The 121,896-nt window shown below is 37.8% G+C and overlaps 1 protein-coding gene across 1 annotated transcript; it reads left to right on the forward strand.

Annotated features, from left to right (window-relative positions):
- Nucleotides 1-11,245: 11,245 nt before the first annotated feature.
- Nucleotides 11,246-121,017, forward strand: b4galt2 (UDP-Gal:betaGlcNAc beta 1,4- galactosyltransferase, polypeptide 2). Its single transcript, XM_026313450.1, has 7 exons — nt 11,246-11,594; nt 56,107-56,225; nt 57,401-57,517; nt 91,393-91,580; nt 95,432-95,554; nt 109,784-109,888; nt 117,649-121,017. Exons 1-7 carry the CDS (start codon nt 11,246-11,248, stop codon nt 117,797-117,799), a joined length of 1,152 nt encoding a protein of 383 aa, XP_026169235.1. The 3' UTR covers nt 117,800-121,017.
- The last annotated feature ends 879 nt before the right edge of the window (nt 121,018-121,896 follow it).

The raw sequence follows: 121,896 nt of genomic DNA on the forward strand, positions 1-121,896 counted from the left end.
CCTTCCTTCCGCTGAAGCACTTCATTTATTTCTTTGCTCTGTTGCCAAATGAGCAGCTGGATCAGAGAGAGAGGGAGAGAGACAGAGAAAGAGGACAGAGTGAGAGAGAGATTTGATGATATTTCGACTGAAGTCTGTGGATTGTAGCTACAGACGGGACTTTGTTGTATTTGCATAAGTTGGGTGCAGCCTGCGTGCTGCGAAACAGCGGGTGTAACAGTGCAGAAGAATTCCTTGAATTGCTTTCAGCATCTGCCTTAACGTGATAATACTTTCCCAGTAGTGGGAGTGCACTGAAATACCTTCCCCTTCCTGCAACGTTTCATTGATTTCTCTGTGTCGTGTCAATTTCATGTGGAAAAACAAATTTATAAAAACCGGAGAAAGAGTGGACCTTAGAAACAAAGCAGGGTACATGTTCTTTGATCAGAGAAAGCAGAAAGAAGAGCAGAGAGGCAATGTGATATCAGACTTTTAAACAGTCCAACCTCCTTCAGATCAGAGACAGCTGAGAGGCAATTTAATATCCACATGGGCAGAGCTGAGTAGAGGAGGGCTGAGCACAGAGAACACTGGAGTTTTGTTCTGATTTGGTCGGCTTTTGCTCTCGTCTCTTCTGTTCTGCTTCCCTCCACTCAGCTGTTATCATCTCTGCTCTTTTCTGTTTTAAGCTTTTGTCTTTGTAGTTGAAGTAAAACTCAAGTCCACAGGCTTAACCAGGTAAAATATAGCTGTCACAATAATCAGAAACATAGGGTTGAAATATTCTCATTGCTGATTTTATGACCAATAATATGATTTAAATATTTTTAAAATATATTTTCTGTGTTCTACTATTCTCTTCTGTGTTGTAGAGTCTTTGTAAGCAGCAGAGGCCAGAGGTCACTCATATTTATGTCTCCTCAACTGGATTCACTTCGCTTATTTCCTACTATTTATTAGCCCTTTAGCTTGGGAACTGATTAATATGTGGAAATTTAGGCCTGTGTTTCACATTTGCAACAATAAACATTAAAATGCCACACACTGCTAAGATCATGAAGAACGGTCAGTGTTGGCCTGTCTCAGCGTAGACACAAAGTTGCCTCAATCCTACCAGGCCCAGGAGCCGCATGATTTTACGTGACAGTAGATTGTTACTGATCATGTAATCAGACCTGTTTGGTGGGACAAACCAAAGCTTATCGAGGGACGACTTTCTGCCACTGGCTCCACTTTAGGCTTCCCCACTCTAAAATGTTCTTTTTTGTAGCAGATCAGCAGGTATTCATTCTATTTTTAGGAGAAACTGATTTTTGTGTTGTATGGCAACTAGGTACAGGTACTTATTTATATTGTGAAAATGGTCTTCTACCATAGCTGTCTTCATACAGTCAGATCTAATAAGAACTAATTATTATGCACTTCAAGTTCACAGGGCACAAGGTGGTGTCATCAAGTGCATTTTTGTCTATAGGCATTCAGTATCATTTCACATGAAAAGCAGCAAAACATTTGAGAAGCTGGAGCCAGTCAGTATTCACATTTTGCTTAATAGTGACTTTAGTGATTCATCTATTTTCAAAATAGTTTTGATAAATTTTCAGTTGAGTGACAGATCAGCTATTTGTTTCAGCACTAGCTGTATGAACTCCAAGCCCAGTCTCAGCATTATATCCTCAGGAAGGAGAAGGAAGGCAAAAGCTGAGAAACTGGCTTTCTTAGTATGAGTGACAGCAATTTGCCTGCAGAAACTATTTTTTTTATTATTATTTGTATTACTGAAAATGAATGCTCACTCCTAATGTACAGGATGTGATTTTGAAAAAATCATTTTAATTTAAGGCAGATTTTCATTTTTTTTAATGTTTTCTTTTGTCTCACTAATGGCTAAACTTGCTTCTATAACTCTCATATGATGTCTCCTTATATTTTTTTTTTATTTATTCAAATAGATCTGGTGTCGTGCTTATCAATTTCTGTATCTCTGGTTGGAAAAAAAATAAGTAAGCTAGTATGAGCATTTCATTAAGAATGGGGGTGTCTTCCATTGCTAGAGCCAGAAAAAGCAACAAAAAAAAAGGATATGGATGAGATTGATGTACTAGAGGCTTTTGTAGATCAACCTTCCAAAATATCTCTTAAATTACATGTTCAGTTAGCACAGCTCCCAAATGAAAGTGACAGACAGGGTGCATTTACTGGACAAATAAGCTCCCCCCCCGGACTGTGGATTTGTTTGATAATAATAATTTAACATGGTTGTGGTTCATTATATCAAAATGCGGCACAGAATCCACAGAACAGCTACTGGTGCGAACAGAAAACAGCAGTCACTGCTTACATATGATTCTGGCCTTGTCGATATCATTTATTTTCTTTTGTGTGTTTGTTTATTCACTGACAGGGCACATGAGTGCCTCTGACATTTTTCCTGTAGGGATGAGGGATGAACTCAGTAAACTGCTGAATCCAGTCAGTTAATGAACACTGAAAGGTCAGTTTTGTGGGGGACTGGAGTGAAGCGGCTGATTCATTCTTGATGCACCATCATGTGTCTCCAGGACAGTGAGACTCAAACTCAGGGACTTTGGCGTTTGATGGGATCTGACTGACATATTGATCCACTGACATACTGGAGGTGATGGTGACTATGTATTGTTTGATAAAACATGGGCTACAGCAGTTTATAATGATGATGCATGAGGTCAGCAAAATAAAGTACACAGAAGACAAACAAAATAAAGGACTAGATGAACATTTTGGGGAAATATCTGCACTTGCTTTCTTGATAACAGTTATAAAATCAATAGTGATCTCATTTGTGTAAAGTAAATAAGATGGTGTCAGGAGGAGGTTAGTTTAACTTTGCCCAATGACTGGAAACAGGGGGAAACAGCTAGCCTAACTCTGTTGAACAGTAACAAAGAAGCCTGGTTGCATGGTCCTGCATCAATCTAAAGTTATTATATAATAGCATTTCTGGTTCTGAATGTGTCTTTGAATCTTTAACTTCTTTTTTGTTCCTTCACCAAAAAACAGTTGAGGATTAAGTCTAACTAATTTCTGTCTGTAAACAAAAATGAAACATGATTTAAAAGCATAGACAATCAGTTGGTAGAGCCTACAGTTGCATCTTGGATAGTATTCTGCATAAAAAAGCACTAACTGTAATTAAAATGTTTCCCTTTTGAATGTTGTACCTAATATATGTAAGGTGTGTTGGTTAATAGCTTCCTATAAAGACAAAGAGACAAATGTTACAGTATACGTCTGATATTGGAACCTGACATTGTTTATTTTTGGCCCAGCCTGAAGAACTTTGACTGTGTATGCTTATTTCAATAACAGACAACGGTACAGTATGACAGTAGGTCATTTTCTTGCACAATATGTTGTGTCGTTACCATCATGCCCTGCTTCTTAGAGACGTGACCCAGATCCTTCATAATGACAGTGTGTACTGTGCGCTGTGTCTCTGTTTCCATCCTTTCTCTCCCTCCCCCTTTCTCTTCATTTTTAGTGTCTCATTGGCGTGTGCGTTCAGAATGGGATGGAAGGGGTGTGGGTGCGTGTAATCTTCAGTAGAGACCTACATAGACTGTAGCTTTGATAATTGACTTATAGTTTTGAAAAAGGTTTTTTTAAATTTTATTTCCCATCCGTCCATCCATTATCTATACCCGCTTATTCCTGTTTACGGTCACAGGACTTATTATTTTATTTTTTACAGACTTAGTTGGACTTCAGTACATTTGAAAACAGTAAAACTGTCTATGGAGATAATGCTGTAAAAATTATAAGTTTAGTGGACAAGCTTTTTTTAAAAAGTGACCTCTTTTTGTGTACAGTTAGTGCACGTTCACGTTCATACGTTACATTAGACTCACCCTGTTGAGGCTGGTTGAGCCAAGCAACCGATAACTTCTACCTATCCCTCCGTGCACTGCTTGGTTTGTGGAAGATGAACTTGCCTACAGCAAGATGTGCTGCAGCCACGGGAGAGCTCTGAGGCTCCATATGATCAAGTGTAGCATGGCTAATACATTTTTGATAAGACTGAGAGGACGGGCTTGTAGGTTAAAATGCAAGGGGCCCAGGGCTCAAGAGACAGAGAATGAGTGAAGGAAAGAAAAAAGGGAAAGAAGGAGTGAATGTTATTAAAGAAGTAGTGGGGTGATAATGCTGATGTGCTAATATAGGTTCATCAATGCAATTTTCAAATGGCTCTTTGTTAGAACAATATAAAAATAATAAACATTGCATCTTTACAAGTAATACAAGTAATCAAAAGTAGCTGGCAAAGCTGCAAGACAAAACAAATCTTCACTCGAGGCCGGAAGTCGGAGATATTTGTTCTCTTTCACATGAGTTGGTAAAGATGAACATATAAAATAAACAAAATAAGGCTTGCTGCTTGAGGGCTCTGCTGAGAACATCTGCTAAAGAGGCACAAAGCTAGAAACTCAGGGTGCAGCAAAAATGGTTTTTGTGTGTGTGTACTGTACATGTATGTGTGTGTCTGTGTGGTTTTGTGTCGTGCTGAAAGAATGACCTTCTACTCTGTTGTATTAAACCTTTTTAAAAATGATCAATGATGATGCCACCAGCAGGAAAATCAGGGCCTGTGTACAGTCTCAGCTCAGCACTTTGATGCCAAGTGGACAGAAATACATTATGTGTAGGAGTGGGCCCCAGGCAGCACAATACAACTGCATTACTTTATGTTCAAACAACCAATCTGCAGTGCATCCCTCTGTAGTTATAGATTGATGTTTTCTGTCAATGCATCTGCACATGATTCATGTAAAAGATCTAGGTTTCACGCATCCTAATGCTCCACTCTCTGTGCTTTCATCTGTCTTTGATCTTGTGCCATGTGTTTCAGTGACCAGGGTGAAAACCCTGTGCATCCAACCTGGTCCAACCTGCTGAAGGTCACTGATCTTCTAACAGCTCAAATAATACTGACCTGAAAAAGTATCACATTATCAGATATTCACATATTTTTCTGCCTATCACAACTGTCAGGGAAATTGTTGAAATGTCACATGGTAGGAAGGCAGCCTGAGGCAACTAAACATGAGGGATGAGGTAAATATTGTAGTAAAATTGTATAACAATGAATTTGGGAACCATAAAGGTGTTAATTTATTATGATTATGTAAACATCAAAATGTGGTAATCCAGTGGCCCTGCAGGCTACTGTACTGTAGCTGAAGCTGAACTAAACCCACAAATGTTACAGCTGACCAGAGGTTAACACTGGAGGATAAAAAGTCTCCAGAGCAGCTTGCATTTAATGCTGAACAGTAAATCTTAAATATCACAGAGGAACTGTGGACATTGTGACTTCCAAAAACTAAACAATAATTAATCTGATAACATGAGACAAACATCATTCTTGTGCCTAACGGCATCTTTTGTTTTGAGTTGTCCCTTCACATTAAAACCCCTTGGTTCAGTCACAGGTCATCTCTCATTCCAGCATATGCCTGGCCTAGACTCCATGAATTATGTACCCTCACAAATTACCAGTCTGGCCACCCGTCTGGCAACCAATTAAAATTTTAAGATACAGATGTTGTAGATATTCTACTAGCTTTAGAGCTTTAGCTCACGCTTTGCTACATCTAAATGCCTTTTTTTACGTTTGTGTGTGTGTGCGTGTGTGCGCGTGTGCGTGTGTGTGTGCGTGTGTGTTAAAAGTGAGGCATCTATTACATTTATGTGACAAGACCAGAAATTCTTAAACAAGTAGACTGTGTGAGAGTTTCCTTAAAGGCTGCAAATGATTGTGTAGCCATGCAGAAATGTTTAAGCTTGTTTTATATATTGCATCGTCATGTCTTGATGTGACTGCACAAATTGCTGTAACAGATGCACATTGTCACTGAGTCACATGCGCGTTTTATATCTTTCTAGTTAATCTCACATCCATGCAGCGTTTCTGTGCTTAAATTAGATAAAATTCCACTTAGTTCAAGAATTCATATAGCAAATATTGGAGGGTTCGATGAGAGTCTGTAATTGTTGTCTTGGAAAGGCAGAGACCACAGACTAAACTCTGCAGTGTTATTAAAATGTAAATTTCAGAGCAGCATCTGAAAGGATGTTGTCTAAAAGAAACAAAAGTACAACACTTGGTATAGCATTATTCTTAAGTATGCAAATCACTAATATTAATTATGATGAGAGTTGTATGTGGTCATTTTAGAGAACGTCATTCATGCTGTTGAATGGTGCTGCCATACACAGAGATGTTATGTAGCCTAAGCCTAGCCTCATTGATATAGAGACATTAGTCAGTGCAATGCAATGCAGTGATCATACAGTTGAATCAACACCTCTCTAACAATTTGAACAAAAACCGAACATTATCACTTTCATAAAAGGAGGATTTATTGCAGGCTTGAATTGATTTTAGTTGGTATAGAGGTTACTTACAAATCCATCTGTTAAGGCATTCCTCTCGGACTGAGCATTACTGTCTGTGTATATTTTCATGAATCATTAGAACTTGTGTTAATTACCTCCTTGTACCAATAGGAACCCCAAAAGCTGCTTTTGTAAGTATGTGTGTGAAGTGTGTCTGTATTTGAGATGGTTACATAAGACCAGCAGTCCTAATATTATTATAGGTTCAAAGAGCCCATGTGGCTTGTAGTCTGTCAGGTACTGAGATATTAAATGATCAAGAATGAAAACTAAAAAAGTGACATTAATATTAAAATCTGTTCACCCTACCTTTGCAAAAGTGAAAATACAGTGACAATCTGTATAGTCTTATGCTTTTCTCTGTCAGTCTCTTAGTTTCCGTTTCTTTCTTACACTTTCTAAGGTGACTTGATATGTCTGAATGTTCTATTTAAAGCTTTATGTTTGACGAGTCAGCATCTTAAATTCTCGTTGAAGTACTGCTTGAAACATTTTTTTTTCTTTTTCTCGTTTAATTTGTGCCCAGCCCTCATCTAAAACTTGCCAAAGCTTCAGACCAACTCTAGATGTGCAGTTAGACTGACGTCTGTGTGAAACACTGGACGAGGAAATCACATTCAATGAAGTCAGTGTCATCGTGTAAGATGAGCATGCAGCATTTTTTTTTCAGTGCTGGGAACCCACTGAAATGATAATAGAAATGGGTTGTTGGGATGAGCAGAGGTTAAAAGTTTTTATGGTTAAAGAATTCTGTAAGAGTTGTGTTAGACGTTGAGTTGTGGCCCATCACAGTCAAGCTCAGTTGGAATGATTGATTAGTATAAATGTTCAAAGATATTTAAATAATATTGTCACACAGATAAAAGCAGCAAATCCTCATATTTCATATTTTTATACTAATGGTGGAGGTGTACCTCCCAGCCATTGTAACCAGTCACTATAACACTGTTATTTAATCTGTCTTAAAATGTATTTACATGTAAACAGAGTAAATAAATTGAAATATTAATTGCCTTAATTTTACCTATTGCTGCAACTGATTACTCTTTTCATTATCAATTAATTTACTGATTGTTTTTTAATTAGTTGAGCTTTAGTCCTTTTGTCTTGTCTATAAATTCTGTAAAAATTACTGAAATGATTAATGGATTATCAAAAAAAGTGGCATGTCAATTAATCAGTTAATCATTTAAGCTATAATTGGATCTTTTTAATCATCTTTTCCCATTTCATTCATTATTTGAATTCAGTTTTAACTTTTTAAGTGTAAGTGTGAAGAATGTGTTGACTTTAAAGGCCAAACAGTTTTTAATGATGCTCATAATTTATATATGTCATCCATGTCCATATGTGTGAATATATATATATATATATATATATATATATATATATATTTATTAGTGGTTTTGTAATACAGTAAAGGTATGAAAGCTCACCTGCTGGCTACACCTGCTTTCAGTTTCCTCTGCAGAATAATTAATCCATCATCCACTGAACAATAAGCTAGTATGCTTGTTATCCGCTGTGACTGAGACTGCAATTTCTGTAGTAGATTCACATAGAGAGCCCACTATTCTCTGTGGTAGGAGACTTGTGCTTCACAAATCTTTACAAATCACAAAGATAGGCTACATTAGGCCATGCTGCTACCTAATTTCGATAAAACAAGGAGGCATGGCATAGAGTACTCTAAGCTGGATCCTTTGGTCTGCTCATTTAGAATCAGCCTTAAAACTTAATAGAGATGAAAATGGGCAGTTATATTCCACCTCACATATTTTCATAGCATTTATCTGTGGATTCCTTGACAGACATGATATGATTGTGCAGTTATGAAATTTATTGCTGTTGTTAAAAAGGGGGTTACAGGGAACCTTGAGAAACTGATTACAGAGTCTTTTCTTTTCTCTCTCCCTTCTTTCTCGGACTTGTAATTTTCAGTCTTCATGGACTTATTCCTTGTTTTCTTTTCTCTCCCTATTTTTGAAGTTGAAAGTGAACATCCTGCAATGTCATATATACAATTCCTGTGAGAGGTCCCAAAGAGAGAAAGAGACAGGCGCTAGAGAGCAAGTGAAAGAGAGATAGTATTATCTTGTGTTTTGGTCTGCTGACCTTTCTCAAGACAAAAAAAATTTCAAAATAAAATTCTAAGATAGTACTTGAAAAGTCAGTTTCGACAAAATGTCAATAAGGAATCCAAACTGCAGATGGATTTAGCCCTCATGGGCTTTGTTTTTGTATCTCTCCTGAGAGAAAAGGCACTGATGTGTGTTGTATCTACACTGTTATCTGATACATCCTCTGAAACTGGTAATCTGGGTAAAAAAGGCTCTTGATGCTGTCTGTGGATTTATTTCTTCTGTTGACCCACTACTGATTTTTAGCAGTACGACACTACACTCTCACACAGTTCAACACCTGTTGGGTGCAGTGGGCAACCCGTTTGCCCCTGAGCTCTGTAGTTGAAGCAGAAAATTGGGCAAGACTCTGCTGTATTTTCTGACTGATTATCTGTCTGACTGCCCGACTGCATGTTTAAAAAATTTAGACCTGATACATTACATGCCAGCCCATTTAGTCACTGCAGAGTAGCACGACTGGGAAATAAACCCTGACCCACACAAACGTTATGGTGTGACTGGCATGTGGTGTCTGGGTCCTTCGGTCAGCAGAAATCCATCTCATTAAGAAGCAAGTTGCACACACATTCACAAACACAACATTCACACAGATATAAACACACACACATACACACCCCTCGAGGCTCAGTCTTGGCAATCTCAACTTTGCTGCCCACAAACAAAAGCCAAATGCAGCATGAAGCAGCCAACTATCTAGACAGGCAGCAGTGATCAGTTCAGTCACCCAACATATGTTTGAATGTGCTGCATTTTGCCTCTACCTGCATTAAGAAACAGCATAGAAATGTACCTAACCAGTCATGCACATGCTGTATTTCCCCTAAATGAGTATTTCACATATTGGACAGTATAACATTTGGAACATTTATAAAAACTTATAAAACTTTACTGTAATTTGATAATTTGGTAAGAAAATTGTCAACTATTTTGATCAGGTTAGTCATTTTTTTTAAGTAAAAATACCAAATATTTTGAGGGGTTCAATCTTCTCTTCATATGGAGTCTTGATGATTTTCTTTGTCGTATATAATTCTAAACTGAATTATGGATCAGCATCTGACATGCACATTCACACCTAGAGACCATGCAGACTCCACACAGAAGGGCCTCAAGGTTAAAAAGAATTTGAATCTGGAGCCTTCTTGCTGTGCCACCTTGTCAGCACTATCATTTTCCAAATATGTAAAATATTCTCAAGGGCAAAAGTCAAACATCTTCTAAATTCTGTGAGAAGTAGCACAGCATCAGAACTGACATATTCATTCGATATTCATCCTTTCCTTTTCCACTTAGCAGTGTTAGGACTTCATCTATAACTCATTCCCTGGCTTTTTCTTTTTCTCTGTTGGTTTTTCACTAGATAGTCTGATGTCATTTGTGTTTTTCATCTACTTGAGTCTCATCTTCTTCTCTACTCACACTGATTGGAAAAACCATAAACATACAGTAAGCATTGCCTGTGGGAAAACTCTAAGTGCTCACTCTTTTTTCTTTCTTGCTCATATGTTCACTGCATTGTGTATTCCCACTTGCCATCTCATTCCAACATAAATGCTTTTTAAACCACTTGACTGGAAAATTGACTTGGTGTGTCAATTTAGCAGAACAGCCCCAGTCATGGCTCCTTGTTTGCTTGTGTTTGTTGACGCTTTTGTGGTTGATTCTATTTCTGTCAGATTCTCATGTGTATTTCTTTTTCTTCTGAGAGTACACTTCTTAAAATTACTGCTGCTCTTCAGTCGGACATTTAGAGAAAGAATAGGGTCACTTGGTAGACTTAAAATGGCTGAGGAAGATCGATGATGTTTAGTTTGATTTTACACAGCAAATACTACAAAATAACTGTACTCAGCTCAAAACATTAACATTATTTAACAGCACACAGCAATCTTTTCAGTTAAACATAATAAATTAGTCTCAGAGTATTCAGCATTGATTTGGCCTGATTCTAATTTTTTTTTTTCCTTATCTTTGTTTTCCTTTAGGTGCCTGAGATGTTCCTGGTTTAAAACTACTAACTGAGATGCCAGCATTTTGGACAACAACAAATTACAAATCTGAAAGACCTGATCCATTAAGAAGAAGATTTCTCAAGTGAAATGTCAGCTGATCTTCTATTAAACAAACTGCTGAATATTTGTCAGCAGTATTCAATCCTGTACCACTTACTGCCTGGAAATTTTAAGAATTAGGTCTTGGACCAACAGGACTGGCTTTCAAAATGAGCACATCAAATGGTTGCAGCAGCAACTTGACACTGGGATAGTAACTAACTCAACATATGATCACATGTACATATCAGCCAAATCCGACCTGCACCAAGGGTCTTAGATTACACCGAACTTAATTGTACAGCTTATATGTACAGGTTTCATTATTCACAATAAAAGAGTACAAGCTTTTGAATGACAGACTTCCTGGGATGGTGAAAACATTTCAGTACTTTTGTCATGCAAGGAACCTGGGTAGCGTTAGCTTGAGCTGACGTTGTAGTATCTGTTTTCTTTAATGGCTCCATGACCTCTGCCGAAGTCAGTCAGGCATCATCTATCCACATGTTCTAATTGGAGATCCAGCAGCTGCCGATATTGCCCACATGGCCGTCGGTATGAGTGCATGCCTGTAGAGCCACCACGCCAGCTTTGTCGTGGCTGGCCGTCACAGGACGGTCACTTCCCTCGGCCATGACCCGGCTGATGTTGGGCCGGACTCTGGAGCGCATATGTAAAGCTGTCCTGCTGCTCTGTCTGCTCCACTTCCTCATCATGATGATCCTGTACTTTGATGTGTACTCGCAGCGCTTTGACCTCTTCAGCCGCTTTAACAACATACGCAATGGATCCAGAAATAACATAAGTGGAGCAGCAGGAAGCGGACATCATTATTACTATTACAACCTTTCAAGGCCCAATGCAACGTTAGCCAGTTATCTGGCCACGGGTGAGCAGCTGGTGCTGAGCATGCAGCCAGAGACCAATCAGACGCCTTCCCCCAAGCCGCTGCCGCCATGCCCTGAGAATCCGCCTGGCCTTGGTGAGTAATAATCTTCTAGAGTACTCCCCTTCATCTTCCTCCTCCTTTCCCCTATTATTAATGACCAATGCATTAATGATATAACAACACAAATGGATAACAATAAACAGAGGCTACAGCTGGCTACAGTCTCAACTCACAACATTCCAATAAATTGTGACGTGAACATGTAGACTATATGAGCACCTCCCAATTTATTATGACTTCAGCTTTCTCCTGAAATCAGGTGTGACTATCCGACTATGGCTATCATGCAGTGAAGTTAACAGTCCAGTCCATGAAAGTGACAGATCTACACTGATATGAGTTTGCTGACAAGGACAACTCTCTGGTTATGAGAGGGGAAACTGTGGGAGCTGAGTATTGTGCCTATTTTTCTTTCTTCACACAGTCTAAGCAAGCTTGCCAGCTAATACTAGATAGCTAGTCTGCACGATATCAGCCTGGTGTCTTGTAGAAACACAAACGCCAAGAGCAGATATGAAGTGAATAAGATGTGTGCTACATGCTGCAACTGATTATAAAAGGGGTATCTCTATTTGACGCTTGTGCAGGTAGCACTGACAATCCACAGCTCTTTGAGATAATGTGTTTTATTTAAAAATGCTTATGACAGGCTTGCAGAGCATGCTGGTCTTTTATTATTTTTGTTCAACTATGTCTCAATCATGCTTTAGTTTCTTCTTTTTTTTTGCTTTCCATACAGTATGTTTGGGTGAGTGTGTCATTCAAAACAGATATCACAGTTGCAGTACTCTGTCACGTTCTGTACATTTTTCTATTGTAGTTCATTATCGTGCATAAAATCATGCATAAGTCTTTGATCTGCATGAGTGAGCCTGAGATGAGAGTTTTCTATTTTAATCACTTTCTATCTTGCTGAATCACCTGTTCCAATGACCTGGTTGCTTGATTTGTTTATTCAGTCAGAGTCGTATTCGTTATGGGCAGTACATACTGTATGCCTGATAACGTAATCCAGGAGGATTTGCACGTCATTGATTGCTGTAATGAATAAGGGGAGATGAGACCTTGATTGGAGCTCGATGCTAGAGGGTACTATTTTATATTCAGTAAATAAAAGCATCTCCCGTCTTATTCCAATTAGTGGGAGAGCAAGGATAGCCATAACTTTGTTTTTTCCAGGTCAGCCTGCAACATAAAATGGATTTAATGTCAATGATTTACACTGTGATATTTCAAACTTATAGACTCACAGTGGAGCTATTAGCAGAGATTCATGCAGTTGGACACATAAGCATGTTTATTCTAAGTATACCAGTAGATGCTTCACAATTGCTGCAAGTTTTCAAACAAATCCTTTAATCTTATTTGTGTAATCGTAAAAAAACGAAATAAATCATCACTCTAATGCATTGTGGGACTGTACAGTTTCTGGACCACATCATTGAAAAACCTTTTAATTAACTGCGTATATACACACAGATGACCAGCCAATAAAAATCTATAATCACAGTAACACTCACCTGCTCTGGTCATGCATACAAGGAATAGTATTTCATATACAGTTTCCTTATAGGTTTGCGTAATATACATGTGTGTTCTCATCAGCACGTTCATAGTATCATCAGTATACATCCACCCAACAAATCAGAGATTGATTGAGTCAGAGTAAACCTTGTCTTTATTAAATCTATAATTAAGTAATGTGCACTCTCAATCACACACCCTCACAGATAATGCTTGACCTGTGAGCTAAAACTTGTTTATCTCAGCATCATTATATCAGTCTGCTGAGCCTTATAACAATGATAAAAAAAAAACAACTTGCTATTTTGTGCTATACTCTGTTTACTTTAAAGCCCCACATCCCCTCTCAAATACGTGTTTTGCTATTTTACCTTGATGTTTGACATTTGCTGTGCAGAGTTTGACACTAGAAAGCTTTCTAGTTTTCTCATTCATCTGCTAAAGGAAGAAGGTTTTCCTGTTGTCGTCCTAAATCTGAGTGACGGCGCAGGAGTAGTAGCGTCACATGTTTGGAAGCCAGTCACTGTCCAATGTACAGTACAACTTGTGTGACATGGGTATAGGCTTTTCAGTGAAACAGAAGACATCTTCAAAGTATTTCTGCCATATTTTTTTGGGATGTGACTCCGATATGATGCTATGATGCTGTTTTCTTTCCTTTTTGTATTTCTTCCAGTTATTAATTTAGAATGTGTTTCTGCTATTCAAATATATTCATGTTTATTAATATTGAATGTGGTTGTTATTTATATCTTGTTTGTCAAATAGTACTTAGCGGCACTTTTCTGAAGAAATGAAAACATGTTTCTTATTTTCTCCCTGTTCCATCTGTAAATGAGCTTTGTAATCTTAATCCCTCACCAGCAGCATTGTGGACCTGTCAACATTTTTCTCTCTTTTTTTTTTTTTTTTTACTGATTTCTTTCTCATTTGATAATAAGGTTTGTACCATGCTTTGAAATTGGGAGTGGGAGATAAAGCCGTCAGGTTGATTCGTCTGAAGCTGAGCTTCGCTGATTCCATTATTTGGCCTGGAATTGGCTGTCACTGACTCTGGATTTGGCATTCATACCAGACACAGGTGTACTCTTGTAGCTTATCTCTGCCTTTTCTCTGTGATGGAGTGGCTGCCTGGGGCTGTAATGAGCAGGAAGGCAGAGAAAGACTGAGCGAGTCTGTTTTTCAGTCACAGGTGCTGAGAAAGAGACCAAGATCTAATGCATTGTGGTATGATGGCTGGTATGAAGTAAGACAGACAGAGAAGCAGGATGGAGTGAAGGAAGGAACAGCAGGTGGAGAGGTGAGGGGGTGTAGAGAGAAAAAGCGAGAGACCTTAGATGGAGGTATACACACACACACACACACACACACACACACACACACACATAGAATGAGAGAGAGAGAGATAAACAAACAGACAAGCCCTTGGCTGTCCCAGAACACCAGCTGACAGGTGCTGTCTGTATGAGTGGCTAGCATCCACGGTTTATATCCTGACTCTGTGTGCGCGCGCGTGTGTGTGTGTGTGTGTGTGATACTGTGAGCGTGCATGTGGGATATTTAGATCAGCTGTTCCTCAACAAATGTAACAGTATTTTTCTCCTAATTCCCTAAAAATGAACTCATACAGACTTAAACATTAGCTGGTATTTAGCTGTAGATTTTAAGGATATTATTTTAAAAAGCCTACGCAATTTAGTGTTATAAGGGAAAGTAAAATGTAATGTTGTATGTTTACTAACCACTGACTAGTTCATTCTAAGTTTAGAAGATAAAACTATGATGTAGTAGTTAAGTGTGAAATGATTCATAAAACTCATAAACTTAATACTTATAAAATGTTAAAACATGAACAGCAGCGCAGTGTGTGGAAATTAGAAGGTAGTTGCCTGTTTTTATTTGAATCGGTGTGAAACAAAAAAGAAAACTGGAGGCAAGTGTGCAATTAAAACAATATGCAACATGCAGGTGAAATTATTTTGTAACTTAAAAATCACAGGCAACATCTTTTAGGTAAATGCTGAGGTACATTTATTTTTGTGCCAAGTTTGCAACTTGTCGGATGGAGCAGAACTCCACTGATGTTTCTTGTCAAAGTCTGTTTGATGCGTATGTGAAAAAAGTTGTATAAAGCTTTTTGTGTCTGTAGGGTGATATCACACATCACTAAAGTGGTATCACAGAGCTGGGACTAAAGACCACAAGTTTGAAAATGAAAAACTCTGAGGGTGTGAGTTACAAAGACGTAACTTAATGTGACCTTTTTAGCCCGCTCATCATCTCTGCCTGGAGCTTTAGCGGCTCCAGGCTACATTCGCCACTACTGAAAGCAGGTGTTGCTGCTAGTCTGCATTGAATGGTGACTGGTGCTTTTGTGTTTGGTCTTGATCTGTGTCTTTAAAAAACAATTTTCTACTCTAAGTGTATGCTCAGATATCTTAGTGTGTGTGTGTTTTCTGAACCCTACTTTTTATTCTTATCACTTCTTCCTGCAAACACATATGGATGCATGAGCATAAACACACATGCACATGCTACACTTATATAGATATACACAGAAATTTTAAACAGTCACTACTCTATTGTTAAATTTACGTCCTTATCATAAGATGTTAAACTTTGTCCTTGGTATTTTTTAAACTCCTCTTCTTTGTTTTCTATGTGGATATCTCACTCGCTGCTCGTCTTTACTGTTTAAGGTAATATGCTCCATTTGCTGTTATGAGTTTTACTGTCAAAGGATGGAACCCAAAAGCTGCATATTTCCATCCTTATTTTAATTGCCTTCTGTCTTGACATTGTAATTTTCTTTCCCCTTCTCTTCCTGTGCTGTATCTCAGCCTCAGCTGCCTCGCTGTCCCAGCAGGATGGAATTTCATAACCTGCGGTCAGCCAATCCAATCACTTTTCAAATACCTGATGAAAGGAAAAAAAAAAACACTTTTCGAGTTGCTTGTCCTTGTTGTAGTGGCAACAGGTTGAGCATATGAGCTCCAAACATCGTCCCAGGGCAAACCAGGTAATTCCTCCTCAGTGAATTGGATCGTTCAGCTGTAACATCCAAAGCCTGTCCTATATGTATGAGCTACAGTGGTTGGATACTGAAGTCCTGCTGCATCACTGAGCTGCTATCATGCTGTTATTTATTATGTAGATTTAGATCAGCCAGTCCTTTTTGAGAAACTGTACTAGGATGTGTTAGCTTGGTGATGAAGCTGTTTGCCACTACTACTTTTCCTCTTTGAACTTTCTGCATCGCACCTTTGAAGTCATCTTAGCTTGGTGCCTTCTGTCAGTTTAACCACATTGCTAAACTGTCTACATTTATAGGCACTTTCTGTCTGTGAACTGATGAATGTTTAAACTCTGAGATTATTCTTGAACATTTTGCTTCCATATGCAAGTTGGCAATTGTTATTGCTGATGATAATTCCGAATAATTATTAATTAACAATTGCCAAGTAGCTCTTACCCACACCTTCAATCTGCTTTCACTAATCAGAGTCCATCTTTGGTAACTCTCCAAGTAGCTTTTGTTCATGGGAGTTGACTCCAACCAGTATTGTGACTGAGAATGAAACTACAGTCATTTCAGTGGTCTTAGTTAAAATTGGTGACGTTTGTTATTGTAACTTATCGAAAGGTCTGACCATGTTTTAAAAGAAGTTTACACATAATTCCAAGGGTTCACTTGCTTCTTTATTTTTTTTTTTCTTTTTTCTTTTTTTTTTTTTTTTTGCGGTATTGACATGTTTTGTATTCCCAGTGAGCTTGATAGCAATGTGTACAGCTATATGTTGAAATCAGATGGATTTATTTCAAGAGTCGGAAGGTATGCGAACCTTAAATGAAGATTTTCTGGGTCTTGACTTAAGCAGGTTGTTATTGCTGTTGTTATGTAACGCATAACAAACACATCTCTGCTGTTTTGTCATTGGTGAGGTAATGCAGTTGCTTTTTTTAATGAATAATGTGTAATTGATTACAGTTTGTTTTGAGTAATTTATCCTATAATCACACACATGCACAAACACACGTTGAAACACATTTATAATTACCCATAGGCATGTTTGTCCTGTAGTCTCACACACAATACATTGGCACATTTTGCAGACCAGTTTTCCATCTCTACACCACAATCTTGTTTTAGTCTTGTTTTATTTATAGCCAGAAACATTTGGATGGAATAGCATGTCCCTTGTAACCCTGGACTTATGTTTCCCCTGCAAGGAAAAACCATCAGGAGAGCCTGAACCATTTCATCTTCCCCCTTTGGCAAAATATGAATACACTGTTAAAACATTTTTAAAAGCCAGGTGGGACCCAGGCCCTCTTCGCCTCACCTTTCCAATGCTAAATGAGCAGTGGGTTTGTAGCACAGCATGACCTTTCTTCTGCATTTTTAATGGAAAGTTTAAGAATGGCTTAGGTTTACAACAATGCCCTGTGTTAGCTCAGGCAATTGAGCTCCAGACTCATACATTGTGCTTTGGTTAAACTTTCAAAAATGTCTAAAAATCTTTTTCAATATATGAATCAAATTTTACTGTAGGGCCTTAAGATTTGCACTTCCTCAGTATTTTGTTGGATGATGAGTTATGGTATCAACAGTGAAGGTAAACATACTTTATAGTAGTTGAAAAGTGCTGCTTGTAGGCGTGTCTTTTTATGTAAAAGTACAAACAAAGAAAAGTGAAAATATATATAACATAAATAAGTAAGGTTGATTGATGTGTGCTAACATTGCACAACTTTGTATTGATTTCTTGCCTGTAAATTATTATTAGGTAGCGAGACAGCATTTTTTTCAGAAGTGAACATGAGTTATATGCGTATTCACACACCATGGGTGGAGCAGCTCGCCGCCAAAGGCACCACCCAGAGCACCCATACTCTTTTGCTTGTCTAGTTACCCTCACATTTATTCATGTTTCCATGAAGCAGAGCAGGCTGCATTCCTGGTAAACTCTCTGGTTCTTCATCAGAGCTACTAGCTCACCCATTTTTATTGGGTTCAGATCTTACATTCCCCATAATGATTGATGGGAGACAAGGTTTTTAACATTCTTCTTCGCAATGCTTCACTCTACATACTCTTCTCCAAACCCCTCAGCTCCTGAGGCATTTCAGGTCTCTTAACAGGTAACAGGTTGTCCTCTGCTAACTGTTGTTCAGTTTTCTCACACAAGCATGAATGAGAATTAGTAAGTGAGAGTAGTAAGTGATACTAATTCCTTATTTGTCAAAAATCACAATATATGGATATTGCCAACCATATTATTCACATAATTTTCTGTTTTGCCTGTACTGTTAAATATGGTAAACTAAGAAAATTAGATTTGAGAAACAACCTCAAGGGTAAGGTGAGGGTGAGGTAAAATAGCCTAGGAAGTCATGTCTTGTGGCAGTGTTTTCCTCATGTGTCACAATGTTTATTAGTCAAGGAAATAACATCAGTCCAGTGAGAAGGGAAAACAGCCTATTTTCTTCACAACTTTTAATCAAGCCAATAAACAAGGTCGTTCCCTTCAGAAACACATTGCTATGCACTCCCACACAGTGAGGACGCCAACGCAGCCATAGTCGTGGAGGCAAAGGGCTCTTGACAACATAATGGCTGTCATAACTTCATTGAAATGGCTCTGCTTCCCTTCCTCAGTGCCATTCACGTCTTGCCATAGAGTCATTTCCATCTATGTGTGGGTACAAAATTTCTTCTTTTTTTTTTTTTTTCTACCTGATTGTCTTCTTTTTTCATAAGTTTGAAAAACCAAATGTCCAGACAAAGTTTATTCTTTCTTTTCCATCTGGAATATAAACAAGCCACTGTGGAGCATTAGCAACAACTGTGCTTTCACCCAGTGAAATATGAGCTTCGACTGACCAAGGTGAAACAATACGTCCTGGGCCATCTCTGTGTATGTCATTTTGGCCTCTGTGCTGTTCGACAGTGATACTGGATCGTCTGTGCCAGCAGCTTCTTCAGCACCACTGATCTCTTTGGCAGAAGCCAGAATTAGTCCTTCACAAACACTGTGTGTATTCAGGGAGGCTGGTGGTATCACTCTAAAAAGGACACCTTCAGCACTCGCTTGCTTTGCTGCTATGTTGCCATGTCCAGAAACCCTCAAAAGCTAGAGTACAGTTGTGTTAATTGTGCATTTCCATAGTCTTATGTTTGGTGTTTCCCCTAAAACATGTCTGTAGTTCCAGACATGTCAGCAAAGATAGATACAAGTATGCATATGCAGTATATTGCATATTTGTTTCTGTCCCCTGGGGAATATGTTCGCATATGTTTTTGTGCGTCAGTGTGCATATCCTAATTGTGTGGCTGGTTCATCAAGGTATGTCTGTCACATTATCCTGTGTGCTGCGTGTGTTTGTAGTCTTGACGGGGTAATAAAATGCCTCCTCTCATCTCAGTTCTCCCGGTTCAGAGTGTCTATTACGATGTGTATGCTCTAACAAGCAAGCACTCCAAATGATAAATGACAAAACACACTGCCTTCACACTGCTGTCATCTGGCAAAACATTCAGTTTCTCTCTAACACGCACACATGCTGTTCATTCCCACTATCTCACTGAATTTTTTATTTTTTTTTCTCACTTACCTCAGTTTCATTCTTTCACTCAGATCTTGGATTGTTTTTTGTCTCTCGCATGAATCAACAGATTAAGGCAATAAGAAAAAGAAGGTGGGAACAAATTTTGAGGAAGCTGAAAATAAACACATGGACAGTTTGAAGCACATCATTGGAGAAAACAAAAAATTCAGATAATTAACACAACAATTAAAGAAGACAGTATGATTGCACACAAGAAAAATGAGCACTCCCTATTTTCTGTGACACCTGAGGCATCCCATCAGATATCTTATTTCTTTGTGATTTGTGATTTTTTTTTTTTTTTTTTTTTCTTTCTTTGTTTTTGATTGTGCATATTTCTTTTAATGTCTCATGTGGATTGTTTTTTATTTTGAGTCTGAAATTTTGTTGTCACTCCTGTTTTCTTAACTTGTTTTCAAAGATTTGGTGTTCTGCACCTCAGGGTCATCTTGAAATCGAAGCTGCTTTGCAGATTTGCAAATTTCTTCATAAAAATTACATTGCTTGTTTTCCATAGTGTGTATTCCTTTGAGCCCACTGAATATCAATAGTGGCTGAGAGGGAGAGGTAGGGAAGCTGAACTCTTCACTTTGGCCTTATTGTGAAAAGATCAAAGAAACCTGCTGACATCCATCAACCTGCTAATACAATGAGCTTATCTGATTGGTTATGTCGGTGGGAGAATGGAACCAATATTTGAGTTGGTAATGACCTACAGTACAGTGTTTCGGTACTAGAATACTCTGCCATGTTTGGTTAGACACAGGTTTGTTTGTCTTGAAATGAAAAAGTGGGAGGATAACAGGCTGGTCTTGCTGAATCATCAATGCACAGTTCAACAAGGACAGATGCTGATACCTGTTTCAGTGTGTTAAATACCTTTGATCACTATTGACTAAAGTGTTTGATCTGTTGTCAGTAGAACCTGAATGTGCCTCTGAAGCGTATTTCCCATAGTAGTATATGTATATTAAAGTGTAACCCCAAGGTTGTATCTCCCCCTATTTACTGTCTAGTGAACTGTTTACTCTCAGCTACTTGTTTGAGTGTCCTATATATACACAATATACTGTAGTGCCTGTGAAGTTTCCTATGTCCATGCTCTTTTTGCTTAAAATCTAACAAGGCAATGCTTCACTTGTGATGAGTGTGTAAATCACAAACATTGTGACTTTTCAACGAAGGCAGAAAGTGATGAAAATGAATAAGTGAACACGGGTATGATTTTGAACAAAGTCTCCAGTTGTTGAGGAACATGGTGAAACCAAAGTTTATTTGTTTTTTTTTAGTCATTTTCAATTCATTTAAATGGAAAAGCAAAGAGAGGTACTATAATTTGTTTACTATAATTTAATGTGTTGTCACAAACACTGTGTTTCTCTCATATTCATGGCAACACATACTGCATTTTTCAGTCTTGTAGCAGCTTGCCTTCTGATTATAATGCTGACCTTTAGCTGTCTTGATTAGTCTAAAAAGTTGGTGTTGATGTTGACGAGCTTTTTGAGTTGATGTTGGAGCGTTCATTGTTGACTTCATTAATTAGGTCACTAAGCAGAGATGAGAGTAATCACTGCAGCTGGCAAAGAACTCTCTGAAAGTGTGTGAGGGGGACATATAAGCAATTAACTCTGTAGCTCTGGAAATTTTATCCACAGATTTTCTCTTCAGCACTTAAATATTTAGAATCAAACACATGCTTAAATCATCTATTTTCCATTAATCTTATACAGTAGCTGAATCGTTTCTTATTTTTTGAGCAATGCTGTTTGCAGGCTATAACTGAAATATGTTACTGTCATTAAATCAAACCATGTAAATCTTCTTGTCAGTTTTCCTACTGTCTGTCACAAAATTTCCCCAAATCTGTAACAACCAAATATGGGGGTGGTTGCAGAGGACTAGTATGTTAGGTCAATTATTAACATTGGATAATTATATGGAGAAAAACACACACAAATAAATATGACATAACTTACTGGTCATCCAAAAACTGCAACACTTGCTAGACCATGAAATTTCAACAAGCCGGTTATGTAGATAATGTCAGATTCGTTTTCTCCTTAGCCAAATCATTTGCACAAATAATACAGTTCTATAGCTCAGTGTTTGTTTGCCATTTGTCCCACCACTTTGGTCCAAACTAAATTGCAATCAAATTTGCTACACACAATCAAGTCCAAGAGCACCATCACCACTGTTTGATTTATGGACAAATAGCTGAAAATCAAATTACATTTCTAAACTAAGCTGAACTTTGTGTTTGACATTAATAGCAAATGTTAACATGCTAACACACACTAAAAAAACGTGGTGAGCTTGGAAAGCATTATACTTTCTTATGATTGTGCCGTCATTGCTGTGTCTACATACAGCCTCACTAGCATTGCCTAGTCTATTTAAAAGATGCTGTTTCAGATAATATCAGTGTTGCTACAGGCACTGTATGACAGACAGCTAACAATATGCATAAAACTTGAATATACTCTCATTTGGCAGTTTAATAGGTACTGTTTAGTTAACTAAAATGAATGCTGTCTAATCCAACAGTCCTTCCGTTTTTCATGATATTCAACTTTATTAATATTCCACTGGTTCAGCACCTTCTCAAATCACAAACTAAATGTTGTCACCTACATGAAGGAGGATTTATTACGGCACTGTTGTATGAGACTGCATTGGTTTTAGTTGGTTTGCATAATAAACTGCCAGCTATGCCTGAGTGTAACACTAATACATGTACATTCCTATGTTACCTCAGCCTTATTAAATTAGCATAATCTTAGAGGGAAGGGCCTATACATCTTCCAGGGCACCAGCAAAAGAGAAGCAATGGTTTAAAAACTCAAACCTCGTGTTTAGATCAATTACGTTGCGTCAATGTGCTGAATCCCCTGTGCTCTCCTGCACTCGCTGTAGTTTAGAGAGATGATGGATACACAAGTGGCCCACCATTTTGTCATATTCTCCACCCTGCAAGGTTATCTTTTAATGTGCCTAAGTAGGCGGATCTCAGCGTTTTCAACAAGGGAATCATTGTGCCTTGAAACAGGCCGTTCATTCACAATGCTTTGTGCATATATTAATTATCTATGCAGATGGTTGCTGCTGGTAATATGCCGTTGCTTTGCAACGTAAAGCTCCCACAGTAACAGCTGAGAGCAGACTGGATGTTTCATCCAGAAAATGACTGTCTTTGCTAAAATCTGCAGTGCAAAAGTTATATAACAGGTAAGCAGGATTTATCAATATTTCTATGTATAGGGCTATAATATCATAAAAGTCCAAACCTGTGAGGTGGTTATGTCACCACATAAAAGAGTAGAGACCTTTTATTACCAGGAACAGAGGTCAGACAGAGTGAAGCAGTATCTCTTGGTATGGGTGTGACGTCAGCGCTGTTTGCCAGAAGGTTTCCAAGTCTCTGAAATTTCAGCTGAATCAGATGTTGCCATGCTATTAATTAGCAGAACATCCTTTAACCGGAGGGGCGGTGGTTCGATCCCCAGATTCTCCACATGTTGAAGTGTCATTGGACACCCCATGTTCCTCCCAACTTACCTGTTTTCAACCACTTGTTGATTATTATATCAATGTTGACAAAGGCCCTGCAAGGTTAAAGAATTTAAGCTAGTCTTTTCCTAAACTTAAAATAGTAGTTTTTATGCACCATCTAGAATCAAACTGTAGTACCTCACTGATCTAGTAGTAACTATCATATCTGTATAGGTTTTATTACAGACTCATTTAATTTGGCATGCTGTAATTTTCTCTTTCCCTCACTCGTCACGCTTGTCTTGTACATAATGCACAACTGTACCACGTCCCACCCCATTACAGTATGTATAAGTGGAACCCTCAGCACATACTTAAGCCATTGCCAAATCCAGCAATACAACTAATAGCCATCACAATTTAATTATGCATGCCAAAAGAGAGTGTATGCAGATGAATAGCTGCTGTGGACCATCATGCGTAACGGATTAGCTTTGTGAGAGATTTGATGTGGATTAGTTAAAAGGATTATTACTAGTTGTGCTGTATGACTGGACTACCAATAAACAGTTTGGGTGAATGGGATGAGGGTTTGCAGCTGTAACACAGAGAAAAGCATCAAGAAAGGAATTCAGCGTTAAATATAAGTTTAACCTCATCTTAATTTCTGTTTCTATCATATGTGGTGTGGTTTTTTGTTGTGTCATTACCATGTACTGTAAACCATGTATAGTGGCCTTCATTACTTTCTCTATCAGCTTTGTGTCAGTTTCACTGAACTTTGTAAAAGCTTTCATAACTCCCAAATGATCAATCCTAATGGCGCTGATGATCCCATTCACTTTGGGTTTTACTTGCAAATAAAGTGGTTTCACTCAACTGGCTAAACCGTTGTTTTCCGTACTTTTTTGTTTGGGTTGTCTTACCACGCAGTTCCAAGACTGCTAGATATTCACTGATACAATATCAAATGTAAATCTCAGAACATTAAAATGGTTTAGTTAATGTTTTTGCAGCATACAGTTTATATAATGCAGTTGTGTTTATTGTGCACAGTTTTGAGCTTTCTGTGCTGATTTCTCAAGATAATTGTACCTGATATATAAGATCAGATAATATATATTATCATTTGGCACTTCATGTTTCATGCTACGTAAAAGGAAGACTAAAGACCTTTCAGGTTCATAATTCACCGTAGAGAAATGGCTGATGGAGGAGGAAGAGACAGGACAAATGAGAACGGGGAGCACAAAATGAGCGGGTAAATGAAAAGATAAGTAGAGGAGGCCTGGATGAAAGAGATGGGCTTATGATGGGCAGATTAAAGATAAATAGAGGAGTTTGGAGGAGGGGGTGGGGGTTATGGGGAAAAAGTAGAGAAATGAAGAGGATGGTGGATTGAAGAAGAGTTTAGTATGCCAGAGGCAGCAGCAGAGAGGTGTCTGTGGAGAAGCCACATCCTCTGTGGGCTGAATAGCTCCATTTAGAGGGTCAGTAGGACACAGACACAAAATTATCTAAGTGAGCATTTGTTTTAATTGATAACTAGTGTGCCATAATATCCACAGCAGCCACTTTGTAATGAGGAGATATATTACAGATGAAAATAAGCAGAGCCTACTGAAGTCCTTCTGAGTCAAGAAAAGTTTTAATTGGACCTTTGTCACAGTAATAGCAACAATTTAAAAAGTACAGATAACACTTTCTGTGTATAGAATTGATTTAGGAGTGTGGCTTATCTTATTCTTAGCCCAGTTTTAGATTAAAAGTTCTGGTTAGGTTTTTTTCAGTCTTTAAATTTTAAATTTAATTTTGCAATCTGGTGACTTATTTTAATGGATCTGGCTAATGCATCGGCTAACACCTCTGTTTAGGTGGTGTTATCTGATGCTTAGATTGTTAGGTGACTCACAGAAACACTCAGGTGTGGGTAAAGAGGATGAAAGGCGATTTATTCAGCAAGGCCCTGAAAATACTTGTAATTGTACAGGGAGGCTTTGGCTTGATGTTCATGTCCATGTGAAGGTTTGTGATTTAGTGAACAGGTCAACAGACACCTGGCGGATTAGTTGAATAACAGGCAAGGTTGTTGCATGAGTCAACTTTGAGAAGTTCTGTACATATAGGAGGAGGAAGATGCTGCTGGGATTTACTGTGTAATTTGTTCTGGTTAGAATCAGAAACTGTTAAAGTGGAAAGTCTTGATGTGATAAATAAAAAATAATAAAAGTTAAATAAAAACTGCGTTGAGTTCACTTAAATCATTAAATTAAGTTCATTAATAGACATCATGCATTTTTCAGACTTTTTTCCAAAGACTTTTATTTTTGTAGTTTGTAGCATAGTTTTGTTGGGTAAAAAGCTAATATGAAAACTGTCATATGTTTTCATGTACAAGAAAATGCTCTTTTATTCTTAAGCATTAGCGTTACCCAACTCTGAGGATTTATACTGCACAGTGGGGAAAAAAAAAAAGTTTTATTTGTGATCTGACGACTATCAAGACTGACGATTCCCAAGAGCTGTAACCCAAATCAGGGTAGATCCAAGTAATGTTCACTTTAACTGGGTCGAGTTGGGTTTTGGGTGTGGTGAAGGCCTCAAGTCCGTGTGGCAGTGTTCAATATCCATATACTGTAAGCAGCTGTGTTACTAGCTCTGACCATGTGGTATGTCATAGACATGGCGAGTGAAAAATTTTTTTTTTTAGGTGAGAAGGAGTGTGATCTCGTAAGTACAGCACACTAACCTGAAAAGTACACACTAAAAAGCATGTATTTTTAATGTTTTAAATTTGAAAATAATCCCAATACAACTCAAATTCTGGTGCATGTATAAATATATGTACAGTTGTTTATCTACATTTATGTCAGATTATATCTTCACATCTGTGAGGCTACAACCAGCAAACGTTTGGCATTTTTGGCTTAAACAAAGATGAAAGTTGTTATTTGATGATAAAATTGTTGCCAGTTTATAATTTGTTTTGGTCAAGCTATGATGGGTCATGCAGTCTGAGGCGAAGGTCAGACGCAGAGATACACTCACCCGAGCTGTCAGATTTGTGGCAGCACTGTCAACTGACCTTTTTAAGCAGCATATCTGCAATGATGTGATCCACATTAAATACAATTTCTTAAATTTCAGTATTTCTGCCGTCGGTTATGTTGTTTCAGGCTGTTGATTTTAGTGTTACCTCACGGAAAACATGATTCCAGTGAGTTCATTGCATCGGACTTCACTAGTACCAGCAGATACTCTGACTTAAGGCATTAAAAGAGAAAAAGTTGGGTTGTACATTCACAGCTTTGGCTTTTTCATTATACAGGAAGTACATGCAGTTTTAGCATGATGCACACACTATGAATTTGTGTCACTGTCATTATTAAACAAATGACGCAGTAGCAGTAAGGAGGCGATACCACAGATTGAAAATAAATGGTAAGACAGTGATGATAAAGCTGACAAACAGTGAGTTGCATAAAATTAATGACACATTTTACTCCTCATCTGAAATGATGCCGCACTGTTAAAGTGGTTTCAGTTAAAGGATGATATTTTCAGCCTGCATAAGCTTTTTTATTCACAGTTCTTCATTCAGCATCAGCCAAATGTATTTAGATGAGACTGAAATTTTACTCAGATATAAATTATTAAAATGTAGTAAAAATTCTTGCTCTGCAGTGACTTGTACGCAACCAATAAACACTACTTCCCTTCTGCTTATCTGTCAAGTTCTTTTTCCATCCTTTTTATGTTGGACTATATCGTTATAAAGATTTAGCTGTGACTCCCCAGGGTGCTAAATTACTGTTAGGCAGCATGGTGTACATGATTAGCCGAAGGAATGTAAGTACATGAGGGTGTGATTCATCAAACCTGTTTCCAGTTTCCGTGCTGTTGCCTATACGTGGCCTAAAGGATGACATGTAACGGTTCATCTGCAGTGGTTGAAATTACTTCTGAATTGTGAAATTTTGCAACTGTTTGCTAACCATATCATGATGTTATTGGGATCTTTAACTTTTGACACCTCGGGCCTTGAAACTTCCAGTAAGCATTTATTCTCAATGCCTCACTTTTTGTAGACTGAACAACTACTTTTCATCAGTTTAGTTTCTGAACCTGCAATACTGCCACTCATGTGAGAGGAAATTTTATGAACTGAAATACTGAGTTTGATTAATACCAAATGGATTAAACACTCTAGTTCAACTACATTGGGGGGGGTCAGCAGGTAATTGACTGATCTGTTGTATTGTTTGCTTTGCATTAATGGATTAGATCAGCACTAAATAAAGTAAGGGCAAAAAGATTAAACCGATACAAGTGTCAGAGATTTGGGGACACTCATGAACAACCAAAAAGCCAACCCTAATTCTGCATTCAATTCTGTAAAAATTGAAACATTTCCAAATATCTTTCTTGCCTTGAGTGCAACCTGCTCCTGCTCTATTGCTGTGCTCTCCAATCACCAGTTTAAATCGTCCACATCATCCCCACGCTAAAGGAAACATTACACTGCTGTGTACAGCAATGCCGGAAATCTTTACAGTCAATCTGTAGTCTTCCAAACATGCATCATGAAATATGTTACTGCCACGAGCTGCACTATTTATATATAAGTCAGTGACATGTTGTTGAGAGTAAAATTATAGCGTCAGGGACAGACGTCAACACAAGGCAAGTTATGTTAGCTGCAGTAGCTAATGCTACTAATGCTAACTGGCCCCAGTTCCCCTCGGTTGCTTAATCCATGTTCTGTTTATCACCTGCTAATCAGCTTCATTTCATTAGCTGCCAGATTTCTATCCATATCTAGTGAAAAATGTAACCAAGAATCAGCAAAAGAAAATGCTTCCATTCACACCAGTCAAACCTCAAAAAAATGATCACTTTGATTAAAAAAATGTCATAAATATGTGAATGAAATACACAATTTCTGTTTGTTTCATTAATTAATTTCAATTAAAGTTACCATCTCCTCATTGGCCCTCAGAGATCTGATTTTATTTGCTGCCACATTTTTCTGTGTCTCCGGGGAGCTGAAGCTTGTGTGGAGTCACGGCTTCATTTACATCACAATGCCACGCAGCACTGGAAAAAGATGCTGTGACATTTTGAAGGTCTGATTTTTACTGAAGTAAGCACCAGTCACCGCCAGCTCTTTTAGCTCATTTTAATATTTAAAACTGACATGTACTAAAGCGACCTGATCTGATCTTCATTGTATATCAAGCATTTCACAGTCAGCAGTAATCATTGTCAGCGAAAGACTTTTGCACAAAGCCTTTACTGTACAGCCTCCACAGAGAAGCACTTTATATAAGAGCACAGTCACTGGGGCCCCTAGAGAGAGGCTCATTGACCGCACTGTCAGTCACACTCAGACACACACACGGGTGTGTACTGTATCTGCAGACACCATGAAAAACTGTATTTTGATGCATAGTTGTGCAAAAACAACATACATTGTGCATACAGATCTACACACGATAATCTTAGTGACATATGCAAATACACACATACACACATACACACATTTGCAGTACAGATGTTTGTCAGTTCACCTAAATTTAGGGAAGAGGTATTTTAGAGCTTTTGAATTTCCAAACAAAAGCAAAAGCTCTGGGACTGTTACCCCTGGGGTCACCTGTTCTGTGTGTGTGTGTGTGTGTGTGTGTGTGTGCGTGTGTGTGTGTGTGCGTGTGTGTGTGTGTGTGTGTGTGTGTGTGTGTGTGTGTGTACACATTCATTCACTCACACACGGTGGGAACTATTGTGATGAACAATTGAGCTAGTTCCCTTCAGTGACTTTGGGCTTCTGGTGGTTATTTAAAAGTTTGGTCTCCTGATCATATAACTTACAATGTTTTTATTTTTAATTATTTTATTTATTTAGTCACTTTCTATTCGCTGCAGTTATTTTGGGACTTGTCCCTGGTGGTTCTCTGGTACTGTACAATATAGTATTGATTCACTGTGCCAAACCACACGTAAAGACACACTTCAGCAAACAGCAGTCTGCTTTTCTGTACCAAATATAATCTCATCAATGGTGAAAGGTGAAAGGAACTTTTCAGCATTATTACTGTTAATAATAATTCAAGCTAAATATTTTATTGAGCCCCAGAACATGTCAGATATTCAGGTTCTAACTTCTCTTATCTTCTAATAACCGCGTATTCACTGTAGATTCATTAGATTCATACCCCTGGCACGATGTGAAGAAAGTCTTATGCCCCCTGTTGTTGCATCTGGACAAGAGAATGTGACATAAACATGAACAGTCTATCATAAAACTTGGTGATTTGGTTTCTTTAGCTGTTGGGGTCCTGTCACTGGCTCACTGCGGGCGGTGGCTCTGCCTTTATCTTCTTCCTTATTGACATTGTTTTATGTCGCCCAAGCCTCTGCTGCTTTCTCTGCTGTGGGATGTAGCTCACACTATGCACTTTGACTGTGACACAGTGTGGTAAATTGAAACATATTGTACTTTTTACATTGACAAAATTAAAGTCATTATTCAAGCCAAACATTTGCTGGTTTCAGCTTCTAAACTGTGAGGATTTTGGTCCTTTTTCTGGTCTTAATGATATTGTGAACTGAATATTGGGCATTTGGGTTTTGGTCTGTTGGTCAGATAGAACAAGCAGTTTTAAATGTGTCAGCTTAAGTTCTGAGACGCTGTGATCAGCATATTTGAGCATGTTCTCATATTTATTAACAAAGTAATGGTTTTCTGTGGGACTTGTAAAGCCCAAAAGTTGTTTGCTTTCTGTCTTTTCTTTGTCTCCAGGAGGCATTTGCGAATGTTATATTTTAAATCATTCATTGTTTGCAGTGTTACCTTGACCTTAGGAAAAATAGTGTGGCTTTGTGATGAAATCAGCCTTTTTATGTTGATTTGACAAGATTTCTAGATGTGCTACTGTAGAGCTTAATAAGGAAAATCTATGTATTGGAAAGAGCAAATCAATAGAGTAGCAATGCAGTAGCAACACCATATGCTCTCATCTCTTCTCATCTTATTGCATCTGATCTCCTAACAGTGGAAATTAAAACTGCCTTTGCCCTTCACGCTTCAGTTTGGATCATCATGTATCATGTGATACGTTTTTGTCTTAAATTTCATCTCACCATTGCTGTGCATAAAAATGACATCAGTTGTACTTTGTCCTAATGACACAGCCACCTTACTGTAGAGCTGCTGTGTCACTGGCTTACAATCCTCTGTCAGCTGTCAGAAAATAGCTCGCTAGAGAGATTGCATCCCAACTTTCTCCTAAACCTCTTATGCCTTCTGTCCTCCTGCTGGCAAAACTTAGTCTCCCTCCTGCTGCATCCCATGCCTTGTTTTTTTTTTTTTCGTGTTCCCAGTGGATGAGCAGCTACTGTTGCCTGACAGTTGTCTCTGACATGTGCAACATTGTTTAATCTGAAATTAGCTCCTAACATGCCTGACAGCCGGGGGTGGTTGTTGTCATTTAAAAATTTCAGCATCAGGAGCAGAACAGGCTGGTGTACGAGGCAGCAGGTCTGGTCAGCCTGGCATTTTGAGTTGATTAGAACTGATGAAGCTTAAAGTCTGCAACATGGAAATAGCTTTCTAAAGCCATGAATGCCAGCTGAAATTTAACTTTGAAATTTGATTTATTAACTATGCAGAGTATTAGAAAAAGGGACCAAAACTCCAAGGTATTCAGTTTACTGTCAGGTATGACAAAGAAAAGCAGCACAAGCAGACATTTTCACTGGAAAAATAGTAACAGTAATAGTAATAGTAAATAACTAAATTCTTTATTGTATTTCATGCACTTATTTATGTAGAACATCACATTTTAATCTAAACCAGTATAGTATAAATGCATCGGATTAGGCTCATTTTCATCTGCACTCTTTGGGCAATTTAATGTAACACCTTTAAAGAAACAAACAAGACAAAAATATGCTGCTGGGCCTCTGTTGACCTTCATAGTGCACTGCAGTTTATACAGATGTAGTAAGATTAGATGAATGAGAGGAAATTACTGGCAACAGTTTTGAATAATCATTTGATATATGTATTTTTTTTTTTTACACAAAAATTCCCTGGTATTACCTTCTCGAATTTACATTTTTGCTTTTTCTCCTTTTTTGTGATGGTGAACTCTGTTTTTTGGGGGTCTAAACTTAACAAAACAATGTAGTTAAATATGCAAATGTTGGCTCTAAGGAATATAGCTTTTCACCATTCTGTGACATTTTATAGAGTAAACAATCAGTCATGTATTAAAGAAAATAATTGTCAGATGTTTTGAAAACAAAAATAATTTATAGCCTCAGTTCACATGGAACGATACAACTTGCCTGAGGTTTTCTGTGTTCATTGCTTCATACAGAAAAAAAATGAAGCAGTTTGATAAGCAAACAACAAACAGTCTCAACATAAACCATAAGGCACCCTCTATTAGAAAGAGCTGCAAGTGGTGCAAATTTCCAACAAATTTGTAATTAAAATATTTTTGCAGAATTGGAGTTGAGAAAACATATGTGTGTAGCTCCTGTAATGATTGTGTCCAGTAGCTCAACCGTTGTTAGTTCAAAAGTGCTCCGACCATTGGAGAGATTAAAAATCCATCCTCTTGTTAGCTGGACTATAAGTGGGGATGTGGTTCTACTCATCACTCCTTCCACAGACAGCAGAGCTATTGATTAAGATCTTGTTTAAATATAAATGCTGGATGCACTGGGCATCTGTTAAACTAAGTACATGGAAAGGATTTGTTGGCACCCTCTAGGCATCCCGTTAGGGCTGTCTCTTTTGATGATCCCATGAAAATTCAGCTGGCTTCTGGATGAGATGAGGCTGTGTATGAGTGTATGTTAGTGTGGGTCAGAATTATAAAGTGGTGAGGAAACAGCTTTCTAAGCGATCCCTCAGAGATTCAGTGGACTGACAGCATAATCGTCTTTTACCCTATATTCTTATCCTGTTTGATATCTTTGGTGTTTATTAGTTGGGTCTATTTTCTTTTAAACAACCATTTAAATTTATTTCTGTTTTCACAACCACTAAAAGGATAATAAAACATTTAAATATGAGAAATGCAGTCTCATAAAAGTAACATGGAGTACACTAAGAAAATAAATAACTGACAGAAATTGTGTGTTTTTCAGACTCTGTATTGTATATTTTGGCAACGCTCCTTCTGTTTGTTTTATTCAGACATTCAGCATAAAGTCCAGGGGTGTTTATGTTGGGTTGGATATTTGTTTGAGAGTCAATTGCTGCGAAATACTGTTTTGGGAAAATAGCCACCTTCGCATTACCTCCATCCATAACCTTGGTAGAAAAGAGATTTAAAAAGACACACATATAAACACGACCTAGATGTGCTATGCCTTTTAGCTGTGTTGCCTGAGCTTGTTAATTTCATCTACAGCTCACCAGTCATTTGATAATTACTCTATATTTAAAGGCTTCTACCAGTGAGATTTAGTTTCTGTACTTTTCAAACTTTTTACTTCGCCAGTACTACTACATATTCTGCTCTTTCTACAGAAGTTGTTGTAGTCAATCCCTCAACACTTTTACTAAAATGAACATGTGGTAGAAAAGAGAAGGGAGTGAGTGTTTGTTCACACTACTGTGTATCGGCCCTTAAACTGCATCACAAAAGAGGCTAAAGTGACCATTTGTATGGAGAACCTCCATAGAGAACACAGTAAACTTATGCCCTCTTCTGAAGTAATTGATTACTGGCTGTATTAGTTGTGCTTGTCTTTTTTCTCTAAGATTTGAATGCATGTCATCCAAGTGGCAAAGCCATGTGAGTTGGTGATAGTCACTGCATCAGTAAAGGATTCTGACCCCTTCACTTTTTTGAACACTTTGTTGGGGTGTAGATTTAAGTGTTTCATGTATAAAATTGGCATTTTTGTCCATTAATTTTCAGTGAAGCTGCTGTTTGTGTTATAAAGTCACATCTCCCCTCACACATGAAACTTAAGCATTCTTACCTATGAATTTGTGTATTGTAAGCAGATTTTTCTCTGCATAGTTATTTATCAAAAGACAAATCTGTACCCACAAGCTCACTCTCCAGAAAAACACTTACGCATTCTGCAGTCTGACAAAACGATCTGGTTTGGGGGTTGAGGAAAGATCATGGTCATGCTTAATAAAACACTCAGTTGGAAACAGAAAGTACATCAACCTATTTCCTCCTTTGCTTTGAATAAACGGAATAAATTCTGTGGCTGCTAGAGGGATTTGTCCCTTGTTTTGGGGAATTTACTAAAAACGACGGTGGTTCCTGGAAGGACAGTCTTGGCGAATTTAGCTAATGGTGAAAGATTAGCTACACTTTGCTTTCTTTTAAAATATTGCAGAACAAAGGGAAATCAGGATGAAAGAGTCACCTCTGCGGGAATGAATTCACTGACACTTTGCGATGTTCTTAATCTATATTGCTTACGCTTGCCAGCAATTTTAAAAGCCACCATATTTTCCCACTGTTGTCATGGTGTTCAGTGGTTTTCACATATGGTCCGGTCTGCGTTATTCTGCGGTGTGGGCAGACAGCAGAAGCTTAAGTGGTGATTTGTCACCTCGTCCTACGTCTCCCATTGTGCTCTATATCTCTATGTATTGACAGAGGAGCTGGCAGATTTAGCTTTGCACATAATTCAGACCTGACAAACAACATGTTGTAATTCTTGGCTATAGTTTTCACCTACAGTCATGTTTTTATGTTTTAATCATTTGAGCATACATCTTGTGGCATTAAAGCTAAATACAGCTTTTACATGATTTTTTTTTTTTTTAATTGTTGTTTCTAAATAAAAATGTTGCAAAGCAAAACACAGTGAAGTGTTCGGAGAGCACACGCTGCCACTGCAAAAGACACTAAACAGTCAGAGTGCTGCATCCAAAGGAACAGCTCCAAATTTGGTTTATTTCAATAGCTGTTTTTCAGGCTATTGAGAGAAGATCCAGTAGAGTACATTACCATGGTACCTGTATTTAGGTCAGTGCTTTGAATTGTAGGATGCATTTATCTTTCTCTCTTTTTCACACACACACACAGACTCATACGCTGCACAAATGCAAAGCATGCATACACTTTTCACATGTAATGGGTTCATGCCACAGGGGACAAAACTCCATGGAAACCTTACTGAACAATCAGTTGCAGCAATCAGTAATGGCAGATTAGAAGGGGAAGGAAGTATGAAAGTGTAGCTGCACCTCAATCAGGGGATAAAAACCTGCAAACCCCGTAATCCACCAAAGTTCACCTTAGGATATGCCTTCTCTGCTATTCTATATTTTTCTAACCGTCAACAAGCCTCCTCAAAAGAACTAATCCTAACACGTGTCTCTTGTTTAGTGAAAGCTTGGTATACTGTAGCCCGTTCCACTGCATGTGCTACAGAGTGTCATTATTGTATATTAAATTATTTAAAACACAGTACCAAGCCACATTGTCGCACTGGGTGACATGTTCTTTCATTATGATGAATATGTACATGTAACTTATTTAGGCTTATAATGCCCAGCTGTTTTCAGAAATTATTTAGACTCTTTTTAAATATAACTATACTATGGGCTTTGGGCCAAGTGTCACAGGCAGGGCAGGGAAGTGGGGAAATGTGGTAATTGGCCTTTCTGTATTTTCTTTGACTCTGCATCACAGAAAATGGATATAGGCAGTTGGAGCTTCTGTTTGTTTACAAAAAACAAGATGTCATGGAGAAAAAGACGACCAAACATCATACGTTCTAGTTAAATTAAATGGGTGATATTCAGTTGAGACTGAGGACCCAGACTTTTAGGTTTAGAACTTGTCCAAACCCAGGGTAAAACCATCTGGCCTGGAAATGATCCTTCTTTCCTTTGCCCCAGTTAGGCAGAGATACTGGTTCAGCCTCGCAGCAGTTGGACAGGGACTCGGCCATCTGTGGTTTCGGCTCGGTTGTTCCTGTGCCACGACTCTTCTGTCACAGGCTGCATATTGTCTGCACTGCTGTACTTTGTTCTGTTGTTCTGTGTTTACTTGTGTTCCCCTTACAGTCCAGTACAGACAGAGCTTTAATTCTTAAGTTCTTATTGGATTTAAGTTTGTTTTTGCATTGTTTGTTGCATTTTTAGTAAAGACTTAATTCCTCCTTTGCATAGATTTTGCTTTAAAGAAACTTAATCTGCAGCTGTTTTCATTTTGTTTCATATTCTCTGATTTCTGTGCCTGATTGCTGTGACAGTGTTCTGCTTTTCTTTGTCATACAGTACTGGATGTCTTAAGAGTATTAACAAGAAAACTGAAGGTTTGACAGTGTTCTGCTGATAGTAACATACAAGAAAATAACAATGAATATAAACAAAACACAACATGAAATGCAACGTGCAATGCGGCTTTGCAGAGGAATATTTTGCTCAGCATTTACCTTAGATCTCAAGGCTTCCTGTGAGGGGCTTTGTTAGGAGCAACTGAACGTACTGTAGGCTGAACAGTACGTTTTATTTGTTAACAGGAAAACTCCACAGGGAAGTTTTAAATTACAGTTGCACACAAAACATGGTAATAAAAAAAAGTTTCCATTGATTTTAGTCTACATGCTTTTCTTTGCTTTCATTTTCTCTGATTAAAGCAGGGCAACCCAAGAGCCTGATATTTATTTATTTAGATCTGAAGAAACAGGAATGTTTGAAACTTTGCTAACTTTACTGAGATACATCGCTAATTATTATTTGGCCTCTAGCACCAAAACTTGAGCAGCCTTGAAATGCCTTGAAGGTACTAGGAAGAAAGGAAGGAAGGAAGGAAGGAAGGAAGGAAGACTGGAAATTACGTGGGGGTTACGTGGCTTAAAATCGGGACTTATTCTAACAGGCAGTTTGCTCAGCAACAGGTTCCTCCCATTGGGAACAACTTTACGAATTTCAAAACACTATGGCTACTGCTGTGCAAAACACAACAAAATTATATAGATGTATTCAACACAGTCCTGTCAATATGTTTAACAAAATAACAACAAGTATTAAGCTATAAATACTCAGGTAAACAAGTCAAACTGCTCACACCATTGGTGCCCTACTCAGGCTGTGCTATCAAATGAGGCTGTTTCTGCAACTTAATTGGTTACAGGACAAAATAGCTGATACATTTCATTGAGGGTCAGGGTTAAAACCTAACCACCCACTATGACTAGTTTATCATACTACCCAGCTGCTCCCTGTTGTCCTGGTCTCTGCCAGTGATGTGAGGCGTCTAGTACGACTCTATTGTGTCCTGATTGACAGTTGCTGTATTATAGCTGTGGTCTTAATGTTTTTTAAAGCCTCTTCTAAAATGTACCCAGAATAAATTCATTTGCATTTCAAGCTTTATAAAAAAAAAAGTTTTAATGTTTAAAGAGTTAAATAAAGAAGTTTAAAGAGTTAAAGCAGACAGACCTCTGTTGGCCTGCAAGGATTTTCTTTTTCATCAAGGCTTCTCTGTAATCCTGTCTGACTGCCTCATCGCAGGCACATTCAAGGTTGTTATTATGCAGTTTATTTTCTCAGCAATGGGTGCTATAGTTTACTTGACCCCTTATTTCTGCAGTATTCACAGGAGAGGTGTGTATACTGTGAGGGTTTTTCTCACAAGCCAGCAAAGCAATTTACTGAGCGACTTAATTTGATCACAGTACATGAAAATTTTGCTTAATTAAAATATGTATGAAGGATTAAAGTGCAGGAAGATGCCACATTACTACCTTATATTAGCGTTGTGTGTCTCCATTATGCAAGTTTTACTGTTATTTGTTTGCACTGTACACATATTATCTATTACATTTCTGTCTGCCCTGGGAGACAGATTCCTCCTCTGCTGCTCTTCTTCCTTTGTTTGCAGATGATTCTGTTGTAGGTAGTTTTTCTTATCTATAGTTGTCCTATCCTGTACAGACAGTAAAGACCTTCATGGCAAATACATAGAGAGAAATTACTTGACTTCACCGATGCTAGTGTCAATTAGTTTTTTTTGTAGTTATTTGCAGACAGTCAACACCTGAAGTATTTTTGAGTATCTTTACAGACATTCTGGGCTGGGCATGTACTGTACAGAAAAGTCTTGCAGCTGAAAATGATGCAAGGCACTGACAGTCAACCGAAACTATACAGTTAAAATAAAACCAATACAATGAGCTGAAAGAATCTGGAATAACTGTTAGAGAGTCAGATGATAGTTCCATACATACAAGCCAACCTTTTCATTGACAACTAGTATTGCGGGCCATTGTTCCTACAGAAACACTGATTGTACTGACTTTAAATATATCTGTAATGACTGTTCAAGACTGCCAGTTTCAATGTTTTTTCAAATTTGCAATGGGAATGCAGAGCTAAAGGGAGGAAAATACAGGGTTGTTTCTTTTTTCTGTTAACCTATTGCAGAACCAACTTGACAACTGCCATCCTAAAGACGTCCTAAAGGTAAAAACCAGTTTGTTCGCTTGTCTCTGAGGACAGTGAGGCTGTCTACAGTTGTGGACTGAACACATGGAGGTTTGAGCAGCCGCTGACGTGTATTTGAGGATACACCTACAGGATGTGTGGAGTTAACTGGATTTAACACGTTATAAATGTATGAAAGATTAAAATTGAGGTGTGCTCAGGTCTGATTATGGTAAACTCAGAGATTTATTTCATCACTCTACTGCTACTCACCTGTCCTTCCTGTCAAGAAATGGATTTTATTTATGAATTCTTAATAATTGTAGTGTAAATAAGCTACAATACAGAAGCCATTAAAGATATTACCTTGCATTTCAGTTCACTTCACTGCATGGAAAAAATAGTAGCTGTGTTCACTGTGAATTTTCCTTCTCGCCTTTCTGCATGTTGACACCCTGCTATTATTAAGAATGAATGGCCGTCATGTTAAGTACTGATCTTGGATTTATGCTAAATCATTATCTTCTCAAAAGGATCCAGAAAACACTGAAGAGAGGGGCCGTGGTGTGTTAACTCCTAAGAACAAAAAAAAAAAAAAAAACCTAACTTCACTAGCAATCATCGAGTCTGATGTGAAAACAGTAAGACACACGCTGAGCTTTATTCACTGACAGTGTTTACTTAAAATATGACAAGCCCAGATATTCATTTATTTAGTTTACAATCCAAATGAATCAGAAAGCTAAAAAAATTGTCCTTCTCAGTGGGCCAGTTTTGATACTGTAATCACATTTAACCTGTAGAGAACTACTCTACCATTACTATTCTGCATGAGAGAGAAAAGTGAAAGTCGCAGAGCTATTACATACAGAATACTTGAATGGTGTTTTCTCTGTTTTTGACCGCAGTAGCATAACTAATATAAGCACCAGAGACTGTGCCACGGATGTGATCCCTGCAGTTGGGCCATGAAATCTCACAGCCAGATTTTTACTGTGATAAAACTGTCACTTCTGCCAGCGTCTTTGGCAGAAAAGTAGCCAGTTGGATGCAGTTCTCAAATGTAATTTAGATACTTCCAAGAAAAAGTTGTTAAAATGTTGAGTCAAGAAGCCATGATGGCTTCTTGTGGAGGCAAAAATTAATTTGTACTGTAATTGCTCAAAGTTGATTAATTTTACAAATCATAACAACGTACTGTATATTATTATGCCAACAGTTACAGAATGGTTTTTTTTCCTCCACTACTGAAACTAATTATGTTGACAGTACATTATGTTATGCTGTTTTTTTTTTCTTTCAGACCAACAGTGGCACAATGTAAAAAAAGAAAAAAAAATTCATTCATTTCATTTACAAGACAATTAAAAGGATAAGAAAGAAAAATATTTGTCACACAAAATTATGTTAACCTTTAACTGTTAACTCAAAAAAAAAAAAAAAAGCCTAGAGCTTAGAACCATCACATTTTTTTTTGCATTGTTGCCTTAAGGTTGAAATAAACTAATATATTATCCAAACATTGGTCAATAGATTTTCTTTGTAATTAATTATTTAATTAATTAATCAGCTAATTACTGTACTTTTTCTTCTGGTACTTCCTATCAATTATCCAGATGGATTAAACCACAACTTTTTAGTGATGTAATATCTCATAGTACTATAAACTAGTTTGAATTACATTGGCACCTGGTAAACCTTCAAACACATAGACTGTAACTGGACTTCAGTCTTCTATAGATAAAGCATCATGTTGTGTTTATTGTGTCCCAGAAGCTGTTTCATGATGAAGAATTATGCTCCTTTTTTACCAGTCAAGTACTTACTTCAGTTTTTGTGTTTTCAATGTGTAATTTATTATTTTTACTGAAAATACTCAGGACAGTGCTGCATCATTACTGAAGCCATTGTCTAGTAAGAGGTTGGTATGCAGCTTATTACTGTGTAATTCTGAAAGATTGTATCATAGTTCACTATAGATGCAAATCCAGTTGATGTTGGTGTACAGTAGTTGCTCAGTTCAGAAACATGTGGTCAGTGCAAAATCACAGTAGATCTTTGTGGTCATGAAGCCAAAACAAAACACAGTTCTGCTATACAAAGTGATGCGTAGCCTTTAGACTTCCCTGAGTTATTTGCATGACATATTGTATGGTTTGACTTTTCAGGTCTTCAGTTATTAACATTTAATTGTGAAATCTTTTTTCAAACTGCTCACAGCTCATGCATGCACACTCTTATGCTTTTTTAAGTTGTGTTAGGAAAAAAATCTGTTGCTGGTGGAAGGTTTGATAAAAGTTTTCTATTTAGGCACCTCATCAGTTTGTGTATGAAGTTATCCTGGCTTTCATTAATCATTGTTTATTGACACTTATCTGTTTGTCATTGTCTTCAGTTCAGTTTATTTGTATAGCACCAAATCACAGTTCAGTCATCTTAAGGCACTTTACAACTTTTCATTTTGTCTCTTTTTCTCCGTTTATTCATGTTTCCCTCTTTCTATTCCTCTTTTGCCTTTATTTCCCTTCCTGCAGGTCTAATTTTCCATGTCTCCATCCATCCATCCATCCATCCATTCCTCTGTCATCTGTGATGCAGTCAGTGTCTGCCATGTAGCTTATCAAGTCTCGCAGAGCTCGGGCTATGCTAATGTGGTGCCTGTGCTGACATAAACAGTCTGTTTTCCCTGTTTGCATGGCTTAGCAGACAAAGAGTGATGTCCCTTTACCAATCCCTGCACATGTCTGGCATATGTTTTCAGCAAACATCCATCTCTGGTTTTGTACTTTGTTTTCACATCAGTGACTCCATATGCAGAGGTTGAGCTTCTGATTGTTTATGAATTGATAAAATCCTGCTCCTACTTTTTTTATTTTTTATTTTTTGCTGTAATTGCTGCTGTTCCAGCAGTATCTAAATCTGTTGACATGTCCTGCAACAATTTCCTACTCAATTGTATTTTAGTTTTATTGTGCTTTGGAGCTGACAGTGACCCATATTTAAGATGAAGCCACACTGTTAGAGAGCTCTGTGACAAACTAGAAATACTGTTAAGAAAATCTGTCTACAAGATTTTGCAGTAGGATGTATTCCAGCAGCAGCAGCAGCAGTATGTGGCAGACTGGCGTTTGAATATCAGCCCCATAACACCTGCATCAGCAAATATCTGGCAATACATCACATTTCAGATTTTCTTTCATATTGCTTTCATGCAGCTGTGTGACATAATAAATGCAACACTGGGAACTTTTTTCTCACAAACCCCAGATGACCAGTCATCTGAGTCAGTGTAATGACCAAAATATGCTGCAATTCAAAAAATATTATCATTTCAAAGTTAGACAGCCTTAAGCTTTAGTTTATCATATTCTTCAATTTATGGTGTGCTAGCGGCACTCCATAAATCAATGATACTCTGTATTTTCAACCACAAATGCGGCATTGCTTGTCCCTCAAAATGCCATACACGTTTACTGAGAAAGTATGTACAAGAATATACAAGAATCTAATATTAATACGTTATCCTGATCATCCGTGGGAAAAGAAGAAAAGACAAGAAACCTTTGCACTGTGTATCTGAATAAGGTTTTTGTACAAACGACAGCGGCTCGCGACCTGCAGGCTTCAGGGTGGATGAGGGGGGTATCTGTGGCTCGCAGCATAGGGGGCAAAAAGACTTAAAAGGTTTATTATAAGATGCACTGGTTGTTGGATAATTCTTCTTCTTTTTTCCTCTCAATATTTGACCATTTCTCGTTGTTTGCTGCTTTAACTGTATATTCTCACCTAAATTTTAAATTAATCCTAATAGATGTTAGGCTATACATTCACATACCAGTAGTACATCTTTGCAAGTCAAACAAGAGAATGATTATTATTGTGGTGAAATATTTGAAAAAATAAACACTGACTTGGAGCAAGAGATGGGACTAGAGCTTTATCAATATTCAACCCAAACCATGACCTTTGCCAAATGTTTCAGTTGTATGAAAGCTGGACTTCAGTGCAGTTTAAGGACAGTTCAGTGACTGGAACAAATGTTGCCAGAAAACATAATCCAGGCAGCAATTAAATTTCCTCCGAAATTCATTTGGCAAAGCAAAATGGTAGCATATAAAGAGATTTTGAAACGGAGTTGATCAGAGCATGTTAAAGTTACTGTTACAGTTTCTCTAGAGGGAGCGACGAGATTAAAACTGCTGTTTATATTTTGAGACAAACCTTTATATTATTTTAATGACAACTGCTTTTGCCTGTTTCCTAAGCAGTATTAGCCATCCTAAAGACGTCCTGAAGGTAAAAACCAGTTTGTTCAGTTGGCTCTGAGGACAGTGAGGCTGTAAGTCATAGTTGTGGACTGCACACATGGAGGTTTGAGCAGCCGCTGACGTGTATTTAAGGATACACCTACAGGACATGAGGAGTTAACTGGATTTAACACGTTATAAATGTATGAAAGATTAATATTGAGTGTGCTCAGTTCTGATTATGGTAAATTCAGAGATTTATTTCCATATTTCCAGAGAGAGAGAGAGAGAGAGAAAGGAGAAAGGAGAAGGATCAGGTTACTTGAGTGATGCTGATGATGACAACATCGTCCTCTTCTCTCTGTTTCTCTCTCCCTCTTTATCTCCTCATGGCCGGAGATGAAAGAGCATGTTGAACAGGACAGCTCCTGATGGAGAGGAAACAAAAAAACCTTTTGTCCTTGGTCTTGCCTCCTCCTCCACCATGCATTCTCTTGCTGTCTCTCTGCCTCTGCGTCCCCCATCCTCCTCCTTTTTTGTCAATTCATTTCTGTAACACTCTGTACTTTACTTTCTCCCTCTTATTCAGTTGATATCTGTCCCATGGTTCGTTATTCTCTCTCACTTTCCTCACTTCTCCATTTCTCCTTCTCTCACCACCTCCTGCCTCCAGCCTCATCCTCATTCCTCTCTTCTTTCAGGTTTTTCAGACCAGTTGGTTGAAATCAGATCCTTCACTGTGTCTTTGGAGACGGATAGAATTGGGTTGCCAGGGGTTTCAACCCAGCAGGAACGTAAAACTGCAGTTACATCAGTTACATCAGTATCCATTTGAGCCACAGCCAAAGTCTGAGGATTTTGTGTGTGTGTGTGTGTGTGTGTGTGTGTGTGTGTGTGTGTGTGTGTGTGTGTGCGTGTGTGTGTGTGTGTGTGTTTGCTTAATTTTATGAAGTACGAGTATTAGATTTTTAGGTCTAGGTTATGATGTTTCAAATGAGAAAAGCCTGACTAATTTCAAGGTAACGTTAATTGTTAAGTCTATTTGAGAGAAGTTTATTTTATATTTGTCAAATAAGAAAGGGGCTCATGTTTTAGTTTAACAGTTGCTGTATTTGGTCTAAAATTAAGGGATTAGACAGAAGTTTTCACATAACTATTAGATGAAATGTGCATGGGAATCATGAATATCCTTTGAAAAAATGATGCTGATTTCCTTTGGTACAGACTAGTCATCCCTTCATTGTGGCTAAAAATATGGTGCTTATGTATGAATATCACAACAGTTTATGAGCTTATTGCAAGTCTAATGATCAGAAATATTATCTTAGTGTTAATACCTTATTGACTAGATGATAATTAGTCCTTGAAAGACTGTAGTTTTCATTAAGTGAAGTTTCGTTGCTTTCAAACAGTAAGTAAGTGGCATTGAGGAAATTGACATACACAATTTAATATTTTGTGTTTGTGCTTAGTTATGCTTGACTCTGAAAAGGTAATGTTCTTTCTTCTTACCTAAGTCCACATTTGCATTTGGGCATCCATTTGTTTTATTTGCTGTATTTTTCCCAACCCACTGCTAAAGCAGGAATGTAAACAGTAGTCCTTTTAGATCGCCTTGCCATATTTTCATGATTGTATTTTCATCTGCTGAAGCAATAATTGCTGCTGTTTGGGGCACAACTTACAAGAACAAGAGGTGAAAAGAGCTGTTAGTTATGAAGGCTATGATACTTTGTTATTGAGGGTATCTGTAATTGAACTGGCTAAGGTGTGTGCTTTGTCAAAACTTAAAGGAATCACAGCTTGTTGTCTGTTCTCGTTCCTATGGACAGATATCATCATCATCAGCTGTAGACATGTACACACACTCAAATCATGATATGACCATATGTGTGTGGGGTTGAAATTACTTACACTGTGGGGACTGAAATCTGTTTATGCACTCACATTGCAGGGACTTGCCTTCCCTCTTACGGGCCAGATCCTGGTCCTCACCATGTAAATTATTGAATTTTAGGGTGACAACTTGGTTTAAGGGTAGTGTGAGCATTACACAAGTAGTGGTTATGGTTATAAAAACGAATGTAAGTCAATGTCCCCACAAGGACGTGTTTGGTATAAGGTATTGTATTCAGGGTCAAACAATAAACAATAAACATTTTTATCGTTCTTTTGCAGAACAAAGATGCAGCTGCAATAAACACTGTGATTTCCAGGCCAGAACAAAATTTGGAAGAGGAAGTGTTTTAGAAATGTCCTAATTTTCCTTTCTTCACTTTTCCTCCACACATAACAGCATTTACAGCAGTATTTGAATATAAATGCAGAACTGCTTCAGCAAACAAAGACTCCAAATGTGCTGTCAGGCCGAATGCGAACAGCTTTTAACAGCAGCTGTTGAGTGCTGATTTAAACTGCTGCTCTCAAAGCATAAATCATGAAGGTATGCAGGTATGCTGCCTGCAGCTGAGGTTACTGAAATAAGTAAAATGCATCTTTTATATTATTTTCTGGACTACAGACCATGTTTTATCTCAGAAGTCAGGTTTATAAATGGAGAAAGAAGAACAGGAGAGACTCCAGGTGTGGGTGATGTCAATACCAGCATGTCAGGGCTTCTGCCTGGGCAAACAGACAGCACTAGGTTGAGAGATGGAAACACGTAACTCCCCGTGTATTTTGTTTCTGTAATAGTTTTGACTTTACCTCAGGGGATTTTCAGTAGTGTAGTTTTTCAAACAACTAATTTAAGTTCATTGGCTTTTTTGATTCATCTCCATTATGTAAGGCACCCATTACTTATTATATTCATATTTCCATTTTAATGAGTCCATGCTCTTATTACTTCGAGCACACTGACCTTGGTCTGATTTCCATAGTATTTTTCAGAACATTCAAATTATAGCTTTTACTGAATGAGCCTCCATTTCGAGTTGCCAGAAAGTGTTTAGGCGAGTTAAAAGTTAGCAACTAACATTATTGGCACTGATCTTCCAATTCTATTAAAATCGATTCACAAAGTCCAGAATTGATTCATTTAGATTTTAATCGATTCCATTCGATTCATTTGATGAGGAAACATTTACAACATATAAATTCAGATATTGATGCCTAATTTAAGCTTAATGTTAGCACGTATCATTAAAGGATCTAATGTAACTGACATTTTTAGTTACTCTTAATCATTGTGATGGATAAAGTTAATAATTCACAGTACTAGTTAACATTATTTAATTTAGCTTAGCATTTAGCCTTTAACCAACAAAGATGGCAGCTAATGTTATTACTGGTTTTGTTTAAGCTTGATGTTTGCCTTTATGATCAACCAAGCAGCAAACTGATGTTTATTATAATTTAATATTACTTCAGCAATCAAAGCTGTGAATCTACCTGGTATCATTTTATAAGCAGTAAAGGTGGCAGCTAACATTATTAAGGAACAATTTATCTTTTTTTGTCTGTTTCATTAACAGGTTGCCTTTTCCTTCTCACTGTACTTCACAGTGTTTATTCATCTCTCTGTGTCTTCCTGCCTGTCTTAATATGCAACTCCACTAAAACAACATTTCTTGTTATGATTAGTACAGGCCATATAGTTTTCTAATTGTCTTTCACCAATGCTCATTAGCTTCTTTGATTCATCTCTATTATGAAAAGCACTTATTACTTATTATGTGCTTTTTATCACTTTAATCAGTCTGTGCTCATTATTTTGGAGGACACCAACCTTGGTCTGATTTCTCAAGTCCTCTCAAAATAGTCACAGTCTGGCTGTTAGTGAACATGCCTAAATTTCAGATTGCCAGAGCGTGTTTAGACAGCTGAAGTCTTGCAAATTAAAAACACTTCATGAAAGTACTTTTGTATTTGATCTCCTGTGTCTTGGATTATTCCTCATTTGTATGCTACTTTTGTCAAAAGCACCTGCCCAATGCGATTAAATTAAAAGAACGGCTCTGTTGTTTATGCAATACAGCCTACATTTTGGGTCTGTGACTGTGCTGATATCATGCTGCCCATATTTTTGCAAAGTTAAGGCATAAGGGTCCCATCACCACAATGTGGGGAAATTTCTGTGTAGGCAAATATTAGTTAGTTGGATACATTGCTGGTATAGGTGGCATTCAGAAGCACATATCGACATGAACAATGCAAAAAACAGACTCTGCAAAACAAGTATGTTACGTTTCTTGTGCAGAAAAACTTTAGTGTGGACAAAAAGTTTTGTAGATAGACACCAAATTTTACTTTAATGCCTCTACTTCTAATAATATAATAATAACAACTTAAAAATAAATCTGAGAAACACATGGGGCATTTAAAAAATGTTGTTTTTCAGTTTTCCCCCTTTTATTTTTTATTTTTTTTGTGTGAGGATTCATTTGTGACTCTGGGTTGCTCCTAATTATGGTGATGCAGTGTGTGGACTAAATGAGGTTCTGACTTATCAGACTGCTTTTTGATTCACTGTGTTGCTGTTGCTACAGCTGCTGCAATTTTGAAGACGGGCATGGGTGATTTTCAGTTGTAGATTTTCTTTGCTTGTTTCCCTAATGGAGCTAAGTTACAAAAAAAAAGAAGCTGTATGGTGCCAACTTGAAAAACACTGTAGCTGTTCTGTTCATATCTTGTAGCTGCAAAGTGTTCAAATTAAAACATATAGCTGGCACTATACCCTTACAGACATTAAGTCATTTTACACACAGTGTAATTACAATAGAGTGCAAAATCATTAAACAATGAACCACACTACAAGCACTTTTAGAGGTCGAATTAGGCTATTTGTTGTAGTGAAACAGAGTAAGGAAGCTTTTTTTTTTTTTTTTTTACAGCAATGATGTAGCAGAGGATTACACTCAATTTAAGGATTTAGCTGCATTTTTAGGAAGCATCCAGTCAGTCCTTGAAACATAAAATGTGTAAAGTCTTCACATAATTTATCCCTCCATTCATTATTTCTACCACTTATCCTTTAAAGGGTCACAGGGGAATGGAAGCCATTACAGTACAGTACAACTTTGTCTGTGTCCATATTCAGACAACCATCCACGCTTTTGTATCTATCCTCCTTGATATTTGTAACTCCCTGTGTTTAAGTGTCACTTATCCTTTTCTACCCCATCTCCAGCTCCTTCATGAAGCTGTTGCAAGACTTTTAATAGGATAAACATAAAACAGCACGTACACTGGCATCATGTTAACTCTAGCTATAAATCACTAACTGCAGTCATTACATTTCTGAACTCCTGCCCTGACTGTTGTGGATGTACAGTGTGGATGGCCTTTAATGATGATGCACAGAAAAAAGGTCCAGAGAGCAGAGAAGGAAAAAGGATTAAAGCTCAAGACAGATTTGAACAGAAGGATGCTGATAATGCTGTCACTGATATTCAGATGGATTTATGTGTGTGTGTGTGTGTGTGTGTGCAGACATGGAAATTTATACACCGATCCAAGATATGTCAAAGTACAGGCTTCAGAAATGTAAAAGTCAGCTTCAACTCAGCAAGGAATGTGCACACATCTGTTCCCTGAAACAACCTTTTTCCTCTCCATTTGAACCTTTAATGAAATGCTTGTGGGTAAAGACGATTTAGTATAGACAGTTCATCCAGCTGTCCAGATTGACATTCAAGAAGCCACTTGTAAGTTGTTTGGATTTTGCGATCTGATCTTAAACATTTTATGAGATGAAGTCACAGTTTGCACCCCATCAAATTAGCCTGGAAACAGCTCTTGTGCTACTGTGACTTTATATTGTATATTGTGTTTCATCTGTCTTCACCTCAACCTAGAGCAGATAGGGACCTGTTTACCTCCACCCATGTCTTAATATCAGCCATTATGATCTACAAAGCAGCTAACATAAAGACATAAAGTCATTGTACTGTTTACCTTAGCATCAATGCCAATATCAGGTAGCAGTTAACATTATTGATGTTCATTTAAGCTTAGTGTTAGCCTTTCACACAGATCAACACAGATAACGCAATTGATGTTGGACAATATTTCTTTACAAATTTGTATTTTTTGGTTTTGGTTTAAATTGAAATCCATGATGATAAACCGTATTTTACAATTGTCTAATGCTTTTTTGGTTTTTAATAATAACGAATGTATTTTACACTGTTATTTCTGGCAGCATAAAGAGCTGAATGTAAAATGTAATCCTCTGGCAGCTTGAAACTTATCGCAGAATTTCTTGTCTGAGCATAACATGCCATGGTGTGCTCTGACAGTCTTTGTACATTTGGCTATGACTGTTTCAGGATACTGATTCTTCCAAGAATATTGTTTGTTGTGTGTGTCTGTGTGTGTGCGTGTGTACGTGTGTACGTGTGTGTGTGTGTGTGTGTGTGCCAGCTACCACATCAGTGTGCCAGCTGGACAGTGGCAGTGAGACCTGTAGCTGTACTGCCACACACACACACTTAGATGCACACACAGACACATGCTGGCATGCTAGTGTCGCTTCATCTGCCAGTCATGCAGATTTGATATCATGTAATGGGGAGAACAGGGTGAATCATGCCAAATATAGTATCTAGGGAAATATATAACAGTTTGAAGTTTGTGTGGTTGGTTCAGTACAGTAAAAACACCAAAACACAGTTTGACTGTTCCTGCTCTCCACAAATTAACTGCAATAGGTTACCTGCTTATTGACAGGATGATGACAACCCAGGATTACATGTGTTTATTAAGAAGACATGTTTATTATATGTGTGTTTATTTAGAAGACACTGAACAAAAGTTTGTACTCTGCTCTTCAATGTTGTCTGTGATTAAGGAAACCTTCTGCATCGTTTGTGATAATTAAGCCCCATTATTTTTATTATATGACCAATTTCTATTTATATGATTGCACATAATTCAATCTCCAAAATAGATAGCATAGTGTGGGTAGCACAGTATATACTAGTTTACTAGGAGTTTTTCTCTGATAAGTCTATTTTACCACTTTACCATTCTGCATTAAAGGGAGAGATCAGTTAGGATTGAAATAAATGATTAGTTTCATTATTAATTGTCTACTTTTGTTTGCCCTATAAAATGCCAGTAAGGAATAAAAAATGTTGTATTTCCCACAGACTAAGGTGACATCTTTTAATGTCTTATTTAGTCTTTCCATCAGTCCAAAATCTGAAAACATTCACTTTATTTTCACTTGAGACCATGACCAAGCCTAACAGTTAAGAAATGGCTAGAAACACCACTGGGTTTATGTGCTACATGCACAGGAAATTCCTCTGAATAGTTTCATAGATGACCACAAACACAGGAAGCTAACAATTACAGTAACAGTATAGCAGTACGAATAAACAACACCTTCAGTTTGCCGGTGTTTGTGTTGCCATGGAATTTGCCTCTGAACCTCACACGATCTGTCGCCTCCATCACTCTGTAGTTATCCTCCAGTTTCTTCAGCTGGTTCACTCTTTCATTTATGCCTGATCTTGAGCTTTTCTTTTGTGCTCGTCTTTTCCTTTATCTTTGTGATGTTGTCTTTGTCCATCTATCTGTTTACTTCCACACACCCTGTTTCTTGTGCCAGGATACACTGTTGTGTTACATGAAGTACCCATCTGTTTCATGCCCCCTACTTCCAACCTCTTCCGTCTCAGAACAAAAACAAATCAGTGACCATACTGTGTACATGGATTCGAGCCATTAAGTGCTTCTTGCCTTGCTTGTTTAGGTAATGATCTGCAACGCTGGTATTGAATAGAGCACTGAGCAGTGCTTCAATAAGTGCTGATAAAAGTACTGATGCTTGATGGAGGAAATACCCCTATCAAAGACTTTTTTTTCCAGAATATCTGAAGCTTTTCACATTACAATTACTTTTATCAGCCTCCTCGCCTTCTGTCTATAGATGTACGAGCTTGTATCTTTGACATTTTATCAGAGCCAGATATTTTCAAACCTAGTCAGTATTCTTTTATCCTGATGAGTTAAGTGGGGGAGTGGATTGTCCATTCAGCTGCTCCAACGTCAAGTCACCAAACGCCGTCCGCAGAGAAAATAAATGCAAGCGTCTGATAAATCTCAGCTTTAGATAGTGTGTATTTCGCTTCATAACCACTGCTTGAGCCCACCTTTGATTTCTGACCATTTCACCACACTTTTTTAAAGGTTATGTTATTACACCTAAAAAAGTCTTTGAATAATCTCTCTGTTGTGCTCTCAAGGCACACGCTGTTTGAAAGATTGCCACAGAACACCAGCCATTTTATTCCAAGAACAGCCAGTTTTACATTATCCTGACATTTATATTTTCCTTTTTTCACCTGCATTTGTGTGACTACAGAGCAATCAGATTGTAGATGTCCCAGCTTTCTCTGCAACCTTCCGTCCCTGCTATTTGTTGTTTATCTGAGCTGCAAATACACGAGTGTTAACCCTTTATCTCTTTTTTTCTGAAACACACATAAATTGGGTGAACACAAACCCGCACAAAGAGACAATTTGAGGTTTTGTGTGTCTGGGAGATTCTTAGATACCAATTATCCAGTGATCCGGTAAACGCACACAACACATGTGCTTATATACAGAAACATGCACACAAAGAGGATTTCACAGTCTTTGTTATTAATGATTTTCAGTGGGTAGACTCATACTGAGGACTGTTGAAAAACTGTGACAAGAAGAGACAAAAAGAGAAGATCAAAGATATGGTGCATTGTAAACTAATTGCTTAACTTGCGGATTGCTTCTTCTGATGTTTACTTTCTCTCATATTCATTTCCCCCACACTCCCTCTTTCCATCAGATCTTGTTTTCTCCTCACTTCTCCCTGTCTTTTTCTATCTCTCACTTTTGCCCCATCTCTGGAAGAATAGCAATTACGGCCCACGGTTGGTTGAGGCACTTGTAAATGATTGAAAGTGAGAAAAAGAGAAGAGAAGGACAGAGTGGCCAGACTAATAAGATTCAGAGAGCTGAAAGTCTCTATTGTCTCAGGGTCCGTGTCGGTGAGAAGCAGGAGGAAAGGGGCTATCTCTCCATCCATTTTTTCCTCTCCTTTAACTTTCCTTCTCTACTTCTTTCTCTTTTCATTTATTCCCTTCCTCTGACTCATTTCTACCCTGATCCTGAGGCCAAAGAACCAAACTCAATTATGAACTCAGAACTTCTCCCTGAAATCTGACCCTGGCACTGCTTCAGCTGTCACTTAAGTAACATGAAGGCACAAAAAGTCTCAGAACAGGACTGCTGATTAACAACCAGCCTGTCGTGTAGTTTGCGTGGTCAGATGGCCCAACCAGTGGCTCTGTAAGGACATAGCAACTCATGGTGTTATGTCATAGATTCCCAAAAAACAAGAAAATTAAGAAAACACATTTTTCTTGATATTCAGATTTTGTCCATATGTCCTCTGCAAGTAGATGTTTTGCTGGTGCTAATTTGGTATTCAGTTCCATGTTGCTGTTTACACTGTGCTTAGAGATGTAATAATGGTGAGAAATGAAAGATTTGATTGCAATCACAGAATAAAGACATTTTAAAGGTCTTTCTTTTAGTTATGCAAAGACAGAGCAGTAAATGTATTATTTAACAAGTTAATGTATTTTTTCCTCCAATACCCTGGACATTATGCCATAATGTGGATCCCCGCTAGAAGCCTAGAAATTTAAACCTCATGCCGGCTGATTGTAGACTTAATAACTCAAAGTGTAGGCCAGTTTTGTTTTAACAACCTAATCAAATCAAAATTTCAGTTATTCTTACAGAGTACTCCTCTGATGTAACATTGGCAGACTCACATTGGACAGGCAAAAAGTAGATCAAAATGAATGAAGCAAAATTAGAGTCTGTCTTTTTTTCTCCCACCTCTTCCTTGACAGAATCAGGTGTGTATCTAGTAACGACTAATTTAGCCTGGAGCCACTAGCCTCAGGCAGAGATGAGCAGTGACATTTGAAGTACTTGAGGCCATTTATGAGACTATATGTAGACAAAAAAGCTTCATACAGCTTTTTTTTTTTTTTTGCACATGTAGTAGTCCTCACTAGAATCTGATGCATATAGTTCCTCTTTAAATTTACAATATTTATACACGTAATTCACCGGTATGATAATTTTTATTGACCCAGTCCGAACACAGACTTCAGCAGACTTTTCATCTTCTGTCAGATCTGACAGATACATTGACACACTCACCCCATATCTGCAGCAGTGGAATAGGGCCCTACCCAGATTAGATTGTACTGAATATAATTTGGAGCTGAACTACTTGTGCTTTGGGTCAAGTCCTGGTTATCAGGTGGAGTCGGGAAACAGGAAAACTTCTATTCATGTTCGTAACTACTGGCTTTGTGGAAAAAGAGTGACAGTGGCATCAACAGAGAGAGGAAAAGGTGTGAATGTTGATGTTGATCTTTCAGTTTTGATATATGTGGTGAGCAGGGCAGAGCAAATATACAGCGTCAGATGGGAAGACAGAAAAAGTAAAGAGCAACCACAATCTGTGAATAGATACCACGTCATAAAAGGTCCTCAGAAGCAGCAAGATACTTGAGTGCTCTCATTTTTATCCTATTTCTGTTTCCTTGTTATCAAGTCTGACCCAATGCTGAATCACAGCCCTAAATAGACTAACTAGTTGTGTGTGTGTGTGTCTGTGTGTGGAGTTGCCTACACCCTTAGGTCTGCTCTCAGTGTACTGTCAGTACAAGCGCTCCTAACCAAATAGTTCAGAGATTTAGTTCATTATTGTTGGAGGGGAGTATACAGTGTGTGTGTGTGTGTGTGTGTGTGTGTGTGTGTGTGTGTGTGTGTGTGTCTGTGTACAGTGTATATTTGCAGACAAAGCAGCAATGTATCCCCTAAAGTGCAGCAGATGTCCCAGATAGAGTGATCAAGTAGGGTGATTATAATGTATTAGTGTAATATCACCACATAGATAAGCAGGATATTATGTGTGTGTACGTGTGCATGTGATAATTGCACAGCTATCGACCACACATTACAACTCTCATTTGTCATTTCTGTCTCCACAAAAATGAGCTCATTCATACTACACACACACACACACACACACACACATTTCCTCTATCTCTCTTTCATGCACATGCACTTTGTATAATTCATGTCTTCTGTGCCAGAGCAAAAAGCATGATGGCAGTGTTTATTTTAAAAGGTTACTTTGCTGACGTCACCGGACTATTTGGAAGCGCACTGATCTCTACCTGTTCCCATCTTTTCTGACTAAAACAACAGCATGTGTGTATCATGCTCCATCAATTAAGCAATGATAGTGAAAGTGCATCACTTCCCTTGCAGCTGATGAGGCGTGTTTGTGGAAAATCAAATGCAGAAGACTCATTAAGAAAAATGGACATCATTTTAGATTCCTTGGCAAACAATAGTTTATCCATCATCACCCAGTTTAACTGTGTTGACAACACTCCACTCGGTTGTTGTTTGCCAAGAAATGGCAACGACTACCCCTAACACCCCAAACTGACATCTTTATATATATTTTTTATGGAACAAATCAGACTTTTGTTCATTAGAGTTGCAAGGACATGGATATTTCAATTTTGACCAGAACCAGAGCTATTTCTTTATGGTTTCTAACTCCAGCTACATAATTATTGCACAGATATAACAGTGATAACAATCATTTCAAGAACTTCTCAGCAGCACAGCAAATAAGTGTGTTATTTATTATGATTTTACTCAGATGAATATCAGATGAGTATGTTCATCATCGTCAGATCACGTCAAGTTCTGGGATATATTAGACACTAAGTACACATAGTCATCGTGTTGGATGAGAGAGAAATGTGGAAGTGTAAAGACACGACTGACCTTGCCAAATTATTTTGTCCAGACAACTGAATCAGCACATCTCCAAAATGGCAAGGCTTTGTGGGGTGATCCCAATCAGCAGTGGTAGCACCTGCTGATAGCAGTCACAGGAGGGACAAAGTGCATGTAAATTCTCCAACTAATGCAAAAACCGGTATGGTCCGTAAAACAACCTTCTGGGTTTTTTAAAAATTTTTTTATCTCTGATAAAGATAAGCTTTCAAATAAAATACGCTACTTTTAAAATTTTGTGGCACTAACAATACCTTTATCATCAGTTTGATTCATACTTGAGCTGCACATAAAACTTTAGTGCTGTCATTTTTCTGTATAATTTTTTTTGGATTGATGTTTCTCTGCAAGCAGTTAATCCTCAAGAGAAGCTATTATAACCTGAATACCGGTCTTTGTGATTCCAGAAAATCTATTGTACAATATTCTGCTACTAAGAAAGAACACAGTGATATTATAGTATAATCTGGGGATCTTGTCTGCTGTAGAGACACAGTGCTCTAAAAACACACAATGCTCTCATTGCCATGTATTGAATTTTAAGCCTTGCCCTACATAAAGCATAATATAGGTCCCTGAAGTGGGTTATTTGTTTAAATTTAAAATAGATGGTGAGTAGAAATGTATAATTAATGTGTGGCTCTACAGAAGATGTCATAGCAGCATTTATAGTACTTGGCACTCAAAGGTAACCACATTAATTAATCATAAAACTGTGTCAGAAAACAATTTATAAGTAAAAAAAAAAAAAAAGAAACATTTTTTTCTGGTACTTCCATTTTCTGTTGTGTCTTATTTTTTCTGTCTGAGCGCTTAAATAAAATGAAAACATTATCTTCCACTTACCGTCTCATTAGCATGAGATGAGGAGGAAAAAAGGAGGCGAAACGTGAGTGTGGATAAGAGTCAGGGAAAGAGCTGTTGAGACTATTTGCATTTAGCTCTTGTGGTATGATAAAGAGGTGTGTTATGAACATGTAACCTTGTTGGCATCGATGAGGGTCCTTGCCTTCGTGGCAATGATTGGAAGAGACCTCTCAACGCAAAGCTCATTCGTCAATGCTAAGTGGATTATTAGCTCATATACCTGTATGGGCCTCATCTCTCTCCCATCCTGTGATGTACTCTGCAGTAAAGTAAACACCTTGTTGTTATACATACTGGGCAACAGAAGATATATGTACAGTATATATCGAATATATAGTATTAATATGTATATATATATATATATATACACATATGTGTATGTATATGTATATATATGTGTATGTATATGTATATATATGTGTATATATATGTATATATATATGTGTGTATATATATGTATATATATATGTGTGTATATGTATATATATATATATATGTATATATATGTATATATATATATATATATATATATGTGTGTGTGTGTGTGTGTGTAGAATAAATAGTATATATAGAATATCACCAATCATATTCTTTAGAAATACATTGTACAATATATGCTTATAAGTAAGATAATACAATGCAGTATATCTACTGTGCCATGTCCATGTAAAAATTATGCAGAGGTCTTCATGGATACATCCATGATAAAATTTCCACACTTTATACTGTTTAAAGTTTTAATTGACATACATCATGCAATATGTTTTCCTTTCTTTTAGACTCAAAAAAATGTAATACATAATACTAAAAAAAATATTAGAAAAACATGCATTAATGAATCACATTTAGCATCTACAGTATGAACAATCAAAGCTGCTTTGTTAAAGTGAAGGTTATCACCAGACGATAGTTGCAGGCCTTTGGTTGGAGCCCAGGCAGCAAAGCTTGTTCGTATAGTTTAATTATCATGGCTCTCAGAACGAGGCTGTATTTGTCATCCAGGCCAGAGATTTAAACCCCGCCCTTCTTTTAAATTACTCGGAACCTGCAATCTCGTGAACACATGCACACACGTATATAGCACTGGAAAGACAGTTGGGTCGAAATGTGAGTTTGGTTTGTTTGCACTAATAAAAGCTGCTAATTCACTGATGTGCTCCAGTCATGTCTCCACTTAAATCTCTGTTGGAGACCACACTTTTGCATAGCATTTGATATGTCAGCACTCAATTTGTAGTGATATTGAATATGGTGTCACTGACTGACTTCAAAGTTTTTGTTTATATTTTAGGAATATATGTTTTCCAAAGCCGCCTGTGCATCTTTATAAATGCTGCATTATGCAGTGCCTATCCCTTGGAACCATTATTTCTGAAAACATTTCTACAATGCATGTATGGTGTTGCTTTGAAGCTAAAAGAGCTCTCTACGTCCCTCACTCCCTACATCCCTTACTCCCTATCAGTTTTTTTTTTTTAACTTCTTTTTTTATCCTGCCTTCTCTGTTATCTTCTTCATCTCAGTAACTCTTCCCTCCTCCTTCTGTCCTCAGTGGGGCGTTTGTTGATCGAGTTCAGCTCCCAGATGACGATGGAGCGAGTGCAAAAGGAAAATCCCAATGTGACGGAGGGAGGCCGCTACAGCCCTCCTGACTGTCGGCCTAGATGGAAGGTCTGTGGATTTGTTACACAGTGTGTATTTCACATATTTCAATTAAAACATACTTTGCATACCTACACGTTTAAATGTGAAAGTCCATTTCTTTCAGCATAAGAAAATGACACTGTGAATGTTATCTATAAATAAACTAAATTTATGAAATAGTAAGTAACTTGATAATGTGATAAGTAACTGTCTGCCAAATTTGTGAGTTAGTAATTCAAAAATGATCAGATACCAATTAGTTTGTTTAATTTTTACTTTTATCACGTAACTCATCATTGACTTTTTTTCTGGTAGAAGTGCACTTCTAGGGGTCTCAGTATTAGATTAACTCTAACAGGAGTCTATAGTCTCTACAGGTTAGCAGACTGCACACACTAAAGCCTATACTTTATTTGGTTGTTTAAACAAAGATGAGCATATTTCAGAATTTCTCCTTTACAAAGACATTTTACTGAGGTTCAGGGTGCTTCTATCAGCAAGATTACACAAAAATTGGTTCGCCCATTGCAATGCTTAATTGTACAGAAACCAAGGTCACTCTTCTCCTGAGTGTAAAATTACCATGAACTTACACAGTAAAATTACAGCTCAGCCTTGGACTGTTTGGACAGCTGAGATTGACTCACTTAAAACACAGGGATGCAGAACAACCTCAAATCTGTCCAAGATCTCTGATGCCATTAAGAGCTGCTACCTGGAGCTGCTTCATTCATTATAAATGAGTACTGGCTTTATGTGCACAGTGGCATTAACCAGGGGGATTTTCTGTGGAAATGATTTTCTGGTGCAGAACGGTTCACTATAGGATGAAACCAAGCTCATTTAAGCATAATTAGCCAAACAAGCACTCCATCATCCGTTGTTCATGTCAACACAACAGTTTTGGATACAACATCTTACCTGTCAGCTTCAGGAATACAGATTAAACTGTTTAAATTAATGGTTTGGGCTGCAAGTAGCCATTACTTCATATTACTATAATTGGGGAGAAGCAAAGGAAGCTAATTCTTCCTTGTGTCATCTGGAAATTTAAAATGTTTGACATTGTTGTTGGAAAAATGATTAATTATCCAGAGTTGATGATAAATCGACTAATGCAACTCTAGTTCTGTAACTGATAGAAAAGAGTAATTGTGTTTGATATTAAAAGTTCTCTAAATAAAACTATGTATTGTGTTTAGGTGGCCATCATCATCCCGTTTCGTCACAGGGAAAACCACTTAAAGTACTGGCTGCACTACCTCCACCCTATCCTCAGACGGCAAAAGATTGACTACGGCATCTACATCATCAACCAGGTAGGTCTGTTACAAGACTAAATGCTGACATACAGTAAAGAAATAGCCACATGTGGCCTGGAAATAATGATTACCTTCAGTCCTGATTCATCTGAGGATTATTTTTCAGTTAATTGTTATGAAAATGGCAGGCAAATGACTGACTCCAGCATAAAGTTTGGGTGCATATTTATGGAAAGGCTGGCTAAAAGAGGTTTGCTTGGAAACAAATCTGGTGGTATTCAGCTCAACAGTTACCAGGAGAGGACACATGTGGAAACAGATGCAGGCACAAAGTCCATCTGTAGCTTAGCAAAGACAACAGGCCCAGTGTGGCTGCCGTTTTGAAATTAATTTGCCTTTGAGGTGTATGAGTGCAGTCTGTCCAGTCAATATGGAGGTGATATATATCATATATATATATATATATATATATATATATATACACAGAGTATTACAAAGTATTTCTGCTTTCTCAAACTGGAATATGGTTGAACATGCAGTAACACTTGATAACTGCTACTTGCAAACACCTGTTTCATGAAAAACAGCACGGCAGGCCAAGTAACATGTTTCTAACTTTAAATTATGGCAAGAGTTTCACACATACTAGATCCTTCAGCTTTTCTTAAGTGTGAAAGAATCATTTGAACTGAAGCAATCATCATGTATTTTAATTCATGAAAAAGACTATTATCCCTATTATTACTCTTGTGCCTAGCTAGTCATCATTGACTGTGCGATCTGCAGAATAAATCTTACTTTGACTGCACTCAGTTTAGCAGAAGCACAAGCAGCTTAGTTTTCTAAGTGATGTTGTGAGAGGGTTTCTTCCATGCTGCACTGGGTGAGAGTGTTTCTTTTTCTGCATTTTGGGTAATGAGCTCTCGTTTCTGCACTTCCACTCCTCTGTGGACCTTGTGCAACACCTTAATCAATCTCCCCATGGAACAGATCGTTGGTTCCACCTGTCCTGCAGTGGTCTGGTCAATGTCCCAGTGTCTTACTCTCTCACAACCCTGTTGAATCTCAGAGATGGCATTGATTTAAGCAAAAATGATCACATGTTTTTTAATATATTTGGGACTTGATGAGCTACATAACTTTAGTGCAACCAGCTATGCAGATGTAGTGCTTTAAATCACAGCTGGAGGCATCTACTTCACTTCAAAAAAAAAAAGAAAAGAAAAGAGCAAAACACTTTTGGTTTTGGATAAATTCTATAAATGATAAGAGCATCTTGTGGTGGTACAAGTTTTTACAAAAGTTAGTCAAACAAAAAATTATTTGTTTGTTTTAAAGTCTCAGACCTCCTTGGATGTCCTTAAAAGAGGTCAGGACAAGTGGAAGTCCCCAAAATAGATACAGCAAAGCAGGGAAATAAAGACAGGCAGAGTGATCGAGAGAAATCAAAGTGACAGAGGTGAGATTTTGATGACAAGAACTCCTGATGTATCTGACATGACGGGCGATTAAACCTTTACACTCTGTGGCACTTTCAGAGAGGACGGTAGAGAGCACTTTTCTATCATGCTTGCTCATGTGTTAAATGACTGGAAATCTGGAAGCTTTTAACACAGATCCACTGGAGGGGGACCAAGGTAAGGGTGGCAAGTGGTGATAATTTTCCCCCTCTAGTCTTTTTCTTGCTAACAGATAATGGCTGCCATGTCCTTAGAGTCAAAAACAGCATTTTCTGGAAAGAAAGGCCCCTTGGAGATAAAAAAATGCTCAGAGTACCCTTTAGCACACATGCATGTGCACACGCACACAAAAACACAGATGCATGAAACCTCACACAAAAATATATGAATTAATATTAGTGGTTCATACATATTCCCACAAACAGGATATAAAAAAAAAATCATCTTTTGTAATCTGATTTTTCAAACTGTCAAATATCAATATTAAAAATCCAGTATGTTACATGTTTTCTTTAGGTTTTGTTGGTTTTTTTAACCAGAAAAAGTTTAGATTTTTTTTGCTACCAAAGAAAAATAATATAAAAACACATTACAAAGATTTATCTTCCAAGATTGTTATCTCTACCATCCTAATGTTATTGAGAAACAATCATGAGATAGTAATTATTTATAAATGATGGCACAGAGGTCACATCATAGTTTTCACTAATAAAACAGCAGAAACTGCCTGTCATTTACTGGAAAAACTGACTAAATTCATGTGAACATTAACTTCAGGGCTAAGGGTGGTTTTTCTGTATGCTGCACCATCCTGCTGCCCTTGTTTTGCCACAACCCGGACGTTTTTAATCAGCTATCATCTTGCTCTGAAAAGTGGCGCTACTGCTGGTGAGGTACAGTGAGTAGGCGTTGCAGAGGGATCATGCGGAAAGTGATATAGCAACCTTGCTGTTCTGCCCTGCTGCTCTGTGTCTTCCCTGCCTGCCGAAAACCGCGGCCAATGTTTGTTTGTTGGCCATCGGCTCATCATGTAAACTGGAGAAAAGCCCAGAAATGCAGGCAGTGAGAGAGGAACAGAACAAAAAGAAACGCAGGTGAGAAAGAGCGAGAGGGGAGGGAGGGACATGAGTGACAGAAGTGATGAGGAAAGAAGCACCATCTGCTCTTATGATTTTTATGGTAGCTTAAGGTCGATCCAAGCTGGATATCATTATTGATTTATACTATCCAATACTCTGCAGCTATAGATGGAGTCTGGAAGGCAAAGTCACAGAATATTCTCTTTTCTTGTTTCTTCCCTAATATTTCCAGTGGTGGAAGTAAACAGATATTACTCTACTACAAGGAAACGTCCTGCTTAAGTTAAAGTACATAAGTATTATCAGCATGTAGTAATAATGCTACCTGGCTAACTCTGAATTTTAGATTGAGACTGAAATACTAACATTTTGCATATTATGTGCAGTGTGAGGAGGTGCACGCCACCTGCTTAATCAAGTGGACGATCAATGATCAGCCGCACAGGCAAACATTACTCTGGAATATTTTGCAGGGTTAGAAGTACCACAGTGGGATTTCCCATGTGGCTGCTATTAGTATATTTTAATATTATTGGAATAGTATTTTACCTCAGTCAGAGATCATGTTCTTACTGTTCTTTGCAGTAAATAGAAAAGAATCTTTCAGTGACTCCAGCAATGTGGATTCTGCTGACAGTTAATCCCCCATACATCAACATCAATCTCAGTTAAATCAATACTAGAAAATAGCACATAAAGAAGATATTGGGGTAATGGATGGTGCTAAAGTACAACACCACACCGCATGGGCATGACCACGATCTTCAAAATAAAGAAGTGTGATAATGGCCATGATGTACTGAAAAAATATGGTTCGATGTTAATGAAAAACCTTAAGTCCATTGATTAATTGTACGTAAACTTTTCACTACTGGATATCCGTTGTGTCTAATCCTTTCCAGAGGTATCTACACCAATTAATCCACTCACCATTAATGAGGTACTGTACAGAAGCATTAAACAAAATGTACATATTCCCCTAAGAAAAATATGCTGCTTATGTTGTAACACTAATATTCAGGGGTGCCATTGATTCTAAAGTAGTGTAAATCTCTATTTTTGTGGCATTTCAGCACCAGCAGAAAATCGAGAGGACAAAAAAGAAAGCAGGATAAAATGCATCATGCTGACATGTGGTTTTAACACACACAACACCATACTAAGCTCCTGCCTGGCGCCTTGCTCCACTAATCCACCAAGATATGACCCGCTACCCCCCTTTCTCCTTCTGTCACCCATCCAATCCCTCATACACACACACACACATGCTTTCCAGTAACTCCTCTGCATCTGTCTAGACTCTCAGTTTGTGTTGTAAAGGAAGGAGAATCCAGTCAGCCTTCACACAGTTTGTTCTTCTTATTCATGCCTGCACTTCAGGCCCAGCAGTGTCCGGCAATCAGTGGACACCAAGGGATGAGGAGGGATTAAGCTCTGTGTGTTTCTGTCTGTATTTGTTTGGGCTTTAAGGTGGACCAAGCAGTTCATTGGTTCATTGTGTGTGTGTGTGTGTGTGTGTGTGTGTGTGTGTGTGTGTGTGTGTGAGAGAGAGAGAGAGAGAGAGAGTCAAAACACTTCTTGAAATGTCAATGCTACCTCTGCCTCTCCACTACACTGGTTGAACTTTGTTTTTTACTGTCCTTGATACGTTGCTGATGTGCTCATTTCATAAAAATCCAAGATGCTAAAAATGCTAAAAACAATGTCCATTGGCAATTACTGTAATGCATCTACAATCACATATTCCTCCTTCTTCATGTGAAGATTTTCATTTCACATTAAAAGTCCACTCTGTTGAAGTCAGTGGTGTCCTAACGGAGTAGGTAGCATGCTGTGCTGTGGCAATGAAAAATTAACACAGTATCGTTCTTGTGAAGGTCGACATTAAACTATCAGAGTTGCAGAAATATTGTGAAATTCTGAAACACACTTTTCCCAGATTTGTTTAGATGCGCCAGCTAGAATGAAAACACATTTGGATTTACTGAAAAAGCATAAGGAAACCACACTACTGTTACTGATGCTATAGGAAATCATTGTGTGTCTGCGTTTGTAGATATATGTATATATATATATATATATATATATATATATATATGTGTGTGTGTGTGTGTGTGTGTGTGTGTGTGTGTGTATATATATATATATATATATATATATATATATATATATATATATATAGAAAGAGAATGATAAAGTTCAGGCACCAACATAGAATATTCCATCCCTGCCACTCTTTATCTTAAGCTGGTATTAGCTTTTTTTTTTTCAGGTGACAGACAGAACAAAGTCTATTTAATTATAACATTCATTATTTCCTTATCTACTTGGAAAGGGTGCAGGCCTCTATGAGATATTGAGACATAAATTCTTAGAATAAAGAAAAAGCTCTGTGAGACCTTCGTTTTTGACTCTTTCGTCTCAGTTTCTCTCATTTTCACCACCACTGTATCCCAGGTGTGGTTATGCACTTTTACTAGAAACTGAAAATGGTATAAAAGAAAAAAAAAATACATTGAGGGAGTTTTTGTGTAGTTGACCATGGAATAGGATATTGATCTGATGAGCAACAACTCTGTTTCCTTCCTCCTCCTGCACCTCATCCCTCTGCAACTTTATGTTTCAGTGTTTGCTGGAGCGTTGTTACTATTCTGTAGAGGAATTGTACAGTAAAATAATGTTCTCATTCGCTCTGTACTCTTAGACCTCATTGAGTCCCATGTGCAAAATGCTTGACATGACTGTGCTGGCCTGTGCTTTGATGAATTATAGATTCAGCTCCAAACTCCTTCTTCCCTCCCCACTCTGCTCCCAACACAAATGTTGAATTTTACAGGTACTACTTATAGCTTCTATTTGCATGGTAATAAATTCACTTTTCTGAATATGAAAAGTTAAAGTAGCAAAATGTGGGATAATATATATGATTTTTACATCTGCATATTTGTTAACACAACCTATAAAAATATTTCCAACATGGCTAAAGTTAAAAGATCTCTTACAAACTCTACTGAGCTTATTTTTATTTCACTGGTGTAGTAGTTCACATCTTGTGGCTTGGACTATGATCTCAACTGAGACTTTGCTGTGATATAAAACTGAACTTCACTGCAGAATAGAGAGATCATATCATCTTCATAGTTTTCTTCTTTATTTTATTTTGAAATTGCGCAAACTAAATGTAATTGAGATTGCTGCTGAACAAAACAGACGGATAGACTGATGACCTGTCCAGGGTGTACCCCTGCCTTTCACCTGAAGAACACCCGGGATAGGCTCCAGCAGATCCCTGTGACCCTAAATAGGAATAAGCGAGCACAGATAATGGATGCATGGTTAAATGCAGTTCATCATGAGCCCCTTGTCACTGGTCAGTGGAAATGCACACTGTGACTGTGGCTGTCAAAGCTGAAACACAAATCACATAGAGTAATGTGAATTAACACAATTTATAACATCTTTAAAGCCACAAATTTTGGAGTCTTAATTCAGATTCAGTCCATGCTTTGAACTAGAAGTAATGCATACTACAAAAGGTTACAGATCAAATACTTTAGGTTTCAGAATTAACCCTTATATACGTTTATGTCCAAAAGGAGTCTCTCTTAAATCATCAGAATTTGTGAAAGTGAAATCATACTCACTTTACACCTTCAAGATCAAACTTTTTCATTTGGGGGATTTTTCCAACCTTAAAGGCAACGAAGAAGAATACCAGTTAACATTTAGCAGATGTTCCTTCCTTCAAATGTCATTGTTTTAAATTAGAACCCTAAAAAAGTAGCTGAAGGTCAGTATAAAGTTCAGTCAATTTAGCAGCCAATCAAACACAACAGTGATTAACAGGTCACTGAAGGCCTGTCACACACATTTGACAAAATAAAAACAGTCATGTTAAAGAGCTGTTGCAGAACTTTAGGTGCGTGTTTACTTGGATAAAGTGCACAGACGTAATTTGAAGCAGGGTCTAAGCGAATTGACATTTCAGCACTTTAGTCATGCATAATTTAATGTGCCTTTCTTTCCTCAGCTTCCCTTTCAATCAAGCGTCCATTACCACAAAGCTGTTGAGACAGCAGAAAACACCTAGAGAAAAGATAAATATGGTGCCTATTCATACATTATACTACACTTAATACAATATGTGAGGCTGTTGTTTTACATCTGAAGGGCTGTGTTGTATTTTATAACAAAACAATACTTTAAACACTTTTCATCAAATTCTGGAAATACTCTCCATGTTTGGAAAGGGCAGTAAAGTGAAATTCCATCTTTTTTTTTCCATAGGTAAAAAAATTGTAATAATTCAAATAGCAAAAAGTCCAGACTTACAACATCATATTGTCTGGCTCAATTATATTTCATGTGTTTATTTATTTATTTTTTTTATTTTCAGAGACCTTTAGCAAACACCATTTCCCATAAGCCCCAGACCATTGTCAAGTGTCTGCAGTTAGTGCAGACATCTGTCACAGGATACAAGCAGTGGAGATGTTTTAGACAGTGCAGGCTACAACAAAAAAGATTTTTCATTCATATGAGAGCAGAGTTTTGGTGAATGTTATGGAGATGGACAAAGTTACAATCATGTTTTTTGTATGTTGTATGTTTTTTTTTGTGACTTTACCTCTGTCATTATGGTATGACTGCAGTCCTAATTGCTTTGAAATTATCCCACATTGTGTTTGTGTGTGTTAGTCTAAAATATATGTGATGTGTGTATGTCTGATGTGTATATCTCACCCTAATCGCATGCTGTTGGGGTTTGTAAGCAAATCCTACCCAACTCTGAAGTTACCCCCTTTTTTCTTTCACTTCCACTCAGGCCCAGAGTCTTATGAAATTCAGACAACAGCCCTTCACTGTTCAGTTTGCTCTTTTGCTGTCAACCAAACAGGCAAACCTGACGACCTTGCTATTCAGAGAGCTGAAAACAGCTGTATGAAACCTTCTAACCACCTTGACAAGCTCTCGTTAAAATGGCCTGGAAATGTCACTCTGATTCAAACCCATTCGTTCCTCGGTTGTGCCCCCACCTCCCACCCCCAGTGCTCAAGTCCTGTTTGGCTGTAGCTCTGCTCTGTTTCCTTCCTGCACACTGATTTAGCAGAAAATGTCAGACAAATAAATGTTTTCTTCCCTTCTTGCTCCCAAAGGTTATGACTGGGTGAATATTGCTGATAATCAGCAGAAAAGAACACTTGCGCAGTTGCAGTTGCCTGTAGTTCATGAACAAAAATTTTAAAAATATATTTTTATTTGTTGTACTTTATTTTTTTTTATAAATATATTATTTTATAGCAGTAGGCAGCTTTAAGTAGTAGCTCCATTGGAGACTTATTAGATGCCAAAAACTGCACAGAAGGTTTTGTTACTCTGAGACAGTTTTTTATTAATTAATCTGTTTATTCTGTGTTGTAGGGGTGTTAAGGTAAACCCCATTCACCTGAAGTGAAATGAAATGTCCACATGCATGTATCTGATTGGCCAATAGAACAGAATCTTTTTTGTTGGTGTCTATTGCATTGGTACCCTCACCACGTTCATCATATTGGCCTCATTGAGGAATCAGTTTTATCAACCTGGCCTCAGTATTTAAAGCTGTCTTTGTTTGTTTTGCCTTGAACAATGACATCCTGCATTAAGCAGCCTTGTCATTTACTATGTTTTATGTACTGTATATAACAACACCATTTCCTGAGTACAGGCCATCTCAATAAAGGATTTAAACAATGCTGTTATTGTTGAGGAGACATGAGCAGCAATCTGATTTCAGTCTGGGCTTGGGAAATCAATATTAATGTGGAGTGTGAATGCAATAATGGCTAGAAACACTGTGGATATGCCACACATATTAATCTCTAGTAGGCGACCTTAGATCAGGAGATACAACTGAACAGATGGTAATATAGAAAACCGTTCAGTGAAGGTCATGCTTTGTGTTTCTGAAATGACACACGTCCTAAACAACCTACACCTGCTGCAGTTTGTTATAAAAGCAGGCATTCCTCTGTAGTTATCTCTCTCTTTGTTTCATTTTGCCCTCCTTCTGCTTCATCCTGGCTAGAAAAAAAGAGGCTGCACTGAAGATGGGTTTTAATAATGTCAGCAGTATTAGAGATTACCACAGGGGACAAGATCATTGTGTAAAACATACTGCAGTGAGCTATAAAGCACAAAAGTGGAGTGGGAGAAAAAAAATACTGTTAGTAGTAATTGTTGAGAAAATTGCCCCAAAATGCCTCCCATTTTTCCTAATGGCTGCAGCACGTGATTCCAAAGCAAGATGGGGATAAGTGAGACATCCTGTAACTTTCAATTCCCTTCTATTACACAAACCCCTTTTTTCCTCTCTCTCTTCTAGACCTAATCTTTGTTAACATGGTGACTGTTTTCGAAAGGATATGTGTATGTTTGTATATGTGTGTGCACGATGTGCAAATTGCAGCGTCTCATCTGTGTGATAGTGTCTTGTCCCAGCATGCCAGATGAGGCTCACAACACAACAGAACATGAGCGAGTGCAGTTTGTTCCATTATAGACTCACACAATTTATTCCTGGAGCTGTTTATCATTGATATATCTGCATTAGTTGAAAAAAATCAACCTTCTCTGTAGAGGTAAAATATTATTTCATATTATTTTCATATTAAACATACTACTGTTTAGATTAAATAAAGAAGTTTATATGGTTTTTGATCATGTTGTAAATAATGACACCAATTATAGGAGGTTGGAAAGACATTGTCCCACTTCAGCAACAAAAACATGTTGTCATTTTTGTGATATGTATTAAAGCCACGTCTCTCTTTTGTTTAAAGCAGGGATTTTCAAAGTTTGTTAGCCTTGGAAAGTATAGATCACTCTGCATCTAAAGATATGTATCATGTCTGTGTGTTCAGAAAAGTATTAATGAGCCTGTTACATCCTCTGCCAGGCAGTCCTGGCTCTAGTACTGAGGCACTATCATCATTTATGCATGTGTGAGCCTATTAACTCTATGTGCATGTGTATGTATTATGTATAGAGGTGACATGATGTGGCATGAGAAACATTCTGGCTTTTCTAAAATAATTTTATCATGATAAGCCCATGTGGATATGACATTTTGGCACTTTGAGGTGAACTTTTTTATCTTTTTTAAGCAAAACCAAATACACATTTGACAACTTTAGAGACATACATCAACAATGTATCAGGCTGTTCCCAACATCAGACCAATTACAATAGGTTCATCACTCAGTCTTAAATGTCTTACATTTTAATTTGCCGCACAGAATTTTTAAGTTTGCAGTCGTATTTTGCCTTCAAGGACAAGGCTGTTTCTGCTGTCGATGATGGATGTTTATGGGGTGAGTGCCTTAGCTTCCACATGATTGGCCATGGGATGTAGCGTAATAGCAGGTGTTATACCGGTAAATATAGAACTATCCCTCTGAGCGGACTGACCTTCAGCTTGTTTATCTATGCCTTTGTGTCAGCAGTCAGAGAAACTCTGTGAAATGTAAAAAGATTTTTGAAATCTTGATGAGGAAACCCAGGACAACATGGGCACCATATTAAATCGGTAATAAAAAAAATTGCTGTCAATAGAACCTAACACATCATTGAATATAATATGTATTGATTTGGCAAAATGAATGTGATATTGTTCTTTTCAAGGTCTCAGCAGGAGAGTCTTGTACCCGGAGCTTCTGCAGAGCAAAATTTTCCTTTTAAAAGATTAAACATGAGGGAGGCAGAGGGTTTGTATTGTATTGTGTGGTGTGAGGGAAGAGCATGCTGTCAAGATATCTGACATGACCTTCACTCTGTGAAAAGCGCCATCCTGTCGTTTATTTTTCAGTTATTCTGACTGCATCCCTTTTTCGCAGCGGTAGTGTGTTGAATAGGAAGTTAGACCAGAGTTAGAAGTGGTGGCTGACTTTTACTTGCACTGGGCAAGTGAAGACCAAAGTGTCATTTAACAGTGTGTGTGCATTGGTGTGTGATACAGTAGCGTAACGTTTGAGAAAAACATTTAATACTTTTTGCAACCTAAAAATAAATGACCATGTAGTACAGAATGACTGAGCTGATGGTAAACATTAAATTTAGAAGATCTGCCCTTTAAAATGTTTCTTTTAATTTCCAAACTAATGATTGTGTAGAGCTTTATAATTTAATTATCTTCTAAATAACATCTCCATGAAGGGTGCTGTTTGGTTTTAAGGTTTGTTCTGGCATTCGTTTTCAACACATGGATGCTAAAACAATAATTCGTCCTGATCATAGTATGTTGGCTGCCCTCAAGATGATGATGTTGGTGGCATTATAAGATATCTGCTGTTAATCACAAATAAATGGCGCACCAGAATGATTCATATTTTAAATTCAGGAAAACCTTTTGCTTGATTGCATTTTATGTCATACAGTAACAGTTAGCCTGACAGTAATACACAGTTATTTGGAGTGTTACTTCTATTACCAGCACATTAGCCAGAGAAACTCGTTTAATGACTTGCTTGATTAGCAGCAGGAAAACTACATTTCTTCAAATTCTCAAACATGCCGTTCTCTATCTGTGTTATTCAAGACATACATTTAGTTCAAAATTTTCTTTTCTCACTTAATGCAAACTCAAAACATCCTTCATATTTATCTGTAGTCTTGATAAATTAGATTGGGAATACAGGAATTCATTAGAGTCCAGAAACATTTGTTTCTTTCTGCAAAGTGGTGAAGATGACATGACTGGTGGGATTAATGCTATGGGAAAATCCATTATACTAAATTAACTATGTGAGTTGTTTTAGTGTGATATAAGTAGTTAATTCTTTAGGTGTTTGTTTACCTGACCTTTGGTCGGGGGTAGAGGGAAGTACATAAAAGATGCAGCTCAATTTGTTCTTGTTCGCAGCATTGACAAACTGGTGTAACTGCCATAGTAGCTGTGATAGCAACTCAATATTTAACTGTAACTAGAACAGTGTCCAAACTGACTTTTCAGAAAAAGCACAGCAGGACTATAAGAAGAGCCATTGGATGAGAAATAGGCAGAGCATAAACTTTTGTTGGGAACTGCTCCAACTGGTCCGCAGTCTAATCAACCCACACACTGTGCAATCATCCTTATTGTCAGTGCTAATAAAACATAGACATGTAAAACGTCAAAGAATTTTCCTGTCCCTGCCTAGGCTGCATGTACTATACTGTATATACCACATGGTATATTGGCTACAGTAACTCTTCTTGCTCTGCATCCTGGGCTGCCAGTGACCAGGGATAAACATTCAGCTGATGTAATGCTACACTCCAGCAGTCCGAATTATGGTCTTTACCTTACTTGGGTTAGAGGGATTCATCATGTTTGTTCCCACAAAACACACACATAATATTCTTACATACACACACTTGAAAAAGGCCAGAGCTCAGTGACACTAACTCACCAGCAGGAAATAAAAGGCATGGAAGTGCGACAGGGCTAATGGGGATTAAGTCTGGGTGAGCACCATGGCCTCACTGACACCCTTTCATTCACCTGCTAGCACATAAAGTCATGCTACAGACTGAAATTTAATGTTCCCTGACCCAAGCACATCAGCAGAAAAAAAAAAAAAAAACATTCAGCATAAGATGCATAAGCTCTTTTGTGTTTGTGTGCGATTGCAGATTTGTGAGAGGTTTTTTATTTCAGCAATTTGAGGCACTTTCTCTATTGCTAGGGAAGCAAGCATTCAACCCTGACTACTGTGTGTGAAGGCTAGTGTATCTCCCTCTCACATGTGTCCTATACTCTTCCTCCTGTCTCTCTTTCTTTTTTTGTATTCCCATTGTCTGTTTTTCTGTACATTTCTTTCTGTACACTCTCTTTCTGTTCCCTGTCCTTCGTGCTCCTCATCGCTCAACTCAGCTTCCACCAACTGGCATCTCCCAGAGAGAGTGTGGTGGCCGCAGATGACTCAGGGGAATGCATGTGTGTGTTGGAGGAGAGGTAATTCAGGGAATCATGCCTGGTCTCCTCCCGCATGATGGATTACCAGGCAGGGGAAAGACCTCATAGAGCCGGAAGAATCATCCTACAGTACTATGAATCTATAAGACTTGAACTTTACCAAAACAGTTAAAAGAAAGAAGAAAGATGTCCTTTACAAATCTCTATATGCCTATGCACACCGCTTCCATCCTTTAACATCTGTTCGTTTAGTTAGTTTTTTTAATTAGCAACCAGGTCTGAGTAAAATGGCGTATTATCTCACATAAATAAGAACACTGATCAAAATAAGTGCTAGTGCTGTGTTAGCAGTTGTTTTTGTTAAATAAAATGTTTTGCTCTGTGATCAGCACAACCCTGGTTCACAGTGCAAACACATAAGCAGATGACACGATCTTCATCATGTCGACCCTGTGGCTACACACACACTAAAAGTACAATTTGACCTTTACAACTGAAGCCTTCTCTAAATATTTTAACATTCTTACTCCGCTCTGGGTCACGGGGCCCTGCAGCCTACGGTGACCCAGCTCATACTGGGTGTGAGGCAAAGTGCAATCTGATAAGTGGGTGTACAGGATATCTGTTCGATTCTTTTTGTTTAGTGTCATATTCAGCACATTTGCCGGTTTCTCCAAATCATGAATTTGAATATTAAATCATATTTTGCTTTCCAATTTGTGTAAAATTTAAATTGTGGTAGTAATTTTCTTGACATTCATGGGTCAATCATTTTTTTCATGTTAAAGGTTAAAATATGAATAAAATATTCAACATGAAATAATCATAAGAAACTGGAGGATCTTCTGTAAAGTTCTTCAATCCTCCAGAGAAAATTAATTTGTTCTCCTTTCCCGACTGACTAAAAGGTCCCAAACCTTAGAGATACTGTTTAAAGGGAAGTTGAAGGTTGGCCTTTAAATGGGCCTCTGGGATATATCGGTGTCTAGACATAAACATGAATGATTAAGTGCTTGGATGGAAAGTTTTATACTGCACATCATTTTAGTGGTTGCATAAAAGCAAGATAAACAGTGCTCAAGGCAAGAATTAATACTCATGTGCTCTGGCTTTGCAAACACACAAACCTGTAATAAATACTTTAAACTGCCCCACTTACCTTGTTAATCCTATAACAACTATTTACTTCAAGGACAGTGCGATTTTTTTTTTTTTTTTTAATTTTGTCTCCCATAGTATTTTTAAATAATTAAGTTTTAATATCAAAATTCAAACAACAGTAAATTGAGATCAATAAGAAAGATTAAAGTTCATCTCATCTCAGTGCTCCCACATTCCTGATATACAGTGCATTCAGAAAGTATTCAGACCTTTACGCTATTTTTTCTGATTTTATGTTGCAGCAAAATTGAAATAAAATGAAGGCAGCCTGAATACTTTCTGAATGCACTGTATGCTGTGTATTGCTCTCAAAGAGCTTAAGTTGCGTTAAGTGTGCACTGGGAAGAAGAAGGTCACAGGATGTGTTAGCCTGCTCACTGAAAAATTGCCATTTTCCTCTACCATTCCTCTGTTTTTATTTTTTACCCCCATCATAAGTATGACCTTTTAAACGTTACAGAATGGAAGTCAGCTTCTGTTGGGGTTTAATTATAAACTAACCCAAGGTCACATCACATCACAAGAGTCCTTGCATATTATTCAAGGATTTTAGACCAATGACAATCCTGTTGCCAGGCTACTGCGAGTGGACAGATAATGACGCAGAGAGGGAAAACAACAGTAACATGCAATTGATCAGAAGTTCTTAAATTAGACCAATCCAATAAATATGTTACTGTATTATTGTGGTTTCAAACCTGCGCCCAAAAGTGAAATTCATATAGTTTCTCAGCATGTGACTAAAAAGGCTCTACTACAAAGATTAATTCATTCACCCTAATCCTCTTATTATCAAACCAATTCCTCTAAATCCAAAACAAAGATATTAAATCAAATCCATTATAATCCACTGTAGCAAACTTTCTGCAAATGGAGCATCAGTGTCAGGTTTAAACTGGGTTTTAACTCTGTTTTGATTATATTTCTTCTGGAAAATAGATAACGCTGATTTATTGTTAATTAGAAGTTTCAGATACTTCCATACCTGAAATAGTAGCAGCAAGTACTCCAACCTAAACAATCATGTTTTTTAACCCAACCTCAGTATAAGACCAGTGACAGCCATACCATGTTAAGATGCCGTTGAAATTGTGGAACAATCATGGTTTAGACAACCATGTTTTAAGTTTAGGCACAGAAACCTGGTTAGCTTTAGGAATAGATCAGGTCTGTGGTTAAATAAGCCCTTTATGAAGCTGTTGTTGTCTTTTTGTTTTCCAGTTGTGTGATATTCTACTGTTTAGTTCATAATGCTCCCGTTGAGGCATGTTATAGCTGTCAGTGTGTTATTGTTCGAGATTTCTTTGACCATAAATGGGAATCATTTTATGAACATATTGAGACATGAAGAAGCAGATGGTTGTAAACTAATTTCTCATGGCATCCTGATCATATTCCAACACTCAAAGCCTACTGGGACCAGTGCTCTAATTTCCTACATGGAGCTTAATAACATGAGCTTCCTCAAGAACCAGGTGTGAAACTGCCTGGAAAACACAGTGCCGAATGACCTTAATGAAATGCAGGTGAATTATTAATTGAATCGCATTTGGTGCATTTACATATCAAACTGCAACACACAGTAATATACTGTATAGGTGGCTGTGGGGCAATGAGGAAGAAGAAAGGCTCTTACTTTTAATCAGAGCTAGTTTTTTTGTATTGATCACCTTCAAAATTAATTTCCACACCAGTTATTTCTGGAATGTTCCACTTTTTGCTTCCCCGCTGGATACAAAACTATTAAAACTCAGAACTTAGAATATTGCGATGTGCAGCCTGAGAACCTTCTCTCTCTTGTCAGTGCTGTGAAACAGGACATTTGGACCAGATTCTAAAAGTCTACTTGAAAAGGGGAATAGTGACATTTATCTCGAGATACCCTTTAGTCAAATGTCCCTCGGTATCTCACAGTGGAGACTCAGTCATATTTGCCTTATCATACAGAGGTGGTTTAATGAGGACAGTCAATGCGCAAAGGCTTAAGAAGGTATCTTAAAAAGCCAAAAACACTGAAGCAGCCTCTCTCTTTTTATAATAAAACAAAAGACGTGTGGTGCAAGGATAAATACTAGTAACCAATAATAGAAGAGCAGATATTCTTTCTGAGGGGCCTCCTCAGTGACTGTACAGAAATGTTTTTCCTGTATCATTACACAAAAAGTGTCAGATTTTGGGCACAGTTTTTAAGATGTTAAGGCACTGACCAAGGAACAGCTGTGTCATTTTGAAGCCATGTTACAGTAGCAGCACAGGTCAGTAGATGTATAATCAGCTATGTTGCCTGACTGCTTTCCACCTGGTTCATTCATTCGTCCTTCCTTATGTCCTTTGTTTATTCTTTCTTTGCCTCCTACTTGCAGCAAAACATTTTGTTTTTCCCTGCATGGATAAAATTCACTTCCACCACTGTCCCCTCCACTGGGTCGGTAAACTGGTGCTGACAGCTGGAGTTCAAACTCCAACTGAGGCACTTGACTGGACAATCCTCCAGGAGAGCGATTCAACAGCCGAATACAATCACCAAGCGACAACAGTCCCGTTTTCTCATGAGGAGTCATAGCAAAAATACAAAACATTACAGTGCAGTTCTGGTCAAATGCATCAGCTCAGAAAGGACCACTCCTCTTTGGAGCAGCAGCATGTTAGCCCAAGACAGAGGAGATGTGTTTTGCTGTTGGGGACTGAAATAGGTCCAACCCTATACATGTGCAGTATAGAGTGGCTGTACGGAGTGGTTTATAGTTCAGCAGACATATTTGAGATTAAACACTCCAGTGGATTGATTATCTTTCCATGAGTGAAGGTGATGATCTCGCAGCAACCTGCACTGCAGCCAGCATGCTGGATGACTTTCCCTGTGTCAAATTCCATCTACAGAGGGTGGACACAGTCACACCAGCACCTGCACAATATCAAACAGTCCAGGACGGCAGCCCTGAAATAATTACTTTGTGTTAGGACAGTGGCAGAGAGGTGTTGATTCATCTTGGTAGCTTATGTAATGCACTTATTCCTTGGTCCACTTTTTTTTCTTCTCTCTCTATATAGTGAAGAATAAATGAAGGCACAGTACAGTTATTAAAGCAGAGGAGTAGAAGCATTGTTGCTGGTTTTTAACATACACAAGCCCCACAGGATTTTTTTTTGTTTGTTTGTAAAATAAGTAACAATGATACTATTCTTCCTTTCTTTCTTTCTTTTGTTAACCTTCCAACTTAGCAGCATGTCTGTCGTTATAGCATTTCATCTCCAAACACTCAGAGAAGCTTCTGATTGTCATAATAGCATTTGTTATTGTGCTGTATAGCTCCTGTGAGTGTCTTTCTCTCAAAGCATTATGTTGTGTCTCTGCTGTAATTTAAGCATAAATCATCAGCCTATCGTTATAGACTTTGTAATCAGCCTTAGCACTCTAGCATCAGACCAAATCAAACAGATGAGCATTTTGTTCCTATATAATTATGTTCCTTGAGTGTGTTTACCTTTGAAACCCATAGTTAAGAAGATAAAGACTTTATCTGAAAAATGTGATATAGTTTATGTGCATGCACTGAGCAACACAGCACTGATAAATGTGAGAACATGAAGAATTTGATGACAAATGGTGATAAATAATGTGCGCAATGGAAAGACAAAGTGGAAAATAGTATACTGTAGACCAAGAAAATGGCTATGGTAAGATTTATAGGGAAGTGCTGTAAGTTGTGGAACAGTTTGTAGGAAAGGGTTTACAAGATGAAGAAGGTTTACAGTTAAAGTACAATAAATGTAAGTCTGAGTACAGTGTAAAGCATAAAGAAAACCAGTCCAGCACTGAGGTGATATCAGTTTCAACAAGAGCAAGACATAATTTAAGAAAATGTTACATTTACAATTTTCTCACTCACTTGTTTGGTCAGATAACCTGTTTATCCTGAACACTGTTTGTCATCTGAACTCCGCCTGAAAGAGGAACAAAGCATAAACTGTGTGTAAAAAAACAACCTGTGATTCCATCTTAGAGTTGCATATTAGAGGTATGAGATCCAAAATGATGTTTAAAAAAAAAAAAGCAATCATCAATGTGCCGGTTTCTCTGATAACCTTTATAGACAGATGACACTGCAGCTGGATACAGAAGCACCAAATTATATGCTATAACTACCAGAAACAGGACATGGATGCTGTGCATAACATGAAATAGCATAGATATAATGTCCTAGTGGGTCAAATCATATAAAACAAAACTGCATAACATTATATGCAGTACATTTGTGTGACAGGCCATTGGAATTTGTTGAACTCCTTTAAAAACATCTGAGTAGTTTGTTATCACACATCTTGTCCTAGAAACAAACCCTTCCTCTCTCAAACTCTGTGTCACTACCCTGCCAACTCTTGAACTGAGCATATTTGATTTCAAACCAGTTTTATGGTATTAAGTTGCTGCTGCAGTGTGTTTTAACCTCACTGATGTTGTTAAACCATCAAAACATCTTTGAAGTAGCACTCTCCTCCTGCTTCCATCCTTGAACATCTGCCTTCTTTGGTGAAAGCATCTTTTAAAAAAATGTTAGTATTCTGTGATCAGTAGGACTAAATGATCTTATAAATCTTCCGTTTAATTTAACATCCATTGCTTATTTGCATTTCAAGTCAGTAATCTTCTTTCTTTCTCATCTTTGCTTGTGTGATCATGTGCCAATCATAAAAGTTGATTTGCATCGTCACTGCTCTGTAATTGGGGGATAATGTGAGCTGATTATATATGGAGCAAAAGGAAAATCACACGTTTCTCTGAGCATGTGCAAAATCTGACTGTTTAGCAAGTGTCTAAACTGTAGTGGGCATTTTGACATGTGAGGTGTGAGTCTTACTAATACTTCATTGTTATTTACCTGCTGTACATGTAGCTGACCAGCCACAGTTTGAGTTTCCGTGCCTCAATGGACCTTTGTCCTTTCAGTGTTAACTCTGAAAACTCTTTATCTCCACTCTGTCTCCTATCTCAGCTCTGCGCTCAGCCATGGCAAGGACAAACTGTAGGCATATTATTTTACTGAGCAATAGGCTTCCATCCAGTTAAGTGTCAAAGGTGGTTGTCTGTGATTCAGTTTGAAACATATCAAAGCAGATTATTCTTCCCACTCTGAACACTTTCTTTTTGTCACTGCTGCAAACAACAAGCACAAATAAAGTCAGTGTTGGTGTTATCTGTAGAAGTACACCATGAGATATTATTTATAAGGGCAGGCTTTAGTGTAACTCCAAACAGCAACTTTGTACGGCCAAATGCCACCAATACCTTTTACATTAAAATTCTCATTAGCTTCTGTTGTTTACTGCTAATTAGCACATGGAGCATGCTACAGTAGGAAGCTCCACTAAGATATAACTCATTTGTGAGAATGTTTAGCTAAACATACTGCTGAGCCAAGTTTAGCCTCCCAGAACTACTGATGTGGCCGTAGACTCTTACCTCATTATACGTATGTATGACATTTAGATCAGTTTGTGCAGTAGAAGAGTCTTGTAACCAGAAATTAAGTATCTAACCAGGTTTTGGTTGTGAAGCTGAGATACTTCAATTTGCACTAGTACTGGAACGGTGTTGAACAGTACCAGCTTTACCATTGGAGCATAAAGAACAAAATGAGACACAGATCTCTGATACGTGAATTGTATCCTCAGCAGTTACCAAAACAGCCAAGAAAGTACAGTTAGCTGGTGGAAGGCAATAGATTATCCAGCTGAGCCTTTCGTGTGTATGAAATGTTCTCATCCAGCATGCATTCTGCACGTTAAGCCAAGCAGTGTCCTGCAGCTAGGGTTATAACCCTTTTGACCTTTGGTAGATACTGAGTTAACATACAGTAAAGCACATAACTCAGAAAAGATTCAGAGGAAGGCTGTAACATTTATCTAGAATGATAAGAGGCTTGTAGACCTCCTATTCCCAGAGTGACCATGTTGTTGACTCCAGCACTACATGCCTGTGAATAATATGGAGCAGCTGGAACATCCCATATCTATGCAGAGCATACATTTGTTTTAAAAGTCTGATTTATGTTTCTTCAGCCATGAGGAGCTTATCTGCATCCAATGACGTGCTGATAAGTGAAGTAAATGGATTTCTAATCACTGGATATGAAACCGAGTGAGAAAGAAATGAGACATATGAGGACTTAAATTATTTTAATTAGAGGTGATAGGTATTCATAGCACATTACACTGCAGCCATGTTACCGAAAAACCTTGACAACTCCCAAACTCTCTCTGCTTCCTTCCTTTCCCACCAACATACTAATTAATAAATCCTCTTTGGACAGCTATCGGCTCTGATTAGATCCTCATACTTGTCCTTACAACCTCATGATGGCAAGAACAGCTGATGTAAGCTTAATTTAATTGTCTGGAAGTGCTGTAAGTTGCACTTGCTTCAAGTTAAAAAAAATTAATGGTTTTTGAAAGGTGTCATAGGTTGGCTGTCAAATGTTAGCTCGGAAGCATACGGGGCTGACTTTTAAGAACTGGAAAACGCAAACAAGAGGCACTGCTCATTAATGACTGTGAGTAAAAAAAGATATGCAAATATGGGCTGTCTAACTAATGAAGCAGAGGACAAAATCTAATTGTCTGATGAAGCATCATCATTAAAGATTCTGTGGCATTAAATGATTTTGGCTCTTGGCGGAGGACTGTTAGTAAAGAGCAAAGAAAAAAATAAAGGAAAGATGAAAAGAAGGAAAGAGGGAAGACAAATGGAAAGTTAAAGGAAGATAAGGGAGTAAAAGAAGGAAGGAAAGAAGACAAAAGTGAAAATGGTGCAAAGAAGGTAAGACAGACAGAAAGATATAAGAACAGAAAGTGAGAAGGAAAGTAAAAGGAAAAAAATAAGGAAGGGAAGGAAAGAGTAATATGGGTAGTACACTTGACCTTATCCCCATCTTTATGAGATAGTATAATTTTCATTCACTGTCTCTCTGCCTGTAGATCATCTGTTTTTGTCATTTATGTGTCAGATTTTCTTCACCGTGGTGATTCTCCATGGGAAATGTAATTTCTCATTGCTGGGTCACCCACCTCTTTGACAACAGTAACAGTAAATTTTCGAGGGACAGAATCCCACATGACGGCCAAAGAGCTGCCGAGCTTGACTTTTGGGGCAAGACTAAATAACTAATGTTGAGCCCTCTGACTGAAAAATGAAGGTCTCCCTGCTCCACAGGGTTTTGTCTCAATGGATGGGTTTTATATATGACTTTGTGGGAAAAAAAATCACAGCAGACATTTGAAGACAAGCCCCAAGGTAAATATTTTAAAACAGATGAGAAATGTAGTCTTGATTCAGAAGCCTGGGCTCAAGAAATGTGTTCTCCCTCATTGAGACAAGTTTAAATAAATATACTGTACTACTAAATTACAAAATGCCATGTCGGCATCTAGAAACACTTCACATGGCCATTTGTGGGTCCACAGCTTTGCTCAGCTACAATAATGAATCAACAGTGGATCAAATGAGTGTTATTGTTTCTCTGTGTCTGATGAATGTTAAATAACCTAATATTTGCTGACATGTTCAGCATAACTTTAAAACCGATCATAGATGTCGAGTTCACACTGTGTTTGTCTTTGGACTAAATAAGGGGCAAAAACATAATGTCGACTAAAATTAGACTAGAACTATAAAGGATGAAAATGTCTAAAATGTGACTAATAAGTGTTTTCATCCGAACACTAAGACTAACTCCAAAATTGCTGCCAAAATTAACACTGCAGCCCATAAAAGAAAAAAGCACTGCTTATGCAATCAGCAGACTTGTCTTGGTTGTCAGAAGGTGATATGTTGGTTTTTTTAAGGATGTTGGTTTTTTTTTCGTTTGTTTGTTTTTTGTGGCAAGATTTATTGAAAATGCATGGAAATTAAGTCAGAAAAGAATCTGTATCCTCCTATTACATGTGGCGTTATTAGATGTTACTGGGTGTCTTATACGCCCATATGGGCTGGGCTCCGAAGGGTGCGTGACGCTTAAATACATACATCTAAACTAAAGTGTTGGCTGCACAGAGCTGAGGGAAGCCGCAGAGTCAGGTGATAATACTCAGACGCCACTTTCACATCAAAGCTTCCTGATACCAAAATCTCTGTATTATAAGAGTATTGGTTAGTGCAGCTGATTTATTTCTTAGTTATGCAGCTCAAGGTTCATTCTTGAAACTCATTTAGCCACTGAGAGCTGAGGTGAAATTTTGTTGATTTGAGATGCTTCTTGTTACAACAAAATCTGCGTGACTACCTTTCACTCCCAGGAATGTCAGGGAAAGAATCGTGATATCATTATTAGCTTGTCATGTTGCTGTCTCATGGGCCAGACACTAAAGGAGGAATGTTTCTGGATTCTTCCACTGAGATTGGAGAATAACTCCTTCTTCATTTGCTGGAGCCCAAACTCACCCACACTCTATGACACACACACACACACACACACACAGAGGCAATATCTCAAAGTGATGGGGAAATTGGAGAAGGCTCTGTCATTATTAGGGTGAGGCAGATGGTGTCCCATTTTGGTCCTGACAGGAAATAGGGAAGAATGAGTCATCTGACTTTACCAAGGTGGTGGTTTGAGGGACATGCGGCCTGTAGCCTTTGTGTGTTTGTTCCTGTGTCTGGGTCTTATCTGGCATAAAGGGGAGGTGGAAACAGGAGAGGAAAAGTCCAAGAAAGATGGGGATAAGAGTAAAAGAGTAAAGAAGTTCCAGGTTCTCATCATGCATTGTGGCATTTCATTGCTATTTCCTGGCTAAGACAGCGTATAACAGGGCCTTACATGTAAAAAGAGTCAAACAACAAGAAGAAAAGATGGAGAAAAAGATCATTATGTCCTTTGACTCAAAGATTACCTATACACACAAAAATCAAGTACATAGTTATTGTTAAACAAGTTATGCAAGTTATTTTTTTTTGCTATCGAGCAAACTGCTTGTGAGCGTTGAAACAAACATGTCAGGAGTGAGAGGTGGATAAAGCAGCTGAGTTATTTAACAAGCAAAAGCCCAAAAAGTTTGCTTCGCTAGTTTTTATTTTTTAGTTTATATTGTTGTTGTGTTTTATTATTTTGGTCACAATCACTAATGAAAGTATTTGCAGCCCAACATGAATGTTTGGTCTGTCATATGAGACTTAGGTACACTTTTTTTTTTTTTTTTTACTGATGTTTTGCTCTCTAGCCCTTAGTGTTTCCAATGCCGTTGTCAGTTTTATTAAAATTACACTTGTTTGTCATAAAACTAGTGGCTGCTACACCTTGTTTGCTTTCCCTTTGCAATGTGGATATTTAATGCGCTTTCATTGTGAACCTCTTTTTGTAGTTTTATCTGAACTTTTTAAGCTTGACATTAGAAATACATCAGTTTTGTACAAAGGTGATTTGCAGGAATATCCCTTCCAGCTGGGAGTGTTGGAGTTTGTGTGTTTTCAGTGCCCTTGATTCTGAAGAGGTTAGATGTGATCATGCATGCTAAGGCTGTGATGCCTGAAAGAGAAAGGGAAAGATGCTTTCTTCCCTCTAGAGAGTGCACCTCTTTTGGTTTTTACAGCATCACAGTTGTTTTTATCACATCCAGTGCCCCATATGTCTGTGAGAGCAGGTCTGTCTCAGTGGGTCTAAGCAACCAGCCACAGCAACCATCTGGCCCCGTATTTGTCAAACTGTCAGGTGGGTTTGATTCTCTGCCCTTCACCTCCCTGCCGCTCTCCTTTGGCATGGCACTGTTTCTGTCTGAACATGTCAGGTGGCAGCTCCTCAGTACAGTATCTCACTGCATATGTAAGTGTGTGCCTATGTGTGTGTGTGTGTGTGTGTGTGTGTGTGTGTGTGTGTGTGTGTGTGTGTGTGTGTGTGTGTGTGTGTGTGTGTGTGTGTGTGTTTTCTTTGCTCTGAGTCTGCGTTTTCTCTGAGTGACACATGCCGGCCAGCTCCTATAGGGCAGATCTAACCTTTGCTGTCATTTCGCTTGGCAGTTACTCTGTCATTATCATTATCATCATCAACATCATCATCATCATTTTTTTTTCTTTTCCTCTCTCCATCTCCCTTTATTCATGTCCATCGTTCTTTTGTTCTTTCTCTTTCTGACTCTTCCTCTTTGGCCTACCCTGTCACATTGATGTATCCAGTTTAATTCTAGTCATTCTTTTCCCCTCTTTCTTTGACATACTGTCATGTAAGGGTGTTTCTGTGGCCTAATGCCAGACCACTTCTGTATCGCTTCCTCCCTGTGTCTGTGCTATACATACATTATTAGTGACAGAATTTCTGGTGATCCACATTGCAGACTATTTTTTGGATTCTCTGCAGCAAAAGAAATCCAGCCTTGTGGGCACTGAACATAGCAGAACCTGTCAGGCTGGAAATTCACTCTCGTTTTAGCTCTGTTTTGGTCTCCACTATGTATTACAGGAAATATCTGGCTCTTTATCTACAACAGTAAATACTCCACCATGATTGCCATCTAGTTGAAGTTTTTTTCTGTCATTGAGTTGGTCCAAATATATTGTTAATCTGAGTGTTTTTGCTGAAAATAGCTGTTTGCTGTTGCTCGAAATGACACTGATGAAAACAGTGAGACCAGACCTCTGAACCAAACAGTACAGTAAATCGCAAGACTGTAAAACCAAAACAATAACCCAAAAGATGCTAAAACAGTCCACAGGGCCGAGTGGGACTGCTAAGTCAAGTACTAATTCTCTTTGGTCTCATCACTGCGAAGGATATTTTTCACATTGCACATTCTTAAGCCAACCTTAATATAAAAATATTGATTAGAACAGCTTTTCTACTGAAGGAAAGTTAGAATGGTTGATGCAGGCGGGAGCAATTTTTATCTGATATACATTTGTGTGCTCTGACTTATCAGAAACTATTTGTTATGTAGTGGTGCATAAGTTTTGAAGAACCATTTTGTGCAAAATGTAATTTGTGTAATTGTTCATGCATTACGAGAATATAACTTTAACACATAGAATCAAATGGATTCAAAATCATTTATGTTTTTGTACTAGCTCGAGCATTCTGTGTAAAATAAGGCTGCAAAACGAGTCATACTGTATGCTGAGATTGCAATTTTCAGTGTTATTTCAGCTTTGCCCACTTGAGAATATTTGGCCTTTTCAGTGAACCTTTCAAATTACTATAACCTTTAATTAAGAATAAACCCACTACATTTACAGCATGTGTCAGCGTGTCATAGAGGTCAGAATAACTGTGATTTGCCCCATTTCAGAAAAACACAGAACAGAACAATTTCTCCTTTTATTTAGTCCCATAATAACCCAGAAATTGGAAAATAACATAGTGGACTATTCTGCAGTTTTGCTTGTTATTTCCATAGAGATCTCGGTCCAATAAAACAGAAGTTCCTCTGTACTCTATATTGACGTATCCTATACGTATTTACTCACAACAGATTACTTGCTTCATTGTTTTAGCGCAGCAGAGTAACATATCATCACCTGCTGTGGTGTTGATGTTGCCCTCATCTGTGGCTATCGACTTTTACTGAGGTGGAATAGTAATTGAATTGCCCGTTGTGGCCCGGCCTTTTGCTTTATGTGGGAGCTCCTCTGTATCTGACCTGCCAGAACGTCATTACAACAAATTAGTTATTCTGGCCTCACGCCAACTCTGTCATGCTCTTCCCTCCACGCTTTTTGTGCTCTGTGCCAAGCTTTCATAAAGCAGGAAACATGCTGCTGCGAATATGATTGAAGACTGTAAGGTTATGAATTAGAAATACATAGCCCAGTGTGTGTTTGTGAGTGCATGGTTGACTGCAGTATCTAATCAAGCTTTGATGAGCCTCCTGTTTCCCAGGTGGTGGAGGAATGAAGGGATCATCATCTTTTATTAAGAACGCATGGCCGAGTGCATTTAGTCACAAATGTTCATACTGGCACTAATGAACACAGCGACTCTCTTTCCTCTCTTTCTCCTGTTTCATCTCATGTTCTTTTCTTGTGCCAGACTGTTCCTTTACTTAACTCATAGTAATAATGGTGGAAGATTTACTACTGGAAAGTAACTTTGTTCACCTGGGACAAATTTGTTTTTAGGCCCTGACTGACCCTCAATAGACATTTCCAAATTTTATTATTTTTCCCTGGCAACCAAAAAACAACCAGCACAGCTGAGGATTAGTTAATTTATCACATAGCCAATTAACAAAAAAATAAGAGCCAACAACAACATTTTTTTAAATAAAATGCCAAGAATCTCAATGATACCAGCTTTTTATACCTTGGTATTTGCTGAATTTTGTTCCCACGCGCTTCAAGAAATAATGGTGGGAATGGGTTGACAGACCTGTAATGTCTAATTACAATTTCTAAGCTATGATTCCACAATAACTGTTTGGGGTCAGTTCCCTTTTCTTCCTTATATATATGCTCATGCACATGTTCACACACACTTGGCTCAGTTTCCATTATGTGAGATAAGGTGGTATCTCTGTATGTCTCTTGTGGTCTTTCTTTACATGTATTGGCTGACCAGGCACATAATAGGATGAGAAACCCCACCTTCATCTGTCTGCAGGAGACTGATAAACCCTGTCACACATATTCCACATGTACACACACACACACACACACACACACACACATACACACAGCAATGACATACGCACATTACATTCAAATGCACACACAGGCTCACTGCCTGGTGACAGTCATTCAGGCAGAGCACTGGCAAGGCCTTAATCCATCTCCATGGCAACAGTCCAGGTATGTTGTGTGTGTGTGTGTGTGTGTGTGTGTGTGTGTGTGCGCGCGCGCGCGTGTGTGTGCGTGTGCGTGTGCGTGCGTGCGTGCGTGCGTGTGTGTGTGTGTGTGTGTGTGTGTGTGTGTGTGTGTGTGTGTGAATGTGTGTGTGCGCACATACAATGACCAGACCTTATATATTGGTGTTCATCACACATGCGCAGACTCACAGGAGGAGCAGCAATGGATTTATCTGGTGATACTGAGATATGGCTGATCGGGTTAATTGGCTTTCATAGGCCATGTAGAGAGAGAGAGGCTGACACTAACTAGATTACTGCAGAGACGCCAGGGAAGAACTGCTACATGCAGAACAAGCAAGAAGCATGAGAGGAGCAGAGAGGAAATAAATGTAAGTGATGACATGAGAGCAGGAGGTGCAGGGAGGAGAGGAGGTGGAAGAAGATTTACCCTTTACCTTGGGAGTCAAAGAGAATTCATACAGTAAACTGATAGGAAGACGCACTGAAACACATGAGGGAAGTTTGAGGGCAAAGAGGAGGTAAATTAGATTGAAAATGTTTCGAATTACAAATGTTTATTTCCATAATTTATTTTTTGTGTTGTTTTTTATGTAGTATATTATATGATCGTGTTGTATATTTTTTTGCCAAAAGGCATTTTAAACTAATTTCCTAACACTCAATTTGACAACATACTGTAATTTCACTCTATATTGAATTGAGTTTGGATGCAAAATGTCGAAATATATTGTACCAGTTGACAAAACAAAACACTCGTTTTCTGCTGCTGCTCCTGTTGTCTGTCTCAACTCACTAATAAAGAAAAAAGACAAGCAAATGAAAAAAGAAAAAGTCGAGAATGAGCCGTGAAACTCAGATTTAAGGTCATTTAAAAACAGTAATTCCATTATATAGTTTGTTCTCCATAGAGCACTGAAGGTTTATATGTCCTGTATCGGACTTTTAAGTCCAGTGTGTTCGCCATCATTTCCCATTTCCTTCTACGCTTTGTCTTGTTGCAGAACATGTAGACAGGACTGTGCGGGTTGACCTCTACATACTTGAAGCATTTTTCTATATACAGAAATGGTGAAGTACAAATTCCCAGGAGGGTTAATTTAAGAAAAGTTTACATTTTTCATTATTTTACTTACATATAATGCATATAACATACCTTATTAAATTTTCCAGGGTGCAGATAAAAAATCACACAGAGCCACTTGAGGCACTCACTCAATCATAGTTATTGACTTGACACAGCCGCTTGTCTCTTAAAGGATTGGCTTCACAAACTTCACTTAAATTTTTGAAGGATCAAAATAGCACTTAGAAAAGGAATGGGCATTCCCACTACAACAAGGACATGATAAATGACAGCTTAAATGTTGAGTGTAAAAAGCTGCCCTTGTTTTATCTAAAGAAGTTTACTGTTCTGAGTTTGAGTGTCAATATTACCATTTACAGAGCCACAGCCAGAGCCACAGCCAGAACTGCTCTTACTGATAGGGCTTATAATCCATCCATCAGTCATCACCCACCTACCCTGGAACATCCAGACAGAATGACAGTCCATCACATGGTTGAGACATAGACAGCCAATCCCACAACTGTGAGCAATTTAGAGTCACCAATTAGTCTAACCTCAAACTGCATGTCTATGGATGGTGGGAGCAATGTTATCCATTCATCCATCATCTATACCTACTTATTCCTATTTAGGGTCACAGGGCTCTGCTGGAGCTGGGATAGGCTCTTTTTGGGTAAAGCTCTCTTTGGGTGAAAGGCAGGGGTACACCCTGGACAGGTCACCAGTCCATCACAGGGCCACATAGAGACAAACAACCTCACACACTCACACTCACTCCTATGGGCAATTTAGAGTCACCAATCAACCTGACATACATGTTTTTGGACTGTGGGAGGAAACCAGAGTACCTGGAGAAAACCCACACAAGCACAGGGAGAACATGCAAACTCCACACAGAAAGGTTCCTGCTGGGTTGTGAACCCAGGCCCTTCTTGCTGTGAGGTAACAGTGCTAGCCAGTCATTCACTGTGCTGCCCACTATGTTATCCATAGTATATTTATAAATATTGAAAGGTGGTGCTTGGGATTTATGTGCACACATGAGCTGCTGGCGATGTTACCAAAATCTGCACACATTTGCTTTCCTGAGAAAATGCTCAAAGTAGACACTTTCAATCATATTCAACATCTATGCACACAGGGATTTCTACAGCTCAGGAAACTCCTTTGAAAAAGTTTCAACAACATATTGAGCTTCCAGGACAGCTATCTATGGCATAAACATTTCAGAAGAAGCCTTAAAATCTGATGGCAGCTTTTCAGTTTTATCTTGATCTGAGGTAGTTAATTATCCATTTTACACAAGTTGTTTTCTGGCTCCAGATGGTCTAAATCTCATCACTAAAGGCTTTTATGGAAAGTTGGAGGCAGTATTACACATTATTGTGATATTTATCACTGTTGGTATCATTTCACATTATTCCTTATGGCCTATTTTGTTTTGAGAATTTTCCCATCAGGATTGACTAAACACTGTGCCCTGCCTCGCACACACTGTTGCACAATTTACAGGAAGCTGCCAGCAACCACAGCAGGGAGCATTACAACCACAGTTTCCTGCAGTCAGTCACTGAACCACTGCAGTGGAGGAACTGGACACCTTGATGGCTGATGATGAGTGTTTTCCATTCAATTACCCCACCCATATTTTCCCAGGCAGTCAGTAATTCAGCCAAGCGGTTTTCCAGTCAGAGACCTCCTTTACTGGCCGCTGCCTGTGTTTTATTCCAGATATCAACTGCAACATATTCAGTATCAGTCATCTGTGCCGTGCTGTTGTTTTCTTTAAGCTAAACATCCTTATTTTTACTCTTTGGAGCCTACCACAGATCACTGTTCATACATCATATGCCAGCAGGCCCATGGGCTCTGGGATGAAAGCTGTAAGTACTTTATATTATACTAAGAATAGGTCAGATTGCTGATCTGAGAATTATCAACAAACTTTGCTGTTCCCCTCAGGTCTGTCAGGCTCATTGTTTTGGTTTTATGGCCTACTGTTTTGGTTCTTTCATGGCTGTCACTGTGCAGGCACAGTAAAAAAAAAAAAAAACTCTAGTAGTAAAACCACTTTATGCTTTATGCTGTGAGACTGACAGACTTCACATTTAGCCTTTTAGGAACAAGATAATTCTATTTGAGGGTGGTGGAGTCAAAAATAGAGCTAAAATGAGATCAAACACTGGACTGATATTTGTCTATGTCAAGAAATATGGCTCCATGTCTCCAGATTTGTAAATAAGCAGTTCATTTAAATAATGTCAACTTTATTAGTTTATTATATATTAGTCTTGTGTTTACATGTTATACTTACCCCAGTTGGTCAAACAATGTTGCAGGCTTATTTGTAAAAGTAAGAATTTCAACAAAGTTTCAGAAATTACTGTGTGGGTGTTCTATGAATGGCTCTTAGACATCAGCTCAATAAAATCACACTTGGGTGTTCCGCTTTGTATCAGTTACCCACAGATCCAGACATGAATTTGACAAATAGACCAATAATTACCACTATTTTTTTCCTGTGGCAATTCACAGCAGTTAAAATTCTGGACAAAATACTGACGTGTTTTTTAAGAGTGACAAATTCAGTGAATTTGCAGACACTAAGGCAGCACATTAAACTGAGGCCAGAAGTGATATTGAAATTCTTTGATTATATTTTCCCCTAACTGTGAGCTCCAAGAGGCAGAGGTCTTGACTAACTGAAGGAAACCATATTTGTGACACGTACATACTTGTCACACTTGTCAGTAAACTCATTTACACAAGGCTCAGACTGCATGCTCGCATGCATATGCACACTGCATTATGTGCAGCCTGATCAAAAATTAATGGAGCAGAAATGTCCTTGAAAGTTAAAAGATGCCTATGAAATTACAAATAGTAGAGGCAAAATCACCCTCTGCTAAATTAGAGGACCCTTTCTGCGTTTCACCCTGCCAAAATGTAATTTGTTGATTTGTCAAATATTCACAGATGAACAGTTTTACTATCCCCTGTGGGCCACTGTAGGCAAATTGTGTCTGAGCAATTTGTTCCAGTGCATTCAGGGTGAGAAAAATTGAAGACGGGTTTTAGTCAGAAAACAACAGCCTGAAGTAATATAAAGGAAAAAAATGCAAAATGCAGCTGGCAGAATGCGAAAAGGTCCACAGAACACACTGCATCAACCAAAAAAAAATAACCATTATAGAAAATACTCAACAGTGGAATGGTGGGGGTGGACTGGTTGGATAACAGACTGCTACATATACTTCAGTATGGCCAGTTTATGTTGTGAGTAAAAAGTAAAAACAAGTAAAAAGCATTAGACATTAGTATGCACATTTAACTTTGAAATGCACCTTGCAAAATGAATACATATCAATACTAGTTAAAGAAATGATTCTCTAAAAGAAGCATTTCTGTTTCTAAACAGACGATCATTGCATTAAAAGTATGTCCTCCCACACATACACTTAAAATCTTGAAAAGTGCTGTATCTACTGCATCAGTCCCATTGCCTTTGTACTGTATATTCACATTACTTAAATGGCCTGTCAAAATAATGGGTTTGAGTTTACCTCATATCCTGAAAATGGTGTGAACTTGCTTATGGCAGGAAGATTATACCACAAGATATAGTGCACCATAAAGCTGAGATGCTGTGAGGTCCACACACAGATGTCTTATTAAAATAATAAACAATGGCCACAATGATGCTTAATGAGGTTAGGAACACAAAATGAGGCCTTGGTTTTTGTAAAGCTATATGAGCTTACATGCTGCAAGCCAGCAACATGAAGGAGAAGCATTTTCTTTGTGTTTCATGCATTCTCTCTATTTCTCTCTCTATTTCTTGCCTTTTCATTTTACTCCTCACCCTGTTTCTCAGGCATAGATATGCCCAGATGCAAACATTTTTAAGTTTTAAAACACAGTTTTAGGGAGAAGCCTTTTTGCAGAAAAATGCAGAAAACCTGAACTTTTATAAACTATATTAATTATGGGAGAGATATGGCAAGAGAGGCTATGCAGACTCCCATGCCACTTTATGCTATATGCTGATCTATACAATCCAGTGCAACAGATCTGCTCTAAATTTATTAAGGCAATAATGTTCAGTTCCAAGAGGTGTTAATTCAGCTACACTGTGTTTGTTACTGAGCTTGTACTTGTATTGGTGGTGTTGTACTGGTCTTTGTATGCTGTGAACTGTTATACATATATATCCATTTAAAAAATGAAAAGTGTTGCTGCTACAAGCCATGATATTGTAATATTTGTTCCAAAATAATAAGTAAAGCTTTAAATATTAAAAGATATATTTCACATTTTTGCTCTGAAATATCAGCAGCTATTCTTGCTGCTCCAAGATCCGTCATGTATTATTCTCATAGAATCATATTATATTCTTCCAACCTGCTGAACCGACTGTTATTTAAAAACAGACAGAAGACCACTTTAGCTGATATTGGAGGCCTAGTGGATTTGCAACAATAGATTTTTGTTACCTGCACAAGGGATTATGCTGTCAAATCTCTGGTATTATTGGGTTTACCAGGGGGATTACACATTGTATTTGATTTATGGTCAGTCCAAACAGATAACGCTTTGGAAAGGAAGCAAGTGTACTTCCAAAGCAGACAAAAAAGATATATATCCTGAGCAGAAGCAGGGATAGGCAGCAGATGTTTTAATGATTACTCTAATGAAAGGAATGTGTGACTGCATCAACTTTACAACATGGGTTGATTGTTCTGATAAGTACTACGGATACTGAGACACACATCAACTCAGGCATCCATTTTGATAAGATGAGAATTCTTAAGAAATGAATTCACTAACATTTATCTTAATCGATTGTTTTCTCTATACAATCTTAAAAACTGGTAGAAAATATTCATCACTATTTCCCTGTTTAGTAAATTAAGTTTTCAATAGTTTCCTGTTCACACAATGGGCAGAGGAAATCAGTGACCACTGCAGTTGTAGCAGTAGCAGATGCTACAGTTTATATAAAGCCTTGTTAAAAAAACCTGAAGCCATTTGAAAAAATAAAAAAAAGGACTGGCTGTACCATAAGCTTTTCCTACGGGGAAATCATCTTCATGACTCACTTTGTTAATGCATGTACCAGGTACTGAGAGTACAAAGGGTTTGAATTTTTATCTCACTGCTGGGCTCACTTTCTTTCGCTTCACTTCTTGTGCTTCTTCTTTGTACTTGTCATGAAAAGTAAAATAAATTCAGTGGATGTTCGAGGAGGATGGACCGTCAATGTGCTTCAGAAAGCGTCTGCCAGAGAGCTCACTTTTTCCTCCCTGACCTCCTACAGCGTGACAGAGACACTGATTTTACCAACCTGAGGTGTTGCATAAGGGCTCCACCCAAAGAGATATACAGTACTGTGTACATTATTGAATGTGTAACTGTCATATACATTAACCTTGATTATCTTACAATGCTGTGCTGCTTGCCTAGAATGCATTTATCTCAGCCAAAGTGTTGAACCTGGGCCATGCAGAGGCTGAGAAATGGATGAATTTCATTGCAGCAGCCGGTTCCTTTGGGGTCAATACACACATCAGTTCATACTGCATGTAGAGATAAATACAGACCAGCACTGCAGGCACTAAATACTGATGTTCAGTGAGGCTCTAAACAGTGTTACCTTAGTTAGTGACTACAGTCGTTTTTCAGCCTGGAGCCGGTTGCAGCAGATGTTTGCAAATTAAATTGTAACCTAGTTAGTACACTAGTGTCTGCTGCACAGAGGTTTACACATGATTGAATTAAAACAGGTTGATATTATATTATCTCTTATTATAGACGAATTAGTGTATCAGTACTTGAAGAAAGATTCAGAAACATGTGTTTCAGTCTTTCAGGGAACTGATCTTTTATTTGGGTCATTAAAAACTTTACTTCATGTTGGATTATTAGGGAAAAACACCCTTATTTGAATGTGACCTCATCTGGCTTGGCTGACTCACTTTCTCTTTGTTTATGGGAACGGAGCAAGTAGCAGTGAACATCAAGCTGTTGTTACCATTCATAAACATGTGTAACCCCTGATTCATAATTGCATTTGACTTCTACAGCAATAAGCCACTTTGATTGCATTTTACAGCAGTAAAGTATAATGAAAATAGCATTTTTATGCTACTATACATTTTTGTACTGACAATATTAGATCTCTCCTTCTTACTTAGTTCCCTTTCAGTGCCTTATTTAATTCTTGTATTAGTCCAAATTCAACCATAAAAAGTCACTAACCATAAAAGTTCAAAGGCAAATGTGGTACATCACACATACTAATTTGCTTTTCCACTGAGGACACACTCAAAGCTATTAAACACTTTTCACATAAAACCTCTGAAAAAATTGAGATAACTTGTTATGCTATAATATCTGTGCTCTTCATCTATGTGGAAACAAAAGTTTGTTTGTGTGTTTTCTTGCAGCTGGGTGAGGACACTTTCAACCGTGCTAAGCTGCTGAATGTTGGATACACAGAGGCTCTGAAGGACACGGAGTACGACTGCTTCATCTTTAGCGACGTGGACCTGATCCCGATGGACGACCGCAACCTCTACCACTGCTACGACCAGCCGAGACACTTCGCCATCGCGATGGACAAGTTTGGCTTCAGGTGAGATGATTGTGTTTGGCTGAGAAAATGATTTTTAAGCTGGTGAGAAAGAAATCAAGCAAGTATACACGTTCTTAGAGCACACTTAAAGTCTTGATGATTGAGATTTAAAATTTACCAGAGTCAAATTTCAGCACTGGATTGTTGAAGCTCATTTTGATGCATTAATGAGCCTGCATGGCCGACAAAATGAAACCATATACTCACACGCACCCATCGATGACATCTTAAGATAGAATTACACTGTAAAAGATTGAAGAATATTTTTTTCAGAAGATGCCTGCCTGTTCAAATAACCGTTGTATAACACTCTCACGGTTTGTTACACTTAATTTGTAAAATGTAAATATGTATGATTTAAATATGCAATTGGCTGCCTGACAAAGCATTTTAGAGATGGCCTCCAGTGTTTGTTCTGACAGACAGTTGACAGAGTGGTATTTAATTAGACTAAATATCATTATACTTTGAAATCCTTGTCTGTAACATAAATTAGCATAGAAATACAGTGGTGCCACCAATAATTTGGTCATACTTCTGTAGTCCTTACAAAGGGACACGATACAAAGAGTAGCTAATAAATGTACTGTAGACTACAGTTAAAAAGACTTTTATTAACTTTGAAGGCTGTGTCTGAACACAGAAGAGTCCACACCAGCCTGTATGAATCAAGCTGCTGAGGGGTCTACTGTTCTTTCTATAGCAGTAAAGAGCTGTACAGCATATTTCTATATAATTTTTAGGTATTGTGTGGCTTCAATGACAGTGACTTTTGTAGTAAAATAGCAATTTGAAAGCCATAGAAGCAAAGCATTACAACCTTTTCACCTGTTTTAAAGTTTGCTGTCCAGCGTTTCAACTTCACTGCTTCTGTAGTTATTTCACTGCTGCCTTTATAGGGCAGTACAATATAGTAGCCATTGATTAGGGATAATGCCCTCCAGTCAAATCTCCAGTAGGTTCAGAAGAACTCCACATTTTAACTGCTGTCTTACAGCCAGGACTGAGCGGTTGGGTCCTGTTTTAATTGTAACTTTTTGCATAATGACACCACACCTGCCCTCAATTATCTAAAAGCACTGGACACATTGATTAATGGCTTAAACATGGTCAGTGAATGTGACCCACCCAACCAAGACCTGTCAGTCCACAAGAGTTATCCTACTCAAAGCCTTCAGGGGCCACAGCAGTTTCCTGATATACTGCTCAATAAGCTAATGCTATCTGGCAACAAATACAGCACCAGGTGTTAAGCAGGGTTGTAGCAACAGTTTACACCTGCAATGAATCAGTAAAGACTTGCAAACTAAGAGGATCTGCTTAAAGTGTTTCTTCAGACTTTTTGTGGCTCGTAAAATGAAGAAATGAAGAGGGATGAAAGTAAAAGCTCGGTTAGAATGAGTGTAAGGTCACTGGAGTGATTGTAGTTGATGGAAAAATCAGATATAGAGAATTGTTTCCCAAGGTAAAAAAAAAAAAAAAAAATCTGTTTTTTTTTTTTTTTTGGTTCATGTTTTAAGTTTTATAAAGAATGACATTCAGAAGACTCCCATTTCAATGAGCGAAACTTAGAAATCAATAACGAAATAAATGAATCCCTGATGAAATATTTGGTTGATGCATCATGCAGCTCCCTCAATTGAATATGTTTTTTGATTTTTATGTCATTTCAGGAAGATACTTTAGCTGCTTCCAAATGTGAAAGCACTAAAGGTTTTCTGGTAAATTCTGAAAATGCCAGTGAAAATCAGGTCATACTAAGTGATACTCAACTACCTTAGTGCCGTAATACCTGAGTGCTGTCTGTTGAGGGTCACCTTAAAGTCCACAACATGGATCTATCAAATATATCCAAGTCTCTCAGAGGCCCTTATGAATGTATTACATTATATTTTTCATATTTTCTGGATGTTTTAAGTACTTGTTCACTGTGTATATATAGGAGAGCACATTCATGGTAGGCTGTTACCTAATTGTTGAAATGTCAGCACACAACTGCGTGACTTTCATAGGTCAACATTTTCAAAAAGAAATAAAAAAATATGTAAAAATGTTAAATTAAAGGTGATGTTTTAAATGCATTCAGTTGTTTGGTGGAATTTAAAGACATTCATGTACCAAAAGTGTTTCTTCAGGTTTCACAGTTAAAGTATTTCTCTGTAATACGTGATATTCATTAATAAATCAGGAACAATCAATGTGAAAGCTTGAAAAATAAACTTTCTGGATTGTACCTAATGATTATTTGCATTTTTGAATAATTGATTATTCCTGCCATGCCTATGCTGTATCAGATTCATGGATAAATATGAGACATTTTCTATGAAATAATCAAAGCGATATGAAGCTTATGAAACCACAGCTGTTGACGATATTATGCAAGAGTTTTGTTTATCCTCTTTGTAGAGAGACTTAATAAAATATTTAAACTGAGTTCTCAGAGTTCTCAAGAAAAACATGCAGTTGTCAAATTTTGGGTCTCTCTTGCTTTTTTCTTCTCTTCTTCTTCTCCTCAGGCATGTGTCCCTTTTAAGCACTAGCACACACAGACACATAAACACAATCTCTTCACCATATGGTTGCTATGAGAACTTGTGCAGAAACATACGGTCTCATTAGTTTCTGCTTGTCATCTCTCAACATGGAACTGTCATACATTTGACAACACATATTGTACAGAATAATACACACATGCACATGTGCATCACCCTCTGGTTAGATGATTGTTGACTTTCCCAGCTGATGTCCGTCCCACTTCACTAGTCTCTCAACTTTTGAGCAAGACAAAAAAATTCATGTCCAGTGAATACACACACACACACACACACACACGCACACAGAATACAGCATAGAGCCAGTAATTTAAGGAATATGGCTCATTTTAATGTAGCTTCCTTTTTTTTTTTTGTCATCAGATATTTCTGATGTAAATGATCAGATACAGGGCAGTATTAGTTATTAAATGCTTTCTAATATTCAAGTATTCAAGAACAGAACTGTAGAGCATTTGTTGTTTTTGTTTTTGTCTGCTTACCGTGAAAGCGGCCTATAATAAGAAATACTATGGCCTCTCTTCACATTCAGCCATTATATGTGTTTGGAGTGGATTATGTATGGATATGGATTATCCACTTACTGTAAAAAAAAAAAAAAAAAAAAAAAGGAACCCATAAATTATCCACTTTACAACACATCCAAGGCAAGACACATTTGGAAAAGATCTGATTGCATAAAACGTTTAAAGAGGTTATTCAAATGTAAATTGTCATCCACCTCTTCAAGCTGTATATGAAAACCAAAGGCCCTCTTAATGCATCACATCAGAAATTGATGAATGACCTCAGATTGAAAAGCACTGAAAACATGCTCAGGACAGTACCAGTAAGAAAGATTACAAGTAATCATAATTTACTTTAGAGGTTGCACTGCAGGAAAAGGCATTTGATCAACAGTAGACTTTTTTTTTTAATAGAAAAATATCACATTAGGCAATAAAGAAAAGAAATACAGCAAATTAAATGTTTGTCCTTAAAAAAATGTTTAAAAATTCTTTTAATATACTAATATATTCATTTAAAATGCTATACCTACGTCTGATATCAGAAGCTAAACAAGCCCGTGCATGGTGAGTACTGAGGTTGTGTCAGGAAGAAAAAAACCGATTATGCGGATCAACTGATCTGCTGTGGCGAACCCGAATGGGAGCAGCCAAGGGGGGGGGGGATGCTACACTTAGCTCCTTGAAGTGTTATTTCTTTTTGTCACCTGATCTAAACTGCTTCTGATATAATTTCCCTCCCATTTTCTGCTTTAGTCATCAGTCCCATCTCTTCTCTATTCCTCTCCTGCAGGCTGCCGTATGCAGGCTACTTTGGAGGAGTTTCAGGCCTCAGTAAAAAACAGTTTCTGAAGATCAACGGCTTTCCGAATGAGTACTGGGGTTGGGGAGGAGAAGATGATGACATCTACAACAGGTAGAGATGTAGCATTAGCTTTCTAACTTTTATAAAAGTCACTTTCTTGAACCAAAACTAAGCTACTTGTGAACATTAGGATTTTGTAATGACAGAATATGCCATCTGTCACGGTTAGTCTGTTTGGAATAAAATACGTGTTGGAACACCAATTCTTGCACATGCACACGTACATATAGTCACGCACTGCACATGTCATGCATCTGCACAAATATGCAGATTATTTCAGATTGTACTGGAGACTGTAGCAGTAAAATATGGCTAAATCAAGTCTCTGAACTTAAACTGACACTGAAATTCTTCGTGGAGTGGGTGATTTATTAAAATTGTTCAGAGAAGGAGAATGATTTGCAAATAAATTAACCTTTTGAAGCACTTCAGTCAGTTTTTAATGACTTGCTCAAGTTCACTAATGACATTACTGGGGAAGTTTGCTGAAATCAAATCTAGTAGAAGAATATCTGTTTGACACGAATACAGAAAGATGACTCAAGACTGCTTGAAAGTGTTGAACCACTTACAGGACCATTAGTTTCATTAGTTTGGACTGTAATTACCTGTGAACTTATGATTTGACTGTTAAAGAAGTGATGACTGTAGCAATGCAAAATCATCCATCTGTACTTGGAGTGTTTTAGATTCAGGAGGCTAAATACAGTAAATAAAGATTCAGACTAGAAAAGTCAGTTATGTTCCTATATTCCTGTATAACTGAAACAAAGGTGGCAGAAAAATGTTCAAACTGAAGAAATGATCATGACATGTCAAGTTAGCTTCAAAAGAAATTATTTTTCAGTCACATAAACAGATGCATTTGTATTCAGAGATCTAGACTCTATTTACAAACACACTCAGCAGGACATAGAAGGACAGTTCTCCACAGACCAAACTCAAGGTTCATCTTTATTATAACTGTTTGTCATAATACTTGTCTTTGTTTCACTGTCACACTGTGAAGCTTATCTTTCTCATCTCAGTGTAATACCATTATAAGAAAACTGAAAATAGAGAATTTAAAAATGCAGATTTTTTTAATGGACTCCAACAGTTAACATGGTATTCAGGAGATTACAGTTGTAATCAACGAGATCTATATGTAATTCACTGACTGGTCCTACTGTGTGTGTGTGAGGGTGTGTGTGTGTGTGTGTGTGTGTGTATCATATATATGCAATTATGTGCCTAAGGATGACAGATAAAGTTACACCTCAAACTTTTTATTAGATGATAGCTGCACCAGGCCATTCGATGCTGTAGATTTCCCAGGAGATATTTTCTACACTCCAACGGAGCTATTTCGGCAGCTGTGAGAAGTGGAATACAGGAATATCATTTAGAAAATAAATTAATAATATGATCAGAAGTTGACTTCTGCAATTCAAATTTAACTTAACGCATACTGTCAATGCATATACTCACACAGCTACATTTATAAATTTCACCTCAGATAAAAATTGAAAAACCCTGAAGAGAAACTTTAAATGAGCATTTAACAACTGCTAAAATACTGATTAGATTTTTATATATTTCTTCAAAAAAGATGCAAAATATAACAAATTTAACAAATGTAACAAAATCCTTTTGAGATATTCCCAGCACAGCTACAAAACTTCATTTGGAAAACTGTAGCTTTTAATCTCTTTCATTGTCTTTAAAATATTGTAATGAAAGTGCTAATTACATACATATAGCTAAAGAACCTGCTTAAGAATTACCACATTTTAAAGTTTTAAAGCACAGGAGCTACTAATCCCTATTTTGACATACTTTTAATGGTTGGCACGTTTTGCAAAATGTAAGCAAATATCTGCTAGCTGTAACTGCACGCCATTGAACAGGAGAGAGCTAAAGGAAACAATTATGTGGTGTAGAGGGTGAAACATGTAGCTCAGAAAGTTTTTTCTCAGGAGCTGATGGAGACCAAGCCAGAGCAAAAATACCAGTAAATATTGGTGGTAAGAAACATGTCTCCCAGCGGGATGTTCCTCTTGTATGTCAGCTGTGTAGGTCTTTGCAAACAAATTTGCTCACATTTGCCAAGTCATGGTCAAAAATTGCTTAATGCACCTTAAGTGGTACTGTAGCAGCTGTTTCATGTTGTTGCTCTCAGCATCATGTTTATAACGAGAAATTAATTCATTAATTAATACATCATCAAGGATTTAGACCTAAAAACTCATTTATCTTTATTTCAATACAAAGCTTGCACAGTATTATGCTGGTTTTTGTCCATCATACCCCATTGCTAGAATAAAGTATGGTGCCAATAAGAGATTATCATGAATATCACTGCTTATGCTGTTTGTCTTCTTTATTCATATGTATGTATTTATAGAACTTTCTATTTGTTTTTAAGTGACAGTGAATCTCTAGTGGTGCAATCAAACAACATACTCGACATATGTTGAGATTTACAGGATTGTATGGTGAAACTGAGGCATAATAGAAACAGACTGGACTGGATAGTATGCTATAAATATTGGCAGAAACAAGCAAATAAACCTGAGCATGAAGGTTGTATCTTGCTTTACTCAAAGGCTTACACCTCCTCCCACCATCCACCTTCACTTTTCAGGCCTGGCTTGTTTTAAAACCTTTCATGGAGCAATCTGAAAAAGAATGCCCTTGAAAACACACTTGGACAAGCTGCTGGAATAAGGTGGTATGTGGACAAGGTCTGTGTGTGGATGGAGTTGGGGCTATTGAAGCAAGAAAACTAGTTTCCTACTCACTTTCTCATGTAAAATCTTCCCATTATGTTTTTGTGGATTTGCAGCCATGCTAAAGCTTCATGGCTGCAATAATGGCATGCTTGGCACTGCATAAATGTTGGCATTATCATGTTGTAGCGTTTGTACATCCACATTGTCACTAGTATGGCTAGAAACTCTTTCCTTTATTATTATTATACATGTGATTGAAATCCACAAAATCTCTTCCAGATATTTTTGCTTAATCTTAGCAGAGCATAAAGGTAGGACTTTAAAACATGCCCTGTGCCTGCTCTTACCACAGTTTACAGTTTCCCTTCAGGGATCAATAGAGGAAACATTTATTATGCATTTGAAATGCAGACATAATTTTAGTGTGATCAGAAGCTGAAAGAGTTATAATATTAAAAGCAGTGATAGTATGGAGAGGGGAGGATGGAGTCTGCAGTTAAGACAGCCAACAGGTGAGCCAGCTCAGTCTCTCGGGACTCTAAAATTGAGTACATGGGTGCAGAGGAGGGATAAAAGCGCACCATGTGGTGTTTGGGTTCACAGGTTTGAATCCTGCAATTGTTAGATGTGTCCATCAGCCTGGTGTTCAGTCAAAGTATCCTTGAAATCAACTGAATGTCCATCTGCTCATTCTTCAAAAGCTGCTCTGGAAAAAAGGAGCATCAGCTAAATTACTAAAATTCCCTTTTCCACTCTGTCTGCACTCTGCCCTCATTCTGTTTTTCTCTTCTCTAACAGCCCAACTCTCCTTGCCTCTTTCCCTATCTCCCTCTCTTGCTACCCTCCAGCAATTTTCTTTTTTGTGCTGGTTTTGACGCCACAGACCATGGCATGGCCACTGCCTGAAATTGGTCCTGCTAGCTTAATGTCAGCCCAGGGGAACTCGTTGTCCCTGCTGCTCAGTGCAGCCCAGGCTAGTGGCACAGTGGACACATGCCACTTACACAGCTGCCACACAGCTTGCAAACCTAAAAAAGTTGGTGGATATTAAAGAGAGGAATGAAGAGAAATGAAGAGTTGTCTTTCTCACCTCTCACCCTCTCTGAGCAGCAGCAGCCTTGGGCAAAGACTGTACCTCTCCCGAGGGCTTTAATGTTAGACCAGCCTGCAACAGACACACTCCCTTCTTTCCTTGCCCTTTCCCTGCCTCCCAGCAGTGGCTTTCAACAGAGCCCGAGCCAACACCATGTACACATGCAGCCACGGCAGCACAAGGACTGCACGTGTTTCTGGGAAAGCCTTGACAATAGTGTAAGAGTGATGATATTTTGGGCTTAACACTGTGAGAATGCCATGCCTTTTATAAGTTCAGTCACACTTCCAGGTTGGGAGAGTCTCCACCCTCAGGTCAAGTTTTCTCACTCTCATCTTTTGGGCCATTTTTTCTATTTTGATGCTCTTGCTCGCCCTGATTTATCTTTGTCTTTGATTCATCAAAGAAATTTATTTTAGTGCTACTTTAAAATGAACAAACAAATCTTTTGGTCTGAGTGAGTGAATTTGTATGTTTAGTATGTTTCATTTACCTGCTACATATTACTTTTTCAAAAAAAAAAAAAACATAAAATATAGCAGGCACTTAATGACTATAGCAAACACTTTCTCCATTTCTCTTATAAATATTGCCAAATTGCATGGTTCTCTCTTGATAATTTCCTAATTTACAGCTTATTGCCAACTCATTTTTAGGGAATTACGAGGAATGGTTCCAGGCATGTTCAGTTATATCTTTTGTTAAAATCTCTTCTTTTTAACATGCTCCCATGATAAAAGCAGGCATCCACAAAAATTGTGAGGAAGAACAAGAAGTCCCTCTCAGTAAACACAAAGCGAGGAGGCACATTTCTTTGCAACATAATACTTTCACTATGACGGTCACAGAAGTAGAGTCAGCATGGCACAGTAGGGAGCCCCTCCTTGATATTGGAGTAGAATCAATGTAGGGTGAAGATGAGGCGACGGATGGAGGCAGCAGCAGTTAATAAAAGTGTGAACGTGCAGCAGAAGATGTGATGTGAGGCGGGTCATGTGCGGTTGAAGTACACTACACTGTGGATCAGTTTATGTACTGTAACTCAATGAATGCCCTGCATGAACTCCTGGTGGCTGTTCTTAGTTTTTGGAGATATTCTTCTGAAAAAAAAGGTACATCATGTATTTTGTGAAGAAATATGCCACCCAGTGCAGCGGTGTGGCTCAGTGGTGTGGTTTTCATTGCTTTTAGACAAAAAATAAAAGAAAACATTCTATGGCACAGATAACTTAGCAAAACCAGTATCTACATTCACAAATTACAATGAGTTGCAAAGGCTATTGTGGTTTTAGTCTATGTAGAATTTGAGATTTTAACAAAAACATGACAAATCATCAGCTTTATCCACATATACTAATATATAGAGAGAGGGATTATCATGGTAAGCAAATATTTCTCATCTGTTCAGTCCTGCTATAACACATGAAGGTGGTGCTGTTGTTTTGAATCCCTAGTGTTGGTGGAAATGCTCAGAGGCAGCAGGTCTGCACTTATAACCAAGTGTAACATCTAGGTGTTATATTTATTGAGACTGAACTGAATTTTTATTCACACATCAGCAGCATCCCCAGAACAACCGTCCATTCTCTTAGGAATACCTAGGAAATTCAGCGCCTTCTATTCCAGTCAGTCCAGACACTTCAAATGAAGAAAATGTTAAATTTGATCATATTACTGAAATTCTCAAACATCCTCTTGGCTGCCTGTTGACTACAAAATTGAATTGAATATTTTCCTCCTTTTCTATAAAGTACTTAAAGGTTTTGCCACAGAATCTATTTCTGACATGCTTCCAGTTTATTGGTCCAGGAGGTCCATCACGTCCAAATTCCCAAATTTAATCAATGTCTGGAGACAGAGCAGCCTGCACCAACACATCTTCATCTTTTTAGAATTAACTCAGCCTAAAATTTTGCTGCGTGGACCACTGTGGCTGGAACAAAGCAAAAGATTATGCTGCAGTTATGGTGCCATGTTTTATTCCTCTTTCTCTTTGTCATGCTAAATTGATGGGTCAAATGGTATTTGTCACAAATAAACAGTTAAAACTGATGGTCATTAGCCTCCTTTTCTGTATAAACTCAGGGTCTGAATGAGGTTTGTCTACTAGCTATAGTCTTCAGACATTCAATAGGATGTCAGGGGAGGGGTGGAGTAATTAACGTAATGGACTGTGAATAGTGTTGTTGTGTCTGATGCCAATTTTTAAATTTAATTTAGCCTCTGAGAACATTATATATGTGCAACTAATAAATAAAAGAATAGATTAAAGCTTTGTGGAAGCCCATGTACTGTTACAACATGTGACATTTTTGTGATACTTTGATCTTGCACATGCAGTTCAGTCATAGGGGCACAATAATGAGAGATGTGCTAATACAACGGTGAAGATATAGGGAGGGATAAAAAAGAAGTGAAGATGTTCAGCAAGAAAATGAGAAGAAGAGCAGGGAGTTGAGCTGTGGAAGGAGAAGGAGGGAGGGAAATGAAGCACTGAGCAGAAGGTATGGTCCGAGCAGGCACAGTCAGCAGCTGCTGGTATAAGAAATCCACATGCAGTGGAGCAGAAAGTTGACCTGATCTCAGCCGCTTTTCCTTCTTGTTTGCAGAAATTTCATTTTTGCCTGTTTTGGTGTACAGACACTACTAATACATTTGTTAAGGCTGAGTTTAAAGATTTACTCTTTTGAAGCTGTATTAGTAATATAAACTGAAGTATATAAACAAAGGTTTATATTATAAATACATTAGATTACTAAATATAATGTTGAAAATGTTGTTTGAAGTGGAAAATACATAGAGGATAAACACAGAGTTTTGGGTGTGGCAGGTCATTGGGTGTTTCCCAATTCCGAGAACTGCATCAACATTTCCCTCACTTGCATCTTCTTACCTGGGATTAAGACGCAAGGAAAAGATGGAAGAAGAAACTGCAACAAGAGAGGACTTGAGAAAACACAGTTTAACTGATATGAAACGTACTTTCCTCCAGTTCTTAATGTGAAGCGTCCAATCACAAACTGATTTCTCATAAAGGGGGAGTGTCAATCTGTAACAGAATTCTGCAAAGGATGTAGCTGTGTGTCCTCGATTGTAGCTCCTCCAGTCAGCCAATCCGCAGTGCTCAAAGCACAAATTACAGCTCTGGGACATCCTTCATCATGGCCAACTAGGATGACTTCCATGGTCTTTTAAGGGAGTTGGGAAACACCCATTGTTTTGGTTGTAAAGTCCACTTCTTTACCCTTTCTCTCTTATCAGTGTTGTATGCAGTTGAAGCAGGAGCTGTTTTCAATGAAAAAGCTTTACAGACTCGTTGTACACTACTTTCTCAGTAAACACAGAAAGTTAGCAACTTGCTGGTAAACACACTGTATGTTTTCACAGCTACAGAACCAGGAAAAGAAAAGGAAAGAAAATAGTGGATGTAGATACTTCAAATCCCATCTTAACTCTAAATAAATGTTAATGTTGCTCTGTCACTGCTGGATGTGCACGTAACCACTTCAATAAGCGTCCACCAACTGGCAAGAAATAAAACAGTTAATGCAGGTTTAATGAAAAGAAAAACTAAATTTGTGTTTTCTGCAAAACACCAGCGGGGACATGAATTAAAATATGATTTGTGGGGAAGCAAATAAACATTTGCATTCTCTTGCAAAACCTTTGCATTATCCTCAGAAGACCTTCTCACAAAAATACAATAAGATATCCAGTTATAGAGACATATGAAATAGACTGAAGAGGTGTGATAACATCTTAGCAGTAAATAAAAACTAAGCAAATTTAGCAGGTATTACTCATGCTGCTATGCAAAGGTGCCTGCCGTGTCAACTGACTAGAATTATTTTAAAAATCCATAAAAATTGCATAAAGTGCTCCTACATTTTTCCTAGCAAAATGAAAACAAAAACTCGTATTTCCCTTTGGTGCTCTGTACTTACTCTGCACTTTTCTGATATTATATTGATAGTTGTTTGTTATCTTTCCGATTGATTTATTTCAAGTTCATAGTTTATCCATTTTACATCCCTCCTCATGTCTCCAAAAACATCCAGCCATGATTGTGGTTTATTTCAGTCATTTTGATGGGTCTTAAAGTCTTAAAGTTGTTTTTTTTTTTTTCAACACTCAGATGTGTTTCTACTGGGAGAAAAATCTTTCCTCTTTCTCCTGTTAACACCTACACTCTTTACTTTTCTGTTACTTTCTCTGCACTGTGCATCCTCCAACCCTCCACACACTGCCATCGCCACTACCACCTACCCTTCCTCCTCCTCATCCATCTAATTTCTGCAGACAGTAGGGAGCTGAGGCAGGACATCAGACTTAGCTCCCAGTCCTCCTCCACTTCACTGAACTAATGCAATTAACTCCACTGGTGGGAATAAGAAAGGAGAGCTGGAGAAAGTCTTGAATAAGCCAATCAAATAGACCCAAACCATGTGAGATGTTTAGAGAGGACATCTGTCTAAACTTTATATTTGTGTGTCTGTGTGTGTGTGTGTGTTTTGTGTGGTCACATTTTACTCTGATACCATTCATGTGACGACATTTTGGCCAGTCCTCACAACTTCAAGTGTTTTTTTGAGGGTTAAGTCTTGGTTTTAGAGGTTAGGGTTAGAATTAGGTTTTGGTTAGGTTGGGGGTTAGGCATTTAGTTGTGATGGTTAGGGTTAGGGTCTAAGGAATGCATTATATCTGTGAGTGTCCTCACAACTATGATATATGTGTTATACTGTGATATATGAGTCGGTCATAAATTGTACCTTCATGAAGTGTTCAGTTTTTAGAGAGTTTGTTCAACTTTATGATCACATTAGAGGATGCAGTTTGTGCTGCTGTTGAAAAGTTTTTCATAGTACTGACAGGTGTTTCCATTTTAAATCAATAAGGGTAGGCATAACATTCAAAACTCAATTATATGTTTTACACTTCGTGTGAATTTGATACTTTTGTCTGCACAGTTTTGTGTTGATATGATCTACTTTTCTTGTTCTTACTTTCTAATATATTTTGCTGTTAGGCCTGTCTCTGTCTTAATAAAGTTTGGGGGGCTCTGTAACCATCAGGGACTGAAAGAATCCCAAGAATTCATTTTTCCATCCCTGGTAAAGTTGGATACATTCATTTTTATAAATATATTAAAGTCTTGTCCAGAAAAAGCCCAAAATCAGAGGATGGTGCTTTAATCTTGTTGCAACTTTATTAAACAAAACACAATCTATTTCTGTCTCTAATTTTTCCTCCATCACAACTCCCAGTTCTTTCCACTTGACTCCCCAAAAAAAGTGCTTAAAGGTCCCCCATAGTGGGAAATGTTAGAGAAGCCACCCACCTGCTGTGTTTCTCTGGAGGTGGATGTCAAATGTGTCGGCTCTGGATTATATATGTTACACAGAGGACACTGAAGCTTTCCATTCCGCAGCCTCTGTGTCCTTAGTGTCCTCCCCATTATATAATATTCTTGCTATGCTGTCACACAATGTTAGTGCCCACTGCCTGTCAGAGCAGTAAAAAATAATGACTGTACTGACGTGTTGTTGGCATCTGTGCTTCAGCTGAAGTTTTGTTTTGATAAAGGACACTGTAAGAATAGAGAGAATTTAGCTGATGAGTTCCTACATATAACATTACAACACTCATGTGTATCCATGCATAAATACAAATGGGCACAAATGAAGTGGATGTTGCTTTTAGACATTTTTTTTCATGAGCTTGTCTCACACTGTCACTCTGAAACCACACAAACCCTATGAGGCATAACAACCCTGAGCATACTGTGTTTGTGTTTGTGTTTGTGTTTGTGTTTGTGTTTGTGTGTGTGTGTGTGTGTGTGTGTGTGTGTGTGTGTGTGTGTGTGTGTGTGTGTGTGTGTGTGTGTGTCTGTGTGTGTGCGCATGTGTCTAATCATCATGCAGACTTTCCTATACTGACAGATGAGGTGATGGAGAGCTGGCCCTGGAAGTGTTTTGAAAACAGGCAGGGAAATTAACAGACACATGTAAAGACACAGATAACAGATTATAGATTCAGATTTCAAAGTAGCACTGATTATGTTTTCAGTCATTTTCATTTCAGCACATAAACAGATTTGTAATTTGGTATATTCCTTCTGAATTTTTCAATTAGCAATCTATATCACCCTGACACTCATTTGGCTTTGACCAGGAGCTAAGTTTGACATTTAAAAAAAAAAAAATCTTTAAACATCCTCTTTCTGTGTCACTGTGTCATGCTGCCCAGACAAATAAAGAGTCATCATTAAATATCTGGGGTCATCACATAGCAGTAGAATCTAAATAGAGATCTGTGCACATTGTGAAAGTATTAATGCCATTAAATATTGGAATTTTCCGATGTGACATTGTGATCTGCCTCTGCAAATATGAGGAGAGTTTGGTAATAAAGTGGTTGTGTTCAGGATGAGTCCAGCACCATCAAAGCTGTACCAAGTGGATTCAGGTTTTCAGTGTTGCTGCATAAATGTTTCAGTAATAGCCATTAAGTTTTGCAAATATGGAACTAAGTAAATAAAAAGATAATGCAATCAATAATCAACCTTATAATGAAAATACTATTTATTATACTCAACCTACATATTTAACCAAAACATTAAAGCTGCAAGCCAAAAACTAAAACAATGAGCTGAAAGGCACAAAAACTATCTAGTGTTGAGGGCCAGTACAGACTGATAATTACTTGGGTCAGTAACTATGAGCAACCCTTTTCTCAATACACAATGATTTGATGTATTGTTAATATGAATAAATTTGATCAGGGCAGATTTAAATAGTGATTATTCAAAGTCGTTTGAAAAGGAGGATTTTACAACTCAAACACTTAATATTTAATGCTTTCACACTTTTTGAAGCTCTGACACATCATAAATTATGTCATCTGTGTACACTGACTCATTAATTTCTTCACCTTCTGCACACTTCACATTTGCTTACTGAGTGATATATTAGATTTTAACACATAACTGTGCATTAGCCATTTCTAAGTAAATCACAGACCACAGGTACAGTCTGTTCAAGTGTTACTGTCACTTTTGAAGTCATTACAAGTTGAAAAAAACTTTTGATTTGTCCCAGTAATTCCATTGGTGAATGTCATATGTACTGTATGAGACAATGAAAACTTTTGTTTTTGTTTGCCACTGCTACTACACGATATTGCTTGTGACACCTTAGAAAATCAGTTGTTTCTAGTTGGTGGCCCTTGTCACATTTCACTTGCTCCAGTGAAGCTAGATCTCCCCACTAAACGTTTGGAGCCCACAGTGATAAATATTTCTCCAGTATTTCACAAAAAAAGGCAACAATGAAAATGGGTCTTAAAAAAGACCTTTGTTTCTTCTTCTTTCCCATGGCAATAATCATCTCATGACCCCTCAGATTTCTCTTGTGACCCTTTGGAGGACCCTGATCCCTAGTATGGGAACCATTTGATTAAAACTGTATATAAAATATTTACAACTTCCTCTACCTCAACAGTGAATTGATACTTACACATTGATGCATTAATATTAATAATGTAATATATGTTAGACAGGCTGATTTTCAGCCATATAAGGGCTGTTATATGTAAGTAAATAGGGCTGATAATTAATTGTAATAAAGGAGGTTTACACTGCAGTATGCTTTCACTTAACTAAGCACTCTGACAATTTCTTCAGCTACTCCACAAGTCCCATCAAAAAAGAAAAACATAGCCATGTACAAATGTGTATTCATAGCTAAAAAAGAAGAGTAGTCTTGTTCACTTTATTTGCACCATAGTAATTCTCTAAATTATGCAAATACATGCACGCTCACAAGTGCATGCACAGACACACACTGACAAAGGCAGTCCTCTATGCATGTGTGCCGTGTCAGCAAAGTCACTGAGACTTGAGAGACAGAACAAAAAAAAAAAAAAGTAAACATTGGTTATTTAGCTTTCCAGTGAATTTATTTATGGGATGGCTGCTTTGATGGAGTTTGGCTCTTATGGGTTGATATGCTTTGGATGGCGCAAGGCTGCAATCTGGGTTATTTACATTTCGATGGTCTGTAAAGAAGAGGAGATGGGAAAAATGAAAAGCGGGCAGAGGAAAGCAGAGAGAAGTGGAGTGTTAAGGGAGAGGAGGAGTAAGAAGGTGAAATAAGCAAGTCGTGAAGAGAAATGCATGAAGCAGGAGTAAAGAAATAAGAGGATGGAAGGAAGGGAAAACATGAAGATGCTCAGAGCTGGGCTGAGAAATAAGAAGGGGATATGAAAAAATATAGAGTAAAACAGAAAGGACAGTGCAGGAAAAGTTAGACAAATAAACAAGTCTAGTTTAACACAAAAAGATGCAGGTGTAAATATCTAACAGTTATAGTTGTATAGTAGAAATATTTTATCATTGTCTCTCAAACTGCCTGATTAATGGAACATTTTGGGAAAAGATTCTCTTTCTTGCTGAAGGTTTGATTGAAAAGCTTGATACCAGTCTCATATTTGTGCATGTGTGGAAAAGGAAGATGTGATTATCTTAGCATAACAGACCATCTAGCAGTAAGGGAAACAGCTAACTTGACTCAAGGGTTAAAAAGTACATCTCTAAAACTCATTAACACACTGGATACCACAACAAAACATAAAAAACATCAGTTTGAATTTTTAGGAGACATTATGTGATGGTGCTGTTTCTTCCAAAACAACATCATATCATTTCATTCAGTACTTCTGCGCTGCAAATCTTGCTACAGTACAGCTACTTTTGTCTTTGTACAGTCATGATAAATGTACCATCGTACTTTGCAACTTCACTGTCACAAGATTCTGCTTGCCAAGAAATGCCATAGAAAATCAGCTGGTTCCAGTCTTTATGCTAAGCTACACGTCCTGATTCCAGTCCCATACGTATTTAACAGAGATGAAACTGATATCATTTTTCTAATTTAATTCTAGGAGAGAAAACAATCAAGCAAGTTTCCCTAAATAATGAACTCTGCTTGTTGACAACAGTTAAATAAAAGTTAAACATGAACGTTTTTCCAATATTTTCAGGTTGGACTGAGTGAAATGTAATTGTTCAGTAATTGTGTTTTATTGTGAACGAGTTCAGACTGCTGTAGTTACAGTGGCTTTTCCCACAATACCTAAGGAAAGGAAGACGCGAAAAGTAAAGTGAAAAGGAAGAAGTGGCTGAAGAGTTATGAGACAAGATGAGAAAGAGGAAGTGTAGAATACTGTAGATGAGTTGTTGAAGAGCAATATCAGGCATGAATGCTTTTTAAGACAGAGTCTGCATGAATCAGAGCGATGTGACAAATAAGAATTGCTCATTCAGCGCACACATACAGTGCACAATCCTTTATATGATTGCAGGTATGAATATCAATGCCTCTGGGTTTAAGTCAGGCTTTATGTGGAACAGATCTGTTGTTTGTGTTGCCCATACATCATTTGTTGTAGTATTAGATATAAATCTCTGTGCAGATTTACCCTTGTATTGCATCTTAGCAGTAATACAACATTGCCACTCTTGTCTCAAAGTTCTGATCCTATGCTTTGTTTTAACTGAAACACTCTGTAAATCCTCATCTTTTTTCAGCTGGTGTCTAGAAAGTGCACAGCTCTCAAAGTTGAACAATTTGTTTCTCCCAGCGTTGGAAAATTGTCTGTCCTTTCTAGGGTTTTCAGTAACAGCTAGTAGATCTTGGTCTTTTGATCTTTGTGTGTGTGTGTGTGTGGGTGTGTGTGTGTGTGTGGGTGTGTGTAGGTGTCTGGCGCGCTCCATGGCAATGTAGTGTTTTTAGGGTAATTATAATATACAAACACATCTCTTGGAGCCCTCGGCGCAGTGTGAGTGTGAACACCAAATCAGCTGTAGAAATCAAATAAGCAAATATGGTGATAACATTAACAACTGAAGTATGTTTTGGATGTGTCTTACTGTAATAAACACTTCACAGTTCAGTGAAAGCTGATTTGAGCTAAGTCAAATCAGTTGGGTGTAGGTGTACTGATGGCTTTGGAAACCTACTGAATATGCTACCACCGCTACCATTCTCCTTTTTCTTTTATTACGTCAACCCAAGAAACTGATGGTTTTAGCACAACAGACAATTTTTAGTCTTGACTGAGATTTTATAGACCAAACACTTATTAGATTGAAAAAAATAAATCAGATAACCATCAGTTGCAGGTCTATCGACTTTAGCTACGGGAGCTTGTCATGACGACTGATATTCTCAACCAATAATCAGTTGTTTTAATAAAACAGCTGACAGAATGAAGGATAATGAAATTAAAAATACCTGGAGCACTTTTACTGTATTTCTTCATGAAACAACAGGGTGTACTCTGCTTGTGTTCTTTCCCAATTTGTTGTTTTTTTTTTTGTTGTTGTTGTTCTTTTATTCATTGTCTCGCTCTTTGTCTCTGTCTTTGTGTTTGTTTCTCTTTCTTTAACAGATACTCTATCTGTATGTGTTTCAGGATCACACTGAATGGAATGAAGGTGTCCAGGCCAGACGTTCGCATTGGCCGTTTCAGAATGATTAAACATGAGAGAGACAAACACAACGAGCCCAACCCACAGAGGTACTGCATCACTGTCCAAACTCGTTCTCCGGCTTTGCATTTGGATCGATTGTGCCGCTTTTGTTTCACCGCTACACACTTCAGACGTTTCTTTTCAAAATTTTCATCTCCATTTAAGATAATTATGTCTACATGTAGCAGTAGGAGGCACGCTATCAAAAAGCCTAACATATCCTTATAATTAGTAATAGCTAAAACAGGTAACACAAGGCCAGTTCCATGATTCATTCTGTCAGGTTTTGCTGAAGTTACATTTTAAGATAGTTTAACCTTTAACCAGAGATACTTAAATCTTGCTCGTTTTTAGCCCATTTTCTTGTTTTGCACTGATGATGCTCATATTCACATGAGAGCTGCCTACCACCAGTACTGCACCCCTGCTGAGCAACTCCTCATAAGAGATTACCAGCAAAATGAAAATCCCTCCCTATAATACACCTTCAAAGTATATTATTAAAGACATATTTTGCAAACAGCTTGACTGACTATTTTATACGCTCATAAAACTACTTTGGAGTCAAATCAACATGATTCAGTCTAAAGGAGCGGAGAGAGAAAAATTATTTGTTGAGAAAGTTGTGATAACCAGAAAATTGAATTGTAATATCACAAATTGTTAATAACTCCCTGTGAAGGAGCCAAAAAGGGCGATCTCTTTTACCTTAGAGCAGTCAGTAGTAATCAGAAAGCTGAGCATAATTAATCTCATGCGTCTACTTCTAATCATGCAATTTAAGTAATTTAACACCACCTGAAAATCAAATATATTTATTTGTTTGTGAGTCTATTGAGACCAAAATTTGTGTAATCAGCTTATAAAATACCCATTAATTGTTCATTTGTGTTACAGTAGAATGTAAATTCTGCACAAGGTTACAAAAAACTGCAAAGTTGCCTCCCAAATATATAAAGACTGAGGCTATAATGCCAGTTTGCCGAAGTGTATCTACAGCGTTGAATGCATCAGTCACCACAACACCTCCATTATCACTGTTGTTGCTACTCGAGTGTAATGCTATAGTGCAGACGAAGTGTCTGGTCCTCACAGTGTTTATTAAAATTCACTTTCTGCTAATAAACACTGAAACCACTTGTGTAACCTTTCTTGCATTGTGATCACAGGCTATTGTATAGAGCCTTTATGTGTAAATGTAGGAAATGACTGAAAAAAAAAATACAAATAAAAACAATCCTCTAAATATCATGGCCTTTGTGGTCACTGAAAAAAAGATTTTAAAATGCAGCAAACAAAACATTTTCAATAAATCAAAAATAGTTTTTCAGAGATACAGCCTCAGGGCTTAAATGTTGCTCTTCTGGCTACACCCATTTAAATTGCTTTTCAGACAAATGTGTTAAAATGCTTCCCCTATAAATGTGTTATTTTATGGTTTGATGAATGAGACTCAATATGCAGAGGTGAGTCCTTCTAGACACATTAATCACCAAGAGTATAGCACCTCACATTAAGCTGCTTAAATGTGGATTATCACTGTTTATTCTCCTCTAAGAGCCCCTGTTTTCAGGCCTGGATAGACCAGGCAACGATGCCTCTCAACACATACAAAAATCAATAGCTGCTATAGCTGGGGCAGAATGAAGATATATAGTGAACTCTGTTCCCTCTTCCAATATTCCTTTAGTTTGATTTGTTGTCACATTATTATATCACAGCATTTTTACTGGACTGTGCTGCCTCCTGGTTAACAGCGAAGTTTACTTTAGTAGTGCTTCTAAATTGGTTTATAAGAAGATTAAAAAATGATGGCAGCGAAGGTCATGTGTGAAAGAGGAGTGATAGTTTTTTGCTGAAGCTACTGTGCATCCACCAAGCAAATACTTAATTTTTGATAGGATTTTTTTTATTTTTTATGCAGCCTCTGCCAGTAACCTCTAATACATTATTATAACATTTACTTAACTGGGTAGTGTCACTGATGTAAAGAGAGTTCAGCAGAAAAATAAGACAAGAAATACAACAAACCAGAGAAGCATCAGAAACAGTCATATCTAAACATATAATAAAACAACATATTCTGTCCTATCAGCATTCAGTGAGGTTCTGCAGAGATGTCAGAAAAACATTAATGGCATTGTCATCTATTATTGGCTTAACTTCATAATAAATGATGGTACAAAGCTGTGTTCAGTAAATAATAATGTGCATAAAAAGGTAAATAATAATAAGCCAAGTGCTTTTTAGTATGCAGATTGTTTTTAAAAGAGAAGTTGACCCTTAGTATATTGTGTGATCAGTGTAACATTGATCCATCCATCCTTTATACCACTTCATCCAATTAGGGTGGTAGTTGTTTCATAAAACATTGCATTTTACTTCAATATTATACTAAGTTCAGTCTAAACTCAAATGGAGTTGAAGTAAAGTAGAATTTATAATTTAGAAAACTCAGAAAACCTTGAATTTTTTTGTGCATTATTAAACTTTATTCTCATGAAAAATGTATTCATATTGTCACTAGATCAGTAAGTGAAAAACTAAATCATAGGTACTCCACACTTTCAGCACTTGATATGATAAATGACTCTGTAGGGTGGGGGGCACTTTTACCTTCACAGGCAGTTCCTTGTGCTTTGAGACCAGCTGCCAATAGTAGTAGCTTAAGTTAACTTTATTAATCTGAAAATGTGGCTGGAAGAAAATGTGTTGAGCAACTTTGAAGAGAAAAATAAAAACCTTTCTCGCCTCCTGGGTCCACATTTATAAATCTTTTATTGGCCTTTTATAGATATATGACTTTTTATTTGGCCAAACTTGTGCTCAGTTTTAATAGATAACCTGTTTTAATAGATAAAGATAAAGTCTACCTCTCAGTCAGGTGTGGGGGGACTTCAAATAGCCAAGAGTGGAGCCTGTGACATCAAGTGAAAAGAAATGACAGAGACATATTTCACAAGCACCTGCTGAAATAAGTTAGGTGTCAGACTTCCATCTAGAAGTGGTTTAACTTTAAAACTAACAATCTATATTGTGTAATATGTCATCTATCATTGCTTTGCACGTGTTTGTGTGTGTGTGTGTATGTGTGTATGTTCAAGAGAGAGAGATTCAACAATCCCTCAGTAATTGCCTCCTGAAATGACACCAATAGAGATGGGAGCCGGCTAGGTCACACAAGTCTAGTTGCCTTCATCAAAATCAATAAATCAGCCTCTAGACTGAAATAAAGTGAATGCGTGTGTGTGTGTGTGTGTGTGTGTGCGCGCGTGTGTGTGTGTGTGTGTGTGTCTGTGTGTGTGTGTGTGTGTGTGTGTGTGTATTCAAGTGTATGTGTGTGTCCCTGCTTGATACTCAAATCCCGTTTTCCTCCTCTTCTCACTCATCACTCTGCACACTCTTTTTGGTCCATGGACCAGACTTCCTCAATAAGAGGTGACAACAATAGGGACGCTATTTATTTAGGGCTGATACATTATTCATAACTGTACCAAAAGGCAGAAAATAATGGGCCTATTAGTTGGCACAAACCTACAGCCCTTCCAGACACTCATTATAATGTTTTGGCTTAAAGGATCGTTTGAAAAGTGGAATTTGGACTTAAAGAAAGCATGGCAGCTAAGAATAATCAGGAGGTTGTGACAGGAGGAATGCCCACCTCATGGCAGTATTCAGACAGTGTGGGTGGGAAGAGTTTTGTCTCTTACTCTCACTGTTGTCTGTCTTCAGACCTGAAATTTGATTCATCAGTTTTCATCTCCTGAAGAAAGTTTTCCAGTTATACCTGGGCTGTTTCACGGCTGTGAAGAAGCACGAGTCCACTGTCTTGTAATTTCAGTGACTGACAATGTCATAGGAAATATAAGGTGACAAAACTTAATGTTATTTGGTTACCAGAGTAGCTGCAATTATATGAGAACTCAGTGAGCTATCTCAGAATGGGAGGACCATCAATCTCTGTGAGGCTGACCAGTGCAATGAAAATGCTAACAGGCTGAAAAAAAGTTTCAGCAAAAGCTTGTTGAAATAAAATTATTTGACATTGCTGTACTTTCTTTGTGACCAATCCCTGATTACACAGATTTATAAATGAAAGTAAAGCTGTAGTCATTCCTTTTCAGAGTCACGTCTACAGCAACAAATTGTAACATCAAATTGTATTTTTCAAAATAACTTAAAAACACAGTTTTACTTCTCAAGGGTTTGTACTTACAGAGGTCTGTCACTCTGTTGAACAGATAAACAGCTTGTGTTTTCACTCTTTGTCTTCCGGAGCAGGGTTGCTTTTCAGTTTAGATCCAGATTAATGATGGAGTCTTTTGGGAGAGTTTATCTAGAGTACCTGCATAATGTCCAGCATTTACAGGGAAAAGCGTTGCTCTCGAACATTTGATGAATGTGTATCTTTGCATTCACGCATACACACACATACATACACACACATAGAGTGACTCAAACCTGCACACTCATTCAGACAAGAGTCCATTCTCTGAGCCTTTTCTGAGAAGCTCGTTAGGCATGGTAATGAGATATTGGGCCAGTGGACGTAAGAAAGAGGCACATTCATCACCGGTCTCAAGTATTACTTAGCGCGCACACACACACACACACACACACACACACACACACGCGCACACACACACACACACACACACAAACATGCACAGATTCTGCCTAGTAAATGCTGCTTTGCGCATTTCAAATGAACAAGTAGCACAAATGTTATTCAATATTCCATTCATATGTTATCATCCTTGGACAGAGCAGATGTGTATGTATGTGTGTGTGCGTGTGCTTTTCTGTAAAATTGCATTTAGTCTGAGCATGACTTTAAATTTACCAGCTTATTTGGAATCCCTTAAAGCAATTGTTTGACATTTGGGGAAATACACATTATTTGCTTTCTGACCACGAGTTAGAAGAGAAGACTGACATCATCTTCATGGCTGTACACTAAATATGAAGCTGCACCCAGCAGACTATTAGCTTAGCTTAGCTTCAAGTTTGGAAACACTAGGAAACACTGAGCCTGGATCTATCCAAAAGTAACACAATCCACCTACTAGCAATTATGAAGCCAAGGGCAAAATTTCTAAATCTTATTTTTGTTCCCCTCACTTTTGTGTTGCAGTTTCTGTGAACATTTTCTTCAACAATAAACCCCTGTAGTCCAGATGAGAGGTCTGAGTTAATACAAAGGAGAGGTTCAGTTATCTGTGGATTTTTTTTCCCTCTGGGTTTATCCTCTCAGGCTACATAGGGACTGCCCAATTATTATGTTTTCATGTACACTATATATTGCCCTAAAATATAGTTACTATAAGGTATGGAGAAGGTATTGTGTATAATAGTTATTTGAAGTAAGTTTACAGTAAGTAATTTTATGTAGCATTTTTTTATACTTCAATGTGCCCCCATCCACTCCAGCCTTACCTACAGCCTGTTATAGCTCATTTGTTTGTAGCAGCAATCCCTAGCTTTGCTAGTTACCCAGCAACCAGTCAAAAAACAAACATATACAGTTTATTTTATTTTGTATTTTTGTATATTTGTAAGAAGATTTTATTCTTTGCATATTTAGTTTAGTCAACTTGATTGTTGAGATTCTATACCAGAAATCTTTTCCTGTGAGACCCTCAGTGGAATTAAAATAGACCTTTTTTTTTTAGCCCAGTTAGGAAATCAGTCTCGAAATCAGACTAATAAATATGTAAGGAGGACTGTCTTTGTCTTGCCCTTTAACTATCTAAAATAAACCTCAAACTAATCAAAAAGATAAATACTTTAGCCTACAGATTGTGTACATGCATCTGTACATGTCTGTATGTGGGGATTAGTTTTCTGCTTTCAATCTGTGCTGTTTGATAAATTCATGCAAAGATTTAGCATTTCCCCCCCAGTTCTCATTCACTTTTTTTAATATCAGTATATCTTCCTCCCTCCATCTGTCACTCCCTTTCTCTGATATATATTTATCTCTGCCTGTCTATCCTTTATTTTTCTCCCGTCATCCAGCCCACTTTTCAATTTAAACTGCCTGCTTATTCTTTTCTTTTCTTTTCCTTTCTTTGCACTAACCACCCCCTCCTTTTAGATAGAAGTGCCATTCCTTGGTAGAAGCCTATTTATAGCTTATTGTATTTTATTGTTCAACGAAAAGATGCTTGACAACATTTTTCCCGCTTCCATTCATGCCCGTAAAGTTCTTTTTGAGTTGATTTGAGAGAGACAGAAGGCAAGAGCGAGAAAAGAGAGCTCTTTACAAGTCAGTTTTGACAAGGATCTGTAGATTCACTGGTCCATGTCGGAGTGAAGTGTCAACTCCAGTTGTACGTCCAAGCATATCATTAAGAAGACGTCTTTTTTTGGAGCCAGTCATGGCTGTCATTTGAAAAGTGAATGTGCACTACTGGGTGTTCACACCCATCAGCTCTTTCTCTGTTCATAGACAAGAAAAGCGGTTTAAGTGTTGTAGACATTGCTGTTAGACACTCGCACACTGTGGCCTCATTTCCATTCTGACTACTACGAGGGTGACAGGAGGGTTTGTGTTATGAATGCGTTCCAGTGCCAGAGGTTGCATCACACAGGGTGGCACTGTATAACTGTCTGACACACTGTGTGAATTATTTTCCTGTCTTTAATACTAAAATCAGACAGATTCTGATGTAACTGCTGAATTTAAGCCAATGGTTCAGGATATCCAGCATTATTCAAACAAATCTAGGCAGATACAGTATGATTGATAATGCTGTGCACTGGGTCACACTGCAATGCCATAGCACCACCTCTTGGTCGAGATCTGCATTATGAAGGAACCTGCTTGTATATTTTTGTTTTAGAAAGTCAAAGGCCATGGTTACTTCTGTCTGTTTTCAGGTTATTGAACATGTATAATCTCCCACGATGGGGCAGAGTAAAAAAAAAAGAGGGCTGATCAATACAAATATCCTTTGCTACATCCTGCAGGTTTAAATATGGATTTTGGTGTTAGCATTACTGCTGTAAGTGGAGTTTTATATGTTTGATGGTTGCAGGTACCCATATCATGACTTTCCCCATATTTGTGTACAGTATTTCTCTGTTATTATTTTCAAAATATATTTACAGTAATTAGATTTAGTTTTCATGTTCTTCCTGTGCTGTGGGTTTACTCCAGGTACTCCGGTTTCCTCCCACAGTCCAAAAACATGTATGTCAGGTTGATTGGTGACTCTAATTTGCCCATAGGAGTGAGTGTGAGTGTGTGAGGTTGTTTGTCTCTATGTGGCCCTGTGATGGACTGGTGACCTGTCCAATGTATCCCTGCCTTCCACCTGAAAGAGAGCTGGGATAGGCTCCAGCAGATCCCTTTAACCCTGGTTAAGGAATAAGCGGGTATAGATAATGGATGGATGGATAATTAGATTTCATGAATGCTTTCTTTATTGATTTATTCTTGGGTTTTATGATGTATTTGTTTTGTTCAGAGTCTATTATGTACTTGTATCTGGAGCTCTTGAACTTAATTTCCCATGTGTACCTACATGACTGAGCGGGTAGTAGTTCCCAGTCTGGGGGCTCCCACATGAGGGCACTAATAAATTTAAATTCTAGATATTTCATTTTCTCTCAAGAGGCAGTTCCACATAAATAACAAGCTAAAGCAAAAATGCAGATTTTAGAATGAGTTAAAACACATGATTTACTGTTTAAAAGTACATGGCAGTATTTTCTCTTTTGACTAGCACTGAATTGAATCATCTGTTCTTCACTGTCTCCCTCCCTCATTTCTCCCTCTTTCTTTCTCTTTTTTACTCACCAGATTTAACAAAATCCAAAACACAAAGAACACAATGAAGAAGGACGGCATCAGCTCTCTGACCTACAGACTGGTTCAGGTCAAGAGGTATCCTCTGTACACAAATATCTCTGTGGAGATCGGCAAGCCACCACCCCGTCCAATTAAAGGTTAGGGAGAGACAGAGAGGAGGATGGGAGGGGGAGATTGGAGGTAACCCATGGAAAGGGGAGATATAAAGAAGAAGGACATAAAGAGGCAACATATCTGCAAAGAGTGGAAAGGAAATGGAAAAAGTAGTCACAAGCACATCATGGTCTCTTTCTCCCTCTTTACCCCTGTCTCATTTTTTGAGATATCAGCTTCCCGTTTCTGTATGTGGGACTCAGGCTCTTTCCACCTGAAACTTTTTTCAAGCAGCCAATGGCAGGTATCACACCTCCTACCTTTACTGATCAGTGACTTCAGAATTAAAGAGTGTGGACCAAAGCTTGAGTGTTGGTTACTTAGAGTTTCATTTATTGATTCTTTGTAAAGTGGAGGGCATCCAGTGGCAACAGAGGACGCTGAGAGGAGCAGTTGTTGGAGACTAAAAGACGAGACCATAGTATCATGTGACACTTCGAAATATTTACATGGCCTATTCTGGAAAAGTTGGACAGCGTCCAGAGAAATTTCTTGGAGTAATTTAATCAAGGTATTATAAACCAGTGATGAAAATGATCTGTTTACATGGATACTAAAAACCAATGTGAGAGAAAGGCCATCAAAGAATTCACTTTCTAAGCATTAGTGATGGTCAGCAGAGCGAGGATGGGTCTTGGAGGCGAGCTGTAACATTATCGTAATATAATGACATGCAGTGTTGATTGATGGAACTGCATCTGATATGTCAGCTGAGTCTTATCTTGACATATGATGCTAAAAGACAATTTCATATTGACATTTTCATCAGGGAATCAAATGTTTGGATCTAATTACTCAATCAATTCCTCCGCTATCAATAATGAATGTGTATTGTGCCTGCCTCTACCGTAGAAGAGTCAAACCAGTGCTGGGACATGCTGATTATACATGTTTGTGAACAGCAACACCTGAGAACTCTCTTTTTGTTCTCTTTTTTTATATATAACTTTAAACTTTGGAAGCAAAAACTGACTCATGGCTTAGATTTTTCAGAAAAACTGAATACACTGAAGAAAGTTTTCTCTTTCTGAATGCAATGTGGTGGAACTACCTTGGGAATGCATTTTGAAATCAAATCAAGGAACTGAGGACAGCGGGGTAGATACTGTATATACTGACAGCTCAGTTATGATTTTAACCCCTTGTGGCATATATTGAAGATTAGGTTTCCAGACATGTAGTTTTTTTCACTCACTTGGAGAAAGATGATGGTTTATTTTGATAAAATCATTTTTTTGTCTCTACAAGATGCCAGTGCTTTGAGGTGCATTTATATACCTTAAGTTACAGATTTGACTAAGTAGAAATATGCATTTTGTATTAAATTTCCAGTTTTTCCTGAACATACAGTATATGGGGTACAAACAGCAGAAATGAGCTACCAGGAAAGTCATGGCTCATGTGTTATGGGAAAAAGAGTTGTGCATACAAAAGCTTAATCTTGTAACTTTTACACTGACTCCACAGAGAAGACTAGCTGAAACCTAAATAACTTTTCAGTGTCTTTTGTTAGCCTACAATGTTACCTGGAAGTGAGATTTTTTTTTTTTTAAGTATCAGAGTTCATTAAAACTGTATTGATAATATTACTGTGCCATTTCTCTCTCTTTTTCTGTCAATCTTTAATTAAAAAAAGACTATCATATCTGGAAATAGGAAATTAAAAGCTGATCGTCTTCTGCTGGTGGAGATAGGGTTAGACTTTTAAAGCAATAGTGCAAAGTTATCACTTGAGCAGTTTGACTGGTGTCTCTATTGCTTCAGATTTTATCACCATCAGCTGTCAGATCTGTGTTGTAATCTGATTTATCACACTTTCAGATTTCAGAACTTTTTTTGTTAAATGAATCCAGCCCTTTAGATATACATTTTTTATGAAAAGTATTGACTTTTTTGTCTTATAGGAGTTTAATAACTTTCCCTGTGCGACTGATGAACAGATATTTTGCTTTATTATTTCCTCTGTCAACATATTGAAGCTTTTGACTGTTTTATGCTTTGATACATCACACTTATCCATGTGTTTTATGTTTCCTCATATCTGTTGTTGATGCTGTTACTGCTAATGCCTAATGACAAAACCAATGCCTTCAGAAGTTACATAAAGAGGCATGGTAGGTCATTTTTACTTAAAGTGTGAGACATTTAAGGTAAAATCACATAATGAAGATTGTGTCTTTGGGTAATGATGAAATGAGTGCATATTTGTTTTGCTTAAAAAAACATTGTCATGATCACGGACAATCTTTACAACATTTTTCCGCTTGTCTTTGAAATTTGAATCAGACAGAAAGAAGATTTTTGTGCAGTCCTGTATCTGTTTTGGATTTTCTCTGATGACAATTTGGGGCTTTTATTCTGGTAAAAATTGTGTATTGCTTTCCTTGTCTTTGGTTAACCTTGAGGCACAAATGTTCCCATCTGTTTTCGCTCTCCATTATCTTCACCTGTAGCCTTTTGGAAGGTATGATTGCTCCTGTCGTCAACATATACTCACAAGCACAAACACAAATTCACACACTCCTTCATTTTCTCTTTGCATTATCTCTGCTTTCATTGCCTTTTCTTTCTTGCTTACAATCCAGGCTGTATGTGTCAATGACACACTGTTGTGCTTTGTGGTGGGCCCACTTCAGGCACAGCTGTGTCTCTCAAGAGTGCTTTTTCTTGCAATAGATATCGACAGGGTCTCTCTTTGTGTCCCTGAATCTGTGCCACTTACTGTATCTTTTTTCTATTTATTCTTTGCTTCCTAGTACAGTCTCCCATTTGTGAATCATTCTATCTTTCCCCCTTTCTTATTCTCTTCCCCACTTCATCAGACTTCATTTTTTCTTTTTCAGTGTCCTCTTTTGTGAATTTTGAGCCTCTTTTTGTCAGCGTGCAGTACTCTCCTGGAGAGTTTCAGTATCCTCAGGAGATTATAGATGAAGAGGTCAATACAGTCTGACTGTTTACAGCTTACCCTGTGCAATACTGCAACTTCATTTTCCACTTTCAAGTCATCTTTTATAAGTTAGGTCATTGTCTTTAAGTGGAAGATGAGGTGGTAATATGGATATGAGTTTGGCAATGGAGTATATTTTTATTTCCTAATTCATTTCTGCATTTTTACCTTTAAATTTACATTTTGATTTGAAATACTTAAAATTAGTACACACCTGCTATAATAACAGCTATTGCTTTGAATTTCCCATTCAATAAAGGAGCACTCCAACAACTTAGAATTTTACTAGTTTTTAGTTTTCTGAGACATATGTAAAAAGAAGCAACAAAGGCTAAACTATGCTTACTTTTAGACAACAATACATTTTCCATAATGCAATGGACACTTTTTACATAGAGTTATGAAGTGGGCAGGCTATTTTAGTTGCCTCTGATTCAGTCCAATTCATTTTTTCCACACATGGTATTACATTATTCTAACTAGTGATTTATTGAAATTAAACTAATGGTGCAACTGGGTCCAGACTGGAGAAGTTAACTACTACTCCCAAGGTGCATTTCAGCAAGAAGCCTCCAGTAAACAAGTCAAAAACTCTGTTACATATACCGGTTACAGCAGCCAGAAGCAAGAGATTGGGCTGTAAAGAAAACCGATTTTACCTTAACTATGGTGCAGTGTTCTGTTCACAAATTCATCAGTGAAACGTTTTGAAATTGCTACAGTTCTGATGGCCCTCCAGCTTCACAACATCAACAGACCCCCATTTCTTAAAGATCCACTTCTTTAAACCCCAAACCTCCAGTTTGCAATTACCTCATCGAGGTATTTTTTTTTACGTTCAGATGCATCCAGTATGTCTGTGAAGTTTCTCAGTCGTCCAGGGGAGGTTATCTAGAGGTTGAGTCATGGCAACTGGACTTTCAGTTCTGTAAGGCTGAAACGTTTCGCCACCCATCCAAATGGCTTCATTAGTCCAACTTGGATGGGTGGCGAAACGTTTCAGCCTTATAGAACTAAAAGTCCAGCTGCCATGACTCAACCTCTAGATACATACAGCTGTTTTCCAAGTTGGAGTAGTGCTCCTTATGACATGTAAAATGAGCCTAATGTGTACATCTGGTGGAGTGCCCTTTAAATTA

The sequence above is a fragment of the Mastacembelus armatus genome, chromosome 17 (genome assembly GCF_900324485.2).
Source record: "Mastacembelus armatus chromosome 17, fMasArm1.2, whole genome shotgun sequence".
NCBI classification, from domain to species: Eukaryota; Metazoa; Chordata; class Actinopteri; order Synbranchiformes; family Mastacembelidae; genus Mastacembelus; species Mastacembelus armatus.

Excerpts from the sequence above, each read along its gene's own strand:
- b4galt2 (XM_026313450.1), top strand. The coding sequence starts at position 11,246 with ATGACCCGGCTGATGTTGGGCCGGACTCTGGAGCGCATATGTAAAGCT. Across the intron at positions 11,595-56,106 it reads TGAGAATCCGCCTGGCCTTG|TGGGGCGTTTGTTGATCGAG; the intron begins GTGAGTAATAAT and ends TTCTGTCCTCAG. Across the intron at positions 95,555-109,783 it reads GATGATGACATCTACAACAG|GATCACACTGAATGGAATGA; the intron begins GTAGAGATGTAG and ends TATGTGTTTCAG.